Below are 121,896 nucleotides of genomic sequence, written 5' to 3'. Positions count from 1 at the left end.
AGAACAAAAATAGAGGCAGTGTTTATAGGTTCATTAACCATTCAGATATCTGATGGCAGAGGGGAATGCTCCTAAAACATTGAGTGTGGGTCTTCAGGCTCTTGTACCTCATCCCTGATGGTAGTAATGAGAAGGGAGCACATCCTGGGTGGTAGGCATCCTTGATGATGGACACCACCTTTCTGAGATTGAATTGATACCAAAAAAAGCCCTCAAAAATGCTAGAAGAGTTCAGCAGGTGAGAAAGCATCAAGGAAAGAGTCAACATTTCAGGTCAGTCTTTCATCAGAGGCTAAAAATCAAACACAACTGTTACTGAAAGGGATAAGTGAATGGGGTAGAAATTAAGATCCTGAATTACACAAAATATTTGTGGTACTGACGGAGAGAGGGTGGTGAGGGCTCGTTAGCTACCATAATGAGGAAAGAGGAGAGAACAAACAAAATTGCTGTACTTTAGGTTAGAAAGCGTAGCAGTTATGAGACATTTGAAGTAATAGAGAATGCTGGAAGTACTCGGCAGTACACTTGGCATTTAAGGAAAAACTAATCACGTTTTACTTTGATGACCTTTCTTCAGAAGTGGCCAGTTCTAACAAAAACTAGCAATGCACCTTATCTGAAGTGTTGAATTCAACACGAGTCCCAAGGACTGTGACGTATTTAGTCGGAAGATGTGCCTCAAGCTTCTTTGAAAATGTCTCAGATGCCAAAGATATAAATCAGTGTGATAGAGAATTAAATGAGTCCAGATGAAATATTGACTGTCCACTTCCCTCCATAGATAGTTCCTCAAGGGCTTTTGTGTGTTGCTGGAGAATTAAATTGACAGGAAACTGAAACTCAGGAACGCTTTTGTAGCATGAATAGATGTGTTCTGTAAGGTGGTTACTTGATCTGTATTTGATTTCTCCAGAGAAGGGGAGACTGCATTGTGACCACTGAATGTAGTGAACAAAATATGAAGAAGTGCAAGTGGATCACTGCTTCACCTGGAAGGAGCGTTTTGGTTTCTGGATGGTAGGAAGAGAAGACATACAAGGTGTTGCAGCTCCTAAAGTTCCACAAAGGTTTGGTGAGAATGTATTGCATCCATTTGTTCTCTTGCATCCTCTCTGTTACATCAAAATGGTCAAAGGTGATTTCCCTTTCTTAAAACCATGTTGACTGCCTTATTATTCTCTAGATGTTTTGCCATTATCGCAAATGTTAACCTAACTGGATCATAGCTTCCTGCTTTTGCTCCCCCTCCCCATCTTTATAGAATAAAGTATTACCTGAATATTTGTGTTTTCCAGTCTTCTATTTTCTTTCAATAATTCAGGTAATTTTCAAAGTTCAAAAACTTCAAATTTTAAAAATTATCAAAGACCTTACAGTATACGCTCTGTTCTCGCTGCTGCCATCGGGAAGGTGGTACCAGAGCCTTAGGTCCCACAGCATCAGGTTTGGGAATGGTTATTACTTTGCAACTATGAGGCTTCCACACCATCGTGGATAACTTCACTCACCTCAACACAGAACTGATTCCACAGTCTATGCATACACTTCCAAAGACTCATCAACTTATGTTTCTGGTATTATGTATTTACCACTATGATTTGTGTCTTTTTTTTGTATTTACACAGTTTGTTTTCTTTTGTACATTGGTTGTTTGTCATCTTTGTATGCAGATTTGTGTTGATTCTATTGTATTTCTTTGTTCTACTGTGAATGCCTGCAAGAAAATTAATCTCAGGGTAATATATGGTGACATAAACATACTTTGGCAATAAATTTACTTTGAAGTTTATATGTCACCATATACTACCTTGAAATTTGTTTTCTTACAGGCATTTACAGGATAATGTCTGTGATGGACTGGAGTGTATCCATCATTTTTTGTGGGCTTTTCTGTTCTTGAGCATTGGTGTTTCCTTATTTCCTTTAAAGGGCAGAGGGTGCAGAGCAACAGCTCCAAAGGACTGGTTAGCCTTTGGTTCCATTACTTTGGCAAGCATTTTGTTTTCTCTAGTGACTGAGGTTATTTTAAGTTCCTCCTTCCCTATAGCCCATTGATTATTAATCTAACTTTTAGAACATTGAATACCATTTCTTTTTTAAATATGACAATAAAGTAACAGTAGATAATAAACTTTATACATACTGTAGGAGACATGATTATTGTGGCTGTCTTCATGGTAGAAAACATTATGCTCTAATGTTTTATGCTGTGAAGACAGCCACAATAATCATGTCTCTTCTGGTATGTATGAAGTTTATTATCTGTTTTTACTTTACTGCCATATTTTTTAAAAAATATGAAGTGGGAGAACCAAAATCTTTTATTCTCTGATGTACCACTAATCTTTGGAATATTGAATGCCTTTTCTTTCAATCTGATAACATCCTTTGTTTAGTTGACCCTTGGTAGATCTACTCAGATGGTGGATCCTTCTAGTAGAGCCTTTCTTAGACGAAAGCAGAGGTTGTGATGTGTCAGAGAAATTTACCATTGCCAATTAGACTTAAACAAAGACACAGACCCCAGTATCCGGTTTAATTACTTTATTACGTGACCATGGAGAGCCCACTCAGACGCTCTGCTAAAGCGAGCACAAGCATGGTCTTTTATACCTTAAAATACATGCAGTTCACCAGTTTTAAGGGGTCAAGAGTTCCTGCTTAAACGTTATCGACAGTGTTCAGGATGCTTCCATACCTTACACAAAATCAGACATAGGGTCCCACATACACAATCGGTTCCCCACTAGTGAGAAGAAACCAAGCCATTAGTTACATAGACTTGAAGGCTAGGGGTTCCTCCTTGCACACAACATCTCTACGTTATCAGTTCTTCATTAACAACAGGGCATACTACATCTGTGCACTTCTAACAGGACTTATTGCTAATTAGTACAGGTAGGCCAACCCCATTTGCTTCTCACCCTGCTATTCTCATGATTTTGTTCACCCTTAATTCTCAGGCTTAATTTTCTTCCACACAATGCAAATATAAAAATCAAGGAAGTTCCAAAAGACTACTTAATGTGCAAACTGGAAATTGAGAGAATCCTGATGACAACTGCTCACTCAGGTTCAAAGTTGGCAGTCATTGCGAAGAGTCACCAGGAGCCCAGTCTCAAGTCTTGAAGCAATCTACACACAGATGCCACTTTATTAGGCATACCTGCTCATTACTGCAAATAACTAATCAGCCAGTCATATGGCAGCTACTCAAAATGCAAAATATGGTCAAGAGGTTCAGTTGTTGTTCAGACCAAACACAAGAATTGGGAAGAAATACGACCGAAGTGACTTTGACCATGGAATGATTGTTGGTGCCAGATGGGTGGTTTGAGTATCTCAAAAACTGCTGATCTCCTGGGATTTTCACACACAACAGTCTAGAATTTGCAAAGAACAGTGTGAAAAACAAAAAAAAAACATCCAGAAAGCAGCAGTTCTGTGAGTGAAAATGCCTAGTTCACGAGGAGAATGGCCAGACTGGTTCAAGCTGACAGGAAGGTGACAGTAACTCAAACAACCACGCATTACAACAGTGGTGTGCAGAAGCGCATCTTTAAACACATAACATGTCGAACCTTGAAGTGGATGGGCTACAGCAAAAGACCACAAGATACACTCAGTGACCACTTCGTTAGGTAGAGGAGGTATCTAGTAAAGTGGCCACTGAGGGTATATCTGGCCAGACTTTGTAGAAAGCACACCTAGTTGCACATAAAATACATTAACATCAAAGCAAAACTTAAGAGGTAGATGCAACTTTAAATCAGATAACTAAGAAAATCTCAGTTACTTTACAGTAACTGCAATTTTCAACGGCAGAAAAGTCTCAAAGGTCAAAATGACCGATTGCTTCAAAGTTCACAGCTTCTGCGGAGACCAAGGAAATGATTGCAGACTTTAGGAGGGTACAGATGAACTATCCCACTCCACGCATACATGGCTCCTCCATAGAAAGTGTTGGGCACCAAGTTCCTGGGAGTTCGCATCACAGATGACCTCACCTGGTCCCTCAGTATCACCTCCCTGAATATGATGGCACAGCAGCGCTTCCACTTTCTGAGGAGGTTGATGCAAGTGAATTGCGCCCCCTGCCATCTTAACTGAGTTTTACAGGCGCACCATCAAGAGCATCCTGACAAGCTACATCTCCATCTGGTATGGGAACGGCAGGGCATCAGACCAGATGTCCCAACAAAGGACTGTAAGCATAGCTAAGAGGATCATAGGGGTCTCCCTACCATCCGTCGGGACATTTATCAGGAGAACTATGTACACAAACCTTAGCATTATTAAGGATCCCAACCATCCATCCAGCATCCTCTTTGACTTTCTACCATCAGGCAGGAGACTCTGATGCATAAAGACAAGAACGGTCAGGATAGGAAACAGCTTCTCTCCTCAGGCCATCAGGCTTCTGAACTCCCTGCCACTTCACATTAAAAGTGCCACTAGATAATTCATACTGTACCTTACATTATTTAATTTATGCAGTTTGCTTATCTATGTGTAATTTACTTGTTGATTTCATTCTTACTTTCCTAAGTTATTGTGTGTTATATAGTATGTGTGTTGGGTGTATTACTGTGCTTTACACCCTGGTCCAGGAAAATGTCTCATTTGACGATATACAGTACATGTATATAGTTCAATGACAGTGCCTCTACTTCCTTGGGAGCCTGTGGAGATTCAGCATGTTATCAATAACCTTGGCAAGCTTCTGTAGATGTGTGGTGGAAAGTGTGCTGACTGGCTGCATTATAGCCTGGTATGGGAACACCAATGCCTGTGAGTGGAAGATCTGACAAAAGGTAGTAGATTCAGCCTAGTACATCACAGGTAAAACCCTCCCAATCATTGAGCATGTCTACATGTAACATTGCCGTAGAAAAGCAGCATCCATCATCCAAGATCCTCTCCACCCAGACCCTACTCTTTTCTTGCTGCTGTCATCAGGTAGAAGGTACAGGAGCCTCAGGACTCACACCACCAGGTTCAAGAATGGTTACTATCCCTTAACAATCAGGCTCTTGAACAAAATGAGATAACTACACTCATTTAAGGACTCTTACCTTATTTATTTATATCTGCATTTGCACAGTTTGTTGTCCATTGTTTACAGTTACTGTTCTATAGATTTGCTAAGTATGCCCGCAGGAAAAGCATCTCAGGATTGTAATGTGGTGACATGTATGGACTGTGATAATAAATTTTACTTTGAACATTGAACAATAAACTTCTGCATTTCAACAACTTTATATAAACATTTTGTTAACTTTCTGTAGTACCACCTGGTGCCTTCTGGTGGCACCAGTGACTTACTCAGTTACTTCTCCAACCTGCTGGAAGCTACTTTTCTCCTGTTGAAGTCCATTGTGAATTTTCAGAAAGGAGTTAATGCCTTTTAGAAAGTTCACCAGTACAAGTTCACCATGGATATTTGACCATCTGCTGACTAATCGTTGATTGAATATAGAGAAACACAAATTACACAGTGAAATTACCAGCTCTTGCACAATATTGCTGAGCCATTGAGTGATAATTACAGCTTGAAATCAAGTCCCAAAGTTTACCGCTCATTTCCCAAGTATTCAGATTAATTACAGGTGCCCCGCTGCAGCAATATGCAAACAAGACAATCAGATTTCCAAAATAGCAATGTACTAAGCTATTAATAGAGTTCCTTTAGTAGTAATCACCAAGCTTCAAAACCTGGGCCTCTACACCTCCCTCTGCAACTGGATCCTCGACTTCCTCATTCCTCAGAAATAATATCGTCTTCTTGCCGACAATCAATACAGGTTCACCTTAACGATGTGTGCTTAGCCCACTGCTCTACTCTCTCTATGCTCATGACTGTGTAGCTAAGCACAACTCAAAAGCCACCCTCAATTCACTGATGATACCACCATTGTTAGAATCTCAGATGGTGATGAGGAGGGCATACTGGAGATAGACTGGCTGGTTGAGTGGTACTGCCACAACAACCTTGCGCTCAACATCAGTAAGATCAAGGAATTGATTGTGGACTTCAGGAAGGGGAAGTCGGGGGAACACACACCAGTTTTCAATTGAAGGTTAGTGGTGGAACGGGTGAACAGCTTTAAGTTCATGGGCGTCAACTTCGAGGATCTGTCCTGGGCCCAATGCATTGATGCAATCACCAGAAAAGGCATGTCAGTGGCTCAACTTCGTTGGGAGTTTGAGGAGATTTGGTATGTCACCAAACACTCTTACAATTTTCCATGGATGTGTGGTGGAGAGCATTCTAACTGGTTGCATCACTGCCTGGTACGATGGTTCTAATGCATCCGATCGCAGGAGGCTCCAGACGGTTGTAGACTCAAGTCATCTCCATCGCAGGCACAAGTCTCCCCATCATCAAAGACACCTTCAAAAGCTGGTGCCTCAAGTAGGTGGTATCCATCATTAAGGACCCTCACCATCTGGGACATTATTACTACCGCCCAGGAGGTAGACCCACACTTTCCAGTAACAGTTTCTTTCCTTCAGCCATCAGATTTATGCGTGGTGCATGAACCCTACCTTGTTATTCCTTTTATTTCTGCACCATGCGCTTATTTTTGTAATTTATTGTAGTTGTATGTCTTTGCACTGTACAGCTGCTTCAAACAAAAAAAAACTTCATGTCATATAAGGCAATGTTAATAAATTGTTTCTGAGCCATACAACCAGCATCTAGGAATTTAGAAAACATGCTACTGTTATCTTCTATTTTCTTGTTTATATCATCCTTTTAATTTAATGGAATATAATTACTTCCAAATATATGCACATTGTAAATGGCAACCTCTTAACTCATTTAACATCAGTATATCTGCAGGTGAATCATTTAATCTGAAGGTCTAAGAGCTCAGTTTTGAAAGATGCGTGCCAGACGTCGGGATAACAAAGATAATCGTTCCTTCCATAGAAATGCTCTTCACAAGCCTCTGGGGAGCTCAATTACCAAGCTAGTCTTGCACTGGTTTTCTAACTAGGCAAATTGAAATGTAGTTCTGGGCTGCTATGTGATTCCCATCCACACCATAGTGAAATTTTCCACTGAGGCATGGCATTGATTATAAAACAATAATGTTTAAATACATTAATATAGCCTCGTAACACAAGCTCATGCCAATATTATTTGGACCCAGTACTTGCTATAGATTGAGATAAGAGGAACTGGAAAGTAATTCTTTATTTCAATTTATTTTAAAATTTTGCAATAGTAATCAATATCAATAGAAAAACATCTTTCAATATTACAATACCAGTGATTCTTTTTAAAAACAGCTTTTTTGAAATTCTCTTGATTTTACTCCTATTTGGCATTAAATCGCTTTACAAGTATCACAATTGCAATGTACAAAAAGTTACAAGCGAAACAGTCAGTCTGAATCAAGAAAGCAACTTTGGTCATTTTCATTACATACAACAGCAGCAAATAAATCCTTTTGAGCAAAGAAAAATGCTGAAGCTCCCAAAAATACACAGTTTCCATTATATTTTTTTGCTGAAACAGAATAGGAAGCAAACACAAAAGACATCTGTAAAATAGACTCAATATAGAATGGAAGTGTCTCCCTTATGTATGTTTTTGGGATCGATGTGGAAATTATGTCGTCTCCAAAGGATCATTGATGCTTCTTTTGTGCAGGGTGATAAAATCGAAACCCAGATTACAAAACTAATTCCAGCCTCCTGTTAAGAGCATTACATCAGTTAGTCTCTTTCCTTTTGCACTTTCCACCATGAAAAAAGACACTGTACCCAACTCAGTCAGAAATTTTCGAAAATGGTAAAAATCTGGGCAGGTCTTCACAACATTCCAAATTTAAATTTTTTTTTTAAGTCCTTTACCTAGAAATTTGGTTTCTAAATGCAGTTTAGTACAACCACCAAATCATGACCCTTGCAAAAATAAATGCTGTGAATGGCTTTAGAATGGTTTATCCCAAACTAAGCACCGAAGTGGGACCCTGTGCATTTTCCATAGGATCTCACTACATCTCATTGCAGAAAATCTGCGGAGTCAGAGAAAGGCATCACCCACAACTGGCACATTTCCCATATCAGTGAGACTGCAGGGAAACACATTATGACTGTAGGTTTGAGGGATAGCTCTTACAATCACTCGACAGGACACGCAAGTACTGGTTAACGAGCTACAAGCTATGATAAAGGTCTTGACTACTGGAAGGCACAGAGACTCACTGAGCTCAGCAAAAGAGAAGCCGGGCAGGAGGTGAAAAGCATGGAAATGCTCTAGACAGCAGATTTTGTAGAGAGACAGAGGTAACATTTCAGCCCTGCCATTTTTATCGGAATTGACAGGAGATGCAGATGCTACTGTAATCTCCCCCCAGGAGTGAGAATCACCAAATAAAGAAAGGGAAAATAATTTTCATGACCCCACAAAGTTACATTCTGATGATTTGCACATTGTTTATGCCTGCAGACCAGAGATCCTCATGGGAAAGAGTTCTTTGGGCTAGGCTTCAGTGATCAGAACAAGACTGGAAGGAGGCATTGATGTACTCATTGTGTTAATTTCAGAGCAGTTGGAACTGCAAAGAAAGTTGCAAGAGGACTTTTCAGTATATCTAAGCTTCCCATCTGATTATTGGAGCACTCTGTCGATGGTTTTGACTGACATTTGCTTTCACCGGGGTCTCTGACATCACATCAACAACTCTTCCCTTGTCTGGGCAAACCAAGCTCATCTCCCTGGTAGCTGCCTTCCTACACCAGCTCTGCTGCTCCATGCCAAGAACCATCAAGTTCTAGGTCTAATTGCTGCTCCTCTGACACATACTACTGACTGGAATTCTATAAAATGTGCTACGTTTAATACATGAAGTCTCCACATTTACTGAAATGTGGCCCTAAACTGATGCAGGCAAAGACATCTCATCGCGAGGAGAGCAATCATGATGCTGCTTGCATGGTTCTCATTGTAGCAACACCAGTGTGAATGGCCATGGAAGTAAAGGGTATCCCTTACACCCAGCCATCTGTCCCTCCAGACAGTATTATTTCATTTTGACTTGTGGTCCTACAATGAGGTCATACCTGCTTCCCAGAAACATGGCATTCAGTATGAGGAATGAAATCTGCTTATTAATGGAGTGGAAACCATTACTGTCAATGTAAAGAGCTGGGATCTGCCGGTGGGGGTGGGTGCAATGTGTTTAAGTGCAACCAATGGCCACCAGCTCCTATGGGAGGCTACAATGCCAGCAAATCCTAAGAGATGCCATCTAATCCTTGTTGAAATCAACAGGAAGATAGATTAATTCATGTACGTGAGGCCTAGAGGCCTAGACACCGTGGAGATCTGCTATGGTCACTCGGAAAGAGCCTATGGCTAGGAAGTTAAGAATCAACATGATTTAACCTCCATGATGAACAGTCCAGGCATAAAAGGGTCCAGGTCTTCTTGCAGAATGCCACACAACTCCGTGATGACAGATTCAGAAAGACAGAGCCTGTGCTTAGCAAAATGATACAGAAAGGGTGTAGGTGTCTCTGCAGACAAGGGGGGGGGGGGGGGTGCTCTGTTTGCCACTTCTCTGAAGCTCATTGACCCACCGAGTGACCAGTCATAGACATAACTCTGCCTTCAGTAATGGACTGCAGTCAGTTGTGTTACCACAAAGCCACCCATGGAATGAACATCTCAGAACTAAATATTGGTGTAAATATTATCTTAATTAAGCACATCGTACTAATTCTGGAAGATGTTTGAGCAACCAGAATCAGTCCTGGAACTGCCAAATCAGATCTCCCAATAATGAAGAGCATCTCTTTTAAAAGCAGAGGGAGAGTTGGACAATATGCTTTCACTTATACTGAGATTATTCCATGTCTGTCACAGTGTGAAGTTTGAGCTCCAATTGCTGTTGTCATGTGGAGAGGGGTGGTAAATAAACAACATCATCCTTAGGTGCATGACTGATCTTGGGAAGAGTTCAAGCCATGCAAATGCCTGGTCCAATTCTGGTCCAAATCCAAAAAATAAATTCTGAAATAGTACCACTTAAGAAAGCAATGTTACACAATCTATTTACTAGGCTAAAACACAATTTCAAAGCCTACGACAACTAATTCATTCCAAATGCAATGAATACTTGTAATGATCTCTTGTAAAACACAACCGCCCACCCGCCCATGCACCTACAACATCAGGCCCTTCTTGAGAAGCATCAGCAATTGAACTTCTCTTTTTGAGAATACTGGGTAAAGTTGGCAGCAAAAATCAGAATGAGGTGGAGAACCAAAAGCAGGTCATGTTCAACTGTTCTATGCTAATGGATAAACAATTTTACCAATGTAAAATATGCATACATTCCAGAGAAATGTGATCTACTTAGGCTATGAAAACTATAATCCACTTCTTAAGCAAATGAACCTTGCATTTCTGATAGACCTTCGTAGGATTGCAAAAATATATCCTTTGTAAAAGAGAAAAAATAGGCACATCTTTGCTATTAATAGACAGTTCCATTTTGAATTAGAAACAAAATGTTTCCTTTTACATGCACAAACTATCAATGTTTTCATTAACGTGCTTCAAAGTTTAAGCTATGCAATTTAAGCAATGCAATTAAATAAGATACCTCAAATTGTCCACCGGACCACCTTTATGAGTTAGCTTCTGAAGAAACTTTGTCTACACATAAAAATAAGAAATGCAAATGTTTGAAATAAAAAGATTGCTAGGACTAATTAACATTTGCGTGGTTCAGTCTTTGGAGCTATTTCCCATATGGCCAAATTGGGGAAATTAATGGGCTTTGCTATTTGATAATGCATTGTCACCACATTTTAAATCACTAACAGTCAAGTGCTACTAATACTCATCATTATTTAAACTATTCTTTAAGAATAATCAGAGAAGGAAAAACTAAACCTGGAATTCAAACTACTTAATCTGTAGATATTTTTATTTGTGTGGTTTTATTGTGTGGTTACTATACCAATATGCTGTAGCACTGGTAGTTCTTCTAGTTAACTTAATAAAACTGATTTAAGGCTGGCAGTCAGACCTTTTCCACTAGTTCTATATGGCCTCAGCCAATCTCACTGGGGCAGTAAAAATGCTGTCCCTACAGTAACTATGCACCATGATGTCAACATCACATGTATATGACTATACTTGGTCATAGGGTCTCCTCACTCAAGCTCATGTGTTAGTCACAATGCTATGGTCAGCTTGTAAATATTCCCACAGTGCAGCTAGCTCACAGAAAGAACTAGAGGTTACAAAAGTATTGGAGAGTTAGGTAAGATATCCAAGACCCAGAATTGAAATGTAGCACTGAGAATAAGCCAAAGCAAATTTTACTGACAAATAAAAAAGGGTGAATTTCTCTTACAGTGTTAGCCATCATATTAAAATTTTCAACATGTTAAGAAACCAGCTATCAAAGTCAAGATAAACAATCAACATCTACTTTAATACACATTTGACAAGCATAATACCACCCCTTTATGCCAGGTAAAAATTAGATTTTGTGTCTTCACTGCAGAAAATAAATTAATGAATCGATAATCAAAAGACTGAAGGTTTTAAACCAACTGCAGATTCAAACCAGAAGTTTGTCTACAGTAGTCAATAAACTAAATATACATCTCGGAGCTAAAGTATGCACCAGAATATTTACAAGATATCTACATAATCCATTAGTAAAATATGCAATTTTTAAAACAAAGCTAATTTTTGGTGAAAATGTGCCCTCCTTTAGCTTGCTGGTGATGCAATAAATGAATGGCGTTTATCATGTTAGAAGGTGAACAATTTCCATCTAGTATTTTAAGTGGCAAATTTCTAATTTACTACTTTCTACAAAACAATCTCTCAATACAAGTTCAAAGATAATTTTCTCATTATTTGTTATGGTAAATATAGTTATGTGAAAAGTTATCTCATCACATTGCTTATTACAGCCCATCTAAGGAAAGCAGAGCAATACTACAGAGCTGGTGATAGAACATCTATTAAAAGTAGACTGAAATTATTTTTACCCCTGCTTTACTAAAGGAGGAACAGTTAGTGGTGTGGCTAGGCAAATGCATCCAACCCCAATTAAGTACATTCAAACAAGCATGAAAATGTTACAATTTTCCTTGTCATTATAAAGGAAGGGTGATATTCTAAGGATAACTTTTTAAATCTCAAAAGTAAAAGGGCAATTTAATATATTCTTTCATTTGGGAAGTTCAGGTGAAGATTCCTGAATCATTTCAAAGGAGGCCTTTCTACTGCAGCTATGTGCAGTATGACATTGAACTCTGAATGAACTATTTCCCTGACACAGCAGAGACCTGTATGTTTAGGGTTTGAAAATTAATGCAGTGAGTCAGTATTTAATTAAAACAATAAAATGCCTCAAGTGGGAGATACTCTTCATATCAGGGATTCACTCCTCCCGCAAAAATCCCAACAGTGGTGTCAAAGAAATTGAGTGGCCAGTTATTCTAAGTTTCTTTCCTCTCCCCTGTTTCGTGTGGTTATATCTGGAATAAGGATTTGATTTGCTGTTGGAGGAGGAGGAGAGGTAAACAACATGTTCTAAAAAGCTGACATTGGAAATTTGACTTCCCATCTGATATTTTAGTAGCCAATGAGCTGGAATTCCATTTTCCAATAACATGGGTTTAGAAATTTGTAAAATTCATCTTTTTCTCCCCTCCCTCATACTTGCTGTGCAACGAGCACACAAGTACATAGGGTTCCATCCTTTTTATTTCAGTATGAGTGCATTTACGCCATCTTCTCATTTTTACAGGTATTCTGGCTTCTTTTCATCACTGACATAATATGGATTCTCCTGCCCTTGACAGAGATAAGTGTAACGAGACTGCTGTTTTCCTTTAAAAGTCTTCAGGTCATCATTCTTCTCAGGCTAGAATAACAAAAGAATGCAAAGCAAAGTTAGAATCAAAAGACAGGATTTGATTTTATAAAAGACAAACAATATACCTCTCAAAGACTTCAGAACTGGTCATATTAAATGCAATTGCACAAAATAAATAGAGCAAATCCTTAATGTTCATGAGGGAGCCATTCCAGAACCACCAGGAATCTCAAAAACAGGAAGTCATTTATATATAGGTTCGAAAGTCAAAAAACAGTATGTAAAATGCAACAGATAATTTAACACCATTAATAAACTCACCTTAATCTAGATTGATGGTATAACAATCAAATATTGTGCTGGTAACTTTGCAGTTTTCTACTTAAGTGTCAGTTGTGAGCTACCAGTTGCTATGGATAGTGATGGAGCTATTTTCCCACCCATTTTAAACAATATGTTTGTTTAGTTTGGGGAAAAGGAAACAGAGGAGACCAACAGTGATTAGCTGAAATATGGCAAAGTGCTCCCTCTAATAACTTCCTTGTATTATATTCCTCTGTTAGTTTTCTCAAACTTATTTTATCTATGAAGAGGGTTGTCCACAATGTGTGGAACCTTGCAAGTTAAATTGGACTACTTTCTCTAGTGACATTTTCTGTCTGAAATTTAAAAGTTTGAAGTTTAAAGTAAATTTATTATCAAGTTATTATACATTACCACATACTACCTTGAAACTCCAGTGACACTTTCTATCTGAAATATAAAATATGCATTCTTCAAAAGGGATAAGCTTTGGGAGCAGAAGTATATTACTTTACTTAACTCTTGCACAGGAATTACATTCAAAGTTCAGAGTAAATTTATTACATGTTGCCATTTTCAGACAGACATTTACTAGAAAATGAAGAAATTCAACAGAATTTTTCAAAATAAAAGTATACATAAACAAAGACTGACAAACACTGGTGTGCAAAAGAAGACAAACTGTGCAAATAAAAATAATACTGAAAATATGAGTTGTAAAGAGTCCTTGAAAATGAGTCTGTGGGTCATAGAATCAGTTCAGAGTAGTGGTGAGTGAAGTTATCCACATGAGATCACGGCTGATCCAAATCTTAACTCCATTTACTACCTGGTTTTATAAATGAATTATAAGCAAAATAATTTATTAGCAAAAATTCACCATTCTCAGATTCAAAATTTTAATTTGACCTCACCACATCAGTGTTTTAGGGAAAGCGAGTCTATTGCCCAGTGTGTGAAGACATGTCATAAACACAATAGATTCTGCAGATGCTGGAAATCTTGAGCAATGCACACAAATGCTGGAGGAACTCAGCAGGTCAGGTGGCATCTATGGAAGGAAATAAACAGTCGACATTTCGGACCGAGCTGCAATATCGACTCTTTTTCCCCTCCATAGATACTGCTTGACTCGCTGAGTTCTTCCAACATTTTGTGCATGTTGGTGTGAAGATATGTGCCTTGATAAACAATTGCACATGTTTCTTTCAGTGATAAATGCTGAAAACAGACTACACCTAAATATCATAATAATCACTTTCAGGCCATTCCTCTCACTCAAAATTCAACCATATACTCACTAGAGCGATTCACTTTATGATTTCTACATTAGTCATACACAAACAGATACTATTCCCCATTCAGAGCTTCTTTTTATATCACTGAGGGAACCTACATTAAATTGTTCTGGAGAATCTGTCATTGGCCATCCCTGGTACAACTAGATTTTCCACCGTGCTGCTTTGGAACCTCTTAAAGTAGGCATTCTGGCCAAAAAGGAGAATAACCTTCCCCTTCCACATTCTCAAATGGAGAAAACATTAGAATCTTTCTGGATTGAAGCTACATGGGCAAATTGGCTCTCCATCTTCAATTATCATTGGAACTTACATGGTCATATACTGAAATCTCCATTTTGGTTTCAAAGCACAATCATTTTAGGGAAATTGGGCAACAATTCCTGAGAAACGTGATATTTGTACTTTACAAGAAATAACTGTAGTGTGGCTTGATTTCAGTGCCAACGTTTTAAGTTGGCTTGGCTAATGAAGTAAAAATCTGAAGCTGATTCAAGGAGTCAGCAATGGAGAGCTGAAGCCCATTACTGTCTCCCTGGAGCACATATATCCTTTTAAGAAGAACGTAGGGACTCACAAGGAACAACTTATTCAGAGTGCATGAGAAGAGGGAACCAAGGGAGACTGGAGAAATATCTACTAAAAGTGCCATTCCAAGTCTGTTGGTGGGTTAATTCCAGATTCTTGTGTGGATATCTAGACGAGTATTTTGCCATTTCGAGAGACACAGAAGAAAGTAAGTGTACAAAACGAAAAGGGCAAAATTACTGTTGATATTTTTCATCCTCAGCTTCCAATATACATTTTTAACACCCCTCACCATTCTCCCTCCTTCCCGGTGGATATCATTTAAACTGCTGGTGCTTCCGTTCTCCTGCATTTCAAGTTGATTGCCATCCCAGTGCATGGTGGCGCGAGGGATCTTCGGCATCTCGGATTTGGGCCACATTATATAATCATGCGAGCTGGACGAGGAGCTGTAGGCACCGCTCCTTAATCTGCAAAAAAAAAACAAAGTGCTGCTTAGTTGCAATTCAGTCCCACCATCCACTGGACCTTGAGTAATATAAATAATACACTTTGCAAGGACATGTGAAGCTCCTTGAATATACAAGCATTAGTTCAAAATCTTTTGTACCTTAACATTTATCCACCAAAGTGAACGGTCTATTTAAATTTTAGAAACAGCTTCTTCCTTCTGTCATCAGATTTCTGAACGGTCCATGAACCCATGAATACTGCCTCACTATTTTACTTCTTTCTGCACTACTTATTTATTTTATATATATTCTTATTGTAATTTATAGCAATTTATATGTATTGCATTGTACTGCTGCCACAAGACAACAAATTTCACAACATATGTCAGAGATAATAAACCTGATTCTGATTTTGAAATTATTTCCTCTTGAATATCCCGCCTTTCAAGGACCTTTCCAGAGCAGGTTCACAGGAACGATCCCAGGAATGGCAGGGCTAACATGTGATGAGCGTTTGATGGCTTTGGGCCTATGTTCACTGAAGATTACAAGAATGAGGGGGAGATCGCATTGAAACCTATCAAATATTGAAAAGCTCAGATAAAGTGGATGTGGAGAGAACATTCCCTATAGTGGGGGGAGTCTAGGACCAGAGGACACAGCCTTAAGAGAAGGATGTCTCTTTAGAACAGAGATGAGGAGGAATTTCTCAAGGTGGTGAATCTGTGGAATTCATTGCCACAGATGGCTGTGGAGGCCAAGTCATTGTGTATTGTGATAAGTTCTTTAAGTAGCGAGGGTGTCAAAGGTTATGGGGAGAAGGCAAGAGAATGGAGTTGAGTGGGAAATAGACCAACCATAATGGAATGGCAGAGCACTCAAATAAGGACAAATAGCCTAAATCTACTCCTATGTCTTAAGGTCTTTCCAATGTGCCTTGACTATCCAATACAGACTTTACAAATACCTGCTGTTGGTTCCTCCTGACTCATCCATGGATAAGTCACTTCAAGCCAAGTTAGGCTCAATGGTTTGAGTCACCATTAACTTTAAGCACGTACTAAGGAAGGACTAACCAAAATAGCACCATTATACCAAGGCAGTGAGGATAGTATCTGTTATACGGTGCAAATTACTTAATGACAGGTGAAAGGACAAGCGTCAACTGGACTTGTACACTTCCAGCTCTGACAAAAAGGGTGTTGGCCAGACAGCGCTACAAGTCTGATCCACAATTCACTAAATCACATTGGATTTTTCTGCATTTTCTCCAGTCCGAGCAGCTATCCAGCCTTCATATCACTTTATCCCTTCCACAAAAAGCACTTTGGTGGGTAGTTGGCAGGAATGTAAATGCTGTGCAAAATTGCTAAATGTGTTAAGGACAGGTACCTCTATCATATGCAGCAGGGATTTGAAATGGGGTGGTTTATAAAGTATCAGGTGTACGTCCATATCCAAATTTTACTCTGCTAAGCTGGCAGTCAAGGAAAGTTAGGCCAACAATATTCATATACTCAGGACCCAGCAATGTTGAGCTGTTATTTTAGAGTATGTCAAGGCTTTTAGAGTATGTCAAGGCTTTGTACACAACAGTGACATCAGTATAGGACGCTGGTCCCTGAGCAACCACTCTTCTATTGGCATTGTACTGTAGCAGGATCAATTGCGAGAATGTGGCAAGTGTACATGCAGCCAATTGATCGTACAGTCAGTCAGCTGGACCTCCTACACACAGGGGGCTCTCTTTTGGCATCGGGTTTCAAGTGTGTATGTTTTTCATCTTGGTGGGCCCGGCTCATCACTCCCACACTTTGTTGCCCAATGTGCTCTGTTACTAACATGACAGTAAAAATGTTTGATGATATTACTCCATTGTCTTGCTTGCTCCGTGCATACAGTACATAACAGGTATTGCTTCTTGCTATGCAAGGGAAGCTAAATCCTGCATGATTTAGTGATATGTTGGGTTGAAGTTAAAGGAACAAGATAGTTGATATAATGTATAATTTTGTCTTTGGATTTGATTGTGATTTATTGCACAAGAAAAATAGTCAAGGTGTGAAGAACTCATCCTTTGCCTCTGACATTTAGCAACTTGTTTGACAGACCAGTTAAGGAAATAGAGTGAAAACTTGGTTCTCAGGACTACTGAACATTGCTATGTTTAGTGAAGATAGGCCAAGCAGGTAACCTTGTCCTCCAGCAGCATCTGACAGAAAGAACTCAATTAGCTTGTTCAGGTCACATCCTTACCTGAGACATATTCCCATTAAAGCCAACAGCAAGAGCAGGAGGATACCACCCAGGACACAGGACACCACGACAAGAGCCAGTAAATATGCTGGGAACAGAAAGATGGAAGACATGTTAATATTCATCTGAATTAATGTAGATGGAAATGTATCACATGTCCCTTCAATAGGAATTTGAATATAGGCATTATACCCGATCATAAAGTAAATAAGTATTACACATTAAAGCATTTAAAAATGCACAAATTATTAATTCAGATAATAAAAAGTGATAAGATTCCTTTTTGATCTGAGCCGAACTATAATAAACTAAATGCTGAAGACACACACTCAATGTTTTAGCAACAGCTTCTTCCCCTCTGCCATCAAATTTCTGAATGGTCCATTAACACTATCTATTATTCCACTTTTACACAAAGTAAACCTGTAGTAATTTTTTTTATGTTTTGCGCTATATTGTTGCCACAAAACAACAAATTACACGACGTGTCAGTGATAATAAACCGGACTCTAATATGAAAGGAATGGGAGAAGGAACACGATGAAGGCAAGTACAGTGGATTTCGGTTAATTGGGACACCGCTTATCTGGGACAACTCAAAGAACAAAAATTATTTGAGAAAATAGACATTTTCTTATTTGAGACGCTCTGCCACTTAATTGGGACAGGAGACTGTTGCCAAACAGTTTCTAACTAACATCAGACGCATGCACTTGTGTGGCCATTAGATGCTATACTGTACTTAGAGTGAACAGTTTTTAAATAGCGTCAATTACGTTCAAAAAGCAGTGATTTTTGTCACTGATAGTTGGCGCAAAATAAGCAGCAAGACAATTTAGAACTGTTTTGCTCACTGAAGTTTCAAGCATTCAGTCTTGGAGATGCCAGCAACAGCCAGGAGTGAACATGAAATTATTTCACTACTTCAACAAGTTAGGAACTATGAAGAATTTGAAGGTATCAATAATCATTTTGAATGTTACAATAAAAATGAAGACTTGGAAGATGCAATCGTCGATAGCATTGTATAAAGGAGTTTATAACCATTGGCTGTAAACACCCCAACCAAGAATAATATTGATCAACTCTGTCAATCCCAGTAAGAACTTTGTGTTTTGATAAGATCACCTCTCGTTTTTGTGAACTCACTTACGGTCTCTAAAAAAGACAAGCCCCTGCCTCCACCCCACTTCCAAGAATAACCTGGCAAAACAAATGCAGAAAATGTGCAGTAGATCATGCAGTATCTGGAAAGAGAAAGAGAGTTAACCTCTTAATCTTAAATGCAAGAGATTCTACAGATGCTGGAAACATGGAGTAAACACACACAAAATGCTTGAAGAACTCAGCAGGTCAGGCAACACCTCTGCAAAGGAATAAAGAGTCAACGATTTGGGCCAAGACCCTTTATCAGGACTGATGAATAATCTCAGCCCAAAATGTTGACTCTTTATTCCTTTTCATAGATGCTGCCTGACCTGCTGAGTTCCTCCAGCACTTTGTGTGCATTAACCTCTTAATGTGTTGATTCTTTGCTGCATTTCTTCTCTTGTTTGTGTGTTTGGTAAAGAGAAATGAGACCTGTACAAAATAATCCAGCTGCAATCTCACCACAACCCTATATGATTACAATAAAAAGTCTTATTTCTGTGTACAAACTCTTTTGCAATAAGGGCCAACATGCTACTTGTTTTTCTGAGGGTTGCCGTACCCGTGTGTTAATTTTCAGAGATTTGTGTGAGTAATGCATACTTAAATAGAGCGCCCGCAAAGAACACTGAACACCCTAGATTTGCAACTACATTGGTCCCTGCCATTATTCACTCCAACACTTGAGTGGCTGCCTCTACGACAAAGGGAGAAAGCAGAGTTCAGATTTTCAGGAAGCACATTTGGCAGAACTCAAGTGGGCAAATCTCACAGTTGCGGATACAGTTCGACTGCTGGGTGAGTTTGTCAGTTTTGTCATTGCTGTTGGTGTTCTGTTCAGAGGTTGAGCACTCTCCCAGTGTCAAAAGGAGTGACAAATTTGAAGCTTAAAACAGAAAGGGTGGCAAAAGAATCAATGGAGAGCTGGCAGGCATATGAGAGAATAACGCACGCGGGTAACGAGAAGACGTGGAATGGACTGCCAGGACAGTGGTGGTGAGCCTGATAAGAGTAAATTATGACACAGTGCACAGCCACAAGCATTTACCCAAATGTCACGCCTAGAACTTAGATTCAGTGATAATCTCTCCTCTTGGCCAAGGGCTTAAGATATCACCCAAGTTTAGTATTTAAGCACACATCTTTCAGCTGCAGTAAAGCACTCACATTTGCTTCAGTAAACAGTGCAAAGCCAAAAATTGTTCTTGAAACAATCTGCACAATCCTAATCATTACCTCAGCATAGGAACACTATGACCACCTTGCACTGCAATGGACTTTGTTGTTTTGTTCTAATCATGTTTGTCCTTGTACAAATATAGATTAATTTATGACTTTTCTTGTGAATATTGTGCATCTGATGCTATGGCCTGTGGCACCGCCATTAGTCAGTCTTTCACTGCACCTGTTCATACACTTGTATATATGAAAACACACTCAATTTTGACTTTAAAATGTGCATGTGGGTGACACAGTGCAGTTTCTGTTACTTCTTTGCTCATGTTTTAAATATTTCTTGAAAACAACAAGCCTTCAAGCGGTTAGCTACAATTTGCTTGCGATAGGCTGCAATCCTTGAGATGTCAATGGTCCTCGTTATCCACTGAAAGTCCATTCAGGGTGGTGCCGAGATCCTCATGTCAATGCATTGAAGAACACAGCAGCCCCACAGCAAACAACAGAAGGAATGCATCATCTCCCAGTTTACCCCCTTGTACAGCAGTTCCTACCCCACCAGCAGCAAAATCCGTAGTTGCCACATTGGCTTCATCAGCTCACAAATTGGAGAGGCGTGAGACAATATGTCCTCCTTATACGGAATCCACAGTAGTGCACCAATATGTATAAAGTATGTTTAATATTATAGCTCTCTATTTATTCCCACAATATATAACACTATCTTCGGCTGATAGTATACATGATTTGCACAGAGTTTGAACTTTTTTTGCATCAGTTTGCAAGGGATCAAATGACAGCTACTTACATTTGTCACAGTTAAATCCACTATAACCAAATGGACACCTGAAAATAACAAACAAATAGTTTTTGCACCGATGGAAATACCACTGCAAGACAATGTTTAAAATTCAACCTCCATCATTCTTCCATCTACAAAAACCTTTGGGTTAATGCTTTGGAAGTCTCATAGCTCTCAGATAGAAATACCTTTGATACCCAACTCCAATATTATGCTAAGCATGGCATTCGAACTGTAATTTTTCCAGATTAGATTTTGACAAAGTTTTAAATTGAATCTAATTTCATGGTTGGAGAAGCAATAAAGGTCGGGGCAGATTTCAAGCATATATTTCAGTAAAATTCAACTCAGCAAAGAGAGGAAAATGGACTACTCCTGCACTTAGCCCATTCAAAAGGCCACACACCTGGAGAAATAAGGTTGGCGTCATTCAATGTCTGTAGTGAGATGCTAAAGATGTTCTATAGGTCAGTTGTGGAGAGCGCCCTCTTCTTTGTGGTGGCGTGTTGGGGAGGAAGCATTAAGAAGAGGGACGCCTCACGTCTTAATAAGCTGGTAAGGAAGGCGGGCTCTGTCGTGGGCAAAGTACTGGAGAGTATAACATCGGTAGCTGAGCGAAGGGCGCTGAGTAGGCTACGGTCAATTATGGAAAACCCTGAACACCCTCTACATAGCACCATCCAGAGACAGAGAAGCAGTTTCAGCGACAGGTTACTATCGATGCAATGCTCCTCAGACAGGATGAAGAGGTCAATACTCCCCAATGCCATTAGGCTTTACAATTCTACCGCCAGGACTTAAGAACTTTTTAAAAGCTATTATTAATGCTTTTTGAGATAGTGATTTAGATGCATATCATATTTTTTACTGAGTTAAGTATTGTATGTAATTAGTTTTGCTACAACAAGTATATGCGACATTGGAAAAAAAGTTGAATTTCCCCATGGGGATGAATAAAGTATCTATCTATCTATCTAAATGCAGAGGATTCAAAAATGAGATATCATTCCTCACTTGGAGGCTGTAACCTCCTGGTAGAATAGAGGACATTACACTGTATACTATGATGTAAGTAAATTATTATTTTTGTAATAAGGATTCCAAAGAGCAGGATTAGAATAATTCTCCATTTCTACTCATCAGGACAATTAGATTTAATTACGTGATTGGTGATTGCAGAGCATTGACCCCAAATATTACCCTTTTATCCAATATCAAGTCTCTTTTCCTGCTAAAAGTACAGTTCAGCTACGATTGGCTCGCAACTCAAGGAAAGGAAAACATGATAATCACTTAACAAAATAAACAGAAGTTACAGATAACGTTGCAGTTTCTTGGATCACAAAACTATCCAGATTTAAATATCAGAGTGCCTCATCTTTGTGTCTGGGGCGGATACTGTCAGAAAGGACTTCCTGAATAAGCATGAATAGTGCTCAACTTACTTTACACATGATCCATTCCGAAGTTTAAGTCCGCTTGGACAAGCTGTTTTAAAAAGAAAAGTAAACACACTTATTGTGTCTTGAATTGATCTTCATCATTTCAACTGGTGGCATGTTTATGCCAGCGGACAGCAGTATTAGGTCCATAACGACACCTGTATAAGCTGTGTGTACTTTTTTAAACCACCATTATGAAAATATTATCAACAATCCAGAAAGACAGGTTTATATCAATGTTGTACAAAAGTACACACAGTCATCTATCACCGTAGGCTCGGCAAACTTACATTTGCTGAACATGTGCCTTTCGATGGTGACTTGAATGATTTCTTGCTCCACAAGGTAAAAGAGAAGTATTATTCAAAAGCTTAACAGTGCCTGGTGCTGTACCATTGGAGCCCAAGGACTTCTGGAGACAAGGCAATTAGTTCTCAATAGGCTCAATGATGTTCAAAGTCAAGCAGCTATAATACTGTACTGGAAACCCGGCTGAAACAGTAGATCAATTACCTTAACCATCTCAAAATTCTTCATGACAGACCAAATGTAAAGACTTTAAAAATCAAGAGTATTTGTTGAAAGGTTTTGGCCCCATGTCCAATCTAAATGTTTTCACAACTGGTGCCACATGGTTTCAGCTGCCTGGACACAAGAACTGGAATTTCTCCTTGCCATTCCCTTAATCTTTTTGCCCCTCACCTTCCCTGGCATTCTTCCCAAAAGCTAGATCTTAGCAGAGAGATGCTTAGAATTAGGAAGGCCAATGGAACGAATCTGCTTTAACAGCAGTTGAAGAATCTGGAACAAATATTAAACACAAGGTATTTAAGAGAAGAGGAAGCCCATTTACAGAGTGAGACTACAGGCATCATTCATGTTGAACTTGCAGCAAAAGCAAATTCAAAACTAAAGATTAGATTGGAGAGACAGATGGAAGAGGAGGGATTGAAAAGACAGAAAATTAGCAGGCAGCTAACAATTTCAGCGTGACACTGATGGAAATAGGTCATCATTTTAGGAAACACAGGTGTGCAATCATTACATAAAATTAAGGGAATAACAGCAACTGATCAGAAACAAGATATTCTGTGGAAAAGTATAATCTCATACTACAAAGTTCACAGAGCAAGCCAAGCAATTCACTCAGTCTGGCAATGAAAGTTATTTTTCCACAGGATCAAGAAGTCAGTTTTTGGCTTTCAATATATTTCAATGACATTTACTGGGTAGGGTCTGTTTGTTTTGTCTCAGTTAATGATCTGTGTCTAACACTGTTCTGTGCTGCCTGTGAAGTCAGCGATTATACCTTTACACTCAAGTGACATTGCTTCATACATGGCAAGTTGCAACAGGATTGAACAAAACAACTGTCTCAAAAGTAGGTAGATCACATTACATAATTATGAAGAAGATTAATACAGTATTAATTTATGCAACATACATTGCCTCGCTGCTACTAATCTACAATAGTGTGACAGTTCGCAAGATCTCTGCTTCAGTTTTGGCCCCATATTAATCTAAATTTCTTCACAACTGCTGCCACATGGTTTCAGCTGTCTGGATCACAAGAAATGGAACTTCACCCGACCATTCCCTTAATCTTTTTGTCTCTCACCTTCACTGAGATTCTTCCCAAAAACTAGATTTTAGATCAAGCTTTTGGTCACCTGGCCTAATCTCTCTTTTGGCTGGATGTCAAGTTTCCTTCCCTAAAAGGTCTTGTGAAATTCAAGAGGCTTTACCACATTGAAGAGGCCCTCCATGGGTTAGGGTCGACCACGGATATTGCATCCTAGTTGTCTATGTTGCATATGCAAGCCAGGGCAGTTAGATATGGAGAGCAAGATGTTGCCCATGTAGCAGGTTCCCCCTCCATGTAGTTGATGATTCCAAAAGGAATGGCAGAGACCAATACAGTTTGGCACCAACAGCTCTGCAGGAGTTGCCAATCAGTGTTGAACTCAATGTGGGACTGCCTTAGGGACTCCAGTTCTGAATTTTTCCTTGGGGGTCCCCATGGGCGGGTATAGCCACAAGGCAGTGATGGCTTGAGATCAGAGTTTTCCTTCTCCACCATATTAAAGCTGATATATGAAAACAAATTGTTACAACATTGGCTTATCCAGACAGTTCCTTCTACAGCAATCTGGATGTTTCCCATTCCCCATAGAACAGCAGATTATTTGCTCCAAGGAGCCTACGCACATGTTTTGAGAGCTATGTCCACTAGCCCAACAAGTAGCAAGCTCCAGATCATACCCACTCATTGTTTAAAAAGAAGTCCTGTTTCTTAGTAAAGCACCGCAATACAATCATAACTTGCTTCAGCAAGAATATATCACATACCTTTGCAACTTCGATCGGAATCTGCAAACTTGTTGTAACCAGGCAGGCAGCTACACTCACCAGTCCCATTAATTGCTGTGCAGTTAGAAGTGTTCACATCACACACATTTCGTTTGCAAATACTTTCAGCTTTAGTTTGTTAAAAAGAGGGGAAACAAGAAAACAAATAGGAAAAGTTACATCAGTTAAACTTGCTTTGATTTTGTTTTAATTTCTTTAGAATTTGGAATTTCTGCTTGTGCTTACTGGAGTAGTTTTCTCACTTTGTTTCAACTGTTTCTTAGATACTAAGGCAAAACAGAAAGCTCAGAACATGATCCCAATATTGACTCATGATTCACACACTGCTCTTCTTAACAGGCTGGATACAAGTTAGTGATGAGTGAATTGTGGTAACACTGCATTGCTTCACCAAAGCAAAATTGCCCAGTAACAAGCATTGAAAATGGTTTAAAAGGACATTTCCCCCTCAAAAAAGCAGTGAGAGGGGTAATCAAGCTGCCAACAGGCACTTCCATACATCTTGGCTTGTTCTAAAACAGAACTGAAGTGGAAAACATAGCAAGCTGGTGTTACAATTGTTTTAATGCTAATTCCAGTGTTGGTTTAGTGTAGAGGCAGTTTAATTTGTAATGGATACTTTCTGGTTTGGATAATCCATTTATGCAAGACTACATTAGCAAAAAAATAATTCATTAGTGTGTATTCCCCCCCCCCACCATAAAATTCAAATCAGATCCATGTGCTATAATAATGTTTGGAGTACAAAACAAAAACATTACATGGTTGTGTAGAGCTTTTTTCTTAGATCCTGACTTAATCTTAAAATAATTTAATCATCATCTTATTTTTCCAGATGAAATCCTAAATATCTGCTTAGGAAGTACCCATTTACCAGTCATTATGTTTGTTTTAATTTATTTGTCAAACAAGTTATGTATAATTTATGTTAAGTCTATGCTTGTAATCTACTATGCTGCAAAAAGCTAACTTTCAAGGCATTAGTACCCTGTCCATATATGCCCATGACAATTAATTTTAACTTGAAATGAACTTGAAACTTGAGATGGCAAAGTTCATTCTTCCGGTGAAAAATGATAGAATAGTTCATTCCCTGCCTTGTGTATCAACTGATTGAAATTGCAGTCCAGTTAAGAGCATTGTACATAGCAAGTCATTGATTGCAAGTCAAGCAACATGTTTCACTGTGAACATTACACATGTGGTCGAGCAAATTTTGTCCTTCAAAGACTCATCACAATAATTGTCTGACCTTAAAATAAGTGCTTGCTAACAAGGGCTGCATGGTGTTCTAGATTCTAATACCTGGCAGTATTCACAGAGTACATTGCAACTTCCATAATCTTTTAAGATGGCCGGGAAAGATGCATAATAAAATCTCATTTAAATGGTTCTAAGCTTGTGTCATAGGGGAATCATGCGTAAAATGCCAGTGTACCAGAGAGGCGAGTAACACAAAAATATTAGTTAGGATATGTTTCAAAAGTGCAATCAGTCACCCATCAAAAGACTTAATGCTCAGCACAATGACACAGGAATTCCAATATAGTATCCCTGCTGCCTCACTGTAACCTGACACCTCTAAGCAGCTCTTAATCCCTCTTTGTGGTTCTGTCAATCTCTTTTCAGCATTGTTTATCAGAATCGTGTTCCTTATAGCACAGTCCATTTGTTAATCTTTGTCATACAATAAAGAGTTAATGAGCTCAGCGCACTCCAAAGCTTATTGCATTCATAGATGGCATACATTTTGCATTTTATATGGTTGAAACGAAGACCAGTTTCAACTATACTCAAAGTTGCATGTATATTGCATCATCCACCCATTACATTTATCTCACAAAATCTCCGTAAAATGATAGGTGTGCAAAAGCTGGAAACATTTAGCATCTGTGGAAAAAGAAACAGTTAATGTCAAATTCATGATCCCACATCAGAACTGGGCTCTGTAATGCTGAGGGCTTTCAGCATTTTCTATTTTTATTCCAGATATCTAGCGTCTTTTAAAAAAAATTACGTATCCATCATTTTGCCTGGGATTCAGTTTAACGGTAAACTTTGGAGTTAAATTCCAAGCAGTTCTGAATATAAAAGAATACATTATTGGCACAGGACATGAATGCATCACCAGATTCAAAAGCTCTCAGGTTGTCACAACCAATTTCCCCACAACAATGGAACATACTACCCAAGCACCTCTGCTCTATACATGATTTACCACATTGAAAGGCCTCTCTGCTGGTCTACACTGCAGAGGTAGCACTGGAGAAGTATAAGCCTGGTTCCTGTATAACATTTGTTTTATGAATGAATGAGAGTGGAAGCAACAAAAAGGACAAACAATTGACCACAGCACTGTGGCACAATGGGCTAGTCAAGTTAAAGCAAGTGAAATCAAATGTGGTAACAACGCATTCCTAGGGGTCATGAATACGAGTTCTTAAGGCACAGTTGCCTGTACGTTACCAGAGAGAAGGACAAGTCTTTGGGACTAGAGAGGAAATTTAAACAGGAAATATAAAATGACCCCAAAGCTATAAGCTGTGCTAAAAGGAAAAGATTAAAAAGCTGAAGAAAGTCCCTCATGGACTGAGACAGAAAAGATTATATTGAGGAGTAAGAAAGTGGGAGAGGTATTAAATATCTTGCATCTGTCTAGGAAATAAAACACTATACATCTGGCAAGAATGAAGAGCTGAAAGAGATCAGTACAGGGGAAAATAATTGTTTAAAAAACTAATGAATCCTCATGATGTCATGACCAATATCTCAAAGTTTTGAAAGAAGGCATTGTGGGGATAATAACTGGAGCATCCAACCTAAAATTCCAGATTCTAGTATGGCTACTTTTCAATCTGCAGGAAATAATATCCTCCCACTATTTAAGGAAAGGGAGAAAACACAGGGAACAACCAATCAGCCTGACATCAGAAGGAAGGAATTGCTCGATTTCTTTTTTTTTATATAATAAACTTGTGTCTCATTAAAAACTGATGCCATGCCATTAAAAGGGGAAACACTATTCCCTGAACCTCACAGATAAAGATACCAATCTTTAGAGGACTTTTCTAAAGCACCCTACAACTTTAATGTAATTAAAGAGGCAGTAACCATATTTAAGAGGCAATAACCACATTTTAAGCTAACTCAAAAGAACCAATGGACACTCAACTTACAAGTATATTTGTCTGAGCCTTTTATTATTGTGCAGTCTGTACAATTTTTGATGCCATTTTTGATACGTTGGTTGACAAATTCCTCAGTTACTTTGGAAGAAAGTGAAAAGATGTTGTCGACAGAGGCCTTAACACTCCCCTTTCTGAAAAGAGAGAAAAATAACGCAATTGAAAGTATGTGTAAAAATATACTACAGGCTCACTTAAACAGGCAACACACTGCATATATTTTCTACAGGTCAAGGATTCCACTTGCCAACTATCTCAAGCTTACATCCAAGTTCACCAGAGGTTTTAATTTGTTTTATATCAAAATTTCCAAATATTCTAGTTCCAAAATACAACTCACATTGATGTTAATTTTAATTCAAGATGATACAACTTTGACCCTGCTGGACAACCTCTGCCTCTGATTGTCAGAAAGCATTAGAAAGATACATCTGATGATACACCGGGAGTCAGCAGTAGCGAAGCTTGGAAAACATGCAAGTGATACAGTAGGTCAGAAGACAACTGAACTTAAACAACTAAAATGTAACTTCTTGTCTAGTGGGTCTTTTGTCAGTGGTGGGAAAACTATTGGTGAGGAAAATAAACAGGACCATTCAGCTGCTCGGGGTGGGTGACACAGCCACGTCACAAGGGGACTTGCTCACACGAAGTAATTTATCAGATTAACCCTTTTTGTTAGCCAACAAGATTTGAAGCACTGGGGGAAAAGATTTCATTAAAAGGCCTAGGGTTTTCCAAAACCTTTGCAGTGCAAAAAGGGACCAACAATGGGTCAATTCCCACAGTTGAATGCCCAGTGGACAATTCTTCCAGTGATAGGAAGGGAGCTCTCTAAACTGCCCAGAGTTCTCCAAGCAGCGCAGCCTTCTGTGGGCCAGTCTACCACTTGGCAGCCTAAAATGTTGCCAACACTGAGCCCCTGATGCGACCTGCAGCTTGGTCGTCTCTGAGGCTGAGGTACACAGGTGTTTCCAATGAGTGGACAGTCGCAAGGCTGCGGGACCGGACGGCATCCCAGAGTGCGCGGCACAACTGGCAGGTGTGGTTACAGACATTTTCAATCTCTCGCTCTCCCCCAGTGTAGAGTGCCCTCCTGCTTCAAATTATCCACCATTGTTCCTGTGCCTAAAAAGACCAAGGTAACATGTCTGAACAACTGGCGTCCTGTCGCACTCACCTCAGTAATAAGCAAATGTTTTGAGAGGCTGGTCAAGGACTATACCTGCAGCATGTTACCACCCACACTGGACCCTCTACAATTTGCCTACCGACACAACCGATCGACAGATGATGCAACAGCTACAGCTCTACACACCGTCCTTACACATCTGGAGAAGAAGGATGCTTATGCGAGAATGCTGTTCTTGGACTACAGTTCAGCATTCATCACCACAATTCCCTCCAGGCTGGACAAGAAGCTCGGAGACCTCGGCCTTCACCCTGTCTTGTGTAGCTGGATCCTCCACTTCCTGTCAGATCGCTGGCAGATGGTAAGGGTGGGCTCCCTCACCTCTGCTTCTCAGACCCTCAACACAGGTGCCCCTCAGGGCTGTGTACTAAGCCCCCTCCTTTACTCTCTGTATACCCATGACTGTGTCACCACCCACAATCTGCTAATTAAATTTGCTGACGACACTACACTGATTGGCCTAATCTCAAATAATATTCAGGACATTTACAGAGACAGGGGTGTAAAAAGGGCCCGAATGATCATTGGGAACCCGAGTCACCCCAACCACAAACTGTTCCAGCTGCTACCATCCGGGAAATAGTACCGCAGCATAAAAGCCAGGACCAACAGGCTCCAGGACAGCTTCTTCCACCAGGCTATCAGACTGATTAATTCACTCTGTACAATTGTATTTCTATGTTATATTGACTGTCCTGTTGTACATACTATTTATTATAAATGACTATAAATTGCACATTGCACATTTAGACAGAGACGTAAAGATTTTTACTCCTCATGTATATGAAGGATGTAAGAAATAAATTCAATTCAATTCAATACAGGGCGGCGGCCTTCATGTAGAGACAAGAGAAACCCTTGGCAAACAGATGCAAATTCATATGCTGACTATGAGAGAGCTGGGTGAAACACAGCTGACCTGTCTATACAAGTCAAACTGTACAGTCGTGGTGCCTGGGCCAATTTGCATTACAACATTGCATCATTCTTGACCTATGCATCGAGAGGAAGCATCAGTTCAGAGTTACACCACATGTTAAGGTTCTGGTTTAATAGTGGGTACTTACTCAAGTTTCCAAACAATAGATTGGTAGTAGGAAGGGTCATTTTTGAAGAAGGTTTTCATCTAATCACAATACAATGGGGAGAAAAGAAAAGAAGTTTCAGGCATCATCACAGCTTTTTTATTCTCTGCAATAGTATTTTCATATCCCAAGAAAATATCTTCACTGGTATTTGTTGTAAAGCAACACATGATTTGAATAATACAATGCCACACACATTTAATTACAACTGGAATTGGTGGTGGGACAGGGATAAAGGGCCAGAAGCTTTACAATAATAAGGCGTGGTTGGGAATTTTTAATTTGGTTTTGCAAGGGGTGGTGAAGAATAATTAAAGTTAGTGAACTTTCCAGGGTATCTTTGTGTTTTAAAAAATCTGTTTGTGCTTCAGCTGTGCGCAGATCATATAAAAACGTGAAGATTTCAGGCATCAGTTCGCAGTCCTTCTGCTCCCATTCAGTTCAGTCACGTCAAGAAAGCTTCCACTTGATTACATACACTTGCATCACTGAGCAAATGTCACAGGATATATGTATATCCCTCGGTGAAGCTTCACTGGCCTAGGGTGAAAAGTAGCAGCCTGGAAGTACCAGATGTCATTTACGTGCTTTGCAAGTTCCTCATACTGTCTGCTTATGTATATTTAATCAGAGAAGAGAGATCAAGGAGTATAGGGAAATCAGAGGGGTCAAAGATCCAATCATCCAACAATTTACCCAAAGGCACAGTAAGCTCAAGGGGCTGTATTGCTGTTCCTCCTCATGTTTATCAGAATAATTATCATCTCATAAGCAAACTGCCAGTAAAACTTATGTGTTTGGGGATCTTCCTCGCTCCAAGTAAACTTAAAAATTTCTTCTTAGTGGATAAAAGGCAATCCCCAACTAAATTCCAGGAAAATTGGCTAAACGGGTGAACTGGTGTAACAGATATAGATAGAGTGTGCGTGGAGAGGATGGTTCCTATGGTGGGAGAGTCTAGGGCCAAATGACACAGCCTCAGAATACAAGGATATCTCTTTAGAACAGAGATGCGGAGGAATTTCGTTAGCCAGAGGCCGGTGAATCTGTGGAATTCATTGCCACGGACAGCTATGGAGGCCAAGTCATTAAGTATACTTAAAGTGGAGGTTGACAAGTTCTTAATTAGTCAGGGTGTCAAAGGTTATGAGGAGAAGGCAAGAGAATGGGGTTCAGAAGGATAATAAATTAGCCATGATCGAATGGGCAGAGCAGACTCAATTAGACGTGGCCTAATCCTGTTCCAATGTCTTATGGTCTAATGTGATAAAATGCTGACTCAGTATGAAGAAACAGGATAAAAGCAAGATGGTACCTTACCTCCTTCTCTATTCTTCTTGAAGTGTCTAAGAATATCTTTGAACGAACATCATTCATACCAGATTCAAAATTCATCGTTAAATGCAAGGTTCCCGGGAAGGTTCTCACTGAAAGAGGAAAATGGAAATAACATGGACTTTCTCATTTGAACAAGCAATTAGTACAAAGATTTAATACAGGACAAATAAAAACCAAGGGCAAACAGATTGCCTTCCTGCGCACTGGTTTGCACAAGGGAAAATATATGGGTGACAAATTCCTGTTATTGTCATTTTCAAGGTTGCCAAGGAAAATAATCCAAAAAATACACTGATAGAATGGAAAACGATAATGTTCCACAAATAATGTTGGTAGTTAAAACTACCCGCAACAAAAACATGTCAGCTCCAGCATTTTTAGCTCTGGTGTTTATGACTGAATATAAAAAGGCTACAGGCCACAATATTTAAAGGGAATAGGCAAAACGTGTGCAGGTTAAGTGAAGACAGTAGAAATGAGTATCACGTACAACACGCTGGAGGAACTCAGCAGGTCGGACAGCATCCATGGATACGAACAGTCAACGTTTCCGGCCAAGACCCTTCGTCAGGACCTGCTGAGTTCCTCCAGCGTGTTGTACGTGATACTCATTTCTACTGTCTTCACTTAACCTGACCAAAAGCTACACTGGTACATTAATTATGAAACTCACCACCATACTCAGTGTTTGTTTCTGTGGATAGAAGGCTTGTGATATATGTTAAAGATGTCCAAATTTTCCATGGTCTCATCAAGAACTTTTATCACAAGAGGGCAGTGTGATGCACATTGATGAAGTACCTCCATCTTCTGGAAGTAGAAGTTCCATCATTTTATAATCTAAAGCAGGGGCTCCCATCCTTTTATATGCCATGGAGCCTTACCATTATCTGAGGGGTCTGTGGATCAGGTTAGAAACCCCTGATCTAAAGTGAAAGTGTCAACAATGATTTTACATTTGTCCCTCAATCAGACACAAGAACCATCTGCATACAGCTGCTTGGCCACAGATATTTGGTTAAATTTTGTTTTGTACTATAGCCAATGAAGGTTAAACAGCTCCTCCTTCATTCTAGCACCATTCTTACAGGAGGTTGGTTGAAGGTGAGGGGCAAGATTACAACAAGAAAAGTCTAAGAAAAATATTGGGGCAATAAGCACAGCCTGGTTTGATCGAGAACAGGTTTTGTTGTGGGCCTGATGGTTAACATCACAGCTTGCATGATTTGGTAGACTGAGCGCAAGAAAGAGATTAATTTCTGTGAGCAGCCAAATCTGAGAATGGTGTCCCTCAATCCCTGAATGACAAATGCCAAGAGAAGGTCAATTAAATCATGGAAAATGGATTCAGAATGACCTCCTTGGCAATCTGCTACAGTTTTATTTGCATTTAATATCGTCCTCTATCCACTTTGTCAACCATCGCTTACATAGGACAAGTTTGAGGAAAAAGTACTGTTTGAAAGGCATTGGCCTGTTTAAAAAAAGGGCAGCAGTTTTTCAGTCACTGTGAGGTTGTGATTGGGAAGCTTCCTGATTATGACCTTCCCAAAGGAAGGCAGCAGGCTGACCCCCCTGTGATAGCAAATGTTGGATTTGTCTCCCTTCTAAAAGGTGGTCATGATTATGACATCTGGAGGTCTCTGAAAGATCCTTCACTTCCCAGTGGAAGACAAAGCTGTGGACTTTTGACGAAAGCTTGTCACCGGTGTTAGCGGGTATCTTGTCTACTATGAAGTTCTTGAGTCATGATATGGCTTTCTTGACTTCTTGCGGATCAGGAGTGACAGCAAGGTTGATACAGGCTGAATTCCAGATCAAGGAGGAGGTCCGTGATCATCTGAGAGACAGTGGTTTGATTTTTGGCGGTGGTGCCATGATCCAGTGCGAGATACAAGGATGCATCTGAGAGCCCAAGTTTGGCTTCCATGAGATGGGGTCGGTTGCCAGGCAACAACAACGTTAACCTCATCTGCAGGTTTGAAGATGACATTAGGGCTCATTCTTGCTGAGCACAGAGTCACAAAACTGATTGCCAACTAAGACATTCTGAATCCTATTTCCCTCATTCTCTTGGTGCCTGTCATTCTATCCCTAGCCAAGAGGTAGAGAAAGACTCGTTTTGGAATCCCTTCAGTACTCAACAGTACAGACACGACCTACATATCATCACAGAACAGTCAGAAAACATGCGAATATGTAACAGTGTATCAATCAGCACCAATGATTCAAAATGTGCTATGCTGAGTACATCATGATATGAAGGACCAAACTTCATGTTGGGATTGAATGTTTTTTTTTTAAAAAAAGCAGGAAATGAACACAGGATCTAATTACCAAAAAGCTCATTAAGGACCCTCACCGTCTGGACATACACTTTACTCATTACTACCTGAAGGCCCACACTTGACATTTTTGGAACTGCTTCTTCCCCTCACAACCAGATTTCTGAACGGTCTGTGAACCCATGACCACTAAGTCACTACATTGCTCTCTTTTTGCACCATTTACTTTTTATATATTTCTTATTGCAACTTTTTAAAAAATGTATTGCACTGTACTGCTGCTGCAAAACAAAACAAAATTCATGACATATGTCAGTGATGATAAGCCTGATTCTGATCGGAACTCAGCAATTCTGCAAAATTACGTAAAGATTAAGTCTACTCCCAAAGAGGTGAAATTTTAAGCTCTTTGCATCTTAAAGCTTTCTAGTTTAGCTGCATCAAATCCTGGTAAGCTTGTGCATATTTGTAATGAATTGTTAGGAATGGTTTTCCATGCAATATTAGACTATAGAGCAAGACATTTATGCTTGTTGTATTATAAATCGATAGCAACGAGTTTCAGTTTACCTGTTACACAGTTATCTCTCATAGATTGCCCAATGGGACAGCGGCAGGTATGTGACTGATAAAGTTCCACACATTTACTGCCTGGCGGACAAGTCGAATGTTGGCATTGAACTAGAAACAAAGTAAATAGAATATCAACACATTACTTAGAACATATATTGCGCAATGAACCACAGTCACAGACGTGGTATGTTTGAAATTCATGGAAGAGAGATAATCAAAAGCTTTGGATTAGAAAAAGTAACAGTTTATATTCTTGTATTAAAGGATTTGTAGGATGTAATTATGGAGTAGCTCATAATCTTTTGTGGGATTTTAACATTGGGTTTACCCATGTTCCAAACAAATTGTCAACTGTAGTTTAGAGCTGACTGCAAAATGGATAACAAAGTGGCTGGTAATCTTGTTCAAGATTGTAGAAATTAGATGAATTGCAACTCTCTCATGACCTCACAAGTTTAGAAAAAGCTTTGAGCATTACAGGATGATGACCAGCTCAACAAATACCGTTTTCTTACTCAGGTCAGGCACTGCCGATTATAGAGGAGCGAGGTGGCTTATTTTCATTTAAAAAATTAATAACACTTTTATTGTGAGTCTATGTGAAGCTTTGACCATGTCCAGAACAAAATGGTCAGACCACACTTGAAATATGGTGAGCAGTTTTGGGCCCCTTATCTAAGAAAGGGTGTGCTGGCATTGAAGAGAGTCCAGAGAAGGTTCATGAGAATGATTCCAGGAATGAAAGGATGTTAATGTATGAGGAGTGTTTGGTTGCACTGGGCCTGCACTCGCTGGAGTTCATAAGGGGAGAATCTCATTGAAACTTATCAAATATTGACGAGCCTAGAGAGTGAATGTAGAGAGGACAATTCCTATGGGGTGGGTGGGGGATCTAGGGCCAGAGGGCACAGCCTCAGAATAGATTGCTATCCCTTTAGAACAGAGATGAGGAGCAAATTTCCTTTGCCAGAGGGTGGTGAATTGCTGGAATTCATTGCCACATACGGCTGTGCAGGCCAAGTCATTGAGTAAATTTAAAGTGGAGATTGATAGGCTCTTCGAGTGAATCTGCAGATGCTGGAAATAAATAAAAACACAAAATGCTGGCAGAACTCAGCAGGCCAGACAGCATCTATGGGAGGAGGTAGTGACGAAGTTCCGGGCCGAAACCCTTCACCCTGATGAAGGGTTTCGGCCCGAAACGTTGTCACTACCTCCTCCCATAGATGCAGTCTGGCCTGCTGAGTTCTGCCAGCATTTTGTTTTTATTGATAGGCTCTTGATTAGTAAGGGTGTCAAAGGTTATGGGGAGAAGGAAGGAGAATAGGGTTGAAGGTAATAGTAAATCTGCCATAACAGAATGGCAGAACAGACTTGATGGGCCAAATAGCCTAATTCTATTCCTATGTCTTATGGTCTTACAAAAACTTTGGCTACAAAAATATGACTTTTGAATGTAATATTATGCAAGTTTACCTGATTGACTATTTGTCAACTGGAAAGAACACTAAAAAGGATCAGAAATTTATTATTAGTGGTCCCCCTTTACCCAATGGAAAGAGAAATTACTCAGCAGAACAAAATAAAATTTCATCAGTGAGTAATATGGAAAAGTGATGTAAATAAATCAGGTGCCTATTTACCCAACAAGGGATTACACAACAGTAACCAATTTCCCATTTTCCACTGAGTCTCAAGGAAGAACAGTTTGCAAAACAAAAATATTCATCATTCTTCTCATTCATACATTGAATTTCTTAATATAGTCAGGGCATTCCAAAGATTAAATGTTAACATGAAATCTTAACTACTCTTTTCCTCGTACTCTCTATTAAAATAGTTGCTTGCCATTTCTTGCTTCTGTTAACGATACTGGAGTATTTAAGTAAACTACTTAAGAACTTTTTAAAAGCTATTATTAATGCTTTTTGAGAGGGTGATTTTAGATGCATATCATATTTTTACTGAGTTAAGTATTGTATGTAATTAGTTTTGCTACAACAAGTGTATGGGACATTGGAAAAAATGTTGACTTTCCCCATGGGGATGAATAAAGTATCTATCTATCTATCATTCACGATTACTGCTGCTCCTACTCCATTCATATAACACCTTTGGTATGCCTCATCTGAGACATCTTAAAGAAAAATTGATGTTAAGTCAAATGGGCTGAATGAATTGATGAGAGGCAAGTTTTAAAAGTGGCTCAAAAGAAGAAATTTAATAAAAAGTAGGGAAATGAAAAGGTTCAGGTAGGGAATTCCAGAGTTTAAATTTTCGATTTCTGAAGGCATGAGCAATTTAGGCTCGGGATAATAGAAATACAGGTGACAGGTTTATAGGATGGAAAGAGGTGAGACTAGAAGTATTTGAAAATAAGGAGGTTTAAAATGATTGCTTATTAGAATGGGTCTACACATGAAGTGTTGATGAGTGAACAGAACTTAGTAGGAATTGAAATATGGACAGTACATCTTGAGAGTAGACTTGTTGGAATCCACAGAATCCAAGTTGGAAAAGCCTGAACTAGTTTCTTTTTAAATAAAGCATTCCAGGTTGTTCTCCCCCTAATTTAGACCATTTCAAAACAGAATAACTTGAATCTGTGTTGGAATGATAATGAAATCTATCAAAGAAATGCATGGGTGAGGCAAGGGACATCTTAGTGATGGCAGGATTATTTGTTTGTTGTTGAAATAGGATCAAATATGACAACAGTACTGCGAACAACTTGATTCAGTTTCAATTTCCAGGAAAGGTGATGCATCTAAATGCTGAGGGATCAAATATTAAGTGTTCCAAAACCGAGCCAATTAGAGATGGGTCAAGAGTATTAATGATTAGTGGGAGTGTCATCAACATGAATGTGCAAACCAGAATCTTCATTGTAAATGATCCTGCCTGATCTGCTGAGTTCCTCCAGCATTTTGTATGTTGCTCTGCATTCCAAAATGTTCTTTTTATGTGTTGGTTTCACCTGGTAAAATGCTAGTGAATCACAGTAGTTATCAGTGAAGCCTGCACCATATAATTTCCACTCTGCATATAGTAAACAAAGTCATTACCATCAAGAATGAAGGTCATCGGATGGTAAACATTTAACTTTGAGAGCACCAGCACCTGGTGCTGGTAAGTTATACTACTGATCAACGACGGCCATAGAGACATTTCAGTTCCTCTTACTGAGATTTATTTGCTAGGTACACCTTGTGATTCTCAATGTGGTTAGCCAAACATTTTGTAATGTTTAACAAAATAAAGAATACACATTAGATGGTAGGAGGATGGAAAAAAAATAGCAGAACAGAGAGATCTTTGAATGGATGTACGTACACAGATCTCCAGAAGGCAGAAGGCTGTTTGGAAGGTGCACTTGCCTTTGTTGGCTTTGGGAGAAAAATTACAAGGTAGAGAGGCCATGCTGGAACTGTAGAAATGCTCATTATAGCAGACCTACTTTGAAACAGAGGTCTGGCCATCAGGAAAAAAGATAAAGAAGAGATTCAGAAGGATGTTGCCAGGGCTGGAGAATTTTACTTCAATTTTTAAAAAATGGCTGGGTTTGATTTCTTTGGAACAAAAGGGACTCTAGGGGGATTTTATTAATGTTTACTTTTGAGATCTGGACATCACTGGCAAATCCAGAATTTATTGGCCATCCCAATTACCCTCTGGAAGGTGGTGGCTTGCCAATCTATAGCAGATACATTTAATAGTCACCCACATGTGGTGTGTCTGGAGTCAGGCATAGACCAGACCAGGTAAGTCTGGCAGATATCCTTCTCTGAGGTGCATTATAAAATCACATGAATTTTTGGTACAGTCCAGTAGGGTGTTATGGTTATTGTTAGCAAGGTTAGTTATCGTGTTTCAAAGTTACCAATTATTAATTAACTTTGAATACCACAGGCAGGATTTGAACTCATGCTTCTGGATTATTACTCCAGCAACTTAATTTAATTACATGTCCTTTGACAGACCACAGCAAAAACTAGGCATACGTTTAAGGTAGACGGTAGAAGGGTAACAGGACTGATGAGAATAAAAACAAAAAATAAATCAAACAGCCAAAGACCTTTCTACATTCCAAAATGGAAAACAGGATCAGCCTAAACAGTCCATTTTTGGTTGGGATGGTTCCAAATTAGCTTCTGTGTTTTTATGAACAGTTTCACAGTTATATATACTTCTTGTTAAAAATCAACCAGCCTGTTTCACAGCCAACTGGGCAGAAATGACCAGAAGCATCTTACCTGTAGAGTGTGTTGTTGAAGTCTTTTGAGACTGTGTACTCCAGCTCGAATGGGGAACATCTGTACTGAGACCTGTTGTGTTCACTGGTAGTGTTATGTTGACTGTCATTGTCACTGTTGTGGTGTTAGATGCATCTACTACAGTTGTCCCATTTGTTGTTGGCACAGTAATACTGGTAGATACACTTGCAGTTGTAAAGTTGCTTGAGGCATTAAGTGTGGTAGCAATGGTTGTGGGTATGATTGTTGAACCCTGGGTGACATCATCTGTCACACTTGTAGGTTGGGTTGTGTTTATCATTGAACTTGCCACATTTACCGGCGTGTTTGTTTGGTTGACACTGAAGTTTGTAGTCTCAACTGTTGATTGCAAAGCAGGGGTCATTGCTTCAACTGTGCTTGCATTTGCAGATGCTTCAGAGGCTGAATTAGTTGGGGTAACTATTGGGACACCTGCATCGGATGGCATTAAAACTGTAGTGCTTGAACTGACGGCTGAGGTTGAATTACCGCTTTCTGTGCTTGAACGGGAGTCTGGGATTGTACTGCCAATTGCCATACTTGATTGGTTAGTTGTCATAAAGGTTGATTCTCCTGGTGAAGTGGAATCCGATGATGATAGCGAGGTTGAGCTGGTAAAAGATGACGTATTTGAAGAGGAATTCACAGTGGGAGTTACTGTGCCTTCTGAAAGAACAAGAATTTCCATTTAAATACTACTTCAAAAAAAAAGCATCCCAAGCACTTAACTGGAACATTGGTGAGGAGATTATTTAGAGTTGGTTCCCAAATAACTAATCAATGTGTTAGGTCTTCCCAAGTACTTTGAAGAAGGAAAGAGAGGTAGAGCCATCTTGTGCTTTGGGCAAGAAATGCTAGCCCTTTAGAAATAATTACAGATCACTGTGCAATAATGCAACCAGACCTCCATCCCTAACCCTGCTCTGTAATTCGTTAAACCCCATCAGAAACAGATGTCAATACCATTAATCATCTATTTTAAATATCCAGGTTGATTAATCCCCACTAATGCCATTATTTCTTTCAAATTAACATTTCTGCTCTTATAAAATAAATCATTGTATATTTTACAAAGCGTCCCTATGCAGCTATGGCTTTACACAAAACCATAATGCACTTGGAACAACTCGGCTAAAACCAGATCATTTGTTCCCAAGCCTCTTATTGATGGAGCATTGCAACATTTATCATTTGCAGGTTTTGATGTGTAATTCAAGCTTAGACTGTGCTGGGTAAGTGGTTGTATACATAGGATTGTGAATATCTTGACAATACTTCAGAAGACAAGTTTAGTTTGCAAGCAAGGACATCTTTCTAAAACTATTATGACTTGGGATCTACTCAAAGAGTATCACAAACTGTAAGAGCCAAATAATATAATCAGCATAGAAACAGTCTGAACAATAAATCGATTTCAGTTTCTAGAATAAATTTACAGCCTGTACGAGAATACTAACCATAGAAATTTTATGATTTTACTTTTTTAATACCTTTGAAAGTTACGTATGTTAAGTCAGCTTAATATGTGGGACCCTCTTACAGAGAGGGGGATGGAGAACTGCTAATAGATGGGAAGAAACTAAGATGGAGCATGAATGCCAGCACGAAATTATCTGGCTCTGTGTTTAATATCCTGCATAGAGCAGACACTTCAGCTCACCATGTCTGTGCCAACAATGATGCCATATTAAATATGTGCACAAAATCCATATCCCTTCACTCCGCTGTAAAACTTGCCCCACACATCTCCTTTAAACTTTTCCCCTCTCATCCGAAATCTATGCTCTCTACTATTCGACGTTTCTACCTGGAGAAAAGAGTCTGTCTCTCCCATCTGTGCCTCTCACAATTTTATAAACTTCTATCAGGTGCCACGTATCAGTAAAACACAACATAGCTTAAATCTATAAAGGAAACCAATGCAAAATACCAAGCTTATCCTGTTATTTTTGTGATATTAATTACACCTCTATCATTAGATGGTTACAATGATCTCGTTAGCATTAGCTTTTCCCAACCTGCAATTAGTTCTTAGCAGGGGAAAAAAAACACAATATGTCAGTATTTTTAAAAAGTCTTGTCGAGAAAACTACAATTAAAATTTCAGCACAGGTCTATATTTGTCATCTTTCTTCTCTGAACTCAGGGGCAGAATATAGAGGGGTACATTGATCTTAGCATGTACCCTTAATTAGCCAGAGAACTCAACATAACCTCTGAAAGCACAGAGAGATTATCCAGCATTCCTGAAATATTTCACAGCTGGCATCCTGCAGCACACCAGCCAGAAGAATTGAGTAAGCTCTCCCTCTGAAGTAGAAAATGTTTTCTGACACCAGAGCTTCCGTTCTTCCTTTTCTGACTCAGTGATAAACGCCAGTACCCAGCTGTACAGCCAGAACGAACAATGTCACAGGTAAAAACTAAACACAGAACACAACACAGTTGCAATGCCGGCAAATCTGCAATAATGTGGCTGCCAGTGTTTCGTGTAGCTTACACTACTTCAGCACCTACAAAATCTATTACTCCATATAAGCATTATTCTACAGAAACCCATCTCTCTCCATTTGTAATGGCAAAGAGACCAGTGCAAATGGCATGGAGCTCCTTCAATCAGTTCTATACGTTAGCACAAGATAAACCAGGCAGTTTTTCACTTGAGAGGGACTCGAGAAGTTGAAATGGCCTTTTATCATGCAAAATTCTGGGGTAGATGTCCTTTGCAAAATTAGCCACAGCTTTGAAATGCCAAGCTTTGCATTCTGAAAAAGGACTCGAAGCATGGAGTTGATTTGCACTGGTTTCAGCTGGCTGCACTCAAGCAGGCAGGGAGTTAAATGAGCTCTCCCGGCAGGTGTCTGGCATGGCCTGGCCAGGCTTCAGCAGTGAGTGGGCCTCAGAGAGTCAACTAGAGGCCCGCCCTCAGATCAGGAAGCAACATTTGACAGGCTGGGAAGCCTCAAATTTATCACAACCCTGCCTGCAAAATATTCAACGATATTTGAAAGCCATTACAGTTGCTAAAAGGAAATGAAAATAGCATTAAAAATAAAAGCTCATTAAAAAAATCAAATCATTAAATAAAGAAAAAAGATAACTTTCTTGGATAGGAATTGTACGAGTGAGGACACTGGAACTCTACATAACTGGCACCTCAGAGAGTGTGTGTATAGGCCTCCATTAGTCTCGATAGACCATGGATTTGCGCCTTGGTAAGTTTCCAGGGTACAAGTCTGGGCAAGGTTTTTTCTATGGAAGACCAACAGTTGCCCAAGCTGCAAGTCTCCCCTCCCCACGCCACCAATGTTGTCCAAGGGAAGGGTATTAGGACCCATACAGCTTGGCACTGGTGTCGTCGCAGAGCAATGTGTGGTTAAGTGCCTTGCTCAAGGACACAACGTGTTGCCTCAGCTGAGGCTCGAACTAGTGACCTTCAGATCACTAGACGAACGCCTTAACCACTTGGCCACGCGCCAACACTCACCAGTGTAATATTGATAATACAAGAGTGTCTCTCCTTGATTCTAGAATGCTCAAACTCTGTAGCTGGATGTCCCACAGAATCCACTGATGGACTGAAGTAACAAATGCAGCTCCATTTATCAACAAGCTAACCTGGATTTGAGCAAATCTAGATTTTACCTGGAAGTCATTTCATTCGAAACCATCGGTCGCAATGAGGCCAACAATATTTTGGCCACAACTCCAAATTTAATTTTACTTGGCTGTTGTGAATTGCCCTGCTGAGACTGAACATCAGATCAGTCCACAGAGCCAATTTCAGTCATTGTGACAACCCATCTGGCTCACTCCATCCTTTAGGAAAGAAATTTGTTGTCGTTACTTGGTCTGCGATCATTTGCAATGTTGCTGACTTCTAAGTGCCCTACACACCCATACAATTGAAGCCAATTAATGTTGACCAAACCAGAGACACCAATATCCTGACCACTAGAAAGAAACCACACAGCTACTACGTGCGGTTGAAGGAGCATGTCGTCACAATAGTGGCTAGACCTGCAAGCTGTTCTGCATAAATGACCACTCCATCCAAAATCATGTATATTTGTGGTTCACAGGAGAGAAGTGGAGGTGGTGGAGGGAAAGAAACCCAGACAGATACCTGAACTATGCACAGAAAGTACTCAAGGTAGTTGGCAATTCAGGCAGCGTCTGTGGAGAAAGAAACAAGTTACTGTTTCAACGTTCAAAGTAATATCAAAGTACCTTTATGTCACATTGAGATTTATTTTCATGCAGGTATTCACAGTAAAACAAATAAAATACAATAGAGTCAATGAAGAACAACACACAAAGATAGAAAAACAAAATTTAAGATCAGATAGGTAACTTCTCTCTCCACTGAGGCTGACTGACTTGTTGGGAAAGTGATTCCCAACTCCCTGTTCTGTGCTGTTAAGATCATCTTGGCTATAGTCTCCTGTGTGAAATGACAGATGGCAGTGATTCCTACAGAACATGTGCTGTCCTGCATTATCAGGTAGCGGGAGAATCTGGCAGAAATACAAAATTAAAAAGTACATCCTGTTGATGTGCTATAGTCACAAGACAATGACAACAATTTACGTAAAACAGAACATGCCCTGCCTAAGATACTCCGCAAGCCAGGCAGGATCAACCATCTTCAGGTCTAAAGCTCTTCGAGGTGAAATATTAAACTATACTTTTCTCTCTAGAGCTGCTGCCCGACTTGCTGAGCATTATAAGCAAGGTGTGTTTTGTTGCAAAATTTCCAGCATCTGCAGAATTTTACTTTTGAAGTAGATTCAAGTGTGAGCGTGTACTCAGAAATGCAAAAAAAAAACACTTATGGAATGTATATGTTTTACCGAAGTGCAGTTCTTATTGTAGTGTCTGTGTGTTACTTGAAGAATTGAATACAACTTTGATACAATATTATACAGGACCCTGCAGTTGAGTTGATTACAGGTAGTCCCCAAGTTACAAACGTCCAACTTATGGACAACTCGTACTTACGAACCGAGGAAGGGGAACGCCGTCCGCCATTTTAAGTCGTTGTCGTTGACACTGTGTTGAGTGTTTAACTTTGTATTTGGCTTAAATTTTTCTTAGTAAGATTCACCTTGACCCCGCCCCCCCCCCCCCCCCCCCCCACCGTTCCGGTCGGCTGGTGACACAGTGAGGTCAGCGCCGGGCTGGAGAATGGAGGTTCCCGAGTTCGATCTAGTGACAGACCGTTCCCATGCCGGGTTAATGTCAAACTCGTAACTCGACCTCGTAAGCAAAAGCACTGCCACCTCCAGGTTAAATTCCTACACGGAATATTGTGGAGGATCAAATACCCAAACCCAGCACAGCCCCCACTTGTCCCATTTAGCCTGTCTCAGTGCGGACCCGGGGAATTCAGTGCAGTGGTCCTTAGGACCCAGCGGACCTCGGGAGCCGGCAGAGCTCCGGACCCACCGCCCACAGTGTTTCTGATCCATTGACGGGAAGCGATTCCAATTGAAAATAAAGTGGAAATAATAAAGCGTTTGGAAAGAGGTGAAACGCCATCGGTCATTGGAAAATCGTTAGGCTACAGTCGGTCAACGACCGGAACAATTTTAAAGGATAACGGATAAAGTAAGAATAATGGAGCATGTGAAAGGCTCTGCCCCAATGAAAGCTACAATTATTACTAAGCAACGCAGTGGTTTTATTATTGGAATACATACATTTCTTAAGTGTTTTATATGCACAGAAAGGTAAAATATATACTACATACCAAGACAAACGTTTGACTAACTAACGCTAAATAATACCGGATGTACTTGCTCCAACTTACGTACAAATCCGACTTAAAGACGGACTCAGGAACAGAACTCGTACATAACCGGGGACTGCCTGTACACAGTTTCTGATTAGTTACTTATACAAACAGAAATATAAAGGATCCTGCAGACATTTCACTTGATATTAATTGGGCAGTGAACATTGTCACTAACCAAGCCTCTATGATATTAGAACCACAGTATTCCAGATTATCATGAGGATTGTATTGCTTGATTAGTTAAGTTAAATGTAAGACAGCAGATTTATATGGAAACTATTAATATTCCAAAGGAGATGACATAACCAATGGGGCCAAATAGGCTGGTTGAAGGGTGGATCTGCAGTTGCAAGAGCTGAAGTGGCACTTTACCCGTCAAAACTGAAGATGCCCAAACATCCAAGTGATCCCTATTCATGTTCGGTTATGTTGGGGCATTCATGGGCAGAACGCAGCCAGTGGGACAGGATTATCACAAGACCAAAAACTCAACTCACATACAAACATCAGATACTACATCAAACCAAAACTCCCATTTAGGAATAATTAAACAGCCTTAGATTTCAGATTTAATTATCACATGTACATTAAAACATACAGAGAAATGCGACATTTACATTAACTACCAACACAACTGAAGGATTGTTGCCAACATAGCATACTCACCGTGCTCAGTAGAACAGAACACAAGCAACAAAGCAACAGCAAAGCTAGGGTGGAGTGATAGTAGGTTGCAGCTGGATATATTGTATCCAATTCTGGTTACTTAATTTCAAGAAAGTGGAAATGCTGAAAAGGTGTGGGAAGGACTGACCAAAATGGTTTCCAGAATGCTGGACTCCAACCACTGAGGCTGTTCTCAGTTGAGCAAAAATGGCTGAAAGGCCATTTGACAAGTGTGCGACATCAGGACTAGCTTTGACAGGGTAAATAAAGGAAGGCTGTTCAAAGGTGGGGCTGCAGTTGTTCTCAGTCTCAAAAGAATGGGCGGGGAGCGGTTTGAAGAGTTGAACTGAAAGGTGGCCAGGACTTGGAACAAACTGCCAGCAAAGATGGTGCAAAGTGTGTAAACTTGATGGAAACAACTTTGTGACTGACTAGATCACTCCGCTACAAACTGAGAGACAACTAATGGGCCAAATGTCCACTTCCTGAGCCTTAACACTTCATTTGAAGCTCTGCACACTAAACACATAAACCATGGATCTTAAATCAATGTTAAAGTATTCCAATGGCTCCTAGCGTCAAATAAATGGTCCCCTCCAAAAGCAACATTTAGGATTCTCTCCAACTAGAACTGTATTAAAAGTGATATCAACTGAGAAGAATTTTTTAATCTGCATTTCACCTCTTTCTGTAATGTGAATGAAAGCACTCACAGTAGTTCACATTCCAATGAAACAATTATTACCACATTTAGAGATAGATTCACTTCTCAAGATTCAGCACTTCACTGCCAATATACAGAAATGCATTATAACATTCTGGTTAACATTCCACCTGCAATTGCACTAAATTCCTATTTTCATGACCTTTACAATTAAGAGATGAATTTATAGCAGCTGATATTGTCCGAGCTCATCTGCATTCACATTGGCAACTGACCGCAGTGAAAGCACAGTTACCAACCTGAGGATACATCAAGAAAGATTATTCCATTGGTAATACTCATTCCTCACTCACTTGCCTCTGAATCAGAAGCTATAGGTGCATGGAACCTTGGCTTGACACTTCAGCATAGTTATAATAGAAAACTGCATTGCCAAACGTGCTTTTTTTTAAAAATGTGACATTAAACCAAGGCTCTCAAATGGACAGGATAGATTTTGGGCCCTATTTGAAAGGGGGTGGGGAAGGGTATTGTGTTCTTGCCCATTATTCATTGCTCAATGAATATCACCTCACATTGTTTGTGAGAGCAAGTGGCTACACAGTTTCTACAAACTGTCAATGCAGATCTCCATAACTTTTCAGCAACTTTGCGAGAGAAATAATGCAGTCAGGGCATGAAAGGTTACGGGGAGAAAGCAGGAGAATGGGGTTGAGAGGGAAAATAGATCAGCCATGGTCAAATGGTGGAGCAAACTCGATGGGCTGAATGGCCTAATTCTGCTTCAATGTCTTATGGTACATTGATTTTATAAGGCAGTAGTGAGAAAATAACCAATACATTTTGTGCAAAGACTATCTATTCTTCACTCCATCTTATTCTATCAGCACACTTACATCTCAAATATATTTGGACATTATAACTGGACCCGTTAACTCAGCTGGCTTGAAACACACGAGTGCTGCATATTAGCAGAAAAAAGGCAGTGTTACTGTGACCATCCTCCTGGAACATGAAAGTACACCAAGTACTGTGGCTATCTTGGAGCTGATGCAAAGTTTACAATGACTGATCATTCCCAGAAACTAAAACTATTACAGCATGTAACTATTCATGAAGATTAGACATTATGCCCAGGGCATTTTCTCAAAGCTTTTCTGTTTACATTGTTCCTTATGTAATGTTGCATAGTTTCCTGTCATGGGTACTGAAATTTGTTATTTCCTAGGATGTGCTAAAGTGCAGCACAAAAAAAAACTAAAGACCAAATGGCTCTCTGCTGCTCCCAAATATGTACGTTCATTTCTATGTCTGTTATCATGAAGAACATTGCACTGTGGAGAACAGGTAGCAGCCACCATCTTGTACTCTGTTTTTACACGGCACATATTCCACTTTAAAAGAATGAATTGCAGAGGTCATACAAGATGAGAGCCCAGAAGATATATGAAAATATTTTCGATATGAATGTGGGAGATAGGATTAGCAAATTCACAGATAACACAAAAACTATTTTGTGATAATGAGAAGGACAGTCTTTGACTGCAAAATAACATTGGTCAGTTGCCAAGGAGGGAAAAGCAATGGCAGATAGGACACTAGAAATTCTGCAGATGCTGGAAATCCAAAGCAAAATACACAAAATGATGGAGGAACACGGCAGGTCAGGCAGCATCTATGGAAATGAATAAACAGTCGATGTTTCGGGCTGAGACCCTTCTTCAGGACTGGAAAGGGGGAAGACGTCAGAATAAAAAGGTGGGGGAAGGGGAAGGAGGATAGCTAGAAGGCGTTAGGCAAAGCCAAGTGGGTGGGAAAGGTAAAGGGCTAGAAAGGAAGGAATCTGATAGGAGAAGAGAGTGAACCATAAAATAATAGAAAGGAGGAGGGGCACCAGGGGAAGGTGACAGCCAGGTGCAAAGAGGTAAGGGGGAGGGAAATTTTATTTACCAGAAGGAGAAATCAAAATTTGTGTCACCAGGTTAGAGGCTATCCAGACAGAATATAAAGGTGTTGCCCCTCCACCATCCATCGTAGCACAAGAGGAGGCCATGGACCAACATGTCAGAAAGGGAATGGGAATTGGAATTAAAGTGATTGGCCACCAGGAAGTTCTGCTTTTGGCAGATAGAGCAGAGGTGCTCGATGGTGCTGGTGCAGCACAGTGATGACTTGCTGGCAGCAAACACTATAAATTACTGTATTAAACACGCTTTCCCCCCAAAGACAATCACTGTAATCAATAGCCTGTAACCTCCCTTTTGGAGTTGAGCTTTTGAACTGCCTGTACGACCTGGTATTTTTGCAGCATGAACTGAAGTCTCAATGGTACAGGATGGTTGCGGCGTAGTGTGTACAGGCCGAATCGAGGTGGAAGGGCCTGGGCCCGAAGGCGAGGAACATTGCCCATTGCTGAAGCAGACTAGAAAGCAATTCAATGTAGCAGAACTGATATGCTGGAAGTGGAAGCATGTTGGGTGATGGATAAGGACAAGGGGAACTCTATTACTGTTAAGATGGCAGGAAGATGGGGCAAGCACGGATGTCCAGGATATAGAGGAGATGCGGGTGTGGGCAGCATCAATGGTGGAAGAATGGAGATAGGATTTAAGCCTGAATATGTCCAAGATTGATGATGAGGGTAGGAAATACACCACGAATAGAAGGGCCAAGTGGTGCACCAAAGAACAGAACTACCTTCGTGTACAAGTCCATCAATCGCTAAAGGTGGCAACACAGAGAGATAAAGGTGATGAAGACTTATAGGATGCTGGCCTTCATTAGCCAGAGCATAGAACATACGAGCACGGAGATCATGGTTTTATTCCTACCCAAAGCATAGTTACAATCTGGAATGCACTCTCTGAGAAGGTAGCGGTCACAGGTACAATCACAATATTAAAAAAGTATCTGAACAAACACTTGAACTGCCAAGGAACTGAAAAATACTGACCAAGTTACCATATGAGCTGTATTCCCTGGAGTTCAGGAGAATGAGGGGGATCTCATAGAAACATTCCGAATGTTAAAAGGCCTGAACAGATTAGATCCGGCAAAGATTATTTCCTATGGTAGGGAGTCTAGAACAAGAGGGCATGACTTCAGGATTGAAGGATGTCCATTTAGAACAGACATGCAGAGAAATTACTTTAGTTAGAGGGTGGTAAATCTGTGGAATTTGTTGCCACGAGCAACTGTGGAGGCCAAGTCATTGGGTGCATTTAAGGCAGAGATAGATAGGTTCTTGATTAGCCAGGGCATGGGGAGAAGGCAGGGGAGTGGGGATGACTGGAAGAATTGGATCAGCCCATGACTGAATGGCAGAGCAGACTCGATGGGCTGAATGGCCTACTTCTGCTCCTGTTTCTTATGGTCTAAGTGCTGGTAAATGGGATGAGTATAGGAGGGTATGTGACATGGCATGAAGAAAATAAGCTGAAGGTCGGTTTCTGTCCTGCTCTATGATTTTAATAATCTCTATTTGACAAGTTGTTGTTACCATTATTTAAAATAAACATATTTATGTTACCTATTAAAAAAATTGAACTTCATGTCCAAAGCATCTCTTTGAATTCTGGTCTCAAGCATCTTTGATTTTTATTCCACCTTCTTTTGGAACTATGGATTCAACTACCAAGGATTCTTCAGAAATTAATTAATTAATTTCTTGCTTTCCTCCTTAAAACCTACTCCTTAGCCACACATCTGCTACATAGCTGAGTATTAGTGTTATAAAATTCCCTTGAACATCTAATTACAAGCTTCTATTTTTATTTTCACTTTAAGTGGAAAGTTTTTTTTTCTGCGAAACTCATTAAACAAAACTAACTGCAACATGAACTCATTATTGAAAATCATCTCACTCCTTCAAATGAAGGTATGCCACTGATGCAGATGGAAGTTTTTATGGTTTACAGTCAGCTGTTGGGTCTCTGGTACAAATTATTTGACCATCATATGAAAAAACTTAAATGGGCCGCATGTGGTGTTTATCTAATTATCTTGTTTGCTACGAAGCTGCATGTGGATGGTTACGCTGTAGGGAAATCCAAATGTCCATCTTCCTGATTCACAACGGCACTATCTGCATGGGCTGGAGTGCAGAGGCCAATCTAAAACTTACATTCTCTTATTAGGAATCTTTTTCCACATTCTAGTTCACAATTTATCTCTGCTCATCACATCAAAAGTAAATTACAAACAGAAAGATAAATTGTAAATTGGAGAACATTATGATACCCTGCACACTGCAGAACATGAGGTCTTTTAGCAATGCTCCCACGGCTCTTGGAATTCTGAATCTCAAATTGTTTCAAAGATTCATATCTTGAAATTCCCTGGATCCACGTTTTGAACTTTGTTTCGCTTGATTAATCTACTCAGGACAAGTATTTTTAGCAGTACTTACATATTCATAGAAATTGTTAAGACCACAGGACATTCCAAAATGCTTTCAACCAATGCATAACAACCGTGAAGTATAGTGACTACTATAATAAAGGATTTTTAAAAATGATATGCATTTAAAGTTTGACATAATTTCTTTATCCCACTCAAAGTGTAAATATTATCCATTTATAAAAACTTGGTTGTTTGAAATCAAGGGCTTCATCTTTCTGTCCATATTAATCAGTTTAGTATACTGTATATATTTTACATTAATTGCTTTAGTTCTACCACCCACAGGCCAAGGGAAGCTTATGACTGGATGATTGCTTTTTTATGTTAACCACAAGATGTTTAAATCGTTACAGCAGGCCATTTGGGAACCTTAAGATGGCGGCGTCTGACTTTGCAATGTTTAGAATTATCAATGTAAAACCGCCTGACCTCAAAGATCCCAGCTCCTTGTTCAATTCTGATTTTATCACATATTTATGTCCTGACTATAAGGCAAGCATTGGATTAGTCAACTTCAATGAGGTTTCCGGCATCCATCAATTTAGCTGGCGTCAGTAAATGTGCCTCATTGATGGAACATGATAGGCATTCGTGATCGTGCAATGTAACTCTCAGACATTTATGTGCATTATAATTGTTATGATCAATCGATGTGTGTTTTGCAGGCCAGAGAAATCAACTGCATAACATGGTGCTAGATGTGGTAGAATTACATAATTAAGTAATTTTAAAACCTTGTGCAACAAAGTCAATACAAATCATATACCAATCAAATTTTAAATTCAATTTTTACTCCTTGAACTGTTAACACTGCCACAGAAACAAATCCTGACAACCATCCAGGCTCATTTTAACCAAGAAACTTTGAACATTGTGTGACATTCAATCCTAAAGAGAATTAGTAATCTCTTGAGTTATTTTGAAACTTGCTGATACCAGCAAGAGGCCATAAATATGCTTTCACCTTAATTTCCTTTATAGAGATCAAGGAAAGCAAGTTTTTAAAAAAAAGTATTTGCTCAGGATGTGGCGATGTGCACAGATCAAACAGGTGGAGAAAACCATCTACATCAGTTCAACCAGAACTAATGGCTCTCCTCCCGGCTAATCCTAATTTATATATACACAGTAAACATTATTTTTTTATTTAGTTACTTACTTAGAGATACAGCACAGTTCCAGGCCCTTCCAGTCCAACGAGCCTGCACGCCCAATTACATCCATGTGACCAATTAACCCCTATGCTTTGGATTGTGGGGGGAGTAACTGGAGCAAACCCATGCAGTTTCAGGGACAGCGTATGAAGTCCTCACAGACCGGCGAGGAATTGAACCTGGCACTGTAATAATATTACGCTGACTGCCATGCTGGCCTAGCAGATGCAAGACATAAAGCATTTTTAACTGAAAGTAAGGTGTGCTTTATAATGTGGTAGCTAAAATCAGTTCCAGATTTTGTATCAAGCACAGTCTGAAATGATGCTTCTGAAGACCTCAGCCCCATCTTTTCTCCCCCCCCCAAAGCGTCCTAGTTTTTAAAATGATGAACATTGATTTGAACCAGTTTCCATCTGATAGGCATGGAAGGTTCTATTTGCTTTTACATCTAGCTTTATTCTTGGTGTTCAGATTTAAATCTGTACATGGAAACAGTATTTTTAAATACCGGTAAATGCTAGAATTCCTGCCAATTTACCAAAATGTAATAGTGGCAATTTTAGTTCACTGTAATTCTAGGGCACACTTTGCATTGTTTCCTGGATTTTATTATTTTTCCCTGCGTGTCCGACTTTTCCACGGTTACAAGCAACATTGTTCTTTTAGAGGCAGCCAACACAGGCTGCAGAAGTGCATATATCTTAGTCATCTATTGAAGCTCTTTTATTATACTGTTTATGTTCTGTGACTTCAAAATGTAAAAACTAAATTAAAGGAAAAGATGAGAGGCCCAGGAGAACGAGTCTTCGTTTGTTTTTTTTATTTTAGCGAGACACGCACATATCACGCGGTCGTGTCGCAACATATGCAATTCACCTATTTTTACCTATATCCTGCAATGAATTATTTAAACAAGAATGCTTAATCAGACAATATACATACAATATTACTCAACTACTGAAATATTAAATGCACGACATTGGAGCTCTCTAACTGGGTGGCCACACCGATTACAAGCACAACTCTCAGGGAGGGGGAAAATGGAATACCCTGCTTCCTGGAAAGCGACCTTCACTGTTGGTGCACACTATAGAATCTGCAGTTTACAAACACCATTCTGATGAGACCAAACAGGTTAAACAAGGAGGTAGGGATAGAACAGACAGGAGGCAAAAAAAACCCACCTAGACCTCAATTATGAAACTGGGGAAATTTTAAATCCTAATTTCCACAAGTCACCAATTAGCCTCTGGCCCAAACCTGGTACTGCGTTGTAGCAGAATGCAAAGTTATGGACAAGCTAAGTTGCAAGAGGAAGGTCTTGGGAACCAACCCTTCCCATCAGGTTGACTTACAGGAAAATCACAGTGGCTTTGGTGTGCAAGTTGCCAAGGATCAAAATATGCCCCAAAAGATACTGAAAAAGACTTGCTGGTTTCAGATGAGTGTCCTTCCTAGCTGCTCAAGAAGGACAGATTAGCATCAAATGCCGTGGGATGACAGTAAAAATGAAAGAGTTCTACTAAATTCTCATGGCCATTTTAACCAAATGCCTGGTGATTTTTGTTGGTTGGACAGCTACAAACTAGTCTTCAAGCCACTTAACAAGGGACTTACCTCTCCCAAAGAGTGAAAAATAATTTTAAAAAATAGCGAGTGTTTGTGTCAATGACTCACAAATAGTAAGGCTTTATCATTGTGTCATGATAAAAGGGAAGAGGATTGTACCTTCAAAGTGTATCATTTTACTACCAAACAATAGATTATTGGTCTGCGGCATAAAAACAAGAAGGTTGGTTAGAAGATGTTAAAGCATTTTGTAAGTGAAATGGAATTTTGTATTATAATAACAAACTCCTTCCACATCCGTATAAGTTGTTGGTCTCTGTTAAGTAATCTGTTAAAAAAAACAGATGGCGGAAATTAAATGACAGGGTTCTTTCAATTGTCAGTATTTCATTTCTCTTTTAATAACAATGAAATCTGTACAACAGTTGAAGGAAAGGCTAACTTACATTTATATAGAACCTATCACAGCCATATCAGCTGCTACATACCCTATGAATTACCCTTCACGGGAATAAAACAGAAAGTGCTGGAAACACTTAACGTGTCAGGCAGCATCTGTGGAAGAAGAAACAGAGTTAATACTTCAGGTCAGAGATCCCTTGGGATAACCAGGAAAGCGAAAAGGAATATATTAAGCTGTCGGGAAGGGATGGAAAAGACATGGGATGCTCTCTCTCCTTGACTGCCTACATTAACACATTGACTAGAAGACCTCCTTTACACCTTATCCCCGAAGTAACCCTGGCCTCATCCTATCCATCCCTTCCCCACCTTCCCTGAAGCTTGACAGCAGTCCCTGTGGTGGTACAGGAGCATTACAGTACTTGGATCATGCACGTGCCACAATAGAATTGGAAAAGAAAATGTCCAATGACAAGTTCTTGTGTGTTAGCTTACAGGAATAAATGGAGACACAGGAGACTGGAGATGTTGGATACTGGAACAAAAAGGAAAATAAGCTTCTGGAGAAACTCAGTGGCAGCAGATTGTGAAGACATACATACAATCGACATTTCAGTCAAGACATTCCAAAAGTCCAATAATTAATCAGGCAAACCTCAAAACCTGTAATTTTATATTGGGTCATCTTCAGCAGGAGTTACTGCATGAAAATGGTGGATTTTTATAAATCAATTTGTAACATGACGAAGTCATTGTTGTTTCATCATTCTTTAAACAGTTCTATGATAACAATCTTCAGAACAATTAAGCAGATTCATCTTCCAGGATGGACTGTTTATCTTCAAGATAAATATCACTGCATTAACTCAGTAAAGATAATTTGAGCCTTCCATTAGGCAGCTAAGTGACTTGGAAACCCATGAGAGTGTCAACAGAAAATACCAATTTGTGCATCCAGAGGCATCAGATAGGAGCAAGCTATAGCAGCTGGCTTATCCTTCCTCTCGAAGTCATAGCCAACCTAAACATCGTTTGCCTTCTTAGACTCTCCTCACTGAGCTTGAGTTCTCAACACAAGCTTGAATTTAGGATTATCGTGATCTATACATGTCTCAGTATTACATAAATCTGTACAGTTAAATACTAGATCAAGTCAACAGTAATGAAAATGCTGAGAATTTTTAATTTATTTAGAGATACAGCACGGAACGGGTCCTATTGGCCCTTCAAGCCACACCACCCAGCAACCCCCTGATCTAACCCTAGCCTAATCACGACAATTTACAATGACCAATTAACCTTCTAACTGATATGTGTTTGAACTGTGGGAGGAAACCAGAGCACCTGGAGGAAAGCCATGTGTACATGGGAAGGAACATTCAAACTTGCTTACAGAGAACGCTGGAATTGAACTCTGAACTTGGACCCCCCCCCCAAGCTGTAATAGCGGCACACTAACTGATACACCACCACAATTTTACTGAACTTAACAGACAAGTTCCTTTCCATTTCAACAAGTGGAGGTCTGCTCAAGTCCCAAATTAAAACCCAACCTGGCCAAGGTTAATCTACACTCCACCTGACCTGACATTAACATCACCACATACAATGTCAAATCTGGCTTGAGACAACTTTTCAGACAATATTAATCAGGAGCAGAAAAGCTCTGCAGTAACATTAAGCAAACGATTCCAATCTGCAAAAGGTTCTGAGCTAGTCTAGCATGGGCTGACCCAGGATCACCCTGCACGTTATCACAATACAGAGCTTCAGAGGCACAGCCTTCGTGGAGTCTGCATTCTCCTCTTCTGACCGCGTGAGTTTCCCACGGGTGCTCTTGTTTTCTCCTACATCCCAAAGACAAGTTTGTTGTAAATTAACTCTAATGATAGATTAAATTGCCTTTAATGATGGGAGAATCAGGGGGTAGTTAATGGGCATGTGACAGAGAACAGGTTACAGGGAAATCAATAGGGGAAAATAGGCCTGTTGGGACTGCTCCAAGAACCATAGACCCAATAGGCTAAGTGGCCTAAATCTATTTGTATGAAAATAATGAGAACAATAAATATCTGGCCCTGTGCCAAGCGCATGGAGTCAGGTCCTAGGTCGTGTAGTCAGGTTCCAACAAGCAGCACAACATCCCTGCCAAGGGCTGGGAATTCTACCCAGTAGGGTCACAGCAGCACAAACATGCACCACTGCCAAGTACTGTTTATGTAAACTGATTAAAGTTAATAGCACAGGCTGGCAAAGTATCAAGGTTCCCACCCAAATGAGAAACCAGAGAGGAAAGATAAAGGACAAATACAAGTTCCTCGTTCAAAGATTTTAGAAACAATAGTTCATATGTTTACATTAACTGAATTCCAGAGATGGAACCTCCTTTGAAGTTCTACTTCAAGCACGCTCAGAAGTTAAATAATCACTCTCCCTGCCTTAATATTTCAGACAGCAAACTTTCTCCTGTGCATGAAATATCACTGAACTATGCTGTACTATTTTTTTTCCCGTACTGGCTTGATTAACATTTTTACTGTGCACTCCTTAAAGAAACACCATATCCTACTTAATCATAAATCATGAACAAATACCTTGCTTTTAGATAAATATTACCCATGACTTCAGGACTTACATTGTGATTTACAAGCAATTTGACAGCACAAGAATACCACCAATGAAGTGAAACACAGCTGCTAGGTTTATGCACCGCTATAAAAAAAACAAGTGACAAGTGGAAGCTCATTGGTGGCATTTTTCTACTCGTGACTCGATTGCCTTCCCAACCAGGATTTGAACCCATGATTTAAGCTGCAGTTCAAAACAATGCTCTGAGAGCTGCATTAACCTCTTTCCCTTGACCAAGCTGTAAGCAGGACCACCAAAATGCACTATTCATTTCCATCATTGTTGGATACTGCTGTATACAAGTTACAAAGGCACCTTAAATGGAAGGTGATGAGCCTTTTCTCCTGCTTAGGGCACTGCTAGTAGTCCAGGTCCTGCTACTCTACGACAGGGTGCTGGTGACACTGCCATTTTTGTTTTGACTGAGGGGTTTGAGTTCTCCCAGCCTCGTGTGGTGAGGCAGACAAGAGTTTTATAGAGTCACAAAGTCAAGGCCCAGAAACAGGTCCTGCAGCCCATCTAGTCCATGCCAAACTATTAATCTGCCTAATCTTATTGATCTTGTTGCAGTCTTCCCCGATGCGCTTGTCGATTTCTGCATCCAAGGAGAGGCCGTCACTGATGATGGACCCAGGTATATGAAGTGATGAACATCTTGCTCGTAGTTATTAATGGTAATAACTGGTGGTGACCTCTACCCCAGATAAATGATATTCATGAAACAAATGCAGTTTTCACCTGGAGATCAGATCGCTATAAAAACAATGCTACAGAAAATCTTCACAGAATTTCTGCAAATACCATAAATGCATCCTTAAAAAAACACATTAAAGATCATGTCCTTTTAGAAAGATAAGTTAACCATAGATGAGTAGTTACAGAAAAAAGTTCTGCAAACATATGAATTCATTTTGTGAATTAAGAAATCAGCAGCAATGCTGATTGAACCATCTGCATCATGTATTCCCACAAGTGAAATAAAATATTAAAAGAATTAATAGATGAAAATGTACCACTTGGACATTCCTTTTTGATTATTCTAGGGAAAGTAATGTTTGTGTCTGAAGTCATCAGTAATGTGATTAAATTCATTTTCTTTTCATCCACTTATCAATACGTCTGCTGGCTCTGTAAGGCTTTGAAAAAAAACTAGAATTCACAGATTAAAATTTGAGAATGTTAAAACATTATCGCTGGTGTTCTGGCTGATGTTTAACCAACACTGGAAATTTAGCTCTGCTGCATACATCAGCCAAAATCATAAGTTTTGGCACCAATGTATCCCCAGATATTACTTCCAAAATTGATCAGTAGCAGTACAAGCTTGAAATAGTCCTACAGAGATTGATCTTCGGTAATTGTGAGCAAAAGAAGCCATAGATTTTAGATCAAGTCAAGTTTATTGTCATATTTTATTTATTTTTTAAGATTCAGTGTGGAATAGGCCCTCCCGGCCTTTCGATCAGCTTTAGCCAGCAAACCCCGATTTAACCCTCGCCTAATCACGGGACAATTTACAATGGCCAATTAACCTACCAACCAGAGGAGGAAACCGGAGCCCCAGAAGAAACCCATGCAGTCCCAGAGTTCATGGAGAGAACATACAAGCTTCTTACAGACAGCGGTGGGAAACGAACCCAGGTTGTTTATGCACAATTATGGTGAGGTACAGGGACAATAAGAAACTTGCTTGGAACAGAACCACAAATACAAAAAGCATATCATAGATATGACAAATATTGTTCTCTTTCTTTTTAATTCACAAGATCATGGCAAGTACGAACGGAATGAGGCCACACAGCCTTTGAAACCTGCCACCATTCAATTGGATCTCATGGCTGATATGATTTTGCTCAAGTCCACTTTCCTGCTCTTTCACCACAACCTTCATTCAATTCACTTACTCATTACAGAAATCCATCTATTTCAGCCCCAAACATACACAAGCTCTCTGCTTCCATAGCTCACTGCAGCAAAGAGTTCTAAGACTTTCAACCCTCAGAGAAGAAATTCCATTGGAGACTTAAATAAATGTCCTCTTTTTCTGAGGTCACGTCTGCTGATTCTTTACCTTCCCACAGGAGGATATATCCCTTTCTTTGGATTGAGCCTTGAGAATTTATACATAGCAATAGGCTTATATGCCATACAACCTGTAGTTGGTTGTGTTCTACACACCTGCAGCCCTTATTCTTCTAAACTAGAAGTTGCATATCCGAAATTTTGGCTAGAAAGAACTACAGTCTACAAATCCGTGAATTTGAATGGATCAAGGACAGTGGAAGTAGACAAACCAATTGTCTTTGTTCTTGCCATGAGGTCAAAGAAATGGAGGCTGCCATTTTGTGAAACTGCTCTGTACCCTCCATTTTGTGAATTGGTTTGCTTGGATGAATCAATGATTTAAAGTAGATACAATGATGCTCCAGGTAATCTGCTGGACTAGAGGTAATTTCCAAATAAGAAGTTATTTGTGAGGTGTTCTTTGGTATGATATAACATGCAGGTTTGTGACTGGTGGGGTCTGTGTCTGCCCTGAGTGTTTCGAGCTGGTTAGGTAACTGATTTAGAACAAAGAGCCATAAATTACCAGTAATCACTTGCAGAAGAGGGCAATAAATGGATGCTGGCTTGGACCAGAGCCAATAAAAAGGTGACACAGGTCAATCAGATGACCTAGAGCCAACAAAATTGAAATGCGACATCAGAACTAATAAGTGTTTAAAAGTAAGGAGCTTCGAATGCAAAGCAGTGAGACAAGCCTCTGGAGACCAACCATCGCGAACATGGAGGACCCCACATCGCAGTGTAGACTACTTTCCCAGGTATTACCTTTCCTCTTCTTTGACTGTTTATGGAGAGTCTGGGAAATTTAATAAATGTGCACGCAGGTATTCAAATGCGTAAATTAACAAGCTCTTCAGCTGAGATAATAAAAGGTACTTGTCATAAACCCAGATTCTCTCTGTGCCCAACTGATTACTATTACTAATGAGTAATCTGTGTAACAGAGAGGTGTTGTCAAATTGGCCTTGGCATGCCAGCAGCCAAGTTTGCTATATTGCCAAAGACTCTTGCAAGTTTCTACAGATGTACAGTGGAGAGCATTCTGACTGGTTGCATCACAGCCTGGCATAGAGTCTCCAATGCAAAGGATTACAAGAGGGCCGTAGTCTCAGCCAGCTCCATCAAGGGAACATCAAGAACATCTTCAAAAGATGGTATCTCAAGAAGGCGGTGTCCATCGTGAAGGACCCTCACCACACAGGATATGCCTTCTTCTCATTACTACCATCAGGGAGGAGGGCAGAGGGAGCTTTAATACCCACACTCAATGATTCAGAAATAGTTTCTTCCCCTCTGTCATCAGATTTCTGAACGGTCCATAAACACTACCTCATTACTCCTTATTTTTGCACTATTTATTTTGTAATTGCCACAAAACAACAAATTTCATGTCATACAAGACAGCGATAATAAACCTGATTCTGATCAGTGCTTTGCATCAAACAGTATAAATGTGTAACTTTTTGATGTTAACTTGAAGTTCAAACAATAGTGGGAACACATTTAGCAAGACACGCAATTTGGCTTTTTAAAAAAAGTTGTTTTAGGAAGTGGGTAACAATGTATCAAAACAGAAGTAATATCTTTAACATCTAAAAAAATTTTTAAAGGAGGATTAAAGAAAATTTAAGTCTCTAAGTTCCTACTGGTTTTAATTTTAAACCTGTCCATTCAAAAACCAGATAGATTCAACAAACCACCGAAAGCCACAGATGAAACTCACCCCCCCCCCCCCCACCACCAACTGGTTCCATCTACCTACACCCAGCCCATTTCCACCAAACAGATCCCTCTGAACTATTTCACCTTTCACATTAACCCTATGACCTCTAGTTCTAGCCTCACCCAAAAGTCTGCATGCATTTACCCTATCTATATTTACCCTATCCCTCATAAAAATCTATTAATTACAAAAATAAATGCATAGTGCCAAAAGAAAACAAATGATGAGATAGTGTTCATGGGCCATTCAGAAATTTAATGTTAGAGGGGAAGAAGATGTTACTAAATCATTAAGTTCGGGCCTCCAAGCTCCTAAACCTCCTCCCTGATGGCAGTAACGTGAAGAGGGCATGTCCCAGATGGTGAGGGTCCTTAATGACATCTTCTTGTGGCACCACCTCTTGAAGATGTCCTCGATGGTGGGGAGAGTTGAGTTTGTGTTTGGCTATAACCCTCTGCAGCCTCTTCTGATCCTATGCACTGGAACTTCCATACCAGGCTGTAATGCAATGTCAGAATGCGCTCCATTGTACATCTGTAGAAATGTATAAGATTTCCTGATGATATACCGAATTGCCTCAAACTCATAACAAAGACATGCCAGCAACTCTACATATTTTTGGCTTCCTCCATCTTTTGGCTTGCTTGGAAACCTGCCCAACTGAGAAACGTCCCTTTTTATAACAAAATTATGTCATTTTTCCACTATATAATTTGCAATGAAAGCCTGACTCACTAAGTCAAAAGGGATGTTAATAGAGGGTGAGCCAAATCACATGAAAAAAAATGTACAGTGGATTCCGTTTACTTGGGACACATCAGGACCAGTACATTTCGGCCCAATTAAGCGGCTGCCCCAATTTGCTGAAGTTTCATTGAAATAGTTAAAAAGGTATAGAAAAGAAACTGAGTACCAAAATTATAAATTTAAATGAAATACAAAACAAATTAGAATACTACCAATACTACTGATGATGATGATGGCTGGTTCTTCGCTTGTGAAGATCAGGAGGGAAGAAGAGTCCTCCGGAGCAACAGTATGATCGTTGAGGACTGCAGAGGCCAATTCTGGATCTGCTGACTCTGGAGCAGTAGGGACACAGAAACAGCTGGTGTGCAGACTACAATACAATAAAACTGTGTTACTAGAAATACTACTACTAGTAGTGGTAGTAGTATTAACTTCTAATACATATCGACAGGAATTCATCCATGTCACATTTTTTGACTGTAAATGAACAAAAATCAGCACTGACACCAAGTGCAGATAATCGACTCCTTTCAAGCAATGCTGTCAACGATTGCATCCTCCAAATCTTCATTGTCATTGTACCATTCAAAAGGATTATCAATACCTTCAAATTCTTTGTAGTTCCTAACTTGTTGAGCTAGTGAAACTGTTTCAAACTTACTCCGGGTCGTTTCTAGCATCTCCAGGCCCAAATGCTTGAAACCACAGTGAGCAAAACGGTTCTAAATTGTCTTACTGCTTCTTTCTCACCAACTATCAGTGACAAAAATCACTGCTTTTTGAACACAAACACATACAACTGACTCTATTTAAAACCTGTTTACTCGAAGCATGGTGTAGTGTCTAACAGCCACACAAGTGCATGTGACTGACGCTAGTTAGAAACTGTTCTACAACAGTCTCCTGTCCCAATTAAGTGGCAGAGTGTCCCAAATAAATAAAGGGAATCCCAGTTATTTTCTCAATTAGATTCTGTTCTTTAAGAATTGTCCCAAATAAGTGGCTGCCCCGATGGCCCCATTAACTGGAATCTAATGTATTTGTATTTCTTTATTTGACAGCTACTAAAACAACCAGGGAAACACATTGATATTCCTTCCAACAACCTCACTCATTCCAACTACTTCAAGTTGATTTTATTGTCATATGCAGGAGTATGGCGAGGTACAGGTACAAAGAAAAGCTTTCTTTCTGCAGCATCACAGGTTCAAAGGTTCAGACAACACACAAGGCATAAATTATACTGTCAGCTGAAGAGAAAAAAAATACAGCTTTCAAATTCTTTTTGTCCCATCAAGCTTCAAAAAATGCAAAATAAAGCATTTCTCCAAGGACCAGTAGTTATAAGCATCAGGCAAATCATCACATTTGCATTTAAAAGCACATTTCAAATCAGTTGGCTGCTTTCTGACTCTGGAGTTGAGAGAGACTGGACTCCAATCCCACTTGAGAAATGGGCTCAAATCCCCAGTGGTAAGGGAAAGCTGTACTAGTCAGAATTGCCATCTTACAGATAGGACATTAACTCCAAGCATCCTTTGTTCTTTCTGACTCAAAATATCCCAGGGCACCAACTTAAAGACCCATGGAGGAGATGACCCAGTGTCCTGGTTAATATCTACTGTTGAAATCTACATATCTAAACAAATTCATCACCGTATTGTTCCTTATTTGAGCTTGTGGCATGCTATGTTTGTTTCCTACATTACTGGCTTCACTTCAAAGTTACTTCTGATTGCAGAGCTTCTGGACGCTCTGAAGGGGATATGAAAGACTGAACAGGAATGGAGGTCTCTCTTCAATGCTCAGAGTTACACAGTGTCCTGAGTGACTTGGTTATAGTACCTGGACTGTCAATCTTCATTTCAGTATTTACAGTCTTATCTCAGATTTTTTTAAAAACAGTATTGCCAATTTGTTTGATTTGTTTTCCTGTCTACACTATATAGATGAAGTTTAAAGGCTGTCAGTGAACTGTATTCATGGATTAAGCATGAGAAAGAGATCCTAACATTATAATAGATTGTTTGCCTCTGCTCAAAATAAAGTTACTTTCTGAATCTGCTTTAGTTTGTACTTTGATTTGGAGATTCAGAGTGGAACTGACTCTTCCAGTCCAACGAGCCGCAGCAACCCGCCTATTTAACCCCTGCCTAATCACAGGACAATTTACAATGACCAATTAATCTACCAACTGGTCTGTCTTTTGACTGTGGGAGGAAACCAGAGCACCCAGAGGAAACCCATGTGCACACAGGAGGAACATACAAACTTTCTTACAATGAGTGGCAGAACTGAAGTCCGAACCCTGATGCCCCAAGCTGTAACAGCGTTGCGCTAACCGCCATGCTTCCATTGTGCCCTTGATAATCACAACAATGCTCAAAAGCTATCAGGAAGGAGCAAACTGGGACAGTAACACCAACAAAATGGCACATATAGATCACTAATAGATCCTTCACGAATAAATTTCCACCCTATTATAAAGACAAATTCTCTACATAAATCTGCACAGTTACCAATTCTAGAGGAAGTTACTTGGCCTCTGTAAACTGTTCCCAGTGTGTAGGCAAGTGGTAGAATCTGGGTGGAGCTGACGAGAATATGAGGAGATAAAATAATGGTATTAATGCAGGATAGGTGTAAGCAAGTGGCTGATAGTCAGCACAGACCCAGCGGGCCAAGAGCCTGTTCCCCTGCTCCAAATCTCTTCAACTCTGGACTACCATGAACTGGAAGATACAATGTGAACGTCACTTTCAAAATGCAAGCAGTCGGTATTCTTCCAGAACCAGGGTACAAACAGGTAATATCCTGACTATTACATTTCCAGTGCTTGAACTGCTTTGTTTAACTTCAAAGCTCTGATAAAACACCTTTGAAGGCCTATTTGGGAGACTTCTTCCACCCAACCTCTTCACTCCCACTACCATGTTAACCATACAGAAGTTATATTTTTGCTTTTCAAAAGTTACATGCAGCTATCAAAACATGGAAATGCGTCTGGGTGCTGCGTCATTGGCTGAGTCGGAGCCAACAGAGTAACACTGTGGGCAGGAGTGGGGGCTAATGACACAGAGATGTGCACTGTTGGGTATTTAATATTTCAATAATATTTAAGTAATATTGTAGATATATTGCTTGATTAAGCATTCTGGTGTTTACATACTTAATGCATTGAGGGTTATATGTAAAAGTACGCAAATGGCATGTATCGTTACGCTGCCATGTCATACGTATCTGCCTCACTTAAAGTGAACAATGAAGTTAGACTCTCATTCCCAGCTCCCTTGTTTTCCTTTCAATTAGTTTTATGTTTGTAAGTTACAAAACATAACATGCACAGCAAAGCAAAATTAGAAATGAGATTTCAGTGGAGTGGTTCAGGCTGAAGGACTTCACTCCAGATTATGTGAGGCCCACCAGAAATTTTACGAGCCATCTCCTACATTTAACCCAGCAACTAGCCCTGGTGCTAAACAGAAATCGCATTCTGTGACATTCTTCAGAGAATGAAATATTAAGAAAATGAGCATGTTTCAACTTGCAGAGCAGGGAAAGCGATCGAGAAGGAAGGGTGTAGACTTAGAGATGATGAATGATACAGTCATGTTGATACAGGGAAGGAATGAAAGCCTGTTGACTGCAGCTATCTTGGCAAAAGGAAGTGCAGATAGGGTGACACGAAGAGGAGCATATCTTGCGGAAACAGACAGAGACAACAGTTAGTGGAAAGAAAATAAAAGGAGAATGTTCAGAAAGCCCAACATTTGTGGCAAGAGGAAAACTAAAGTTGCATCAGAAATAGTCCAGGGATGGAAAAGGCAACAAAAAAAAAACTGCAGATGTTGGAAATGTGAAACAAAAACAAAAATTGCTGGAAACATTCCATGGGCCAGGCAAGTTCAGCAGAGAGAACCCCGGGCTCCTAATAGTTAATTATTTCATTCAAATACCCATTTGGTCACTAAGTTAATGCATTCCCCAATTAAGAGCAGCCACCAAAAACTCTTTTGAAGAACTCCATGGATTGTCACATCAGTGACTCAATCTCCCCCAATACAACTGCCCAGCAAATTTCCACACAGTAGGAGCCAGGCAACATCTGTGAGGAAAGTTTCAAGTTTCATTCCCAAATTGTGACGCTTGCCTACAGGAGACCACTATCCATAATCACCATTGACCCAAAACATTAACTCTGATTCCACTTGGCTAATTTCCCCACCTCCCCCAGCTAGCTGAACATTTCCAACATTTTTGCTTTTTAGTTCAAATTTCCAGCAGCTGCTTTAATTTTGATCTTTTTTTAAAAAAAATGTTTCTGATTAGACTGGATCCACAAAAAAAGTATCAGCATATTGTTCTCTGCCTCAAAATCATTCCATGGATGTCAGTGGGACTGAGTATTAGTGGCAGAGTACAATGTGCAGATGCTCTTATAAAGGGCTATTAACCAGCAATGAATTTCCAGGCTATAATCCCTTCACATATAACAGAGATTTAACACAACCATAAATCTGCTCGCTAAGTATGAGGTGGAAAACTTGCATAATTAAAGATTTTCCTTTTTGGATTACAGGAATAAATATTTAAAGAAGAGCATTGGAAATTTGCAAAGCAGTTGTCAAATAAACAACGTCCAAATCCGGGCACGAATTGACATATGCACAGCACTCACTGATCCAAACAATTCTGAATACATAACACCAACCTTTGTTTTGACCAAAACCAGTTCTGTCAATCTCATCCCTTTTCTGTGTGTCTATGCACACACAAATGAAGAAAAATAAACTCTCTCATGACTCTGCCAGCTCAGCGATTTTAACTAGGTAGCTGCTAAACCAGGCATGTTTAGAAAAAAAAACTCCCAGCCTCAATGACCAAGTAGTTGTTCTCAGCAGCTTAGTGTTAAGAGCTACCAAAATGGACCTTACCTGCTTTAGATCTGGTTTTCTGCTGGTGATCAGAGGGTGTTAAAAGGTCTTGCAGAACAACTGGCATGCCACATTCAAAATTACAGAATCCAAAAACCCTCGGTCTAGTGCTAAAAATCTCCTGGAGACTGACTTCAGCTGATTTTTATTTTATGAAGTCCAATGTCACCAGCAAATCAACCCACGACGAATACCAAAGCAACACACACAAAATACTGGAGGATCTCAGCAAGTCAGGCAGCATCTATGGAGGGAAGTAAACAGTCAACGTTTCGGGCTGACATCATCCTGATGAAGGGTTGTGGCCTGAGCAGTCTGTTGCCCTCCATAGATGCTGCCTTACTTGCTGAGTTCCTCCAGTATTTTGTGTGTGTTGACCAAGATTTCCAGCATCTGCAGAATCGCTTGTCTTTACAAATATTAAAGCAGTTTCTTTGGGGTACTTCAAATCGGTATCTATTGATGTAGCCCTGTGGAATAAATAAGGAAATAGCATTTGCGCTTTGGTCACTTATTCCTTCAACTTTTGTGATAACTAGTTCATATTCAACTTCAAAACTCAAATATGTTCTATAAAATAGGAGGATTATGCAGGGAAGGGTGAAGGAAAGGGTTAGATTGATCTTGGAGAAGGTTAAAAGGTCAGCACATCATTGGCCATACTGTGCTGTAATGTTCTATGTTCTATAAATGTTATATGTAATTGACAACACCTTTGGATGATGAGTTGCTTGAGGAAGCGCCACACAATATATCCGCCCCAAACGAAAGGTGAGCAGAGTGTAAGGATTGGTACTTAACACTTTAAGTGCCAGAAGACACAATGATGCATTATGGTCAGTTCCCGGAGAGCTTGTTTAACAAATATACACTGGTAGCTGTAGCACCACCTTCCATCCAAAACTGAACCACCACTGCATTTTGTTTTGCAGTGTAGTGGTTATGTTAGCGGACAAATGTTCTAGGTTTCAATGTGTAGAAGCAACATCACTGAATGCAACACAGAGTGACCTGGACTTATTACCCAAAAGTGGGGGCTGAAATCCCACCAGAAGGTTGAATTCATTTTTTCACACCTGGAAACACAGTTGGTAGTGGAAGATAACACAGACTGCTTCATTCCCCATCTGGTCTGTATGCAACTCCAGTTCTAAACCAGCATAATTGATTTTTCCACTTGGAGGTCCAGCAATGTGGCCACGGTTAAATCTAACAGCTAAACAGAATTGTCAAAACTGGTATTTCTCTTTGAATACTGTAGCTCATCACCATCTTCCCAGGTCAACTTAGAAACACAGAAAATAAGAATAAGACCATCAGCTCTTCAAACCTGCTCCACCATCCACACAATCACAGTAAGCATCTACCTGAATATTACATTCCTGTTCATTCGCCCATGCTCCCGTATGCCTTCGATGCCAAGCAAATTTATCTTTTTCTAAACAAACGGTGCAGGTTCACCATCCTCTGAGTGAAGATATTTCTTCCCTAAGACCTCTTACCCTATAACATGAGACAAAGAACCTCCCTTCCAGCCACCTGTCAGGGGAAGCATCCTCCCCAAATCCAGTCTGTCCATCACAGCCAGGATTTGCTAAGCTTTACTGAGATCCCCCCCACTGCCCGTTATTCTAAACTCTAAGTTGACTGAATTTGTGCTCACTAATCTTGCCTAATAGGGCTGTCCCACTATTCCAGGCCAATCTTTCATTGCATTCAGTTTATGAAGTTTGTCTCCTTATCTGCGAAAGAATAAACTACACATCATGTATCACTCTAAGCTTTGTAAAAATGTAATGGAGTACTGTGCTAAAGTCTTGGGCACATATATAATACATATATAGCTAGGGAGTTTAAGACTTTTGCACAGTACTGTAATAATTTTTGTATTGCACTGTACTGCTGCCACAAAAAAAAACAAATTTCATGACGTATGTGAGTAATGGTAAACCCAATTCTGATATGGGTCTCTATTGTGGACTGATAATGGGAAGGGGGCAGGGAGAGGGGAATCATGGTTGGGAAAGTGGGGACGGAGCGGGGAGGGAGCAGGAAGCACCAGAGGGACATTCTGTAATGATCAATAAACCAATTGTTTAGAATCAAATGTCCTTGCCTGGTGTCTCAGGGCTGGGTTTGTCTGCACCCGCGCAAACCCCCAACCCCTGCATCTGGCACTCCTCCTCTGCCACCTGTCCCACACCCCTCCCACAGCACTCCACCCTCACCATTTCCAACATCCTTTGCTCCCACCAGATTTACAAACTCTCTCTCTCTCTCTCTCTCTCTCTCTCTCTCTCTCTCTCCTCTCCACATTGTCAAATAGAGTACTGTGCAAAAGTCTTGGGCACCCTAGCTATATATGTGCCTAAGAGTTTTGCACAGTACTGTAGGACGATCCTTGCCCCTGTACTCCAATCCTCTTGCTATGAAGGCCAACATACCATTTGTCTCCTTAGCTACTTATAGGTTTCAGTGAAGGCTGATTGCAATTTAACATCACTTACACAATATGCCACATTTCCTACCAAAGTGAATACCTATACATTAAAACACCTGATAGTCGTATACCTGCATCTGCCATAGTTTTGCCACTTGTTCCACTTGTTCTCCCAGTGACACCTAAATATCAAAACTGCATTCGAGGGGCAAAAAAAGTCACCTTCCAACCAAGCATGGTTGAACACACACACACACACACACACACACACACACACACACACACACACACACACACACACACACACACACACACACACACACACACACACACACACACACACACACACACACACACACACACACAGTGTTGGCAAAATTCAGCAGGTCAGGCAGCAGTGATGGAGGGGAATAAACAGTTGATGCTTTGGGCAGAGACCCCTGATTGTAAGCAGTAACTGAAGATGCATGCAATGCATATTTATAGACGTTCTTTTTAAGGAAGGGGACAGCAGCAGCAGGAAAATGGTTTGTCGCTGTCATTTCTAAATCAGAAGGATATAATGTTCAAGTCTCACTCCAGAGATCCGAGTACACATTTGGAAAGAGATTTCAGTGGTGCACTTTGGAAATACCGCACTGATCAGCAGGGGTGGACAAGTAGTCAATTACCTTGAGACTTGTCTGTCCTCAAGGATGACATAAAATATCCTATCCTCCACTTAAGATATTCACTCTCCCACTTAAGATATTCACTCTCGTGCCCGGGCCGGTATTTAATCACTTGGCCAACACTTCTCTAAGAAAAAGGATTATTCATTATCACGTTGCCATTCATGGAAGCTTGCTCTGTGTGTGTGTGAATTAACTACCACTTCAAAGGTACATTATTTGCTGTAAAACACTTGAGGGCCAACCTGGGGTCATGAAAAGTGGTGTACAAGTGTACAACCTGCACAAGCTGTTCCTTTATCTTCGTTGGATTTTGCAAGACCCCGTCATTAGTTTGACTAAAACATACACCTGTCCAAACTTGGCTCCAATCAAACTTCCTTCGCCAAGGTCCTAAGACACTGGAGAGCAGAAATCAATCAATGAGTGTAAACACAAAACAAGAGCACTGAGGTAATCCATTCAACTGCATCATTAAGACTTGAAGGTAGACCTTAACAGTTTAATTACTTTCAGCAGAGATATAGTAAGGCTATTAAACATGTAACTGGGATTAACATTACAGTCCAGATGACTTTAATTCCAATGTACAATTGCTGTTTACAGGTTCCAAACCTTCCCATTAGTTGTGTGTTACTAGATGAGAGGCCCTTATAACCAAACCTTCTGTCACCTTCTTAATGTGGGTCTGACGTAATTCATGACAGGAAGCTTGCTCTCCTCTGTGAGATTGGTCAGTCCTTCAAGTATTATGAGCAAAAAGTACTTTTATGAAGGTCTTTGACGACTGTTACATCAGCAAAAACGTGATCCCATTGGCAGTTCTGTTGAGCAAAACTTGTCCTCATTATTGCACAGACATCAAAATTTGAAAAAGTTCCTAAGAAAAAAATATGCATGTTCGAAACTGCTGACCACCACTAGCCCAAGAACATTAACATAGAAACATAGAAAATAGGTGCAGGAGTAGGCCATTTGGCCCTTTGAGCCTGCACTGCCATTCAATATGATCATGGCTGATCATCCAACTCAGAACCCTGTACCTGCATTCTCTCCATACCCCCTGATCCCTTTAGCCACAAGGGCCATATCTAACTTCCTCTTAAATATAGCCAATGAACCGGCCTCAACTCCAAGAGCAGTAGGACACTTGGTCTAAAGCCTGCCATACCATTCAACACAAACATGGTTCCTTTGCCCCAGGTTTCATCCACTCTTCCAAGCCTCAGTGTGTGGATCGTTAGATACAGCCGACCAACTGGCCTGCACAACCCCCCATGGCAGAGAACTCCAGAGATTCTTCCGACATAAAGTAGATGAAGTCATTTTCAAATTATTCATTTGCTAATCAAAAACGGCAATAGTTGTGGTGGACTAGATGAGTGCGACTGAGTCATTAGTTGAGTCACAGTAGATGATGAAGCAGAGTCAAGTGTTTGCTGTAAGAACAAATTTCTGAATATCATGTTCTGATGTGTTCATATGGCTTAACACACACATTACACACTTTTTCAATTGTTGTACAACACTATTTAGATTTTGAAATCAATTTCCTTTTTGAAAAGTATTAGCTGATCATAAAACCATTTCCTATTGTCAACGGGTGTTTAAGAAAAGAGAATAAGGCCTTTGAAGGAAACCTCTAGTCATGGATGATGGCTCTGACTCCACTTATGTCTGTGAATGAGCCACTGATTACTTCTGGTGATTGTTCGAATTAGGGCCCTTTTGGAATTCTAAACTTTCCGCACCTATCAATTTCACCATCAAATTCCACAGTTACTATGACAACACCTCTTTCTACCCTGTCACTTGCAAGGATGCTATTCCCTTCTCAGTTACTCTATCTCCATCCCATCTGTTCTCATGATGTTGTTTTCCATTGTAGGATATCCAAGATGTCCCCGTCTTTTCAGAAAATGAGGGTTCTCCTCCACTGCTCTCAAAGCAGCCCTCACCCGCAACTCCTCCATTTCCACATGCCTGCTCTCCTCACCCAATAACACCTGACATAAAAGGGACAGGGTTCCCTTTTCCTCACCTACAACTACACAAGCTTCCGCATCCAACATAACTTTCTCTGCAACCTCCACCAGATCCAATGCGAATCCATCACCAGGTATACCTTCCCATCCCCTCTTTCTGTAGGGAATCACTGTCTACGTGAGTCCCTTGTTTGTTCACTGCTCCCATCTGATCTGCTTCCAAGCACTTATCCCTGCAACAGCCCAAAGTGTCACACCAACCCCTACACTTCCTTCCTCACCATCACTCAGGTGAGGCAGCACTTCACATGTGAATCTATTGGTGTCATTTATTGTATCCCATATGGCCTCCTCTACATTGGTAAAACCCAAATCAGATTAGGGGATCACTCCATCCGCCTAACAGCCAGGATCTTCCAGTGTCCAGCCATTTTAATTTCACTTCCCATTCCCACACTGACATGTCTCTCCATGGCCTCTTCTACTACCAAGCTGAGGCTAGACACAGATTAAAGAAACAACTCCTGGTAGTCCAATCTGATGCGGTCTGCATCAATTTCTCTAAAATACGGTAACCATCACCTTCTGTGCTTCCATCCTTGATTTCCCTTATCTTTCTAGCCCTTTTACCCCTTTTCTTTCACCTCCCCTACACTCATGACCTGCTCATCACCCATACCTCCTTCTTTCTTTCCAGTCCTGATGAAAGATCTCAGCCCAAAACATCAACTGTTTATTCCCATCCCCCCATAGATGCCACTTGACCCACTGAGTTCCTCAAACATTTTGTGTGTTGATCCAAATGAAATCCTTTGAAAGTTTTAATTCAGCAGAAGATAGAAGACAGGACGAGCTGCACCTTACATTTAATCCCTATCAAAACGGTAGTGTAGTGGTTAGCACAATGCTTTACAGTATAGATGACCAGGGTTCAATTCCCACCACTGCCTGTAAGGAGTTTGTGTGTTCTTTCCGTAACCACACGGGTTTCCTCTGGGTGTTCCGATTTCCTCCCATCTTGGTAGGTTACCTGGATATTATAAATTGTCCCGTGATTAGGCTAGGATTAAGTTGGGCGGTTCAGCTCAAAGTGCTGAAAAGGTCTATTCCTTGCTGTATCTCAATAAATAAATAATGTCACATGTAATCTGAATGAAATCCAAGACAAAATAGTACCACCGCTTAAAATAGAACTAAGACTATCCATCCTAATTTATACAATCACATCATGAAACTTTATACACTAAGTATGAGATGTGACCTATAAAGGAAATTACTATAATTTCCTTGAGCATACAGGAGGTAGAACCCAATGACCGTAAATAGCAATTACATGATACAACTAATTACAGAATATCCCAACACTTGGGTTACATTGAGATTGTGATTTGGTGATGTGGTCTTATATTGTTGCATTTAAGCATAACGTAAATCAAGAATCCAGCCGCAATGGAAGAAACTAGCAACTTTGCTGTGGTATGAAACCAGGGAGTAAATGCTTGTAAAAAAAAATTTTGTAAAAAATCATGAAGCACACCAGATTTAAGATCATAACTCTCAATTAAAAAGATCAAGATCTTTATTTGATATTATGTTTGGTCTACTCCAAGTAATAACTCTACATACAGTATGTAAGGATAGTATAAAGGTAAGTGCAGGTAAATCATTGCAGAAACAATACATGAAAGACTATTCTCCTCTAACATATGTATATCCTAGCATACTTCATTGAATAGCAATGGACAACAGTCTTACCCCTTCAACACAAACCATGTGGTCTTAACAACACACACAAAATGCTGGAGGAAGTCAGCAGGCCAGGTAGCATCCATGGAAAAAAGTACAGTTGACATTTTGGGCCGAGTCCTGCAGAAGGGTCTCAGCCTGAAATGCCGACTGTACTTTTTTCCATAGTTGCTGCCTGGCCTGCTGAGTTCCTCCACCATTTTGTGTGTGTTGCTCGGATTTCCAGCATCTGCAGATTTCCTCTTCCTTCATGTGGTTTTAAGATCAGTTCTACTGATCCAAGTATGCTCTAGCCATGATTGGCTGTAACCAGAGTTTGAATAGTGATGGTGTTATAACTACCAGGCAACTGGTCATCACCAAAGAACTTCTGTCTTTAAAATAAAACTTCAAAATGCAATCTCCTGTATATGACTTGTTCCCCCTTTTTTATTCATTGGTCATTTCAAAGCACGTGGACCAACTGAGGACCCCTCTTCACACCAAGGAAAACATACTTCTCATTTCACACACCAGCCCACAGAAGAGCCTCCTGAACAACTGCCACAAACTACCTCAGCAACAGCTAGCAACCCAAATACCATCTAACAGAGTCAGGTAGTTTCATGCCTCAGCGGAATGCAAACCCAGGCCAAGATCAAAGCAGAGCAAACCGCTAGGATAGCAACTGTTCTAACTCAAGCACAGTTAAAAGCAAGTCAGTCACGGCATGTCTACCGGCATTGCAGTCGCCATGGTTTTAGATAAATCATTACAGTATTCCTTGTCCCATTCGTGACCAGCAAGGATGGCGGCCTCCTGTAGGAATGCACTGCACTACACTACTGCTCTTCTCACTGTTTCAGCATTGAAAGGTTGAGATCAATTCTAGAACGGGCTACAAATCTGTAAATGAAGGGTTTTCAGAAACCTGAATGGAACAAGATTACAGTACAGTTAATATCGAACTAGACCAGTTGCTAATCGAAATTCTACTTTAAGTTTATATTTTTGCACCACTTAACTATTTGATATGCATAGTTACTTACATATACTTACTGTAATTCCGTTTTTTCCTATATTATCACGTATTGCGATGTACTGCTGCTGCTAGGTTAACAAATTTCGCGACTAATTGGCGGTGATATTAACCCTGATTCTGACGCTGATACATTTACAATACTGACAGCTACATCAAGTTAAAAAGAATTCTATGCGGCTGAAATGGAACTTAATTATTCCCTTCTCCAAGTTGTATAAGCAAAAGACAAAGTAAGTAAACGTGGTTAGCTCATTAGCAATGGCCAAATAATATATACCTATAAAGAAAAGATCCGATGATTTAGAGGGCCGGCAGCAAGAACCCGACGGGCAATGATACGCATACGTTCAAACAGTGCCCGCTTGATAAAAAAAACTCAACAACAAACTCGTTTGCGAGATTTTGATTTCCAACATCAAGGCGCTGTAAGCCACTGGGTGATTACTAATGAACTAATTATTTATGGGAAATCGGATTAATGCAGAAAAATCGAATCGGACCAGGGGTTTCGAGAGGGCAATCCTCTGTGGCAGCGACCAAGAAAAACATCGTGCAAAGCCAGTGATTTACGAGGCGTCGCTGCCATTTCATTGCGCAGATTTTTCCGTCTATATTGCGAACTTTGCTGAGATAATAGATATTTTTATAAGGAGACAGAAACAAAACTACATGGCACACAAGAGTTGGCAGGGATCTAGACATGTCAGAACTGGAGGAAGGCGGCACGGTTGCGGAGCGCCCTGGGTGATTTGAGTCACTCCACAGTTGCTATGCGAACCGCAGTAATCACTGCAAGAAGATTAATGAAACTTTACGCCTGGCGGATTCCCTGCTCTTGAAAACAAAATATCTTGGTCGAAGTAAAATCAAAAACACAATTGGCAATATTAAAAATAAATAAACTTAAATAAAGTTTAGTATAACTCTTACTTCACCCTCCCCCCGCCCAATACTTCCCCTCCCTCACACGACTTACTCCCCAATGCACATTTGACATGACCTACCCGAAGTCGTGCTGCTCTCGCAAAGAGCTGCCATGGAGCAGATAAAAATGAAAAGGCAACTCGATGTGGCGCCGCGCGTCATCGTCGCCAGCTTCTTATTAGACTGGAGAAGGAATAAAAATAATTTAAATTACAAAGCTATCTGTGTATCTAGCCGCCGCCGCCGTCTGTTACAGGCGCTGCTGTTTTATTCTGACCGCGATCTGAAGACACCCACTGTTTCGTGCCCGCCGCCTGCACACAGGTGCTGAACAAACTCGGTTCTGGTCACTTTCAACAGATGTAGCGGTTACAGCGCATCAGACTCCACCCCCTGCCGGTCTTAAAGGCACAGCGCTGGCGAGCTATCAGCTTCTGTCCCATGCATGTTGCGTTCTCCAAATACTTCCTAATTGAGGCATTTTTTAAAAAAAATTAAGTCACTTGAATTTGGATGCCAGCAAAGTTGCCAGTGTGGTGCAAAAAGCTCGAAATATTCTTTTATATATGACTCTAATATAAACTTTCAAAGTGAGAGGGGGAAGATTTGAAAGGGATCCGGGGGAGAAACTCCACTCCGAGGATGGAATGAGCTGCCAGAGCAAGCGGTTAAGCCAGATACAATAACATTTTAAAAGGCACTAGGAGAGGTAAATGGATGGACTAGCTTGTTAGGACATCTTTGTGGGCATAGACGAATTGGGCCGAAATGCTTATTTCCATGGCGTATTACTTGAACGTCCCTATGCATTTGTGAACTTTGCTTCTTGATATTTAAACAAAATATCATTGTATGTGTGCATAGATATGGAATCAATGAAGGAGATATAATAAACTACCAGCAAATGTTAGATCAGTGGAGAAAGGCTACTGCTGATGCTGCCGATGCAAATTAATGGGTTATAGTGTAATAAGTTCACATATGGTATAGAGGACAGGATTTCTCGTTTTCAGCCAAGCATCCCGGGTACAACTTCCAGTATGGGCATTACAGCTTTGGGGCACTGAGTACAAAAGTTGGGATGTTGTATTAGACATTAGTGAGGCTAAATATAGAGAATTGTGTGCAGCTGTGGTCACCTACCTTACTGGAAAGATATCAATAAGCTTGAAAGTGTGTAAAGAAAGTTTGCAAAGATGTTGCTGGGATTTGTGGATCCAAGTCATAGAAGAAGGTTGAATAGGTTAGGACTTTATTCTCCAGAGCGCAAGAGAATGAGGGGAGATCTTGCAGAGGTATATAAAATTATGATAGGGTGAATGCATGCAGGCTTTTTCCCCCTCGGGTTGGGTAAGACTAGGACTAGAAGTCACAGGTTTCGGGTGAAAGGTGAAATACTTAAGAGGAACCTAAGGGTGGAGCTTCTTCACTAAGAAGGCAGTTTGAGCGGCCAGCGGAAGTGGTAGATGTAGATTTAGTTCTAACACTTAAGGGAAGTTTGGATACATACATGGTTAGAAAGATATGGAGGGCTACAGACATGGACAGATAGATGGGACTAGGAAGAAGACTGGGCTGGTATGGACAAGATGGGCCAAAGGACATGTTCCTGTGCTGTAGTGCTCTATGACCAGAGGACTGAGAAGTTTTTAGAATTAAACAGAGGAAGACTAAAAAGTTCACAAGGGAGAGTATGAACTTGGAGAGAAAACTTGCATGTGTCATAAAAACAATGACATATAAATAGGAAAAGAATGGATAAGTTAAATGCTGGCCCTCTACAGAATGAAGTCTGTGAATAACGGCAGCAGACACAGAAATAGCAGATGTATTGAATAAATTTTTGCATCAGGGCTCACTGTGCAAGACATTGCTAATAACCCGAAGATACGGTAACGGCACAGTAGCGTAACACTCTTACAGCACCAGCCACCCGGGTTCAATTCCTGCTGCTCTCAGTAAGGAGTTTGTACATTCTCCCCATGACTGGAAAACAGAGACACCTCCTTCTAACTTATTAGGGAGAGAAAGCGAGCCTGTGATATGTCGTATACCAGGTGAAACGCAAAGTCTTTCGGGTAACTGCAAGTCTGTGTCTTTGCTGTTGCTTTGCTGCACGCTTGAGTGCTCGGTGGTGGCTGATGCTCTTTTTGCCGGTGGGGGGAGGGGGGATCGTTGCTTGCCGCTGCTTACGGGCAGGAGGGAGGGGAACTGGGGGGGACTTTGGGGTTCTAACATTTAACTGTCATTCATTCTTTGGGGCACTCCTCTGTTTTCATGGATGGTTGTGAAGAAAAAGCATTTCAGGATGTATATTGTATACATTTCTCCGACATTAAATTGGACCTTTGAACTTTTGACTGTGTGGGTTTCCTCCGGTGCGCCAGTTTCGTCCCACATTCCAAAGAGGCACGAGTTAGTAGATTAATTGGGTGCCTCAGGTTTGTTGAGCTGTGAGGGTCTGTTACTGTGCTGTTTCTCTTAAACAAAACTCTCGGGCTAATTTCAAATAACATGGTAGAACTGGTCAGATCCCAGTTTCAAGGGAGAGAGTATTGAGATACTGAAGTTCAAGTTTATTATCATTCAATCGTACACATGTATACTGCCAAATGTGACAATGATTCTCTTGACCAAGGTGCACAACACATTACATATAACTTGCACACATAAAACATAATATTAGCACAAATTTACAAATAATGAAGTGCATATTTGATGCAAGTTAAGAAAGTAACCAGTATAACACTACTGGTGCTTCATACATGATGAGACCGGGGTTGTGGCAGGAAGTTCAGTAGTCTTACAGTCTGGGTGAATAAGCTGTTTCCCATCCAAACTGCCCTTGTCCTAATGCAGTGGTACCTTCTGCCTGATGGTAGGGAGTTTAAAGAGATTGCTTGACAGATGGGATGATCATTGACAATGCTAAGGGGCATGTGTATGCAGTACTCCTGATAAATATTTCTAATCAGTGGAAGAGAGACTCTGATGATTATCTCAGCTGTCCTCAGAATCCTTTGTATGAACTTGCAGTCAGATGCCTTGCAATTCCCATACCAGATGGTGACACAGTCGGTCAGGACGCTCTTGATGGTGCTCCTGTAAATATTGGTTCAAATCGGGGCGGGAGAAGCCCCATTTACCTCAGCCTCCTCAGGAAGTGGAGATGCCGTTGTGCTTTGTTGACCAAAGAGGTGGTGTTGATACACCAGGTGAGATCACTCATTATTGTGCACTTGCGGAAACTTGGTGCTCCTAACTCTCTCCATAGTGGAGCCATTTAAATGCAGTGAGGAGTGATCACCCTGCACCTTCCTAACGTCCACAATCACTCTTTGGTCTTGTCCACAATGTGACTCAAGTTGTTGTGCTCACACCATTCTTCTGGCTACCCTGCCTCCTCTCTGTATGTCACCTCATCGTTATTGTTTATGAGCCCAATCACTGTTGTGTCATCAGCAAACTTGATGATTCAGTTTAAACTGGATCCAGCAATGTAGAACTCAAGGGCCTATAGGCAAATACAAAAAAGTAGTCAGGTAGTGTACATGGGTTCATTGTCCATTCAGAAATCTGATGGCAGAGGGGAAGAAGCTGTACCTGAAATGTTGAGTGTGTGTCTTCAGGCTCCTGTACCTCCTCCTTGATGGTAGCAATGAGAAGAGGGCATGTCCCAGGTCATGGGATCCTTCATGATAGATGTCATCTTCTTGAGCCATCACCTTTTGAAGGTGTCCTCGATGCTGGGGAGGGTAGTACCCATAATGGAGCTGACAGAGTTTACAACTTTCTGCAGCTTTTTCTGATCCTGTGCAGTGGCCCCTCCATACCAGATGCTGATGCAACCAGTTAGGATGCTCTCCAAAGTACATCTGTAGAAGTTTGTGAGAGTCTTTGGTGACATCAAACTCCTAATGAAATATAGCTGCTGTCATGCCTTCTTTTTAATTGCATTAATATGTTGGGCCCAGGATAGATCTTCAAAGATGTTTATGCCTAGGAACTTGAAATTGCTCACTCTTTCCATTGCTGATCCCTTGATGAGGAATGGAGATTTTCCCTCGATTTCCCCTTCCTGACGTCCACGATCAATTCCTTTGTCTTACTGACATTGAGTGCAAGGTTATTGTTGCAACACGACTCCACCAGATGATCTATCTCGCTCCAGAATGCCCCCTCATCACCATCTGAAATTCTGCCAGCAATAGTTGTTTCATTAGCAGATTTATAGATGCCATTTAAGCTGTGCCTTGCCACACAGTTGTGGGTGTAGAGAGTGTTCAGTGGGCTGAATGTGCAGCTTTGAGATACGCCAGTGTTGATTGTCAGCGAGGAGGAGATCCACACTGACTATGGTCTCCCAGTGAGGAAGTCAAGAAGCAAGTCGTAAAGGAAGGTACAGAGGCCCAGGTTTTCTTGCTTTTTGATCAAAACTGAGGGTATGATTGTGTTGATCGCTGCATCATAATTAATAAACAACAGCTGATGTAGGTATTGCTGTTGTCCAGGTGGTGCAAGACCGAATGGAGAGCCAGTGAAGTTGTATCTACTGTAGACCTATTGTGGCAATAGGCAAGTTGCAGCAGGTCCAGGTCCTTACTTAGGCAGAAGTTGAATCTCTCCATAACCAACCTCTCAAGGCACTTCATCACGGTAGATGTAAGTGCCACTGGGTGATAGTCATTGTGGCGGCTCACTCTGCTCTTCTTGGGCACTGGTGTGATTTTGAAGTAGGTGGGAACCTCCGACTACAACAGTGAGAGATTGAAGATGTCCTTGAACACTCCTACCAGTTGGCTGGATCAAGTTTTCAGAGCCGCACCATAGCCTGATGCCTTGAAAGATGTTCTGACATCGGCCTCCGAGACAGAGATCACAGGGTCAGCAAGTCCCTGCTTCACTAGCACCATCTTCAATCAGAAGATTGGGTCATGTGGCAGAGGGGGAATGTGACTGATGGGAAAGCTCTGTGTCAGGAGACAATATGTATAAATTATTAACAATGTGAGAAATTCTCAATTAAGGCAATGACATCCTGTATTATTCTTGCATAACAAAGTGTAAGTTTTATATTTGGGAAAGTGAATCTACTTTATATAATCTTCATTTGTCTCTCGCTTTTGCACTGGATTTTAGTTGATCCAAGAATTCCAGCAATAATATTTCAGAAACATTTTTCAGTGTATATGACAAGGCTGTTACCAGGCAAATATAGGTTTGGTTCTAATTGTCTTGGTCCTCTCAGTATGTAATGTTAGAAAGGTATTAGATTAGATTAGATTCAACTTTATTGTCATTGTGCCGAGTACAGGTACAAAGCCAAATGAAATGTAGTTAGCATCTAACCAGAAATGCAAAGAATTATTTACATAGTGGTGACACAGATTTCAAAACTGTATCCAGTAGAAAGATCTGCATTTGTACAGCACCTTACAATGCACTTTACAGCCAAGGTGCTCACTGTTGCAAATGTGAGTTTAGGTTTTACTAGGATCTGGAATTGCTTTGAGAGCCAGCATTGACTCAATGGGCTTAATGTCCTTCTACGTTAGATTAAATATGGAAGTTAATCTGTTAATAGTTACAATCTGTTCATATAGGATGTTCACTCAGATGAGGTACAGAAGAACCACAGATGTGCATGGTACTATATCAAAGCCACACCTTGTGCTTTCAGCACATATAGGATAATCTGGAGAGAAATACTTCCTTATGACCGTTTATTCATCCTAGGACAAGAATAAGCATATTGCATCCCTGAATAGAATCTACACCTCAAAAATATTTATTTGATTTCCAAATCAAAAAAAATCATGATCTTTTGTTCCTCTGATGATCCTATAATCTACAAAACACTTAATCTACTGTGAAAGTAATGACATCAAAAGCAAACAAGACTTCCTTCCCTTTCTCCCATGATTCACTCTCCTCTCCTGTCAGATTCCTTCTCCTCCCTTTAACTTTTCCATCTATCACCTCCCAGTTCTTACTTCATCCCCCCTCTCCCCATCTACCTGTCTTCACTTATCACCTTCTGGTTTGTCATCCTTCCCCTCCCTCACCTTCTTATTCTGGCACCTTCCCCCTTCTGTTCCAGTCCTGATGAAGGGTCTCAGCCCAAAACGTCGACTGTTTATTCATTTCTGTAGATGCTGTCTGACCTGCTGAGTTCCTCCAGCATTTTGTGTGTTGCTTTGGATTTTCAGCATCTGCAGAATTTTGTGTTTACTAAAGAATTCCCACTTCCTTATATTCAAGGATTATAATATTTGGATTTACAAATGATACACAGTAGATTAATTGCTTGATCAGCATCCTTTTTATAGTTCTATTTCTGATTTACTGTGACCCTCTTTAAATTTAACATTAACAGCCCATAAAGTTTATGCACCACGTCCTTCAAACTTTAACCCATCAGCATCTGTAGTCTTTTACTCTTGCCTACTTAGAGTCATCAATAAAATATGCTCAGAATTTTAAATAGGCCCACGGTCTTTTGAAACTTGTCTACACAATGTGTGCTTCTAAACAAAACCCTTGATTTATCACTGTTGTGGCCATTGTAAAACTTAGGCTAATAGCATCACGATGTAAATGCCACATTTTCCTGAACAGTCTTTCTATTTCTGTCTTGAGTGGGTGGACAAGGAAGTGTGTATGTGCGTAGGAATAACTGAATGAATGAATGAATGAACGACAGGGTACACTATCTGTTCCTCTCCATCATCTAGAGTGCAAGTGTCTGGAAATCAAAGTTACCACTGATTTGAAGTCTAATTGTTTCTACCTTGTCAAACTGGATTGGCAGGCAATTAGTGCACAATGGAGCACTCCTGGGGGATTCGTGCAGAGCTAAGATTTCAAACTCCATGTCAGCTGCATTTGAAAGGTATGAGAAAATAAACTCCAGAAGAGAGAAATGTTTTGAGAAAAATGTGAGGTAAATGGGAGTCAGATTTACACAACATTGATGCATTTTTATTCATTCTGTCATTACTCAATTTGGAGATAAAACATTAGTACAAACAATAGCGCACTGAAATCACTTAGCTCCATCACTGATGACAATACTACCAATTTTCCTCTTGGCCATTGGCCATTGGCTCTGGAGAGAATTCAGAACCATTTCTTTCACACAAACTACACTTGAATTGGGAAACTAAACAAAAAGAAGGAACATATAAAATTGATAAAATAGCATATAAAAGAATATAAAATGATTGTACCAAACCCTTATGAACAAATATTGCAGACTAATAGCTGCATAATATGGGGTTTCACTTTAATTCTGGGTGATATGTTTATATGGACAGTCTAGACTTTGCTGCCCATTATACATACACAGCAGCTGACTTCAATTATAATCCATAAGCATATCTAATACAATCAGTTTTACACTGTTGTGTTCCAGAGTTAAAATTGCTTTCAGTATGTCCTTTTTTTGTTTACTGATTCTAAGATGATATACATGTGTGTTTCACTTCTGTAGGTTCTACAGTTCATGCTAATCTTTAAAGTTTGGAATGCTTGCACTGAGATTTAATAGGTATAAAGAAGGATTCTAAAACCAACTGCAAGTATTATGCATTGTTTTTTTCCAGACTAAAAGTGATGGTGGCCATCTTCATAGCATGGGTCATCCTTATGTACCTGACATGATTTTCACGCTGGTGGCACTTGGAATAGAATCATAGAGTTGCACAGCATGGAAATAAGCACTTTGGCCCAATTCGCCCATGCTCGTTAAAGTAGCTTCCTAAGCTGGTCCTATTAGCCTGCATTTGGTCCACATTCCTCCAAAACTTTCCTATCTTTGTCCTGCCCGAAAAGTTTGTAGATATTATAATTGTACCAATTCCTCTGGCAGATCTTATGGCAGATTCTATTCGGAGGGGCCCAGCCTCAGAATAGAAGGATAACCCTTTAGAACACAGTTGAGCTAGAGGGTGATGAATCTGTGGAATTCATTGCTGTGTAAGCCAAGTCATTGGGTATATTTAAAGTGGAGGGTGATAGTTTTTTGATTAGTAAGGGTGTCAAAGGTTATGGTGAGAAGGCTGGAGAATGGGGTTAAGAGGGAAAATGAATCTGCCATGGTCAGATGGTGGAGCAGACTTGATGGGCTGAATAGCCAAATTCTGCTCCTATGTCTTATGGCCATATCTGTCCAGACACCCACCACCCTCTGCATTGAAAATGTTGCCTCTCAGATCCCAATGAAATCTTTCTCCTCTCACCTTAAATCTATGCTTTCTGGTTTTATACTTCCCTATCCTGGGCAAAAGACTGTGATCATCCACTATATCAATGCCCCTTAACATTTTATCATTGCTTAGCCTCCTATGCTTCAGAGAAGAAAAAAAAGCCCCAGCCTGTCCAATTTCTCCTTACAATTCAAGCCCTCCAGTCCTGGTAATATCCTAATGAAAAAGTAAACAGGACAACATATCCAGTCAGGGGTTGAGGGATTGTGTGGCCCAGCTAACAAAAATATTAACAGACATTTTAATCTCTCTTTGCAACAGTCCACTGCCCCTGCAGGCTTCAAGGCAGCCACCATCATTCCAGTGCCCAAGAGAGCAGCGGCAACTGGCCTAAATGATTACTGCCCAGTGGCATTGACTTTAACAATCAAGAAGTGTTTTGAGTGGCTGGTAGTAGATCATATAAAATCCCGACTTCCATCCAGATCGGACCCTTTTCAGTTCACCTACCACTCAAACTAGTCCACTGATGATGTTACAGCCACTGTCCTTCACTCTGACTTGTCCCACCTAGAAAACAATGTCTCATATGCCAGGATGTTGTTTATTCACTTCAACTCAGTGTTTAACATGATCATCCCTCAGAGGCTGGTGGGTAAACTGTTCTCGTTGGGACTCAAAACCCCTCTCTGTAACTGGATTTTGGACTTCTTGATGGAAGGACCACAGTCAGTCCGAGTTGGCAGCAACATCTCAAGCTCTATCACGCTGAGCACTGGTTCCTCCAGAGCTGAATGCCCAGCGCTGCTGACTCACGACTGCAAGCCAAACCAACAAGCTAATCTGGCTGCAAATTCCGTCATAGGTGGGCCAGGAAGTGATTGACAAGGCAGAGAAGTAGCTTGGGTAGATGTGTGTTTCTTCTATTGTTTGCACTGACATATGTCTGCTCCTGAAGAATGCATTTGAGGTTCCTGATAGCATCCATAGGTCACAGTGTGTATTCTGCCCATCTTGAAGCACAATCATTACTGTGCATCAACTCCAAGAAGATTACAGGGAGCAGCAGCAACCACTATATTGACATCAAAAATTCCACCACTCACCACTTTTCCTTTTGGTTAAAACCACTAGCTTTCCACAGAATCCAGATCTTTCCAGTCAGTACCACTACTCCACCATGGACCAAACTCTCCATACCATTTCCCCTTGCTAAATAAAAGTCTAGATTTTGACAAAGGCCCTGACTCTTCCACAGAAGGCCTACCCCCGACCCAAAGCCTTAACTGGGCCTATGGACATAGGCATTGCATTTCTCCACTTTTGACAACCTGAGTGCAGACTCTGTCTTAAGTGGAGCATTTTCATTCCTGAAAACATGCAACATACAGTAGTCCTGATGAAGGGTCTCGGTCTGAAACATCGACTGTTTATTCATTTCCATAGATGCTGCCTGACCTGCTGAGTTCCTCCAGGATTTTGTATGTGTTGCTTTGGATTTCCAGCATCTGCAGACTTGCTCCTGTTTATGATGAACTGAATTTTAAAGCCGGAAACCCACTTCTGATCGACCTCCAAGCTTTGATCTTTGGTATCGGCCCCAGGCTAGCCTATTCTGTGGGCAAAAGTGTTCAACGGTTCACAATGAGCCTACTGAAAGAGCCTCAATTGCAACCTTATGAAGGATAATGTGTCTCCAATAGAAACAGAAGTGCTGGAAGAACTCAGCTAGTTAAGCACCATCTATGTCAATGGTTTGGTCCAGGAACCCTTCCTCAGAACCCCTTGCTCTACTTACTACCAAAGCATCACTATTTCAACAGCACAGCAAGAATTTGGGCCTTCCCTCCACTCCTCTGCTCCTCCCTTTTCACCAATGTTATTTGTTAGAATGGGTGAAAAATGTACCAGGGAGAGGTAGCAGATCTAGAGTTTCAGGACAAAGTTGTTTAAATCTTCTATGTATGTTGATGGATTAGTGCTTGCTCTCCTCAGTAGCAAAATTGGAATCCCCAATTTTAAAACGTGATATCAGGATTCTCGTGCTCAGGTGGAATAGACATATTCCATGCCAGGAGCTCATCTGAGAGGCCAAGGGTATAAAGTCCAGTAGGATGAAGCGTGTGTCCCTGTTGTCCTCCAGCACAATGCTGCATTGAATATCCAGCCACAAAGTTAACCCTGGCTCTGTTTGCAGCCTTTTAACACAGGCGCGCCTATTAACATCCTGCAGGAGCACACCAGAACCACAGTGGACTTTTGGTGATACCACACCCCCTACCATTGCCCCCCCCCCCCCCCCCACCACCTTTCAAAGGATTACATCTTCTCAGTGAATTTCTGAACAAGCTGCAGCTTTAACAGTTGTGTGCACCCATTTGAGTGCAACCACCGCTGGACGAAGAACAGAAAAAGCTGGAACATTTTCTGATAGGCTTGGCACAGACTATACAAATTCCTGCCTATGAGCTCTGAAAGACATCTCTCGAGCCTGCAGGTTTATTTCATGATTCCTTGCTGCTTCCAAACAGTGAAGCTGACAGAAAGTAGAAAATGACGGACACAGGCTTCTACTCATCCATTATGTGGTTTTCCTCTCGGTATGAACCATTATATGTGGAACTCACTGGGAAAAGAGTTAGTCATTATTTCCAACCATTGTCATGGAGAGGGTCCAACTACACAAGTCACATATTATTACATAATTACTTAAAGGCAGGATTATTAGCTCATGCTCTGCATCATGATGGGAGGTTACATTACTGAGCAACTTTATTAAAATAAACTCTGACTTTATAATAGAACAGCACATGCTTTTGTTTCTGAAGCTTATTGATATTAATCTTGCAACACTGTTACCTAGAAATCAGACCACAGAATGCCAGGCTTTTCTAAGCCACACAGTTCAAATTCAATATAAGGTAAAAATACAAAGACAAAACTAAGATTAATTGTGTGGATGGCAAAGTCTGCAATCTACTTGTCAGTCTGTGTGTCTGACATGTAAATGTGCAGAGCAAGACAGACACAAGCAGTGGCATTCAGTGTGTATCTGGATGCCTTTTTCAGGATCAAGGAGACAGGTTTGTGCACAGTTTATACACACACACACACTCACAATTTCAGTGGTTACAGCATGCATGGAAGTCCCACTAATCTCATTGCATAACAGAATTTATAAGATGCTTTGCAAAACTAGTCCATGAGCCTTATCTATCTCCGGGTAAAATTTCAAAGATTCAAAGGACATTGATTATCAAAGCATGTGCAGTATGCAGCATACAACCCTGAGACTCATCTTCCTGACACCCATGATACAAGGAAAAACCATGGAACCCATTCGAAGAAACAAAACGTCAAACCCCCAAAGGGCAAAAAAAGAACAAACACACTAAAAATGTCAAAACTGTCATTTTACATCAATAAAACAAAACATTGAAACCTACGGTTTGAAAGCCCTGAACCACATAAGGAATAATTATGTGTAAAGGCTAATTTATACTTCTGCGTATGGGCTATGCCGTAGCCTACGCCGTAGGCCTGATTTATTCTTATGCATAGGCTCTACGCCGTAGCGAGCATGCATTGGTGTGCATCAAAACGCTAGTTGGCGGTGGGGTTTCTATGCTACTGTGTTGAGTTACTTCGTGAGAGACATGGACGAGGAAATGCATTTCAAACATTTTTGCATGTCAGCAGGTAGATTTGACGATTTGGTTCATCTATTTCGCATCGGTGTACAGACATGGTGGAGAAGAAGCAACTGGAAATGCTTAGGAGGAAATGCAATGCTACCAAGCGGACCAATCACAGTTGTTGCGGTCTGCGTCACCGCAACGCATGAATTACTTTATTGGGGAGGTGCACATCACCCTACGGTGTAGGGTACAGCATAGGTACGGCATAGGGTACGCGGTACCTATGGCGTAGATGTGACACAGAAGTATAAATCAGCCTTAAACATTTCAAAAGCAGCATTGCATTTTTCTATCACAAACCATTGCTTCCTCAAGACCAGGCAGCATCTATAGGAAGAAGTACAGTTGACATTTGTCCGAAACGTCGACAGCACTTCTCCCTATAGATGCTGCCTGGCCTGCTGTGTTCCACCAGCACTTTGTGTGTGTTGCTTGAATTTCCAGCATCTGCAGATTTCCTCATGTTTGCTTCATCAAGACTTTCAAGTAAATAAAAAGAGCTGAAATTATTGTTAATACACTTTTGTGACAGAAGATACAAGCAGTGTACGGTAATTAATGTTTATTAAAAACAAAGAGGCAAGTTTAAGAGGAAGTTGTGGGGAGAAAATGGAGACGGGGGGGGGAAAGAGCGGGGAGAGTGGGAGAAGTGGGAAGGGCAGACTGGTGAAACCAGGGAGGGCAGGAATGTTTCAGGAGTCCTCACAAATCAAGTACCCTTATCCAGACAATAAACAAACTCACTTTAAGCACTGCCATAGAAAAAACATTTTGTATGAAGTGCCATCTCCTCCAATTTTGCACAAAAAATACCATAGAACAAGTGTTAACATAAAAATGTTAGGAATGCGAAGAAACTCTCTGTTTTAGATTGATTGTTATGCTTCAGCTATAACCACTCTGTAAAGACACATTTCTATCATGTTTACCAAATTTATTTCAACCTCGTTTAAGGTTCATTGCCTAAATAATTTACATGCCTATATTTAGTTTAACTTTTAATCTGCCTTTTCTTTGCTCTTGTGTAGAATGCAATAAGGAAAATAGAAAATATACATAAAATTGCCATAAAACTAAGGAACTAAAGAAGAACTTGGAGAAATAACTGATTTTGGGTCACAAATGTCTAACATTTTTCAGAGGCCTAAGCCTGGATTAATTGTTAATCTTGGAACATTATTTTTAGCATCTCCAGCTATTCAGTGTCTCCAGCCTTTGATGGATGTGATGTTTTTGACATGGTGCACTTTGCCTTGATGCAGTCTTTGTTTGTCAGGCCCACTCTAGTGTCGTTGTCCAATAGCTTCTCCCACTATTCAATATTTTCTCAACTGATTCGTCTGCAATGAGCTGAAATCAGCACTTATTTGCGGCTTGTTTGCAGATGACAACAGACTAGTCAAACGTGTTGACCCTGAACCCTACAACTCCAAGTACCTTAGTGCTGTTTGCATTTTCATCCTTTTTGCAGACTTATCTTGGTTGAATCTTTAGCCACAGAGGTTTGAAAAGGCCTCTTCAAGCATTGTTATCTCTTTAGTGGATAAATAACTAAACTAGGGTAACAGATGGCACTCTATCCCAAAGGCTTAATATCATGCACCTAGGCAGCATATTAAGGAAAATGAACCTTACATAGAAGGTATGCAGATTTAATATATTCCATGCTGAAAGCTGGTTTCAAACCGGGAATGGGCTCTGAAAGGAGCATGTACCAAGATTGATTCAGTCCCTGGAGCCAAGCTATGCATCTTCTGACATTAAGCAACAACTATACTCATTTAAAGTTAGTCTATATTGGCCATGTCACTGTCAGGGGGCAGTGAGTTCCATGTGGTCGATTGCTTAATCGGATGGTAAATCAGAGGTCAAAACAGGAGGCTTTGTTGTTGGGTCTGATTCCAGAAGCTTATCCCTGTTAGTGGTTTCGTTCCACACTCTCTTCCAAGCTACTGTAGGTGTGTCCTACAAAACTTCTTAGGAGACCAAGCTGGAAGATTTCCTTAAGGTCTCCTGGAAGGTCTCTTAAAACCGTTTTGGAAAGCGAGTCATTCATGAGAAAAATGCAACATCTGATGCATTATCATTCTGCAGATACTTAAAGACAATGTCCTTACCATGGCTTCAGGTCTCATCATCTACTTTCCAGAGCTATCACACAACAGGTCTCCGTGCCCTTGGTGTGGGAAAGCTTCAAAAGACTTTTCAATACTTCCCTCTCTAGATCAACCAGCAAACAAAGGCAATGGCACATTCTACCCAACTGCTTCCATTCCTAGACCTCTTCTATATAATACTCGCATAACCCAGCAACCTAAAATCACTAATACTACTAATCGATGGCACATTTTAAAAAATAAACCTTTGAGTTTTCTACAGTGATACTTTAATTGTCACAATAGCATATTGAATTCTAACATTTTCCATTTTCTATTTAATTTTAAAAGAAATATTCATTTGAAAATGCCAATAAAATTTAGGATTCCATCATTGTAAAATATTGAATTTAGCATTAAATCTATTTACTAACAACACCGATGATTTAAAACTTTCCACTGAGGAACATTTTGCTGCAGGTTTACAATAATATTTTTTGCCTGTCATCTAGAATATGTTACAATATAAAGATTCACTTCCCTGTCACCAGTTCAGTGAGAAGTTATTTCAGCTTTGACAGGGTGGCACAATGAGTTCGAACGAAGTGTTTTACACCTCTAATGCTACAGTTTGAATTCACTCTAGAGAGATGCAGTAGAAATCCCATAGTTTCCTGGACACACTGGATGTCACAAAAAGCTATAGAATGTACACTCAGTGGCCACTTTATCTGGTACCTCTCATACCAAATAAAGCAGCCACTGAGTGTATGTTCATTGTCTCCTGCCGATGTAGCCCATCCATTTCAATGTTCGATATACTGTGTGTTCAGAGATGCTCTTCTGCACTTCACTGTTGTAACATGTGGTTATTAGAGTTATTGTCACCTTCCAGTCTGGTCATTCTCCCCTGACCTCTCTCATTAACACAGAACTGCCACTCACTGGATGATTTTTGTTTATCACACCATTCTCTGTAAACTCCAGAGACTGTTGGGCATGAAAAATCACAGGAGATCAGCAATTTCTGAGATACTCAAACCACTCCAGCTGGTACCAACAATCATTCCATGGTCAAAGTCACTTAGATCACATTTCTTCACCACTCTGATGTTTGTTCTGAGCAACAACTGAACTACGTAACTTGTCACTGTCCCAACCGTTAATTCCCCATATTCTCCTAATTCCCTTTGATTGTGGCACACCTGATTCTCATCTAGACCTGCAGCATAAATATCCCAGCTTTGAATCCACTCATCGCCAGATCATTGTTTCAGCCAGTGTGGAAATTCATGTTCCCGGCTGCTTAGGACTGTGTATTCCAAGTTTTACTTCAGTACCGAGGTTTACCTGTGAAACTCTGTCTCTCCGTGTCAAGATAAGTATTGCCTGCCATTTGCCTTTCCATTTAACCCTGTGTCAAGATGAGTGTTGCCTGCCGCCTGTCTCCTGTTTGCCGTTCAGCTCCAGCAACGCCCTGTGTCAAGATAAGTTTTGCCTGCCTCCTGTTTTTCCATTCACCCTCCTGTTTCCTGTTCAGCTCACGCCCTCGTCTGCATCTTAACTCTATCTCTGTGCTAATGTCCTGCATTTGAGCTCGCCTATTCTTTGTAACATAACCATGTCTGCATGCTTTTATCCATGAGGTGCTTCCACGTGATTGGCTGATTAGATATTTGCATTAATGAGCAGGTGTACATGTGTCCCTACTAAAGTGGCCACTGAGTGTATATAAAAGTTCTCTGAAAAAGGAAACACAAGTTAACTGGACCAGGGCATTGGAGGTCATACAGAAGCCATCCTTCTTAACTTGTATATGCTCCAGCGCAATTGCTTTTCAGGTGATTTCTGTGGCCTGCCAATCAAATCCCAGGATCCAGTTACACAGCAAATGGTCAGTGCAATCTGGTAACTACAGTGTGAGTATTGGGATTATCCAAAAAGGATTGACGTTCCTTTTTAAACAATGCTTGCAATGGGTCTTATGTTGAATCAGCAATGGTGGGCATGAGGGGAGAATGTGGATTGCTGCAACCCCCACAACCCCCAACCTCCCCATCCACTCTACCTTGGGCTCTAAAATTTAGATTGCTGTCCCCCTTGCAACAGAATGAAGTCAAATAAATAATTGATCTGCTTTGGTAACAGTGGGCTCCAAGAGTAATTGGCTTATTATTGTCACATATACTGGGACACAGAGAAACGCTTTTGCTTTCGTGCCATTCAGACAGATTATTCTATACAGAAGTCCATAAAAGTAATATGATGGGGGGAAAAAAATAGAACGTAGTGTTACATTTACAGAGAAAGTGTAGTTCAGGTTGACAAATAAGATGGAAGGGCTATGATAGTTGAGAGACCAAAAGTTCACCTTTAGCATATAAGCATTCAATAGCTGATAGTTGTAGGAGAGGAGCTGTTCTTGAGCTCGGTGCTCCACACTTTCAAGCTTTCAAGGGGCAGAAGAGAGAATGACCATGGTGGGGGTGTCCTTGATTTCCCCAGGCAGGGGGAAATGTAGCTGAAGTCAGTGGCGGGGAGGATTTTTTTTGAGATGGACTGGGATGTGATTACAACTCTGTAGTTTCTTGCCATATTGAGCTGTGATGGATCTGGATAAAATTTCTGCTCCAGCTTAACCCAAGAAACCAGCCCTGGCCCTGATTTTGCATTGATTCCGAGCCAACTTCAGATTTGATTTAAGCATTCATCATAAAACTGACAGCATTTTGGCAATAAAGGAGTATCAGGATAACTGGTACAGGAAGTGGAAAAAGTCACATCAGAATACATGGAATTGCTCTGACGCTAGATACATTGTTCAGGCACAACAGCTAATGCTGAAGTTAAAGTTGTATATCTTTGTTTCACAATTGATAATACAGTTCCCTTGTAATTCTATTGTAATGGAGGACGATAACTTCCACGTTTAAGCATAAGGTTTTCACCAATTAATTTGAAGGCCTGTTGTCAAGGAGTCAGAAGTTCTGATACATTTCTGAAAGGAAGGTAGTTGGTCAAAAATGTCTTGGAATCTATTAATAAATAAGAATTATAAAAAGGAATGAGTGGGAATGTATGAATTTACTGTTCCTAAATCTCCAGAAAAGAAGGTCTTCTTTGTTGATCGACACACACAAAATGCTGGAGGATCTCAGCAGGCCATTGTTGATGATCACATAAGCAATTTATAGAGTTCTCTTCAGGTAGAAATGTTATTGCTGCAAATAATCTTTGTTCCAGACAGCATAATGTAATTGTCGCACAAAACTGCAGTCTGGGAGGCAAGGGAAAAGTAACCTCCTACTTGCTAGTGGAAATCTATCTGTATAAAAGGTTAGTGATGCCATGGAATTATTTGGTAACTGCTGTAAAATTTAGGAGCTACTGGTCCAGTTATCCTTGGTCTGGTAATTTGGAAATTCTCTTAAGCTTATGATATGACTCATAATTGTTGAAATGTTAACTGACTCTAGTTTAACTTGCAATTGGTTGTACCACAGCTGTCTTTGTCTAATAGCTGTTCATTTCAGATCAAAGTAATTACAGCTTCTAATGTATGTCATGGAAATAATCTCTAACCAGTGATAGTATCCCACAAGCTTTGTTCAATTGAAACAATATGAGTTAGCTGTGCTTTCAGTCAAATGTTCTTCATGTCTCTTAAACCAAAAATGTTTATTTTGGTTTTCTCACTCCTCTGCTAAAGGAAGACATCAACACACACAGTACAGTTTGAACAAAAGTTGATGAAAAACGGTGGCTTTTTTTGACCTTCCCTTTATTCTTGTTTAGATTCTGTTTGCTAGTTTGCTCCAATTTGACCCTTAGTCACGTTTTCCATGATATCCAGGTCTCTGCTCCCTCTGCTGGAAGCAAAGATAATTCCAGAGATGTGAAGGTGACAGATACCCCTCTCTGTTACCAAATAACATTTTGCCTGGATTGATATGTTAACAGTCTATTGGATTGATATGTTAACAGTCTATTGGATTGTTCACTGCATTGTAACTGAACCTAAAACCTGTATGCTATCGGTTGCTGATCAAAAGCAGGATCATGGACAAATTTTATCCCTCCCTGGCCTTGTGTTTATAAACTCAGCTTGAGTACCCTGTTGTTACCCTCTCACCACAAGGTAAATTTATTCCAAGTATCAAACCTGACATGAACCAATCACATTTCAGAGGACATCTCCTTCATCGTCATTGTTGAGTCCTGGGTTGATACTGAAGATCAAAGCCCAAAGGTCATTCGGAAGTCAAGGTCAGAGCCCCGAGTCTGCAAGTCTCTGAGTGCACTGGAAAAATTGAAGGCCAAATGTCTGTGGATCCATGAGTCTGCTGGAAGCCAAAGACAGAGGGAGGAACAAAGCTTGTTTTGCTATCTTTGCTTTGTCACTCGGTATCCTCTGTTTTATTGTGTTTTGTGTTGTTTTGCCAAACATTGAGGGCATGTCATGTTGGCACCAGAATTTGCAACGATACTTGCAGACTGTTCCAAGCACATCCTTGGATGCGTTGGTTCTTCATGCAAATAAAACATTACACTGTATGTTTTGATGTCCATGTCATAGATCTGACTCTGAATCTATCTATGAAAGTAATATAGAAGCCTTCCACTCACATCTAGATGTGACTAACTATTATATCATCATTTTTTTAAGCATTGGAGTACAATCACTTTCACAAGTTCACTCCACAACTGGTGAGATGGTGGCCCAGGATTTGTTTCTGATTGGTTTGTGAGAAGAAGGTTGCACATCTTGTGAACTGCTTCATGGTTTTGAATTTCCTCCCCGGATTAATCAGCTCAAAATGTGTTTTATATGGAAGAGATTATTGGAAGTACAGGCTGCTGATGGCATTCCGAAGTGAAATTAGAATCTAGGATCATGATGAGTGAAATTGAATCACAAGAAAACTGCAGATGCTGTAACCTGAAGCAATACAAAAAGTGCTGGAGGAATGCAGCAGGACAGGCAACAACTGTGGAGGAAATATTCAGTTGACACCTCAGATTGACCCTTCATCTGGACTGGAAAGAAAGAGTGGTGGTAGCCAGTATTAAAAAAACTGATGGGAAGGGGAGGAGCAAGAGCTAGCAGGAAATAGGTGGATCAAGGTGAAGGGTATGATTTGCAGTTGAGGATGGGAATTATGTCAGAAGGTGAGAGGAGATAGGTGGAAGTGAGAAAGGGCTGAAGAAGATGGAATCTAATAGAAGAGATGGAGCATGGAAGTTGGTGGGAGAAATGTGTGGATGAACAGCGTGAGGATGGGGGAGGGAAAGACATAGGGTGATAAGGACCAGTTGGATCAGAAGAGAGAAAATAGAAATATGGGGAAAAAGAATTGGAGTTGGAATTGGAATTCATTTATTATTGTAACATGTACTGGGATACTGTGAAAAACTTGTTTTGCATACTGTTCATACAGATCAGATCATTGCATAGTGCATTGAGGTGGAATAATGTAAAACAATAACAGAATGCAAAATAAAGTGTAACAGCTACATAGAAAGTGCAGTGCAGGTAAACAATTATGTGCAAGATCTTAACAAGGTAGGTTGTGAGATCAAGAGTCGATCTTGTACTAGGGAATCATTCAACAGTTTATAAATGCTGTCCTTGAGCTCAGCGTACATGGTTTCAGGCTTCATCTACTGACAAAGAGGGGAGAAGAGTGAATATCAGTGGTGGATGGATGGTGAGCCATTACCAGGATTCAATACTCCCCCTCTGCCCCTTCTTGCTATTTTCCTTTTTTTCTCTCACATCCTGGTTCACTGCAATTCAAGCCTCTCTGTTGCTTTGCAACAAGTTCATATCCACTTGGTTCAAACATCCTTGTCTGCACCCCATCAAATGAGAGATAACCTGCTTGTAAATTACATCCATCTGGATATCTTGTGGAAATTGTAACTGAAATTATGACACAGACTGCCATTAGCCCACTGTAGCTAATTATATTTGCAAAGATAATTCTTTAAACTGTTAATAATTAACTTGACTGCCAAACATTGAATGTTTACAGTATAGCCCTTGCCACAAAGCAGAGTTAATCATCCCAGAAGTTATTTTGCTTGCCCTGTCCAGATTTACTTAAAATTCTAAGAAATTCTTTTGTGCTGAGAAGGGTGCTTTAAACTGGCAATGCAAGTGTACTTTCGCCCAAGGCATGTGTCCAAATAGAACAGAGGCATTGCACACTTAACAAACATAAGGGTCCTTTCTCTTCTCACTGCAGAATGAGGAGACGAACTTGGGGAAGTCATGGATGGTTGGGGACTGGTTGGGCATCATGAGAGGGGAGAGTCATAATGCACTGTGCAGAAATTAAGATAGTATTGGAGCTCGAACTTAATGCATAGGCTAGGGGTTGTGTGTAATGGAGATCCACAGCAAGGTGTATATTTGTACTATTAAAGGGGATCCACCTCTTTGGCCCAAAATGTCAACTCTTTGTTCCTCTCCATAGATACTGCTCATTAGATCAGCTCAGGAACGTTTAAAAAATACTTTTGTGTATTTATATTTCAGTAATATTTGAGTAATCTTGTATATATCGTAGGCAAACATGAGGAAATCTGCAGATGCTGGAAATTCAATCAACACACACAAAATACTGGTGGAATGCAGCAGGCCAGGCAGCATCTATAGGGAGAAGCGTTGTCGATGTTTCGGGCCGAGCAGTACATTGCAATGAGTAATAATAAAAAAGCTATAAATTACAATAAGAAATATATATAAAACCTTAAATACGTAGTGCAAAAAGAGAACAAATAAATAGTGAGGTAGTGTTCATGGGTTCATTGTTCTATCAGAAATCTGATGGTAGAGGGGAAGAAGCTGTTCCTGGATCATTGAGTGTGTGTCTTCAGGCTTGTGTTCCTCCTCCACCTTGTTCAGTTTGGTTCAGAGGAGCCAAGCCTAAGGACCTGTTTCTGTGCTGTAGTACGCTATGACTTGAAAAACATTTATAATAGCCTATCTTGTGTGCCTTCTTTGTAATATTAGCTTCCTTGGATTTCAAGGCATTGAATTCATATGTCTACAGGCTAAAGGCCAAAGCTATAGGTTAAGGTACTAACGTGTGGCCAAGGAAAAGGTTTATGACCAAGGACAATTGAATCTAATCCTTTAATAAATTTTATCTTAAGAGCAATTCATTTATGAGTGATTATCTGTTAACCACAAGAATAAACTCATCAGATGCAGTTTATGAAGTACCTCTAGTTCTAATGGGAAAAAAGTTCTTCATCTACATGGCAGTATAAATTTGGAATTCACCGCTAAGGCCCAGAATACTGAATATATTTAGCCAGCAAAAAATATTCAGTTTATGCAGGAAAATGGTTTTGAGGCAAAAGATCAGTCAAGATCTTATTAAATGTCAGAGCAGGCACAGGGACCTGTTCTATTCCTTATGCTCTAAATGAAAACTTGAATTTTATATAGAGCCTTTCGTGATTAGAGGATATTCCAGAACACTTTGCATCCAATTAAGTACTTTTCAAGATTAATCATTGTTGTAAGGTAGAAAACGTAGCAACCAGTTTCTTTTCAGTGAGATTCCACAATATAATCATCACTTTTATTTAAACAATATCCATTTTGGTGTAAATATTGATCAGGATAGTAAGAATAACTAGGCTGTTTTTTAATTGATAAATTGGTGTGTTGTTTTATTATTGTCCCATGTACCAGGTACAGTAAAACTTTGTTTTGCAAGCCATCCATACAGATCATTTCATCAAACAGTGCATTCGGTAATACAAGGAAAAACAATAATGGAATGCAGAATAAAATATTACAGTTGCAGAGTGAAAGTGCAGTGCAGGCAGACAATAAAGTGCAAGGCCATAATCAGGTAGATTATGAGGTCAAAAGTACATCTTATCTTACTAAGGGACTATTCAGAAAGTCTTATAACAGTTATAAGCAACACACACAAAATGCTGGTGGAACGCAGCAGGCCAGGCAGCATCTATAGGGAGAAGCACTGTCGACGTTTCGGGCCAAGACCCTTCGTCAGGACTAACTGAAAGAAGAGATAGTAAGAGATTTGAAAGTGGGAGGGGGAGGGGGAAATGCAAAATGATAGGAGAAGCACCGGAGGGGGTGGGGTGAAGCTAAGAGCTGAAAAGGTGATTGGCAAAAGGGATACACAGCTGGAGAGGGAGAGGATCATGGGACAGGAGGGCTAGGCAGAAAGAAAGGGGGAGGGGAACACCGGAGGGAGATAGAGAGCAGAAAAGGAGTGATTGTGGGGAAAAAGGGATGAATGAATGAATGAATAAATAAATAAATAAATAAGGGATGGGGTAAGAAGGGGAGGGGGGGCATTAATAGAAGTTAGAGAAATCAATGTTCATGCCATCAGGTTGGAGGCTACCCAGGCGGAATATAAGTTGTTGTTCCGCCAACCTGAGTGTGGCTTCATCTTGACAGTAGAGGAGGCTATGGATAGACATATCAGAATGGGAATGGGATGTGGAATTAAAATGTGTGGCCACTGGGAGATCCTGCTTTCTCTGGTGGACAGAGCGTAGGTGTTCAGTGAAACGGTCTCCCAGTCTGCGTCGGGTCTCATCAATATATAAAAGGCCACACCGGGAGCACCGGATGCAGTATACAACACCAGCCGACTCACAGGTGAAGTGTCGCCTCACCTGGAAGGACTGTCTGGGGCCCTGAATTGTGGTGAGGGAGGAAGTGTAAGGGCAGGTGGAGCACTTGTTCCGCTTACAAAGATAAGTGCCAGGATGGAGATAGGTGGGAAGGGATAGGGGGGACGAATGGACAAGGGAGTCGAGTAGGGAGCGATTCCTGCGGAAAGCAGAAAGAAGGGGGGGAGGGGACGATGCGCTTGGTGGTGGGATCCCGTTGGAGGTGGCTGCCTTTGTTATAAGTTATAAGCTGCCTTTGAGCATGGTGTTATGTGCTTTCAACCTTCTGCATGTTTCAACAAAGTAGTGCAATGGGATCCTTTACTACTACCGTATTTAGAAGGGTTGAGGGGAATTAGTTTAACATCTCAGTGACAGAACTAACAACGAAGCATAAGTCTCAGCATAGACTTTCATGTCCAAGTGTCAGAGCCAGGACTCGAACTTTACACCTTCTTTCTCAGAAATGGTAATCATTCATCCCTACTCTCTTTGTTTTTTCTGTCTGCAAACCAACTTTTGGCATATGCTAGTATATTATTGCCAATTCCTAGTCCTCTAAGTTTATTGACTAACCTCCTGTGTGGGACCTTATTGAAAACCTTTTGAAAATCCAAATAAACTGCATCTATCCCTGTACCTAAGAACTCTACACCCTCAGAGCTAAACAACTACCACCCAGTGGCACTGACGCCAATCATCACGAAGTGCTTTGAATGGCTGGTGATGGCATACATCCATTCCTGCCACACTGGACACTCGCAAATATGCTCACTGACAGAACTGCTCTACGACAGATATCGCAGCATCTGTCACGCACTTGGCCTCGACACACCTAGAAAACAAGGACATTTGCGTCAGAGTGCTGTTTCTGGATTTTAGTTCAGCATTCAACGCTATTGTCCCACAGACCTTGGTGAACAAACTCCTACTCCTCGGTCTAAATACACCCCTGTGCAATTGGGTATTGGACTGACTAATGAACAGACCTCAGATAGTCAGGGTGCACAACTGTTCCTCCCTCCCCATCATCCTTAACACAGGTGCCCCCCCCCCCCCAGGACTGTGTGCTGAGCCCACTGCTGTACACTCTACTCACACGTGCGGCCAAACACCCGAGTAATCACATTCTGAGCAGTCAGGTTCACTGATGACAGGACAGTGATGGGGCTCATCACCAACAACGATGAGATGACCAATGGAGAGAAGGTGGAAGAATTCGAGGCTTGGTCCTGGGCAAACAACAAGATAAAGGAGGTGGTTATCGACTTCAGGAGAACTCGCGCCACTCACACCCCGCTTTACATCGGCGATGTCACATCGGTTTCCAACCACTGAGAGTGCACATCTCACACGACCTTTCGTGGTCCCGAAATACATCCTACACAATCAGGAAAGCTCACCAATGCCTCCACTTTCTGAGGAGGCTGAAGAGAGCTGGACTATTAGCATCGATACTTGCGTCATTCTACAGATGTGCAGTAGAGAGCATCCTGACAAGCTGCATCGCTGCCTGGTACAGAAACTGCATTGCGGTGGGCTGGAAGGCTCTACAATAGATAGCCAAAACTATTCAATGCATCACTGGCACCAGCCTACATGCCATCAATGATATATATATATATGGAAAGATGCCATTTGAGGGCCAGTAACATCATGAAGGATCCCATACACTCACATCAGGGAAGAAGCTACATAACATCCATGCCAGGTTCATCAAACTCACAAACCATTACTTTCCCCAAGCAGTAAGGCTGATCAACACCTCCACCCACTAACCAATCCCATCCACACCCCCGACCATCACTACTTTATCATTTCCTGTCAGTCACCTTATGTACAGACACTCCGGTGCCTAGCGTCACTTTATGGACATGAATCAATCTATGTACATGGGCTCCCTTACTGTATGTACTTTGAGCAACACACACAAAATACTGGAGAAACTCAGTATGGAAATGAAGAAATAGTCAATGTTTCTGGCTGAGGCCCTGCTTCAGGACTGGAAAGGAAGGGGGAAGATGTCAGAATAAAAAGGTGGGGGGAGGGGAAGGAGGATTAGCTGGAAGATGATAGGTGAAGCCAGCTGGGTGGGAAAGGTAAGGGGCTGGAGAAGAAATAATCTGATAGGAGAGAAGAGTGGATCATGGGGAAAAGAGAAGAAGGAGGGGCACCAGAGGGAGGTGATAGGCAGGTGAGGAGAAGAGAAAAGAAGCCAGAGTGGGAAATAAAAGAGGAAACAAGGAGAGGGGGAAATTACCAGAAGGAGAAATCAATGTTAAAGCCATCAGGTTGGAGGTTACCCAGATGGAATATGAGGTGATACTCCTCCACCCTGAGAGTGGCCTCATCATGGCACAAGAGGAGGCTATGGACCAACATGTCAGAAAGGGAATGGGATTAGGAATTCAAAATGGTTGGCCTTTGGGAAATTCTGCTTTCGGCTGAAGGATTGGAGATGCTCGATAATGTAGTCCCCCAATTTATGTTGGTGCACACCAATGTAGACAACTCCAACAGATTCGCAAGTGTACTGTTGCCTCACCTGGAAGGATTGTTTGGGGCCCTGAACTGAGGTAAGAGGGGAAGTGAATAGACAGGGGTAATATTTCTGTCACTTGCAGGGATATGGGGCAGATGGGAGATTGGTGAGGAGGGAATGATCCCTGTAGATGGCAGAAAGAAATATTATGTATTTATATTTATTGTGTTTTGTTATTATTGTGCTCTTCAGATTATTGTGTTTTTTTTGTGTGGCTTTGGCTGCATCGTCTCCGGAGAAATTATTTTGTCCTCCTTTCCACTTGTGTATTGGAAATGACATTAAACAATCTTAATATACTGCCCTGAGATTCATTTTCTTGCAGGCATTCAAGTCAAGTCAAGCCACTTTTATTGTCATTTCGACCATAACTGCTGGTACAGTACGTAGTAAAAATGAGACAATGTTTTTCAGGACCATGGTGTTACATGACACAGTACAAAAAACCAGACTGAACTATGGAAAAAAAACAACACAGAGAAAGCTACACTAGACTACAGACCTACACTGGACTGCATAAAGTGCACAAAAACAGTGCAGGCATTACAATAAATAATAAACAGGACAATAGGGCAAGGTGTCAGTCCAGGCTTCAGGTATTGAGGAGTCTGATAGCTTGGGGAAAGAAACTGTTACATAGTCTGGCCGTGAGAGCCTGAATGCTTCGGTGCCTTTTCCCAGACGGCAGGAGGGAGAAGAGTTTGTATGAGGGGTGCATGGGGTCCTTCATAATGCTGTTTCCTTTGTGGAGGCAGCGTGTAGTGTAGAGAGACCCCGATGATCTTCTCAGCTGACCTCACTATCCGCTGCAGGGTCTTGCAATCCAAGATGGTGCAATTTCCGAACCAGGCAGTGATGCAGTTGCTCAGGACGCTCTCAATACAACCCTTGTAGAATGTGATGAGGATGGGAGGTGGGAGATGGACTTTCCTCAGCCTTCGCAGAAAGTAGAGACGCTGCTGGGCTTTCTTTGCTATAGAGCTGGTGTTGAGGGACCAGGTGAGATTTTTCCGTCAGATGAACACCAAGAAATTTGGTGCTCTTTACGATCTCTACCGAGGAGCCGTCAATGTTCAGCAGGGAGTGGTCGCTCTGTGCCCTCCTGAAGTCAACAACCATCTCTTTTGTTTTGTTCACATTAAGAGACAGTTTGTTGGCTCTACACCAGTCCGTTAGCCGCTGCACCTCCTCTCTGTAAGCTGACTTGTTGTTCTTGCTGATGAGACCCACCACGGTCGTGTCATCGGCGAACTCGATGATATGGTTCGAGCTGTGTGTTGCAGCACATTCGTGGGTCAGCAGAGTGAACAGCAGTGGACTGAACACGCAGCCCTGGGGAGCCCCCGTGCTCAGTGTGATGGTGTTGGAGATGCTGCTCCCGATCCGGACTGACTGAGGTCTCCCAGTCAGGATGTCTAGGATCCAGTTGCAGAGGGAGGTGTTCAGGCCCAGTAGGCTCAGCTTTCCAATCAGTTTCTGAGGGATGATTGTGTTGAATGCTGAACTGAAGTCTATGAACAGCATTCGAACGTATGTGTCTTTTTTGTTCAGGTGGGTTAGGGCCAGGGGGAGGGTGATGGCAATGGCGTCATCTGTTGAGCGGTTGGGATGGTACGCAAACTGCAGGGTTCTCAGTAAGTGCAAAGAAACTCAATAGAATCAATGAAAAAATGCACAGAACAAAGATGGACAAACAGCCAATGTGCAAAAGACAACAAACTGCAAATACAAAAAAACCAAAATGATAATAAATAGATAAGCAATAAATATTGAGAACATGTGATGAAGACTCATTTGAAAGTGAATCCATAGGTTGCAGGAACAATTCAGTGATGGGGGCTAGTGACGTTGAGTGAAGTTATCTCCTCTGGTTCAAGAGCCTGATAGTTGAGGGGTAATAACATTTTTTCAGTCTTATAGTTTTTTTTATATTCTGTGTTCTAACCTGATCCATCTCATTTTTTTTGCCCGGGGAGGGGGATTTGGAGGTCGAAATGCTGGTTCCATTCTGTTCGTTAGTTTTGTGCGGGAGGAGGGATTTGGGGGTTGATGTGGCTGTTTCGTTTTTGTTCGTTTTTTTGCGCGGTGAGGGGGGATTTGGGGTTGATGATCGTGCTGCTGTTTGTTTCGTGGCTACCCAGAGAAGAAGAATTTCAGAGTTGTATACTTTGATAATAAATGAACCTTTGAAACTTTGAACTGTTCCTGAACCTGATTATGGGACCCAAGGCTCCTGTACCTCCTTCCTGATTGCAGCAGTAAGAAGAGAGCATGGCCTGGGTAGTGGGAGTCCTTGATGGATGCTGCTTTCCTGCAACGGCGCTCTATGTAGATGTGGTCAATGGCGGGGAGGGCTTTACCTGTGCTGGACTGGGCTGTATCCATTATGTTTTGTAGGCTTTTCCATTCAAAGACATTGGCATTTCCATACCAAGCCATGATGCGTCCAGTCAATATACTCTCCAAGAAAAACAGTTAGGTTCCATGTAGCTTCATCTAATTCAGAGTTGCTGACCTAGTTGGCAGCATTGACATAAGATCATGTGATATGACTTATACATTTTTATTTGGTGACAATAAGCTTAAGGCAGTTGTGCCAAAATCTGAAGCACCTTTTCATATGTTGGAAATTAAATGCAATCAACTGGACACAACGCGTAGTTCTCTACAAAACTTAATACGTTGTTGGAGATAAAAATAGTTCTCCTCAGTTCTTTTATTTATAAGCTTTTTTAAATCAATTTAAGTTAAATCAAATACAACTATATAAAGATAAAAATAAAAAGAAGGCACGTCCAATGGAACAAAAGAAGTGGAAGCAGTCAATGATGCTCCACCATTCAATAAAATCACGAATGACCTTTTACCTCAGTGTCACTTCCTTCTACTAACTCGGCATTGATTGTTTGCCTTTAACCTAAAATAATGTTGATACCTGTCCTGAATGCACTCAGTGATTGAGCCTCTCGACCTTTTTGGGGAGTGGTTTCCAAACATTTATGAAACTCTTTTCTCACCCCTGTCCTGAGTAAGATTGTGGTCCTGGTTCTGGATGGCCAATCCAGGGGAGCAGAAACTCCAGAACGATTCTGAAAAGCCCCAACAGAACATTCAATATTTCAATGAGATCACCTTACATTCTTCTAAATTCAAGAGAATAGAGGCACGATCTGCTTACTAATCTTTCAAGCAACAGGCTCATCACTCCTCAATCAATCTGATTCTTCTACCATAAATGTTCCTTGTTTCAAAGAAACCTTAACAAGGCTGTATATAATTGGAGAAAGATGCCTCAGTTGGACTGAAATCCTTCTGCAAAAAAAAACAACATGCCTTCCTAATTGCTTACTATACATGCATGTACAAATGTAGTGATTTTGTGAATAAGGACAATGAGGTCCTCTCTGAGCAACAGCACCTTTCAATTTTTCATTATTTAAAGAACGTTCTGATTTTCTCACCCTTCCATTAATTCAGATGAACTCACACTTTTCCACCTTAAATTTCATTGTTCATATCCTTGCTCATTCACTTTATCTGTTAATGTCTCATTGAAGCCTTTCTGCTTCCTTTTCCCTATCAGCAAACATTTACTCCCCTGAAAAAATACTTGATATGGAGGAATAAATGGGTCTTTTATGTTGGAAGATTGTGTCTAGTGGGGTGGCATAAAGAACACGTCAATGTCATCTGAATGTTTCAACATATTTCTTTTTAGATCTAGTCACAGTACTGGATGAGTTTAGAATTTAGAAAATCTGCTAGTATTTTGAAACTAAGCATAGAGATTTTAAATAATTTAAAATAATTACCTGAATTGCCACCAATATATATATATTTTTTCCCCAACAGTGGAATAAAGCAAAGCCTTGGGCTTATCATTGCCATTCAATATGAAGGTGTAAGATTCACACAGAAGGAAAATGATCAGTAACTTTTATCGGTCATGTCAAAGTGGCCACTCAGAAAGGATCAGAAAAGCATACATATTCCAGGATTTGTATCAGAATAAATAATTTCTGCTAACATTGTCCATGTTTGTCCATAAATACTGGACACATTTTAAACTCCACATGCCAAAAGACATTCAAGCAACAAATCCTATCTTCAGACAAAAAAAGTGGCCAAAATTCATAGTTGAAACATGGTTCTTACTGTGTGTCCAGAATAGAATTGTTGAGTCAATTTTCTTAAGCTAGTTTTATGCAGCTGTCCTTTGGTCTGAAATGGTTGGTAACCTTCATAAAATGCAGACAGAGCTATTAAAGTTTTGAAAGGACCATTACAGCCATTGAATATATTATATTTGAGGAGACACTGTAGTTTGTAATGAACAGTTCTCCACTCCACAAAATTGCCCTTGAATTCACTGCAATTAATACTCATTCAGAGGCCACAATGATGGACAACACAGGCAATTAACAGGTCACATTTCCACAGAGGGGTTGAGTTCGAAATGCACTGATAATATAATGTAAAGGGCTCTGTACTTTGCTGATGTAATACTTCACCTGTCTCCTGAAGAGTAATCCATTATCTTGAGATTCACCAAAAGGTCACGCTTTCTCGAACCATTAACTCGGTGGAAATTTTCTGCTTTAACAGACTGTGATGTTTAAATGCTTAGCATTCACCAAAATACTTCTACTTAGAGAAATTCTTTTTTATGGGTACATTTTTGTTAAATATCAACCTTATTCAAATATCAACACCAATATTTTAAATAATATGAATGACATTAGAAACAATTGGAATTTTCCTTAAATATGGGAACCTTGTTGTGCAAACATCAGTTGTTGTGTTTACTTACATTAAAACAATGGTCATGCTTTGTTTTCTGGGAAACATATCCTGAGGTTGTAAAAGGTGTGAAATAGATGCGCTTACTCTAATTTTGATCAAGACAGGTTAAAAACAACACTGTAAATTGCAGCTGTTTACAATTCATGAGACTTTTCTTTTCCAAACTGGAGGATTTGGGTGTTAATCGTGATAAGACAATCGTGATAATTGTGAAAGACAAGCACTTGTGTGCTTGTCTTTCTCAAGTCTTCAAATTTTCCAAGCAAACATACTTTTGTTTTACAAACAAACCATGGGCAATTTTTAACCATATTCAGAGAAGCTGCTGCTGGAGCCCTCTGGTAGTGTTATCCTGACCTTTAACTTTACTGGTCATGACTACGGCTTACTCACAGTTACTTTGTCAACTCAGTAAACAACAGTAATTGCAGCCCTCTACATAAATTGACGCAATATTTTTGCTGAGAGTAGAATGATTCTGATTGTTCTCTATATTTATTTAAATCCTTACAAGTACTGAATGTCCTTTGTTGCTTTCATAATGTGTACTCTTTCACTTACATTCGAAATTGTCATGCTATTTAACTCAGGAGCTGAATTTCTCCACCTAAGTATCTCCAGCAAGGCCCTGCAAACTCATTCTCACTACATCGAAGATCAGCTTTGGTTATCTTGGTGATTTATTGGGTCTGTTTTCTCCATTTTGAAGTACTGAGGGATAGAAGTATCTGTAACTGTGGTTTTAAAATTATGCCGCAAACACGAGGAAATCTCAGATGCTGGAAATTCAAGCAACACACACAAAATGCTGGTGGAATGCAGCAGGCCAGGCAGCATCTATAGGAAGAAACACTGTCGACGTTTCGGGCCGATACCCTGTCAGTCCTGACGAAGGGTCTTGGCCCGAAACGTCGACAGTGCTTCTTCCTATAGATGCTGCCTGGCCTGCTGCGTTCCACCAGCATTTTGTGTTTAAAATTATGTCTCCTTGATGTCTTGAATACAGGTACATGATATTCAAATGTGTGTCCGTCACACAAGTAAGATTTCTCCTCCTCCTTTCCAGTCCTGATGAAAGGTCTCGGCCCAAAACATCCACTCTTTTCCATAGATGCTGCCTGACCTGCTGAGTTCCTCCAACACTTTGTGTGTTGCTTTGGATTTCTAGCGTCTGCAGATCTTCTCGTGTGTGTGTCACAAATAAGATTTCTCAACATCCGTGGTCTTTAAAGTGATAATGCTCCTATTGAATAGACATTGTACAACAACACGTTTAGGTGGCATTGTGGCGCAGCAGTTAGTGCAACGCGATTACAATACCAACGAGCGGGTTTCAATTCCCGCTGCTATCTGTAAGGAGTTTCTACATTCTCTCTGGTTTCCTCCCACAATCCAAAGATGTAAAGGTTAATTGGGCGGTACAGGCCTGTTGGGTTGGAAGGGCCTGTTACTATGCTGTATCTCTAAATAAAACAACAAACATCAACTCCCGAGCTGCTGTGTTAGATGTCCCAATGTTACCACATCATTTCAAATTCCCACTTTCATTAGTCCAATTAAGAGTTACTTTCATTAGAATCAATAAATTATAGAGGCTCATGGAATGGATGGAGGCCATTCCTCCCACTGTGCCCATGGCGATTGTGACTAATTCTGTTTTCTATTTTCTGGTCTAGAGCCATGCAAATTACAGCTATCAGGTATTCTTCCAGGTACTTTTAAATGTCATGAAGGTCTCCGTCTTTACCACCCTTTTTACAACTCCACCCATCCTGGACATTCTGTCTTCTCCCCTTTTCCATTTGGAGAAGACAGCATCGGCATGTATTCTCCATCCCTTATTGGCTTGGGATTGAAGGGGCAATTAAGAGTTAACTACTTTGCAGAACTGGTCCTAAATTGTGTTGGAAAAAACAGTGAAAATTGGTAAGTCAGCTGGTTTTAGTTTTTTTCAGAAGACTAAATAAATGTTAGCATGAACAAAAGGTAGCAAGGCTTTGTTACAGTACACCTGAAGGCCAAATCTCTTATTCATCTTGTTCCCATATTATCTGTAATTCATCAACACTGAGCCAATCTATGTTCCGTTCTTGAGTCACATTGTTACAGCTATAAAAGACAGCTCCTATTTCATTAATACCAGGAGCCATTTTTATTTCCAGGTTCTGCTGGCACAATAAAACTTACTTTATGACTTCATTATTTTTTCTGTCTTGTAAATCCAATATGGTTTCTCATAAAAAAGGTTTTAGTTTATCATTGGGTTCTTCATTCCTGAAAATATAAGAATAGATTAAAATGGGAGCACAAGTCTTCCCTGTCATTCAATATGATTATGGTGGATCAATTATGGCCTCAGCACTTTTTCCTGTGGCATTTGCTACTGTATTGTCTCTTTAGGTGAGCTAAACAAAACTGTGCACTTCATTCCAGGTATACAACACGCAATACATTTGTAACAAAACCTCATTTTTCCTCAGCACCAACCTCTTCACAAAAAAGGCCAAAATGCCATTTACCATCTTAGCTACTTGTTGGATCTGTCTCAAACAAGAGAGAATCTGCAGATGCTGGAAACCCAAGCAGCACACACAAAATGGTGGAGGAGCTTAACAGGCCAGGCAGCAGGACCCAAGTACCTCAGGACTCAAATCCCTCTGATTGGTGTCCAGCTGAAGGGTCTCGGCCTGAAACGTTGACTGTACTTCTATCCATAGGTGCTGCTTGGCCTGCTGAGTTCCTCCAGCACTTTGTGTGTGTTTGTTGGATCTGTCTGTTGTGATTCTTGCACTAGAACACCAGGATCACTTTAGTCATTTACAGCTTCTCTCCATTTAGATAATAATCCACCTTGTGATTCCTCTTACTGAAGGGCCTGACTTCCCAGTATTCAATTGTATTTACCAGATTTTTGCACACTTTCTACTTATATTACACCGCAGAATGCCCTCATCAAAACATGTCCTTCCACTACTTTCAAATCAGCAAACTTGGAAACCTTACGTTTAATCCTCCTCTAGGTTCTTAATATAAGTACCTAACAATTGAGGGCCAAGAACTGATCACGGGTTACTTCACAAATTATATTCCTCCAGCTTGAAAAGGACCCATTTATTTCAACTCTCGGATTGCCACATGATAAACAGTTTTCAATCTATGCTAATACATTGGGCTCTTATACACAGCCTCTTATGTAGCACCTTGTCAAATTTTTTGGAAATTTAAATACACTGCATCTATAGGTCCTCCACTATCAACTCTCCTTGTCACATCCTCAAATAATCTGCATAAATTTGTTGAACATGTTGATTACATTTGATAATATTCAGCTTTCTGAAATAATTAATCATTTAATCTCATTGACTTTAACATCTTGTGAATAATTCAACCTGAAACGTTGACTGTTTATTCATTTCCATTGATGCTGTTTGACCTGCTGAGTTCCTCTAGTATTCTGTGTGTGTTGCTTTGGATTAAAGATATCTTTGCTTCCTGTTATTAATTCACCGGCCTTGTCCTTTAGCAGCCCCACACCCACCTTAGCTATCTTCTTTCTATTTATACATCCATAGAAACTCCTGCTGTTTGTTTTGATATTACATACAAGTTTCCACTCAAAATACATTTTCTCCCTCCTTATGAGTTTTTTTTTAGTCTTTTACTACTGCATTATAAAATCTTACCTGTCCTCTGGCCCACCACCAGCCCGAATTTCAATGTAACATTAACCTTCACCTACTTTGTTAACCACAGATTGTACCACTTTCTCATGCAGTCCTTCTTTCTACTTAGGGATAAATTCTTGATGAGTGTAAGACCATAAGAGCATAAGATATAGGAGCGGAATTAGACCATTCAGCCCATCTAGTCTGCTCTGCCATTCCATCATGGCTGATTTGTTATCCCTTTCAACCTCATTCTCTCGCCTTCTCTCCATAACCTTTGATGCCCACACTAACCAAGAACTTATCAACCTCTCCTTTAAATATAAATCACTTGGCTTCCATAACTGTACATGGGAATGAATTCCATAGATTCACCACTATCTGTCTAAAGAAATTCCTTCTCGTCTCTGTTCTAAATGGATGTCCCTCTATTCTGAGGCTGTGCCCTCTGGTCCTTGGCTCACCCCCTATTGGAAATATCCTCTCCACATCCACTCTGTCTAGGCTGTTCAATATTTGAGATGTTTCAATGAGATCCTCGCTCATTCTTCTAAACTTCAGTGTGAACATGCCCAGAGCCATCAAATGCCCCCCCATACATTAACCATTTCATTCCCAGAGTCATTCTTGTGAACTTCCTCTGAATCCTTCCTGATGCCCGCACAACCAATACTCCAAGTGCAATCTGACCAATGCCTTAAAAAGCCTCAGAGTCACATCATTGCTCTTGTATTCTTCTCCTCTGGAAATGAATGCTAATATGGCATTTGCCTTCCTTACCACCAACTCAACCTGCAAGTAAACCTTTAGGGAATCCTGCACAAAGACATCCCAAGTCCCTTTGCACCTCTGATTTTTGAAACTCCTCCCCATTTAGAAAATAGTCTCCACCTTTATTCCTTCTACCAAAGTGCAAGGCCATACACTTTCTTACACTATACTCCATCTGTCACGTCTTTGCCCATTCTCCCAATCTGTCCAAGTCCTTCTGCAGACTCCCTGCATCCTGAACACTTCCTGCCCCTCTATCTATCTTTGTATCATCTGCAAACTTGGCCACAAAGCCATCCAAGTCATCCAAATCGTTTACATACAGTGTGATGTGAAAAGGAGCGATCCCAATACCGACCCCTGCGGAACACCACTTTTCACTAGCAGCCAACCAGAACAGGCCCACTTTTTTCCAACTTGTTGCCTCCTGCCAATCAGCTAATCTTCTATCCATGCTAGTATCTTTCCTGTAATACCATGTGCTCTTATCTTGTTAAGCAGCCTCATGTGTGGAATCTTATCAATGGCCTTCTGAAAATCCAAGCAAACAGCATCCATTGCTTCTCCTTTGTCTATCCTGTCTGTTATTTCCTCAAAGAATTCCAACAGATTTGTCAGGCAAAATTTCCTCTTAAGGAAACCAAGCTGAATTTGGCTCATTTTGTTATCTGCCTCCAAGTACCCCAAAACCACATCCTTAATAATGGACTCCAACATCTTCCCAACCAGGCGAACTGACATATAACTTCCTTTCCTCTGTTCCCTTCCTTCTTAAAGAGTGGAGTGGCAATTGCAATTTTCCGGTCCTCCAGAACCATTCCAGAATCTAGTGATTCTTGAAAGATCTTTACTGACGCCTCCACAATTTCTTCAGCTACTTCTTTCAGAACCCTAGGTTATAGTCCATCTGGTCCAGTTAACTTATCTAATTTCAGATCTTACAGCTTCCCAAGCACCTTCTCCTTAGTAATAGCAACCACACTCACTTCTGCCCCCTGACACCCTCAAATTTCTGGCATACTTCTAGTGTCTTCTACAGTGAAGATTGATACAAAATATTTAAGTTCTTCCACTATTTCTTTGTCCCCCATTACTACCTCTCCAGCATAATTTTCCAGCAGTCCAATACGTCAGATATGGTTGCTTCATCCTCCCTTTAGAATACTTCTTCATCTTTGTGATGCATCTATCCTGCACCTTTTGAATTGCTCCCTGAAAATCCAGCCACTGCTGTTCTGCTGTCATCCCTGTTAGTGTCCCCTTCCTATTAACTTTGTAATTCCATTTAATCCACTGTAATATTAATACATCTGACATTATCTTCTCCCTCTCAAACTGCAGGGTGAATTCTATCATATTATAATTGCTACCTCGCAAGGGTTCCTTCACCTTAAGCTTCTTAATCAAGTCTGGATAATGGCACAACATCCAATCCAGAATTGCCTTTTCCCTAGTGGGCTGAACCACAATTTGCGTTAAAAAGCCATCTTGTAGGCATTGTACAAATTCCTTCTCTTGGGATCCAGTTCCAATCTGATTTTCCCAATCTACCTGCATATTGAAATTCCCGTGACTATTGTAACATTGCCTATTTTACATGCCTTTTCTATTTCCCGTTGAAATTTATATCCCACATCCTGGCTACTGTTCAGAGGCCTGTACGTAACTCCTAACTGGGTCTTTTTTATCCTTGCTATTTTTTAACTCTACCCACAAGGAATCTACGTCTTCCAACCCTATATTACCTCTTTCTAAGGATTTGATTTACTTTTGTATCAACAGAGCCACACACCCCTCTCTGGCTACCTGCCTGTCCTTTCAATACAATTTGTAACCTTAGATGTTGAACTCCCAACTATGATCTTCTTTCAGCCATGACTCAGTGTGCCCTCAATGTCATACCTGCTCATCTCTAACTGGGCTACAAGGTCATCTACCTTATTCCGTATACTGCATGTACTCAATATAACACCTTTAGTCATGTATTCATCACCATTTTTGATTTTGCCCTTATGTTGTACTTCAGCTCAACCCACTGACTGCAATTTTGCCCTATTATCTGCCTGTCCTTCCTCACAGTCACACTACACACTGCATCTACTTGCATACCAACTGCCCCATCCTCAGCCCTGCACTCTGGCTCCCATCCCCCCGCCAACGTAGTTTAAACCCTCCCCAACACCTCTAGCAAGCCTGCCCACAAGGATATTGGCCCTCCTCAGGTTCAGCTGTAACCCGTTCTTTTTGTACAGGTCATACCTTTCCCAGAAGAGATCCCAATGATCCAGAAATCTGAAACCCTGCCCCTGCACTGCTTCCTCAGCCGCTCATTCATCTGTACCATCATCTTATTCCTGCCCTGACAAGCATGTGGCACTGGGAGTAATCCAGATATTACTCTTGGAGGTCCTGTTCATCACTCTGACTCCCTATACTCACTGCACAGGACCTCTTCCCCCTTTCTACCCATGTCATTGGTGTCAATGTGCACCACGACCTCTGGCTGCTCACCCTCCCTCTTGAGAATCTTCTGCAGCCACTCTGAGGCATCCTGGACCCTAGCACCTAGGAGGAAACACCATATTGGCTTCTCTTTCGCAGAAGCCCCTCAAACAATGGAAGTGTGTTTCACCTCAGGGGGCAACATAAGTAGCAATGATGCTATGGTTAAAAAAAATGACTGAATGTAACAAATTTAACAAAAGCTCCTATGCAGATATAAACGATCCAACAGTACTGTTTGAGAGAGAAACAGAGCCAATCTTGATGCTGTGACTGGTATTTGACCTACTATTACCTTTATTAAAAGAACCAGATTATCTGGCCACTATTGTATTGCCTGCTTGGCAACTAGTCTCTGGCCATTCCTACTTCACAACTGTAAAAATATTTCAAAGTACTTCATTTTAAGATATCCTGAAAGGGACTTGCAAGTCTGTGTATAGTTGCGAACTACAGACTCAGCCAGAAGAATTTTGGCATGTTTCAATTTAGGCTACAGGAGTACATACTAAGACACTGACTCAATGAAGCTTGGTGCAGCTACTGCAAGGGCTCAGTGGGGAGCATGAGAGTATAAGGTTCTTCCGCTATTGGACAAAGAGGGGACGGGTTGAGTGAGGAAACCCTTCAATTATTGTACTAGTGTACTACACCAGGGGGCCAGACGAGTAGCAACGGTGCTATTGCTTTTAAAAAATGCAATTGAACACTATCTAACATATTATCTATGAATTTAAGAATGAAAAGGCATTGCATGGTTTATTCATGTAAATATTTTGAATTCATTTTATTTTGGTTTAAAAAAAAGTTATTTGTGTGAAATGATAATGTTACCTTTGTACAGAAAAGGTTCAAATTTCAGTGACAATATCCAAAAGCTTTCTAGACATGCAATAACATTAATTTTCATGAGGCTGTTTGATAGGTAATACAGAGGTCCTTGAGCTAAAAAGATCAGTCTTTCATCCCTATGAGCTGATTAAACTGAAAATCATATCTCAAGAATCAAAATAGCTGAGTATGGTGCCATAGAAACAAAAAGTGCTGGCTGTATTTTTCACAACTGGCTTTTGATGAAAGTAGAAATGCTTGGCCTCTCCCTTCAATCATGTTTTCTTTATATACAATAAGTTTTCCCACAAGCATTTTGCAATCAAATGTGTAATGGCTTTATGAGGTATATGTGTGATTGCAATTCTTCATGCATATGAGCAATGAGGAAAGAGGGGAACTGCATTGTTATTCCTTTAAGCAACACATACAAAATGCTGGAGGAACTCAGCAGGCCAGGCACCAACTATGGAAAAGTGTACAGTTGATGTTTTAGCCAGAAACCCTTCCGCAGGACTAGAGAAGGTACTTGGCCCAAAATGTTGACTGTACTCTTCTCTGTAGATGCTGCCTGGCCTGCTGAGTTCCTCTAGCATTTTGTTTGTGTTGCTCTGGATTTCCAGCGTCTGCAGATTTTCTCTAGTTTGTGATTGTTAATTCTTTATTTTGTTCTACCTCATTGCACTGTGTAATGATCTGATCTATATTGACAATGTGCAAGCCAAGCTTTTCACTGTATCTCATAACATGTGAGAATAATAAACCAATTCTGATTCCAGTTCCAGTCCTTAGATACTTAGCATGAGGTCTACATGATTCTCACATTTGAATGTCAGTAACATTGACTAATTTTAAAGCACTATGCCAGGTGTGTAAAAACTTTGATAAGGTTTTTGAATTAGGTAGCATCTATAGAAAGTCAGATCAAAGAATCTTTTTTCAGGAATTCTATTTAAAGATCCTTAACCTGAAATATTAACTCTGTTTCTCTTTCCAGAGATGCTGCCTGACCTGCTGAGTGTTTCTACATTTTTATGAATAGAGAAATTTTTGTTTTCTATTTTGTTGAAGAAATAATTAGGGAATCATAGGATATTAGTCTTTCAGAATTTCTACTCAGTATTACTTGAGAGGTGCTTAATGTACTCAAATAACTCCCCCAGGAAGTTAAGATTACCTAGTCAATCCCTGAATAAATGTATCCTTGGACCTCCAGTGATGAAAGAACTTTTACTATTTGATGTAATTAGCATATCAAAATTAAAGACCAGTAGGAGTTATTAGAGACCTTTAAAGATCAAAGTTCAGAGAAATGTATACAATATACATCCTGAAATGCTTTGGTCTTTAATTTTCAATATACTGAGTTGCATCATTTCTATGTTAGACAGTAAATGATCTTTCATCATAGAAGGGCCAAGGAAGTATTTACACAGGAGATGTTGAAGTCAGCCCATCCTCACTGGAGGGGATATTGGTATAAATTCTGTGTGAAGTGATGTAAACCACCAGGGTCAGAAACAATGGCTAGGTCCTTTCATGGGTTCCAATAGCCCAGTGGCTACTTTCCTAGTAATTGAGAAGCCTGGTGTAACAATTCAAAGACTGAGTTCAGATCCCAGCAGGTGTTTAAGACAGACAGACAGACAGACATACTTTATTAATCCCAATGGAAATTGGGTTTCGTTACAGCCGCACCAACCAAGAATAGTGTAGACAATATAGCAATATAAAACCATAAATAATTAAATAATTATAAGTTAATCATGCCAAGTGGAAATAAGTCCAGGACCAGCCTATTGGCTCAGGGTGTCTGACACTCCGAGGGAGGAGTTGTAAAGTTTGATGGCCACAGGTAGGAATGACTTCCTATGACGCTCAGTGTTACATCTCAGTGGAATGAGTCTCTGGCTGAATGTACTCCTGTGCCTAACCAGTACATTATGGAGTGGATGGGAGTCATTGTCCAAGATGGCATGCAACTTGGACAGCATCCTCTTTTCAGACACCACCGTCAGAGAGTCCAGTTCCACCCCCACAACATCACTGGCCTTACGAATGAGTTTGTTGATTCTGTTGGTGTCTGCTACCCTCGGCCTGCTGCCCCAGCACACAACAGCAAACATGATCGCATTGGCCACCACAGCCTTGTAGAACATCCTCAGCATCATCCAGCAGATGTTAAAGGACCTCAGTCTCCTTAGGAAATAGAGACGGCTTTGACCCTTCTTGTAGACAGCCTCAGTGTTCTTTGACCAGTCTAGTTTATTGTCCATTCATATCCCCAGGTATTTGTAATCCTCCACCATGTCCACACTGACCCCTTGGGTGGAAACAGGGGTCACCGGTGCCTTTGCCCTTCTCAGGTCCACCACCAGCTCCTTAGTCTTTTTCACGTTAAGCTGCAGATGATTCTGCTCGCACCATTCAATTAAATTCAAATGCTGAAAAAAATCATTTCACAAGAAGAGAAACATTAAATGGCAGCCATGACATTACTTGATTGACTTAAAAGCACATCAGATTTACCTGGTCCAACAAATCTATCACCCTAGATTCACAACAATGTGGTTGAGCCTCTAACAAAGGTATCACAAGTGCACCAAAGAAAAACTGTTGAGCCCCATAGAACATAACGGGGCTCAACATACATAATCACCTTCTTGAGGACAATTAGATACAAATAATAAGGTCCTCATGGATAATGTTTTAAAAAGGCAGTACTTTGTGAACATTGCAGCAACAGGATAGAGATATCCAGAGAGGCGATACCATTTTCACTCACTTGACCATCAACTTATTCCTCATATCACGGTGTGACAGACTACCTCTTTGTTTCCCAAAACCATTGAAAATCGGAGCAGAATTACACCATTCACTCCTCTGAGCTGCCCTACTACTCAACATGATCTTGTCAAATGACTAAATGTTTAGTTGAGGAATTAGGGCTAAGGAGCATCCTCAGGAGAAGTGAATGGATTAAAATAGGAATTGCAGAGTTTGTAGTCTTGTTCACTCAAGGTATGCTTATCAGAGTTGCAGTATTTAAAATCAGGGACATGTGAGAGGCCAGAAATGGAGAAGCACATTATCTGGGAGGTTTATATGTCTGAAGGAGTTAACACAGGATGACATCATGGAGTGAGTTGAAAAGAAGGATGGGTGTTTCAAAATCAGGGCATTGTTTACTAGGAAACACGGTAGGTCACATGGACTGGGATGATACATGAGCAGGACATAGCGTAGTTTTGGGCAGCAGACCTTTGAATGACCTTAAGAGAAAGTAGATTGGCAATCATTCACCATGTGTGTACTGGAATTCAGAGGTAACAGAGCAATGGAGTATTACATTTGCAGATAAACTGCAGAGTAAGAAGGTGATGAACATCTGGACCGCACCTCCTCACCCCCACCTCTCCCTCACCACTCACCCCAGCTGAGCCCTTAGCACACCCTGGTTGAAGCATTTGTCATAGAAGCGGACTATTATGCCCATCTTCATAATCACTGAGAGAGCAGTGTGAAAGGACAGGGACTTCAGATCTTCTCGGAGCATGGCTTTGGTGATATCTCTTGATTATGGGCATCAAGTAAACAGTACAAGCTGCAAATACAGGGTAGGGAGCAATACAAGGCAGGGGGTTGTATCACCTTCAAATACTGTCTGAATTCCTTACACCAAAGCTTGTTTTTTACATGATTTGCTAATGTGCTAATTTCCCTCTCAGATGATAGTATGTAAATGAATGTGATCATAGAGAAATGGCATTGCTGTACCTTATAGGCCTTCAGTTGGATAGTTAATACACGCAAAAAAAATCTGTCACTAAATTCCCCTCAGAAAGAGTGAAAAACAACTTCAGGACTGTGAGGAATTATTATTTCTGGACACTGAAAGCGGGTTTACCTGAATAATCTCAGTAGCAGTCAGCTTGTATGCACACTTTATGTTTAATGATACAGTTGAGCAGCAGGGGGGCTCAAGCAACCTGAGTTCAATTCTGACCTCGTGAATGGTGCGTGCACCATCTCCCTGTGACTGTGTGGGCTTCCATCGGCTACTCCAGTTTCCTCCCACATTCAAGGGTCAAGATTCTAAGATTATTTAATGTTATTTCCAGTACACAGGTGTAAAGGAGAATGAAATAATTGTTACTCTGGATATGATACAGCAGGAAAAAAAACAATAAGATAAAGAAAACAATAATAATTTAAAAAACACAATAAATATAAATACATAAGATAGCTTTACATTGATTGATTGTATGCTCACAAAGTGACACTAGATATATAAGATGACTGACAGGGAATGATAAAGTAGTGATGGCTGGGGACATGGAGAGTGGTTAGCAGGTAGAAATGTTGCTCAGCCTCACTGCTTGGTGAAAGAAATTTTTTTAAATCTGGTAGTCCTGGGCATGGATGCTACATAGCTTTCTCCCTGATGAGAGTGGGAAAAACTGTATGAGTAGGGTGGGTGGGATCCTTCATGATTTTACTGGCACTTTTCTGGCATCTTTCTGTATGTATGTCCTTGATGGCAGTTAGGCTGGTGCCGGATCTGGGACCATGGGACGTTGTCTGAGATGTGCACTCCCAGGGGCTTGAAACTGCTCACAGTTTCCACTGCTGTGCTGCCGATGTAAAGAGTGATGTGGTGCTGCGAGTTCTCCTGAAGTTAATAACCATCTCCTTTGTCTTGTTGACATTGAGGAAGAGTTTATTTGCCCAGGACCAGGACTCGAGCTCTTCCACCTCCTCGCTGTAGGCCATCTCATTGTTGTTCAAAGTAAGTTCATTATCAAAGTGCAGACAGTTTATGTCACCATATGTAACTCCGAGATTCATTTTCTTGTGGACAATTACAGTAAATACAAGACCACACTGAACAGAATGGACAGCAACCAATGTGCAGAAAAATAATAACTGTTCCTGAACCTGGTCGTGTGGGCCCTGAGGCTCCTGTACCTTCTTCCTGATGGCAGCAGCAAGAAGAGAGCATGGCCTGGATGGTGGGGGCCCTTGATGATGGATACTGCTTTCCTGTAACATCGCTCCGGGTAGGATGTGCTCGATGGTGGGGAGTGCTTTACCTCTGATGGACGGGGCCGTATCCATTATTTTTTGGTAGGCCTTTCTATATAAGGGCATTAGTGTTTCCCTACCACACTGTGAGGCATCCAGTCAATATACTCTCCGCCACACATCTCTAAAAGCTTGTCAAAGTTGTTGGTGATGAACCAACGTTGGTAAACTTGACCATGTGATTACTCGGGAGTTTGGCTGTGCAGTCATGTGTGAGCAAAGTGTACAGCAGTGGGCTCAGCACACAGTCCTGGGGGGGGCACCCATTTTCAGGATGATGGGGGAGAGGAGTGGTTGTGTATCCCGACTGTCTGAGGTATGTTGGTTAGGAAGTCCCATTTGCACAGGGGTGTATTTAGACCGAGGAGTAGGAGTTTATTCACCAAGGTCTGTGGGACAACTGTGTTGAATGCTGAACTGAAATCCAGAAGCAACATTCTGACATAAGTGTCCTTGTTTCCTAGGTGTGTCGGGGCCAGGCGCATGACAGATGCTGTGGCATTTGTTGTAGAGCAGTTCTGTCAGTGAGCATATTGGCGAGTGTCCAGTGTGGCAGGAATGGAGTTGCTGATGTATGCCATCACCAGCCATTCAAAGCACTTCATGATGATTGGCGTCAGTGCCACTGGGCGGTAGTCACTTAGTTCTGAAGGTGTAGAGTTCTTTGGTACAGGGATGATGGTGGCTGATTTAAAGCATGTGGGGACAGGAGACTGGATGAGTATGTGTTGAGGACGTCCATGAAGACATCAGTGAGCTGTGTGCACATTTCCTGAGTACTCACCCTGAGATGTTGTCTGTCCTGACCGCCTTATGGGGGTTGACTCTTTGCAGGATCCTTCTCACATCTGCTGCTGTTACCTGGGAGAGGGGTAGCTTTGGTGGTTAACATCATGTTGCATGCTCCAAAGTGTCGGGGAGGGAGGCATCACTGGTACAGTCGATGCTGTTTTCCCTTGTGTAGTCGGTAATGATTTTGATGCCCAGCCACATCTGCCAGGGATCATTATTGGACAGATCTTTGGGCGTGGGCGATTTTAGCACTCTTGATGCCTAAGATGAGGTTTCTTCAGGCTGCTCTGAGAGCTGTTCTGTCACCAGACTTGAAGGCAACATTTCAGGCTTTTAGTAGGATTTAAACCTCAATGTTCAGCCAGGGCTTCTGGATGGGCAATGAGATGACTGTTCTTGAGGTACCGATGATATCTACTGATGTAGCTGGTGACTGATGAGGCATATTCTGCGAGGTCTGTGTCTTCTCCACGGGTGGCAGCCTCCTTGAACATCTGCCAGTTAGGTGGTTCCAAACAGTCCTGAAGCATAGAGATTGCCTCATTGGGCCACAAAGCGATGGTCCTCTTGACTGGTTTCTCCATGTTCAGCAGTGGTCAGTATGCTGGGATTAACACTATGGAGATGTGGTCAGAGAGGCCAAGATGAAGGCGTAGGATGGCTTTGTAAGTAGTGAATCTGTTAGTATAAACATGCTCCAATCCATTTGACCCCTGATGGCCATGGTGATGTGTTGGTGGAATTTGGGTAAAATGTTCTGCAGGTTAACATGATTGAAGTCTCCTGCACTTATGAAGAAACTGCCTGGATGCTTGTTTCCTATCGAGCTGATGATGCTGTAAAGCTGCCCAGTGTGTCTTTGGTATTCGTGCTCGGGGAGATGGAGACAGTGATGAACACATTAGTAAATTCTCTGAGCAGATAATGTAGGTGGTATTTACTTGTAAGAATGTTTAATTACCCTGGAACTGTGACTGCTAACTACAGATGAGTTTGTGCACCAACCTTTGTTAGTGTACACACAGATTCCTCCTCCTTTGGATTTCCTGATAGGGAATTTCTGTCTGCATGGAACAGGATCATCCCATCGAGTTGAAATGCCGAGTTGGGCATGTTGTTGTTTAGCCATGTTTTGGTGGAAACCAGAATGCAGCAGTTTCTCATCTCTTTCCGTGCATTCATTCTTAGTCTCAGTGAATCCATTTTATTTTTGAGCCAGGAAAAGTGATGGTACCGCCTGTCTGGTCAGGTTAGCTCTCGGCCTAGCTAGTTCCCATTTTCTCTTGCTGCCTTCCTCTTACATCACCTACACCTCCTCAGCTGAGCCACCCAGGCCAGGTAGCTGTCTCTGGGTCTGGTGTCTGTAGAATCCCTAGTCCTTTGAGCACCACTATCAACTCTGCTGCCAATGGCATAAAAATTATTTTCTCTAAGAGGTCAGCAGTGCCGTATTCATGGAGATTTGGTTGACTGAAACCCTTGACTAGAAACTTAGAAACACTATCTAAGAATTTAAAACTAGCGCCATTACTGGGAGTCAGATAAGCCAATGTTTCCCTGCGCTGCCATTTTTACATCCCTGAAAATGTCAGCTGGTAGGTTAATCATCCATTTTGAATTATCCCTTGTGTATAAGTAAATGGTACAGTCTTAGGGGAATTGATGGGAGAGAATAAAATAGATTGGGGTAGAAACTAAGATATTGACGATCAGTGTGGATTCAATGGGCCTAAGGCCTGTTTCTGTGCTGCACTTCCCTATGACTCTATGGCATATTAATCTTCCCTAATTTACATGAGCAACCTTCAGTGTTTGTGTAAGGTTCTCCCTCTTGTTATTCACTCACAAGTTCCTAATTAAACGAAGAGCAACACTTGATCTTGAATACTCAGACCTCTTCAGATTGGAGAGTACTATGGTAGCTGAAGTTTTGACCATGAGAAAAAAAAGTTACAAGCTGCTCAAGTTTTGAAACCTTGAAGAGAGAAAAATACTGGAGGCTAATTTGTTTTATTTATAGTGGTGTCAAGGCTGTATTTACATGTGTGAGCTTAATGCAATTAAAATAGGTAATAAATTGATTGAAATGACATAGCTGATTACAGCATTACATTCCTTGGTAATATGAGACAATAGCATCTGGAGGTAACAAATGGGAAGACCAATGAGATGGAAGGGTGCCAAGGTTCCTCAGGTCTTTACCACTAGCCGTAGGAGTGGAGTGGAGAAAGAGAAAGGTTGGAGGTCATGCTGACTTATACAACTTCAGCTGAAAAGTAAGGCTTCAGTAATTTTGTGTTTATTTAGAAGGTACTTGGGATATCAATCCCTTCATTTGTTTTAAATCACCAGCCTAGAATGAGTTTGTTCCATTGAAAGATGGAGGTTTTAACTGTGCTGGTTAAGGCTGAAAATTCTGAATGGATCCTTGGCAATCAACCATTCAAATGCAAATCCACAGTTAACGAAACAAATTGCTGGAGGAACTCAGCGGGCTATAGAGAGAAATGGACAGCTTTGGGACGAGACCCTTCACCTTTCTGCAGTTGCTCTCTGACCCACCGAGTTCCTTTAGCAGTTTGCTTTTTGTTCCCGATTCCAGCATCTGCAATCCTTTATGTCCCATAGTTAAGTCCATTAATAAAGGAGTCAGCAGGCCAATGTGGCAAATCAATCAGTTAGTTCTATCACTGGCCTCCCCCCCCCACCCCCGACACCATAAGATTACAGGGGAACAGGCAGATCTTTCTGTGACAGAGAGTTTCTGTGAGACTCCATGATACCTTCCTGGTGCCAGGTGAATGATGTCTCGGAGTGGGTACAGAACATTCTGAAAGGAAAGAGCGAGCCACCGGAGGTCAAAGTCCATCTTTGTATGAGTATAGGAAAAGAAACACTGTATTACAGCAACAGACTCTTCAGACTATCGTGTCCGTATTGACCATGAAACCTATTTAAACTAATCCAATTTGTCTGCAGTGAGCTGTGTCAGAAACAGAATCAGAACTTGTGAAATTTGTTGTTTTGCAACAGCAGTAAAGTGCAATATGTAAAAAAGTTACTGTAAGTTAAATTGGAAATATACACTCAGTGGCCACTTTATTAGGTACATCTGCCTGCTCGTTAATGCAAATATCTAATCAGTCAATCATGTGGCAGCAACTCAATGCATAAGGTAGAGATAGATAGGTACTTTATTGATCTCAAAGGAAATTAGTGTCACAGTAGTATTACAAATGCACATATCTACAAACATACAAATATTACAAGAGAAGTAAGAAAGAATAAAAAATAGCTTACGTCAAACAGTCTAACAGGAGGGTGTCATCATTTTCCCGGCTATAGGTTGACTCATTATAGAGCCTAATGGCCGAGGGTAAGAATGACCTCATATAGTGCTCTTTGGAGCAGTGCAGTTGTCTCAGTCTATTACTAAAAGCGCTCCTCTGTTCAGCCAAGATGGGATGCAGAGGGTGAGAAACATTGTCCAGAATTATCAGGATTTTCTGTAGGGTCCTTTGTTCTACCACAGCCTCCAGTCTGTCCAGTTTGACTCCTGTAACAGAGCCAGCCTTTCGAATCAGTTTATTGAGCCTGTTGGCATCACCCGTGTTGATGCCATTGCCCCAGCACACCACCACATAGAAGATTGTACTGTCAACGACAGATTGGTAGATCATGTGAAGGAGAGGCCTGCATATGTCAAAGCACCTCAGTCTCCTCAGGAAATATAGGCGACTATGGCCCTCTTGTACACAGCCTCTGTGTTGGTGCTCCACTCAAGTCTATCATCAAGGTGCACCCCCAGGTACTTGTAGGTCCTCACCACACCCATGTCCTCACCATCAATAGTAACAGGGAGCAGTCCAGGCTTAGTCTTCCTAAAGTCCATCACCATCTCCTTTGTCTTACTGATGCTGATCAGCTCGCACCATTCAACCAGCTCTTCCACCAGGGCTGCGTATTCATTCTCCCGTCCTCCCTTTATACACCCAACTACTGCTGAGTCATTAGAGAATTTCTGTAGATGACATGAATCTGTGCTGTATCTAAAGTCTGAGGTATACAGGGTAAATAGGAAGGGAGCCAATACAGTCCCCTGTGGGGCCCCA

General features: G+C 40.7%; 1 protein-coding gene across 1 annotated transcript; it reads right to left on the bottom strand.

Moving 5' to 3' along the window:
* Positions 1 to 7,199: 7,199 nt before the first annotated feature.
* Positions 7,200 to 74,449, bottom strand: LOC140741427 (protein HEG-like). Its single transcript, XM_073071604.1, has 13 exons — positions 74,400 to 74,449; positions 74,203 to 74,305; positions 38,557 to 39,243; positions 34,301 to 34,411; positions 31,428 to 31,534; positions 30,090 to 30,148; positions 27,822 to 27,964; positions 24,625 to 24,753; positions 22,279 to 22,321; positions 20,840 to 20,877; positions 17,707 to 17,794; positions 15,291 to 15,468; positions 7,200 to 12,917 (listed from the first exon to the last, which is right to left on the bottom strand). The coding sequence occupies exons 2-13, from the start codon at positions 74,282 to 74,284 to the stop codon at positions 12,795 to 12,797; spliced, it is 1,788 nt and encodes a 595-aa protein (XP_072927705.1). The 5' UTR covers positions 74,285 to 74,305; positions 74,400 to 74,449; the 3' UTR covers positions 7,200 to 12,794.
* Between the last annotated feature and the right edge of the window lie 47,447 nt (positions 74,450 to 121,896).

The sequence above is a fragment of the Hemitrygon akajei genome, chromosome 18 (genome assembly GCF_048418815.1).
Source record: "Hemitrygon akajei chromosome 18, sHemAka1.3, whole genome shotgun sequence".
Taxonomy (NCBI): domain Eukaryota; kingdom Metazoa; phylum Chordata; class Chondrichthyes; order Myliobatiformes; family Dasyatidae; genus Hemitrygon; species Hemitrygon akajei.
The sequence above is the reverse complement of the archived record's forward strand: the minus strand, read 5'-3'. Positions and strand labels throughout refer to the sequence as shown.

Excerpts from the sequence above, each read along its gene's own strand:
- LOC140741427 (XM_073071604.1), bottom strand. The coding sequence starts at position 74,284 with ATGACGCGCGGCGCCACATCGAGTTGCCTTTTCATTTTTATCTGCTCC. Across the intron at positions 34,412-38,556 it reads TTCAACAACACACTCTACAG|TTCAATGCCAACATTCGACT; the intron begins GTAAGATGCTTC and ends CTTTGTTTCTAG. Across the intron at positions 31,535-34,300 it reads GAGAGATAACTGTGTAACAG|TGAGAACCTTCCCGGGAACC; the intron begins GTAAACTGAAAC and ends TTCCTCTTTCAG.